This window comes from Galleria mellonella, unplaced genomic scaffold, assembly GCF_026898425.1.
Source record: "Galleria mellonella isolate WM207_F2 unplaced genomic scaffold, CSIRO_AGI_GalMel_v1 utg133, whole genome shotgun sequence".
Lineage (NCBI taxonomy): Eukaryota > Metazoa > Arthropoda > Insecta > Lepidoptera > Pyralidae > Galleria > Galleria mellonella.
The window spans coordinates 31454-153349 of NW_026441990.1; the positions used below are offsets into that span (position 1 = coordinate 31454).

At 33.7% G+C, this 121896-nt stretch overlaps 6 protein-coding genes across 7 annotated transcripts; 2 read left to right on the plus strand and 4 right to left on the minus strand.

Moving 5' to 3' along the window:
* The first annotated feature begins 28912 nt into the window (after positions 1 to 28912).
* On the plus strand, positions 28913 to 36948 carry LOC113511152 (origin recognition complex subunit 6). Its single transcript, XM_026894755.2, has 6 exons — positions 28913 to 29102; positions 30724 to 30850; positions 31885 to 32073; positions 33158 to 33213; positions 34373 to 34533; positions 36656 to 36948. Exons 1-6 carry the CDS (start codon positions 29029 to 29031, stop codon positions 36907 to 36909), a joined length of 861 nt encoding a protein of 286 aa, XP_026750556.2. The 5' UTR covers positions 28913 to 29028; the 3' UTR covers positions 36910 to 36948.
* Positions 36949 to 37087: 139 nt separating this feature from the next.
* On the plus strand, positions 37088 to 64071 carry LOC113511224 (sodium/hydrogen exchanger 10-like). The gene is made up of 23 exons (XM_026894840.3): positions 37088 to 39699; positions 40126 to 40288; positions 41343 to 41568; positions 42702 to 42858; positions 43439 to 43613; positions 44272 to 44507; positions 45518 to 45639; positions 46918 to 47044; positions 48107 to 48185; positions 48258 to 48358; positions 49251 to 49384; positions 50914 to 51017; positions 51654 to 51765; positions 52482 to 52657; positions 54759 to 54877; positions 55157 to 55301; positions 55897 to 56000; positions 58126 to 58273; positions 59157 to 59310; positions 60828 to 60907; positions 62190 to 62220; positions 63218 to 63282; positions 63873 to 64071. The coding sequence occupies exons 1-23, from the start codon at positions 38447 to 38449 to the stop codon at positions 63924 to 63926; spliced, it is 4065 nt and encodes a 1354-aa protein (XP_026750641.2). The 5' UTR covers positions 37088 to 38446; the 3' UTR covers positions 63927 to 64071.
* Positions 64072 to 65881: 1810 nt separating this feature from the next.
* On the minus strand, positions 65882 to 67565 carry LOC113511121 (death-associated protein 1). Its single transcript, XM_026894718.3, has 2 exons — positions 67377 to 67565; positions 65882 to 66602 (listed from the first exon to the last, which is right to left on the minus strand). The coding sequence occupies exons 1-2, from the start codon at positions 67426 to 67428 to the stop codon at positions 66346 to 66348; spliced, it is 309 nt and encodes a 102-aa protein (XP_026750519.1). The 5' UTR covers positions 67429 to 67565; the 3' UTR covers positions 65882 to 66345.
* A 6647-nt stretch (positions 67566 to 74212) lies between these two features.
* On the minus strand, positions 74213 to 103960 carry LOC113511225 (protein tyrosine phosphatase domain-containing protein 1-like). Of its 2 annotated transcripts, XM_026894842.3 has the most exons (14): positions 103884 to 103960; positions 98279 to 98439; positions 87939 to 87989; positions 86616 to 86747; positions 81158 to 81238; positions 80465 to 80580; positions 79614 to 79736; positions 78549 to 78732; positions 77591 to 77711; positions 76739 to 76904; positions 76402 to 76532; positions 75731 to 75841; positions 75291 to 75428; positions 74213 to 74521 (listed from the first exon to the last, which is right to left on the minus strand). In XM_026894842.3, exons 2-14 carry the CDS (start codon positions 98425 to 98427, stop codon positions 74213 to 74215), a joined length of 1812 nt encoding a protein of 603 aa, XP_026750643.2. In that variant the 5' UTR covers positions 98428 to 98439; positions 103884 to 103960. The 2 variants fall into 2 exon arrangements, with proteins under 2 accessions (XP_026750643.2, XP_031767971.2); XM_031912111.2 differs by lacking the exons at positions 98279 to 98439; positions 103884 to 103960 and adding an exon at positions 91125 to 91400.
* A 2862-nt stretch (positions 103961 to 106822) lies between these two features.
* Positions 106823 to 110862, minus strand: LOC113511175 (antileukoproteinase-like). Its single transcript, XM_026894785.3, has 4 exons — positions 110714 to 110862; positions 108957 to 109022; positions 107795 to 107953; positions 106823 to 107077 (listed from the first exon to the last, which is right to left on the minus strand). The coding sequence occupies exons 1-4, from the start codon at positions 110715 to 110717 to the stop codon at positions 106977 to 106979; spliced, it is 330 nt and encodes a 109-aa protein (XP_026750586.2). The 5' UTR covers positions 110718 to 110862; the 3' UTR covers positions 106823 to 106976.
* A 2027-nt stretch (positions 110863 to 112889) lies between these two features.
* Positions 112890 to 120722, minus strand: LOC113511048 (WAP, Kazal, immunoglobulin, Kunitz and NTR domain-containing protein-like). The gene is made up of 4 exons (XM_026894619.3): positions 120570 to 120722; positions 117398 to 117457; positions 115033 to 115197; positions 112890 to 113339 (listed from the first exon to the last, which is right to left on the minus strand). Exons 1-4 carry the CDS (start codon positions 120571 to 120573, stop codon positions 113239 to 113241), a joined length of 330 nt encoding a protein of 109 aa, XP_026750420.1. The 5' UTR covers positions 120574 to 120722; the 3' UTR covers positions 112890 to 113238.
* Positions 120723 to 121896: the final 1174 nt, after the last annotated feature.

The following is a 121896-nucleotide window of genomic DNA, read 5'->3' on the forward strand; positions in this document are numbered from 1 at the left end:
ATAAAATAACAAATTGTTATGAACTGTAGCAAACAGTGTCTAAATTCTCCATAATATATTATTACAAGGTAATAAATAAATTAATGTAATACTATTAAAAGTGCCTTAGATGGTTACTTTGTTGAAATACTTTAAATTTGAATGGAAACATCCCATAATAAAGATGAGTAAAGGTGTCCTGATTATCTCTTCTCGGTAGGTTTTTAACCACCTAGCAACACCAGTGGGTAACACAGACTGGAGTTTATTTAGTTAGTTGACCCGATAGAGAATCGAGCACAAGATAATTTACGCGAACCGATTGACTTTACCATTGCCATACAAAAGTTAAACAAATTAATCTGCACCTAATTAATAAGAGACGCATATTCTGAAATAAGTTAACGATATTGAGTTAGCTTCAATTGAACACTAATTCTGTTATCTGAATTGATAGTATAGAGATTTTTTGTTAGTAACGGACATACACAAAAAATGCTTAACCGATTTTAAAAATTCTCTTATCTATAGAAAGCTACATTATCAGCCCATAACATGAGCTGTATATTATTTTTAAAAATCTGTGCGAAGCCGGAACTGGTTAATAGTATCAAATACAGATTACAAGAAATATATTGCTGTGCTCTTACAGGGTACATGTTGATACTGTACTTCTAATATTTAAGATCTATATTGTTACAACATGAATATGCAATAAATAACTGAATTGAATTATAATGACTAAGCGATAATCATCATATACCAAGCGAGATCAAAAAGGCAACAAAATCGAACTGTTAAGTAAAAAAACAAATTAAGAACGATTTCAAATATTAAATTTTCAGTCACTAAGTTAGGTTTAAGATATATTTTTGGCACGGCCTGGTCCTTTAAAATTTTCAGAGATGTGCTTTCGCATTGTTATATGATCTGCTCATATCTTGAATTGGCCACCACTCAATTCTGGGACGGACATTGCTCACCGGCCTCACATCTAATTACCATGCACGGAGTACTGTTTCGACATTTTCTTTGCACAGATGTCAATACATCAAAGCAGCATATGTCTTGTTCATTTAGTTACCTCTTACGACATCCTACGAATGAAAGGCGAGGATTGTGGTGAAACTTTGTATTCTTACCACAATTTGATGCAATCATCAGCAGACTTCAAATCAAAATAGAATCGAATCGAAATCACATAAAATAGACTTGAAATAATATTTAAGGAATGATAATGAAATGGTAATTCCATCTGCACTGTCAGTATACAGTAACAGTGAAAGAAAGAGAGAGAGAGAGATATGACAAGCAAGTATGAAGTGAGGTCAGTCAGCCTAGCATAACGAATTCACCAAAAATTAACTACGATGGCTTCCAAAACAGACTGCGTGGAGTTCAATGATATATTGCTAGCAACGACTACACACAAAAGCAAGTCCCTCCACTCCCTTCGTCAAATAGTATAATGGTAACGTCCATTTGAAATCTATTCGATAGTATATTGATTTGATAACAAGTTGATTACATCAAAAATCAGTCTAATGGGTTAAAAAATCTGAACAATCATCGACAATCGGAGAGACAACACTAGAGCTACTCGACGCTCGTCCGAAGCGAGCTGTAGGGCCATTTTGTTAGCAATTGTTCTCGCTTGGTAATGCAACAAATATGCTAATGGAGTCATTATACCGTCGACTTTTGTCGTCTCGAACGTATGCAAAGTGATTTTGGTAGCTGACTTCAGCTACGTTTCTCAGATGCTGACTGTAGATGTCGCTTATGTCAACTGGTCGCGCTTAAAATAAATTATTTCATCTTCGTTGACTTTACAAATATTACTATGTCGTATGTAGTTGTCGAAGGTGAGATGAGCAAAGGAATACTATGAAAAAGTTTTCCTAAACTTAATAAGTTTAATTTTCCGTGATTAAAAGTATCTAAAATGTCGTCCGGGGATGTAAGCAAAATTTTACTTAAATCGGTCCAACAGTTTCGTAGATTAGCCCATAGAAACAGACAAAGAAATAAAAAATTTGAAAAACAATCTGGATCTGGTCTATATTACTTCCCCCTGACTCGGTTTTTAGCAGTTTTTTTTTCTATACACAGACATTCGACCTCTACATTTTTATTATATGTATATAATAGATTGTAATTTATAACCAAATTATCAATAATCTTTTAAAAAAATGTTTGATTTGTTATTGATACTAACAGGATCGGTTTGTTGCTTTTTGGTCCACCGGAAAAGACAACAAAAGTCTTGTCACAAAATTCCCACACGAACTAATCAGTTATACGCGGAGACTGGTATTTTTCTGATCGATCACTATTCATAAGCTAATCTACTAAACCAGACGGCGTAGCCGCTGAAATAAGTAAGAACAAAACAATCTTTCAAGACACTGACACGCGCCATTTCGGTCTTTATTATAAAGTTGACAAGACATAAATTAAGCGAACACTTCACAACCGACAGGGTCATGTCTGTCCTTTTTGTGATTTCGCTGCTTAAAATGTATGAGGGTATAAATTAAAAATACCCTAAGGATTTCCCTATTTTTCGGCCTAACGCGGTTATAGGACTGGACTATTATACATTATATATATTTATATTTTACTGTGTGGTCCCACCGCCCCTTTCTCATGGGTATCTAAGAGGCAACTAAGGGAGGGAGAGGGATAGGAAGCAGCATCCCTCTTAAAACTTCTCCAAAGCTTAACTGGGTTTGCCAAACCGCCTGCTACGCGTGACAACTGCTGGCAAAACACCCCGGGGGGGGAGGGGGGCTTATGTTTAGAAATGGACAGTCAAAAGTTGACATGATGATAATGATGATTTTACATTATAATGTTAGAATTCGAAATAGTGAAGAAAATAAAGCGTTCTATTGATTTGGTTCCAAAACACACGACCACCATAAAAGTAAAGTACATTAAAAGTAAAAAGGGGAAAAGTACATTATTGAGATATTATCCTAACAAACATCATTGCTAACAGCCTGCACATAATGTTTCAATATAATCTGCTTTGTATACATTACGTCACGGTTACAGATAAACATATATCCAGGGGGAGGAAATCATTAGTAATCGGAATAGTCCTCAAATTACCTCATACCTTTTGACTTCCACGCAGTTTCCCTTGGAAACCAAACCATCGTGGCGAATTCACGAGCTTTTTACACTGCGTCTTTACTTATGTTATAACTTATCATCATTCGACCAGTTCCACTTGCCCCTACCAACTTTCCCCCGTGGGTAGTTAAAGTGGATATTTTTTCCACCTATCTCATTGATACCATTCTATTTTCATCCCATAAAAACACATATATCTCTTAAATGAACAATTCGACATAGCTCCATGCGCTATATCATGATAACGCGGAATAAACATATACATTTTCCCTAATTGTAACAATAACCATGACCCATACCATGCAGTGGACGGATAATGGCTGAAATGATGATGATGATGATGAAAATAGAACTAGGAGTGAGGTATGGATTGATGTTACGTAATAGATGACAATGACGGAGCTTCCAGTTTAAACTCCTATAAAAGATAAACATTAGTTAATTTTAAACTTTCGCGTTGTTTACATATATTTTAAATTATAATACCTTTTTTTTTCTGTTTCCACGTCGAAACGTCGGCAATAAAGAAGCAAGTATGTAGCTACTATTCAACTGTAAAGGATTTTACATCGCATTAAGTCTCGATTGTGTATTTAAAATAAAATAATCATTTTTATTTCGACTTAAAAGAATTATACAATTTCTCGAAAAAGATCCAAAGATCGAACTTTTACTGGCACCTTTTTATTAAGACAGTGTAAAACACTGCCAAAAAAAAAAAAAAAAAACTTTCTCATTAACCTTTAAAAATAGTATGAGTTTAAAAATATACCTTTCATTAAATAACCCTTAAAAACGTCTGTAACGACAGACACGACGGATAGATAAACCAAAGTATACAAGATCTATTTTAATCCGACTTCAAAAAGAAGGAAACTCTCGATTTGACAGTATTTTTTTCTTACATGATAAATTTCCTTATTCCTTTTGAAATGCCCGTTGTTCGTCTCATAATAGTTTTGTCACGATTGAAGTTATTTTTTAACATTCTTAAATTATTACTATTCGAGTCGGTGAAATATTAAAAAAAACATAAACTTAAAACTAAAAAGGACGTGTCCAATTCATATGCAAGCAGGTAACTTGTACTTACATAAGTAACACCATATAAGCATACAACAACACATGTTTCACGGCGTTAACTGATTTAAATTCCGGTTATGCCCCGGCGCATAGTGGACAATGGATCGGTTAAGGTTATGTTCCTTTTGCATCTATGACATTCGACCCACATTACAAAGTTAGTACGATAAAATTTAGAAAGTTCCATTTCCTCAGATAAAGAATAAAAATCGCACAAATTTTTAAAATACGAATATATCTCTCTTTACGACTGTTATTTAAATCATCAAAATTATTTAATTTTAATTTAACGGCAGTACTCTATTGGTTTTGGTCTAATGATAGGTATAGCAATTATAATTCGAAGAGGCAAATCTGTTAACAGAACACTTTAACAACTCAGGAATCGATGCAAGAAGTCTTCTTGGGTGAAAACTAAAAATCTATTCCAGAGAACGGGATTCTTTAAAAAGGATATGAAAATGATTCTTTACAGAATAGGAGAGTGTGCGTTCCAAACAATTACTATACAGACACTAAAGATAATTATTTTCTTGACATAAAAACGTATTAGAATTTTGCTAATTAAATATAGAAAACGTACAAAGTCGTGATAATTATATGAGGAAAACGGTGTCATTACACGAAAATCAACGAAGATGCACCACCGCTACGGGAGACAGATGTGTCTTTCAAGTTGCGCCATTCAAAACTTTCGCCACGATGCAATCTTCGCTGCAATATATTAAGTTCTTACGTAAAAGAATATCGGTAATGACAATATTAAAATCTTCAAGTTCTGCGAATTGAAATACTGAGTATCGAACAAGGGATGGTATAAATTGTATGTACGTATATTTATGGTTCTTTAATTTGTATACTTCACTATTGGTAGGCAACTTATTGCAATTATACATATTTTTATAAATAATAATTATTAACATTCTAGATTTGCAATATCAACAAAATATGGTATTCCATATTTTGTTGTTAATAAGAATCGTTTAAAAAATATAAAATAACAATATGAATAACAAATCTTTGTTTTTGTAGCAATAGAAACAGGGTTTCTCGAACTTATAGCTCCACGTTCCCTTATTAGGCTTACTATACCAACGTGAATCTCTTAAAAAAAATATAAATAGAACAAATAAAGTATCTATTAATTAAAAAGTAAAAAATAAACATAAAATTAATGTTACTTCTATTATTTTTATCACTTTAGTATGATAGGTGTGCTTTTTTTTAAAGCAAACAGTATCAATTCGGGGAGAAATACTGTAATTTTAATTCAGATACAGCGTTCAGTAAATTCCTGTATTACGTCTTTAACCTAACTAGGTGGGAAAACCCACTCTTACATAAGTTGTTACATAAGGCAAAAGAAATTTCACCGCTTTACAAGAAATCATCTTGTCTTGCTAACCAAAAATCAATTAAAGACATTTTTTTATAATCAGCTTGAAGACTTTGATAATAAGCTATTTGACTGACTTCTAGAAACCATCTCAGACTATTTACTGGTCATAGAGCCCCTTAAAAGTGATTATATTTAATTCACATAGTATTTCCTCAAAAAAAAAGGCAAATAAAAAAGTACAATTTAAATAGGCCGCCGAAACTCAACTTTGAGCAATATGGCGTCAATGACGTCACATTGAAGTAAACAATCATCGAGTGTCACACATGAGTTTGGCCAGTATTTATTTTTGTTAATTTTTACTGTTTTCTAAAAAAGTAAATGCACAAATGGTGTATTGTACCAGTGACCGATACAGAGTGTATTGTACAAGAAACCGAAAAAGCTATTCGTTAGTGTGCCGAAAAAACCCGTGATCTCAATTACCAATCTGAGGTTAAAGTTCAATATTGTCATTTAGACGCCTCACGGTTTTAGGTTTTGATTTAGAAGGGAAATAATAAAATTAGTAATGACTAATTATTCAAATAACGAAATAATTCGGATTTGCGTTCCGATAACAAAAATGCAAAGGAACATCAACGACAAACATGTTGTTTACTTCCATTTACGTGATCATACATTCCAGACCGCTTTCCATCGCGTGGTATCAGATAAAAATATAATACATTTTTAGGGAGCATCATGCATAATTAATAACATATTTTTTGTTAGACTAATCCACACCATTTATTAAACTCATAATCTATGCGGATATCAATAAATAAAGTATTATTTTTTACATAGTTAAATAACATCTGTCCGTTCGTTCATCATGTTTGTTATACGTGCTGTTAGGCAGCCGACCCCGTAATGTTTTTTAAAAAAAAGAAACAACACTTCACGTCACTAAAATGTCATCAAAGGTCTTTATTAAACCCAAAAATTACCAAATTATAGATAGTAACCTTGCCCCGTTAACGACTGTGTCGCTGTGCGGTTGTATTTGGACTGACTAGAAATTTCCGTAAAACAGTTTTATATTAATGTAGATATTCCATAAAAGTGATCGGATATGCAATTTCTCGGTATTGTCTCCCGGCATAACAGTGCGTATTAGCTAAGCCGTGACCATTACTTAAATTTTACCGCATACAACAATTCACTAGTATACCCCAAGTGGTACGCGTACTGCACTTTGAGAGCAGAACATCGACGTCTGACAAAATAGATGAAAAACAACGTATTCTTTCAGTATATATTTTATATATTTAAATTTAGAACAGAATTGTATGCCTACAGGTAGATTTAATATTTTTTGTTCTGCAAAGAAAAATGATAACTTAAATCATTACAAAATTAATAAAAAACCGACACGAAAGTAAAAAAATGTTAATTGCAAAAAGAATTATCCAAATCAGTTCAAAATTGTCGCCATAACCGCTGAAGCCTTCTTTTGGAGATCGCTTAAAAAACAAAGATTCTTTTTTCACAATACTTTTCTATAATATTTCTAATAACAGTAAGGATTAGATATCTAGTCGCAAGTGGAACAATACAACGCAACGCCATGTTCTATAAGAAAGCGTACTGGCAAAGATATGAGTGGCATTTCTTATGACCGCATTTGGGAAAGTCACATGTCACTCTCACTGACTTCTTAGACGGAATGCACTACTTCGAAATTTGGAAACAATTGAAAACAAAAACATGGGAACTGTTTCACAGAATGCTGATACAATTAAAATGTATTTTTGCAAACTTTTAATTGGATAACATATAGCACTATCTATATATTTTAGTTACAATTACTATATACTGTTGCAATAACGAATACGTTAAAAGTTTGTTATACAAAAACAGACTTTTAACATATTCGAAAATCGATATCGGTCTGATATGGGCGATATCGAAATGGGTGATGACCTTTTTACCACCATCAATATGCAGAGGAACCCAATATTTAAATATCGGATCGGAATCCATATTACCATGCCTAATTGCAATCGTTAGTTTTATTTAGGTAACAGACTAGCCTGAGGGCTTACCATGAAATGTTTTTCGAAATTTCGGAGCCAAACGAAACACACATTTGATGTTAAAATTACATAATACATGCCGTTTGAAAATATTAAAAATGTTAAAATATTGGTGCTTTGGACTTTTATGATAGGATGTATGACGAACGAAATGTTAAACTCCATTTATTGATCCGATTTTGGTATAAACAAAAACACGAAATTGAGTCCGAAATTTCGGAATTTCATTTCATGGTAGACCCGCTGATGTGATTGGGGAACAATAAAACAGTATGCCACTTGTGACTGTATATTTGAATTAAAAAGATGTAAAAACACATATACCATAAATATATATGAAAAGGAACGAATCCTTACTAATATTATAAATGTAAAAGTGAATTTGTTTGTTTGTATGTTACCTTTTAGCACCTTAACGACTTAACAATATTACTGTGAAATTTGGTATACTCGTATTATATGTCATGGAGAAAGTTATAAACTACTTTTTATCCCGGCCAGTGAACATGTCTCGGTCACGCGAAGTCGCGGGAAAAGGCTAGTAATGTATAAAAATGTTCGGCTAGCCAAACTGTTAACAACAACTGTTTAGAGATACGAATGTTGAGATGGACGTGTGGTGTGGCAAGGATGGATAAAATTAAGAATGGGAATATCCAAGTAAGTGTGAAAGAATAGAAGTACTACTGTTGCAGACTCGCGCTCTTGCTACATCCGCTAATGATTAAGGGTCCTGGATGGTCCCGAAACTAGTCGAGCATTCTCGACCTTATTACACATAAGTTAAACCGATAGCTATAACAATCAAATAGAAAAGTCAGTGAAAGAAGAATTACAAGAGAGGTGAAGTAATAGTCGCTTGTCTTGGTATGGTCATGTGACGCGCTAGGATAAGAACGTTTTAAAGGAAATATTCAATACTAGCGATCCTTTCCGGCTTCGTACGGGTAGAGAGAAAAAAAATATTATTTTATATTAGATTTAAAAATCAATTATTGATACCTTGGAGTACATTACTGTTATTTTCGTACGGAACTTTATTTCTTTCTTATAATAAGATATAGCCAGTTACTCCCTGATAATGTAGCCTTCTATAAAGTGAAAGAATTAAAAAAAAAAAACAGTTAAGTAGTTTTCAAGTTTATACATTACAAAAACACAAACGTACAAAAAATCAAATCTTTCCTTTTTATTGGTATGGATGGAGGTAAACTAAAAAAAAAGTCGATTTTTTTTTATAAGTGAAAATGGTATGGTAACCCCGCTTGCGCTAACGGAATACTCTGGCGGAGCACCAGTGAAGGGTGATAGATAAGAATGAAAACAGGCCAGTTAGCCCATCATGATGAATTCATCAGGAATTAACTATGGTAGTTTCCAGGCAAAACCGCTAGGAGATCGACCTGGTTGGGTATATTGCTAGCAATGGGATTCTCAGTCTCCATTACTAACAATCCTTTTCTCCCTAAAAAAAAAAAGTCGATTGTATAAAAGATTAGTCTTTTGCCCGCTACATCGTACGCGTGGACTTTGTAAGCAGAAAAATCAATGAAATATACCCGTTCTAGATGGCGTATTAAGATAAAAGATATACCAGGATCTTAACACTTTGCTGGCCGGTGATGAGTAAACTCGTCATTGCACTAGCGTGTAGGTACGCCCTCGTACCACAACGGGCAAGATCGTTCGGATTACAAAGCGATCATGACCAAAAAAAAAATATTTTTGTATTTAAGTTTTTATTACAATTCAAGTTTAATTCTAAAGATTTCAACCAAAACGTAATTCGCGGTCAGGAGGTCGGAGGTCAAGTGTTAAGCTATACCTTTAGAAACACACTATGAAAATCGCATACAATTTGGAGCACTAGTTTTTACGAAACAAACATGCAGATAGACAAAATATCTAAAAATATTAAATTTTGCCTTCTATTGCTCTTATTAAGACCTCTCATATATTTTTTTTTAAATTATATGCATAATTACATTTCTGTTTTGCCAAAGAATTTTGGAAAGAATGTTATATAGCATTAAGTATGCCTTTTGTACCAAAAATTTTTTGTAATATGCTTAATAAAAAAAAAAAAAAATGTGTACATGTACTATGTGCTATGTACAGACAACTAGTTACAATATTATTATATTATTAAGATAACAAATAAGATGATATAGCCAGAAACTTAATGTAAATAAGAGATGAATGGAAGATAAATCTTATTATGCCGATCTCAAATGATATGGGAAAAGAATAGATTATTGTACTACTGAATTTTACTGTGATGATATTGCCTCGTGTCAGAGATTACACTATCTTTCCCTTTCCACCGAAACAATAAGCTTCGCATATAATTCGAGCACGTGTATTTTTTACCTGGTTACTTTAATAAAAAAAATAAAAAAACATATAGCTATTACAATAATTAGAAAAAACCCTAACTTCCATATTGACCATAATATTCTTTATTAAAACTATATACTACTTTGCCGTTGTGGTTCCGGCATAGAATAGGTCACGCCTTCCATTCCTATGAGGTCGATTAAAGGAGGGCGAGGGATGGGCCGCAGCGTTCGTCTTGAAACATCTCCAAAGCCTACTGCGGTTGTCAATCCGTCTGCGAAACGTGGCAACTACTGAAAAATCCTCCTAAGGAGAGGCTAATGTCCAGCAGTGGACAGTTAGACGCTGATATGAAGATAATGATATACGTTTGATGGATATTTAAAATTAGAACGGAGAATCGTGTCTACTTTTCCTTTTATTTCCTTTGTCAATTATTATTGAGTCCTCAGGAATGGCAACGCATGGGAGGTATTATGGGCGAAACAGTATACTCTGCTATGTCCATGGTATTGCTCATGTCTATAAGCGACGGTTACCACTTTCCATCAGGTGGGCTGTCAGATTGTTTGCCATTCTAAGTTGTATAAAAATAAATGAAAGCGTACCTACGTGAATTACTGTATTGTAGATATTTTAGGAAACCGCCATTTTTGTTAAAACATTTTGAACCTGAGCGTTTATAAATACTAGACGAAAATAGACATTCCATAATAGAAATTCTAAATCGGTAATTCTGTCATGCATTTACATTGATATTGTGTTAAGTAATTTAAACATAACGTACTTGTGTTTAATTTTAGAAACTGTCATAAAACGAATCAATAGCAGACTACAATCTCCACTATGCTATATGATATCATTTGTTTATGTTTTATTCTAAATAGATTTTCCTATAAATTTTTATTACAAGATGATTATCTATAGCCTGAATAAAGTAACAATTTAATATTTTTATTTAAAGCAAACAATAAAGCAAGATTTAAAAAAAATCAATGAAAACAAAATTTGTATGGAAGAAATATGGCTATGCTGCGCATGTTATTTTCGCTAATTTTAAATCATCATCATCATCATTCCAGCCATTATCTGTCCACTGCTGAACATAGGCTTCCCCCATAGACTGCCACAAGGAACGATCCAGAGCTACTTGTGTCCATTGACTTCCTACAATGCATTTGACGCCGTCACTGTATCTAGTGGGGGATCGTCCACACTGTTTGTCCGTAAAGGGTCGCTCACTCAAGAACCTTTCTTTCCCATCGGTAGTCGGTTTCCATTACCACTTCAGCTTGCTTATCCTTAATTTTAAATCAGCTTTGATTAATTACTAAACTACTTCTCTAGTAGTTTAGTAATCAATTAAAGCCGACTGTAAAAAAGTCGTCTGCCAAAATACTAATGCCCCCACACGTGTATCTGCCGTGAATCAGTTGTGTTTGAAATTTAAATTATTGGGTACGGAGGCATAATAGCTTTTGCACGGCAACGCACGAAGGCATAAGGGCCTATGAGCATTACAATAAATTTCGCGATGTCCAATTGTCCATAGCGGTGTTCATGTCGGTAGGCGACAGTTACCACTTTACATTAAGTGGACCGTCAGCTTGTTTGCCGTTCGAAGTGTCATAAAAAATATTACCGATAGGATTTACTCTCTTTTTGTACCCATATTTATTTGATAACCATTGGAGCCGCTACGAAAAGAACTCATATCCACAGTCAAGAACCTAAGTAGTCGTTTTTTTTTTTATTGGATGAAAATGGATTGGTAACCCCGCCTGCGCTAACGGAATACGCTGGCGAGGCACCAGTGAAAGGTGATCGATGAGGATGAAAACAGGCCAGTTAGCCCATCATGATGAATTCATCTGGAATGATTCATGATAGTTTCCAGGGGGAACCGCGAGGAGGTCGACCTGGTTGAGTATATTGCTAACAATAGGATTCTCAGTCTCCATTACTAACCATCCCTTTCCCCCTAAGTAGCAGGGTACAGAGCAATTTTCTCCAGCGAATTCTCAAGTTGTGGAATAAACGATATCTGCTAACGTTTTCGCTAGGAATTATAGTATGGGGCTGTTTAAAAAAAGTGTAATAGATTTTCAAAGGGTTGGCAACGTCCACCTGATATCCATGGTGTTGCAGACGTCAATCTGCTAACAGTGACCGCTTACCATCAGACAGGCTGTATGTTTGTTTTAACCTTTATGGTATAAAAAAAAAAATCAGAAATAATACTTTACACGATGGTTATGATTTATCGCCTAGCTTTAGACAGATAATGTATTTTTGGCACGTTTCTTTCGTCCGACAGTGCAAAGACCTGAATGACCGTACTCCATTCATTCTTGTAACGTCTGAACATAATTTTGTCTCCGCGTAAGGCATCCTACTAATTCTACACGAGTTTGTCTGTTTGTTTAAACATTACAATGAGATTACAATGAAATGCATTTACCGATATTATTAGCACACAGGTAAACTTATTCCTTAGAGGATTTTCCTACAGTCAATCAAGAGTATCAGAATGGAGAAATAGGTGGCGTGATTTAAAAGTTTTAAAGATGTTTGTTACCAAAAAGACATCTCATCCAGCTGTCAATTTAGTATGGGAGCTATAAAACTTTTTATCGACCCGTTGTTTATTTAGGAAAAATGTTCAGTTTCACTAGAAAACAATACACTTAAAATGATGCTGATAAATACGATTTAAGCTGTATATTCAATCTATCATAATAATATGACGACCTCCGTGGTGTAGGAGTGAGCACATTGCTTTTCGCTCATAGACTCAGTTCCTGGTCGGAGCAATTTACTATTTTTTTCCGAATTGGTTCGGGTCTGGATGTTCTGAATTGTGCCTCCATATGTTCCTTCCTAAAGATGGATAATATAAAGCAATATCTATACATTATAATTACAATATCTATACATATATTGGCCCAATAACAGATACATTAACTAACGGTTATCCAATATATAATATCGAAAAGAAGAACTCGTTCCTAATGAATATAGATATCCGACTGGTATGGGCGATATCGCAATGGGTGATCAACAATGTCCAGAAGAATCGGATATTAACCAACTCTACTGGTTGTTCACAACACAGGATATCGTAGTTTGAAGACTAGGCGATTTATCGTATATCATTCCTATTGAAACTCTTCATGAATCCGGTCTTATATTGTATTATATACCTAAATGATAATTACGTTCCTAATAGCTTCATAAAGTTTCAGCCAATTCAACTGATCGGTAATTTTATAGCATTTTATATGTGATTCTTCAGATTGATATAACTGTTTTATTTATGAACCGATTGAAATAAAACAAACGCTTAATGTTAAGTAAACCCCAATGTACTCGTATTAGTGAAAACAGCGTTCAAATCTGTCAAGCCGTTTCTGAGTTTAGCGTGACCAAAGTACAAACAAACATGCCAAAATTTTAAAAAACATTTTTTTGGGTTCTACTACGTTCATAAAGCTCTCCGTATATTTCTTATATATCTTCCATCTGTACACAGAGAGCGACCAGTTACAATTTTATTATATGTATTGATTAGCTCCGATATGTAAATCTGGTATGTCCTGTGGTAATTATTTATGTATCCGAGATGGTCTCGAATCGTTATGAAGCCTTGATAATTCTAAGTAGGAGCGTTTATTTTGAAACGGCCCCTTTAATCCAATAGTATATTCTCACGGTTATTGTTCATGTTTTTGCGGTTGGCTTGTATAATCAGTTTAACAGGATAACGCGGTTGAGTTGATTGGTGGTCTTGTGAAACCTAACTGCGGGCGGTAATAAACGATTTGTTGGAGTAATATACACTGTTACATCTTGATTTATAATATACTTTATTGCACTAAAAAAATATAGTAATAACAATAATAATTAAATATAATGTAAGCAAAATGTGAACTTCTCTCCTAAATGAGATCTCGTTCAATCAATCAATAAATAATAATGAAATAAATCCCCAAAACAGTACAAAACTGAACCAATTCTACTTTTCTAAAGAGAATGATCCTTTCCTAAATTAACCCAACCACGAATTGATCCTAGGATTTTGTTTAACGAAAGCAAGGTGCATGACACTGCGCGATGGAAATCGTCAATATATTCAGTACTAGCGATTTGTAATAATATATTAATATATATATTTAGTTACAATATCTATATACTGGCCTAACAACAAATATATTAAATATCATTTATATAATATATAATATCGAAAAATCCGACTGGTACGGCTAATATCGAAATGGGTAATGACCCTTTCTCCGGCATCAATGTACAGAAGACTCCAATATATAGATATTGGAATGCTACCTATATTACTTTATTAGTGCCTAATTAATACCCTTATGTTTTCAGTACTTTACAAGACATCGATATGCTTACCTCTCACCATAGATATAGAATAAATAGATGTGGCATGGCATATATGATATTTTTATAATATATTTTTGCCCAAAATTTCTATTTGTATTATATATTATTAGCATAAAGTTCGACTTTTACATCACATTCATATTTAGTTAATAAAGTTATTGACATTCTATTAATATTATAAATGCGCAAGTTCGAAACGACGGATGGATGTTTGTTACTCTTTCACGCAAAAACTACTGAACGGATTTGAATGAAATTTAATACACGAGTAGGTTATATCCTAATTTAGTAAATAGAATACTTTGTATGTAGATTTGCGCGAATAACGGCACAGGATACAGTTAGTGAATAAATAAAATTACATTCAGTGTCCTTATATGAAAATGTTGGGAAAAATTGACAAATACAATACAATATATTTTGGTACAGAAGGTTAGCTGTCTATAAATAGCTTTTGTAATAAGTTACGAATAAGTAGTTGTCACTGAGTTTTCATGTGTTGAGATACTTGTGCCCTCAAACTTTATTTATTCTGTGACTCCCCTCTGCTCCGTTGGTGTCTAATGTGTTCGACGAAATGTGAAAAAAATATGTATGGAGAAATATTGAAAGTCATATTATCATCACGGACACTATCAATGCGTGTTCAACACTATTGATTGGTTTACAACTGACTTCAAAAAGAAGAACGTTCTCAATTCGGTTGTATTTTTTTTTTTGTGTTACTTCGTAACTTCATCAGTTATAAACGGATTTGCATTCTCTTTTTATCTGAAAGGATATACTTACAGATTGATCCCATAGGTAGAAGTTTTGTCAGTCGGTTAAGTATTTTTTTTTTTATTTAATTCTCGATTTTTTTTTGTTATTGCAATTGTAAAAATATGAGTTACCCATTAATATTATATTACTGAGTCCTTAGGAATGGCAACGCAGGGGGGGTATCATGGACGAAACAGTATACTCTGTTATGTCCATGGTGCTGCTCATGTCTATAGGCGACGGTTACCACTTTCCATCAGGTGGGCCGTCAGCTTGTTTGCCATTCTAAGTTGTATAAAAAAAAAGTATTAAGGATTTTAAAAGATTAAAAGTAGAAATTCACACAAAATCCATCTATTTATTAAATGGAAGATTTATTGCTCTAAAACCGTTTTTTAGCTTAGACTTTTGGCTTAGAAAAGTACATTCACTACAAGTGGGAACATTTTATTGTCAAAAATTTCGTAAGCATACATTATATTTTAATGTAAACTACCGGTTCAACTTACGTGTAATTAGGAAGAGAAAGCTCCACTCGCGCTTGCGTAACAGCCGCTCACGATTAAAGGTCTGGAATTGATCCCGAAACTAGTCGAGCTTTCTCGATCTGATTACACGTAAGTTAAACCGGCAATTATTGCATTAAAATATAAGCGCAAACATGTTTATTATATAATACACAAATTTTTAGTTATATTTCATATAAATATAAAAGAGTCCAAACGACATTTACGGATTAGGGATATCTTGTAATATTGTCTCAATTATTTTTTTAATATATTATTTAATATAGCAAATAACTTGACGATAAACTTAATGGAAAATTTCTTTTTTAATTCTCAAACTATCAAGCTAGAATACCTTGTATTGTAAGGAAATAAAGGAATATCTAGGAGCATAGTCCAAAACATCCAGATCCGAGACAATCCAAGAGAAATTCGTGTTTTAAATTGGCCGGACCAGGAATCGAAACCGAGACCTCATTCACACAACGCAACGTGACGCAAGGTAGCCAAAAAGGTTGTATTTATATAATTCTTTATAATGTTCATCCCCAACACAATGTACACGCCAAGATTAATGACAACTACGGCCTATGTGTCCCCGGGTATTTTCAAATTTCCCCATTAATATAACATACATTTACATCCCGTCAGTTCATGACGACTTGCAAATCCATCTTTACTTTAACATATCAGTCACATCTCCATGTAATATCATAAATACGAAAAGCTGTTTGTTTTTTTCTTTAACGTCTCAACACAGTAGTTTATGATCGATATCGATATCGATGAATTTTGGAATAGGGATAGTTGGAACCCAGTAAACGGTCAGTCTACATTCTCCCAAGCACAATTAACCCATACTGGATAGAGGATTACGTACACCCATATTAGATATAGGATAAGACCATTGTAGGAAAATCATTAAAATTCAAGTAATTAATAATCATTGGCGTTCTGTTCTGCTTAATGAGATGTAGGTCCTTTCGAGACATGTAAAATTTACAATGATATGTATCTTTGCACTTTGGATTTTGACATTAAACCATGAAAACGGTTGGAACACCAATATATCATAAAAATGCCCTTTAAAATGTGTTACGATGGAGTATATGAAGTAGCAACACGTAAATAAAGAGTACCATGATTGGTAAAAGAAATTGAGAATATAGATTTTAATCTTTATACAAATGAATTTTGCTCCACAAAAGAAAACCTTCAATCATGCAAAAACCAGTTATTTTTATTTTAAAACCAAATTAAGTACTGAATCGTTTTTCGATAAATTTCTATGGGACCAAACTGAAAGTATATCGTTTTATATGAAATAAAAAAGAATTTTCAAATCGATTTATAGATGACGGAGATCTGAGGTAACAAACATTAAAAATATACAATCGATTTGAGAACAGCCTCCTTTTCTGGAGTCGGTTATTATTTGTATTAAATTGGACTTGAATAATATGGGATGAATAAACCCTTAGGATTAGATATCGCGTGATATACAGACAAATAACGTATGCTTTTAATCCGCAAACAAAATGCATGATTTAATATCGTCAACATTAATATGAGACCAAATAAGAGATTTAATTAGAGTTAATGAAGATATCTCATACACACTAAAATACTATTAAAAAAAATACATTTAAATTGATAACCTATTCCTTTCAGAAGCCTGTTGATAACCCGAATAAGTCAAATTTCAAGCAAATGGGTCCAATAGTGAATACAGACAGCGTGACCTTCGCATTTGCAATGGCGGTATTCAAATTGATCATTATATATACACATTCCTTTTCAAATACGTGCTGAAATGTACACTAGTGTAATAATGCACCATTGACAGGTTTCAGTATTAAACACTACTGAAGTCGAGTGAAAAATGCACATGTTTATTGCAACGGCTCGTCTGAACATTGCCTGTGTGTTGACTCATCGCTTTCTTAAATCCAAAGTTAACTCGTGTAGTGTTACAGCAAGCAATAAATTCTTACTGTGAGCTTCTTTTTCAGCCGACTTCAAAAAAGGAGGACTTTGTAATTTTCTTTTTTGTTTTTTCCCCTCAGAACGCAGACGTTTATAAAAATTTAGAAATGTAGATGATAGAAATGTAATGTAAAGATGTGAAGATGTAAATCAGTACTTTTGCTCTTAGGTTTTATTTTCTATTTACTGTAATAAATTATGTATGTCATATATTGATGTAGAATATACCTATATATTGTTAATTATTTGTACGCCGATATAGAAGCATAATGTATACGGGAAATATAAATCTCTTCCATTTAAAACTACCTACATTCTAGCAAAATAAATTAATTTCATTTCAAAATTCTTTTTTATCTGAAACGACATACTTTCCGATCGATCTTATAGACTATTACTCCGATGTTGATTCCATAATAATTTTGTTATGACTAAAGTAACTGGATTTTCTTTTTTTTTTAGTAACAAAACCTTAAACTATAAAGACACATTTTACTAGATAAATTATTTAAGCAACAACAGTTACTCGTCTTAGAATATACCTATTTATTTCTCTTAATTTTCAAGCGACTTCAAAATGAAGGTAGTTCTCAATGTGAACAGATATTTGTTTGTATATGAAAGGATACACTTACAGTTTGATCCTACAAAAATTTTATCCAAATCGGTTCAGTAGGTCAGCTTTTAAATCTAAATAATTCGTTTTGTCAGAATTGAAGTCGATTCTTTTGTGGGACACAATCTTTGTAACACTGTCAATGTATAACAATTTATAAATTTTCGGGTAATATAACAAACATTATTAATTTATATTATAGACAGATTATCTTACAATTGATATAGGTATTTTCAAATTTCTTCTAACATTTTTTTGGAACAATATGTTTTATAATTGCATAATTTGAACAGGCGATAGAAAAAAAACAGATAAATATTGTCATATTAATCTAGTTATCTTGAGGATTGACTTAAAAGTTCCGACTTTTTGTGCATTACAATAAACGACGCCGATCGATGGATGCGACAATAAATAGGCATTGGTAATATGGATACCGATACGATATCTATATATTGGGTTCCTGTGGATATTGATGAAGGAAAAAAGGTCACCAACTATTTCGATATCACCCATATCGGTCGGATATTTATTTTCGAATATGTTAAAAATCTGGTATCCAAGAATTATGTTTTGGATAACAGACTTTTAACATATCCGTTACTGTACCAGTATATAGATATTGTAACTAAATAATATAGTTATTGCTATATATTACGCATCGCTAAAAATAAATAAATAAAAACATAGACAATTAGTTATTTTTGGCGAAATACGATTCCTTTACGTTTCACACACCGAGACACTTTTACCAAAGGTAGACTTTGTACGTAAGTCGTCTGCTTGGGTACCTCAGTCCCACTTGTGTATTATTAATAGTTACTTACATGCTTGTTTCAGTTCGCAGGGTGGGATATGAAAGTGAAATTATAACGTACGGAAGCATAACACCTTAGTCCTCAAGCATGGCGACACACGAAGTGTTCCATGAGTGTCACAGTGTACACTGTGCTGCCTATGATACTAAAGTCTATAGGTGACGGTTACCATTATCCAACAGGTGGACAATAAGCTTGTTTGCCATTTTAAGTACCATAAAAAAAGATATAAAACAATTCTAGATTTATATAAATATCATATATTATATATCTAAATAGATATCATAAAAAACATGAATAAATTTAATTATTAACTTTAAATTATATTGCCAGAAAACTCTCTGTCTAGACGTCATATTTTTGAAAAGTTTGTAAGAACTTTTCTATACGATTAGCTACAATTATAAACGTCACTGGAGGATTAGAAATTAGTGCATAATTTGATTAGCGGCACTGCATTCTCAGCGCTGGGTATTAGTTTTCGTATGCTGCACATCTTGGGATGTTTATATATCGATTTTTTTTTACAATAAAAAGTATAAATAAATACTCACGATAGATGGGATAGTCAGAGGCGTGAGTCAACTACTAGATAAATTTACTACATCTATGGAACTAAAAATGCAAGAGAAAAAAAAAAGAACTAAAAATAAAAAAAAAAAACCTATTCCAAGCCGTTTAGCGATATAGTAGCAGTAACCATCAATATGTTTCATGGATGGAAGGTTAATTCAACTGTATCTATTTTATACCTTGGCGAGGCGTTCGCTTGCCTGCCACATTATTACTATAAAAAGATCGCTTTTAGTTGAGAAAATAATAAAAAAACTATATTCACAGTCCGTGAAGGTAGTGGGTAACATAAAAAATATGGGGGTATAGACCTCTTTACCCTATATTTTTTATGTTACCCACTTACCTTCACGGATACTACTGCTTTTATTAGTAATGCTGACTTGACCCATTGCGGGGAGGAAAGGGATTGTTAATAATGCGGACTACCAGTCCCATTGCTATCAATATACCCTATCAGGTCGACCTCCACGTGGTCCCTGCTGGAAACCATCGTGGTGAATTCCAGGTGTATTTATCACGATGCGCAAACTGACCTGCCTTTTCATCCTCACCTATCACCCCTCACTGGTGCCCCGCCAGTGTATACCGATAGCGCAGGCGGGGTTACCATTCCATTATCATCCATTAATCTTAAATAGATTTGTCCCATTGCTAGTAATATACTGTCAGGTTGACCACCACATAGTCCCCTTGAAAACCATCGTGCTGAATTCCAAGTGTATTTCTCACGATGGCTTAACTGGCCTTATTAAGTCAACCTCCACGCGGTTTCCCCTGGAAGTCATCGGAGTCCATGATAAGTCAACTGACCTACTTCATCTTCACCTACCATCCTTTGCTAATACCTCGCCTATGTATGGTATACTGATAATTCAAGCGGAGGTAACCCCCCATTTTCACCCAATAAAAAAAAGCATAAAAATATAGTCGAACTGAGAGTCAACTGCTTTGTTGGCCATCGTGATGGAAAGTAGTAACTGTCGTCTATATATAAACACAAACATCACTATGGATATCACAGCTATCCTCGAGTACTAAGATCTTATGCCTCCGTACTTTGTAATAGATATTTGAAACACGAGTGAATCAGTACCCATGCATACGATTTTTATACAAAATTCCCTTTTAGTAATCTGTTTTAAAGTCTTATTGTTACAAGTTTCATAAGTAGACATAATATTTTAATGTAATAAGCATAATAATGTAAGCGCGCAGTTAGGCTCGCGCTCGCGTCACAGCCGCTCAAGAGTAAAGGTCCCGAAACTAGTGGAGCTTTCTCGACCAAATTAGTTAATGTAATTTAAACCAGTATTTATTAGAATAAAATATTTTAAAGTAGATTAAAATCAATAAAGAATTTGTTGAATTAGATCTCTTTAACGAATCCCTTTTAATTTTTAAAGATAAATTAAATTAAAAACTTGTATGTTTAAATTAAATCGGAGCTTCTTTTTTTTCATCTTTGATACTTCTATATATTAGTTCTTTGGATTTGTTACTAAATTTCTTGCGTGTTTCCATTGGACTTCATAAATAATAACTCTATATTTAAAATACTGTTATTGGCACTGTAAGATCTATTGTTGTAAGACTGTAATGTATTAATATTTTGTAAATGACTGTTTGTTGCCATAAATAAATGTTTACTTGAGTAAAGATCATATTTACTTACGATACATGATTATTACGCTAATAAATGATAACATAACAGGGTCGCAAATCTCCGGGATTCACCTGATTACATCTCGATAACAGCTATAGATTTATATTGATAAGAGATAGGACTATTATAGATATATTAAAATACATAAGGAAAACTCTGAGACTGACTTGCTTATACTGGGTGTAAATAGCTAGCTCCTAAATAATAATATTACATGATGTTTATGTTAAAAGGAAAATCTATTGCCGTGTGCCGTTGCCTTGTGGTCCCGGCAAAGAATAGGCCACCCCTTCCTTTCCCGTGGGTGTCGTAAGAGGCGACTAAGGGAGGCCGAGGGATAGGCAGCAGCATCTCTCTTCAAGCATCTCTAAAAGCCTAACTGCGGTTGCCAATCCGTCTGCCAAGCGTGACAATTACTGGTAAAAACCAGGGGGAGACTTATGTTTAGCAGTGGACAGTTAAAGGCTGATATGATGATGATAAAAGCAAAGGTTACTATTAATTTTCTCATAAATAGGATGGGTCATAAACTTTGCTATTCCTCCTATATACTCACCAGGAGTATATCAAACCTTTTTCATGGTTACCATTGAAGATAATAATTAAAGAAATACTAAGTTTGTATAGTGCCTTAACGACTTATCCAATCACTATGAAATTTTATATATACAAAAATTACCTATATCCTTTTCAATCCCACTGTAATGATATAGTTTACCATTTATCCCGGTCACGTGAATAAAGCCACGGGTAAAAGTTAGTTGTTCAATAAAAACTTAATCAAGCATGACAAAACTGAAAAAAAAATTAAAAAAAAAAGTATCATCCATATAAGTTCAGAATTACATAAGTTTAAATATTATATTAAAATATTGTTATTAAACTTATGTTCACATTTAACATAATTATACATAATTGATTAAAAGGCATTTAATTAACTCTATAAACTAATATTAAGTTAGTTAATTAAATCCCCATTAAGTCATCAAATATGTATGGAAAATTCTACACTGTTATGTAATAATATACACAAAAAATACTATTGAACTTTTCCACCTCATTGCAGTAATCTATTCATAATGGAATAAACAAAAACCGTTCAGTTTAGATGTAATCACCCATTTGGCTGTAAAAATTTTTAGTTTCTATCCTATTCTACCAATATTTTTTTATATGTTAAAATTTGTAGAGATGTTTGCATTTTTACATACATACATATAATAATAATAAAATAATAAAAAAAAAATTAAGTTGTAAGGGACATATGACAGTGAATTTATAGGGTACAGAAGTATAAACCTCTTAGTTCTCAGGAATGGCAACACATGGAGAGTAACATAGGTGAAACAATATAATCTGTTATATCCATTGTATTGTTCATGTCTACAGGAGATGGTTTCCACTTCCCATCAGGTGGGCCGTCAGCTTGATTATGGCTTGCAAATATTGAATAATATTCATATTTGAATATTCTTTTTATTCAGAATATTTGATATATTTGAATTTTATTAAAATATTTAAAAAGAAAAATAAAACTAACAAATAAGTATATTCCTTTATAAATAGATTTTAAAATTTATTTTATATAGAATTTATAATTTTCTTATATAGAGGAGCTCAATGGGCATGTCAGAAAATAGGCTAGAGAATTTGAGGGTGTTCTGGTAGGTGTGATCTTGTTAATTCAGCAGTAAAATAAATGGAAAAATATGGTGGAAGCAATGAAAAGGAGCCTTTATCAGAAAGATAGAGGTGGAGTGATCACACTAGGTATAACAAAATGGCCATGTGTTAAGAAACTACAGTATGAAAGAGTACCTATGCTGCCCCAAGGATATTTTAAGTTTTCTCTGAAGAAGAGTTGTTATTTATTGAAGAGACTTAAGTAATGTTCCTGCTGAAATGCCTTTCTAGAGTTAACTGATATCTCTACATCAAATAAATCACCAGAAACTAACAGACTCAATATTTGCTCAAATAAACTTTGAAACACAAATATAGTAAAGGCCACCTTTGTAGGTACATGTTCTTTGACATTAATTGAAAGAAAGTTTATTAATAATAATAATATCTTTATTACAGACTACAATTCATAAGTAACATAATCTAAACCTAATTAATACACCTTACCATAAAATTATTGTAAGGTATACTAACATTAGGCAATTATTGAAGGTAGGCATTATAATTTAAAAATGTGCACATCCAGCATATCAGAAATATAATGTGTATTATACCTTGTTTCCTGATTATTTATTTAGATTTTAGATTAGAAATATTAAAGCCACCGTGGTGACACCAATTGAAGTTTGGCTTCCTCCTCTTTTGTCCCTTATTCTTTAATATAGTGTTTGATGCAGTCTTAACAAATTATGGGACAAGTCTCAATGACTATTAATGTTTTTACTAATGATATAACAGTTGCAATTTAGATAAGGGGCATTTAGAGCATGAAGATAATATCTGGAAGGATATACTTGAGAATAATGGTCTGAGACTGTGAATTTGTAGTCTACAACAAATTTGCCCTACAATTCCTGTCGATAGTTAGATTATTCTTCTTACTGAATTGTATTGATGAAATTGTATAAATGGATAAATTCTAATATCTGGTTACGAAAAACATAGAAGACCAAGCAAAATTGGAAAGATTTTCCATCCAAAGACTGTCTCTGGTAAGTAGAATAATATAAAATACTGAAACCATACCTCCGATCATTTTTCTGAAGACTGAAAACCAACAATACAGTGAAAGACAAAGAACTGGCTATTTTGCTTTGTTACCTTTATAACTTGGTAAAGAAGAAATAGCTTGACTCAAATTAATTTTACTAAATGTATTTTTAATAATCAATCTTTACTAATAAAAAAATTTGGGTATAAAATTATTTGAATAGTACTGATTTACTATTTGAATAATAATTTTGAAATAATATTAAAATTATATTAATATTTGAATGCAAGCCCTAATACTGTTGCACACGAGCAAAACAGCTGGTGATAAATAAAGGTAAAACTCAGACACTGGATTAGTAACACCCACAGTATTTGTTTTTCTAAATTTTCAATAATGTTAAACAACCAAATAACAGATAAAACAGCCCACTCTAGATGAAATCACCCACACATGACTGTAAAGTAAATGTTTCATGTGAATCGATGTAAATAAAGGCAAATGTCAGTTTGTAACACCCACAATTTTTATTTCACAAAGATTTTATGTTAAAACAATATATATTACTAACTTTTATCTGCAATTTTGACTGTGTAACCGTGATATATTCATTGACTAGAACAAAAAGTAATCAACATCCTTCTCCAAATTTCATAGTGATTAGCTAAGCCATTAAGGCCCCAAAAAAATAATAAATAAATAAACTCACATTCACAATTATATGTATTATATATCTGTAAATATTTTATATCAGTGTATAATCAAATCTATGGTAAACCTTTTGACAAGCTAACATACAAATATGTTTAATAAACCCAGTATATTCACTCAGAGGAACTGAAGCTTCAATAAAATAAATGTATTATAATAATTCACTGTATTATGACTTCTTGATAGAACTTCATTGTATATAATATATATATATATATATATATATATATATATATATATATATATATATATATATATATATATATATATATATATATATATATATATAAAATATATATATATATATTATGTCATTCTTTCCACATACTGTGGAAGAGTCAACAGGCTTTAAAATCATAGTGCAAATTAAAACAATTATTTATTAAAGTGGATGAGGCAAGAGATGTATGTAAAGATAGAGGTGCATTGCAGTCAGTTCTCTTTATTCTATTTCAAATATTATTACTTCTTCTATTTTTTGTTATAAATTATTTTTCTTATCTATACATGTGATTTGCTAATTTATATCATCTGTTGATATTTTATAACCTATAATAAAGATGTAATCAATTCATATATATAAAATAATATTGAAAATTAAAATGGATACATCTCTTATTATATATACTCTGTTTATATGTGGTCTGTTTTTTATACTGTACATATTCAGTAAACAATTTTGGCCTATCTTTTTATGAAATTATTTTTCATAAATAAAGACAGAGAAAATACTTCAATAATGTTAAGTATGTAATGAATTATTAAAAAGCTTTTTTATTGCAATTAGATATATGTTCATTTTATACACACAATTTGACAAAAAGCCACACCGAGATTGTTTACCAAATATGCCAGTATAAAAAAACATATTATATAATTTAATATGTTGTGTTATTAGTGAAATTCTATATATTCTTGAATACTATACTTAAGTATAAATGCTCCTAAGATGAATATTTATTTATAAGGACTCAATGTAACTTAAATAAGGTCACAAGAATGTGTACCTATTGATATAACCAACAATATCATCTAAGAAGTGATCTCAAAGTAATAATTGTTGTACAATTTCTATACTACTATTGTCTCTCAATCTTATTGTTGTTAAAGTTTCAGTTGATAGTGATAATAATAATGGTAAGTGGCACACTATCCTACCATTTGCCTAGTCCTCATAATACCCAAAGATCCTTGAACTTAGGTGGATAGGTCAATATAATAATTAGAAACCAATAACAAATGTCTATAAGTGCAAATCAGAAAGCATAAAGTTAGGCTAATTGAGATGTTTGTTTTATATCAATTTAATTGATATTAAAGTTAGGAACTAATTTATACAAAGTTATTTTACTTTATATAACATATATTGCCAATAGATAAGAACAGCACAATGAATATTACAATATATATTGTAACTTATCCTGTGTTGATTTTCCTAAAAAATATTTTGTTATACCCTCCAATTTAATAATATTACTACCATATCCTGATCTTTAAACTTAACACAGCAATGCAAGCATATATGCTTGATAATATGAGTGGGATATAGTATACAATATTTAGAACTGTCATTACTAACAGAGAGATGATTATTTATGAGATTTTTGATTCAAATGTGATCAGTAAGTCTCGGACCTATACAAATTGTTCTCCTGAACAAACATGTTAATAATCTTTGTACTTTTTAATGTTACTTCTAAAGTACTGTTTTGGAGTCCAGGGTTGCAGATAGAGTACTCACCAACAGGTAGGAGTGGCGTTGTCCACCGTGTCTTGGTTGGCCTGCGTAGGAGACTCCGCTCCCCGCGCGCCCCCTGCCACTGACGAAGCCGTGGTGTCGCCTGCTCCTCACAGCGCCATCATTGTCCGCACTACTCACGCCACTCGCACTTCTATTACCTCGTACACACTGACACTAGTTGCATCTCTACCTGAAACCATGACACCGTAAGTTGCACCGACCGAACACTCGTCACAACACTACACGGCTCACACCGGCCCCCCTTACTACTCCCCACTATCACAGCCTCCAACGACTTCTATCACAACCCTAAAACTCCGCGCACAAATAATATTCCCACTAAAAATGGCAACCTTCTGAATAACGACCCGACTCAACACACGAGTCCACCATAGAATACTGTAATATTTATAAACTTTCACGAGTTAATTATAGACCAGACGTTACTATTAACGTTTGAACATAAGTAAAAGATGAGAAAATAATATTTATAAATAGCTTCGGATTATTTTGATACAAATCTATAACAGTCTATCACTGCATACACACCCCTGTTTCGGGTGGAGCGGATCCTCTTCTTCCTATTTAGAATACGTTTAACATAAGAAAATTAGCACGGATTGGTTTTTAGAACTACAATTATATGACCTACACCCTGATAACTACAAAGACATTTTGTAGAAATGACAGCGATCCCGTATCGGCTTTACAGAACCTAGAAAAAATCAACATGTCGCCTTCTGTGATACGAAAAGGTGTTTTATCATTGGCAGTTCGGTTAAATCGAGATAAGGGGCGTGGTCAAATGTGAATCGAGATAAATGTCACCGATAAACGCTACAAAATGGCATTATCTTTGTAAAATAACTAAGTACACTTGCATTAAGACAAATTATTTAAACTGAAAAAGTTATTTATTGAAAGATGTACGTTTTATTTAAACATAATAAAAAAAAAGATAACGGAATTTAGCAATTTTAGTGGATTAAATTTTTTCATTTAATTTAATACAACGGAAACATTTATAATAAGTTCATATTACGACGCAAGTACTATGCTTAATCTACATATGTACTAAGGAGGTAACTCCCGATGGCGGTGTTATAACAACGGCTTTTTAAAATTACTTTCAGATATCTATTTGTAAAATAATATTTAATCATTACAATGAATAATTTTGATAATATTTTTTTTTATCCTATCTTAAAATCTGCAATGTACTTAGTTAACAAAATAGGTAAAGCATCTGTTCCTATTTGTAGGACAGAGATGGAATTCCCATCTTATTTTTCTTCTAAGTGGTTACCAAAAATAAGATGGAATAACACTATATACTTAACAATACAATAGAATAACACTTTTATTATAATTTTAATCGTCTAAGAAGGTTTTAAGCATATCACGCGCATGATCGCCAGATACAAAAATATGTAGGGTTCTCAATTTAGATGATTTCCCACTATTAGGGTAACAGGAAATTGTTGCGGAATAAATTGATACAATGACTTTGGACGTGATGTATATTTCAATAAATAAATAAATATATATTATATATATACAATTTGTATAATAACATATATATATATATATATATATATATATATATATATATATATATATATATATATATATATATATATATATATATATATATATATATATATATATCTGTCACGCCTGTCTCCCATTAGGGTAGGCAGAAACAATGGAACGCCAAATGCTTCGATTCAAACAAACCTCTTTCGCTTCCTCCATATTCATCAATCTTGTCTTATAACGTAATATAATTGAATTAAAATTAAAACTATTGTAGACCCTGTCAGGCACAGCAATTAGAAGCAAAGAGGGCGACGTTTATTTAATTTTCATAATAATTTCAACAATTAAATAATTTATTTTTTTTATTTAATCAATTTAATTAAATTCTATTTAAATTACAAATTAATTTATTATTTTTACGAATTTTTCGTATAAGTTTTATTTTAATGAATACAATCTAATGTACTTGTTTATATTTATTAAATTATTCAAATATATTTAGTGGTTTAATTTATGGTTATAGATAAAATAAAATTGAAAAACTGTCACAATTCAGTTTTTAATACTAAAAACTGCTAAAACGTCAGTTGTAATCTATATCACACTAGTAGATATATTTTCTTATTTTTCTATGTCCGGCACAATAAGTAAAAAATTGGTACGTCTCTTAATGATTTAAAAATGCTAGTATAAACTAATAATTAAAGTAAAAAGCGTCATGTTTTTGTTTTTAAATTTATGAAAGGACATACATAAAATGACATTAAAAGCATGCTAACATAAACTGCAATATTTCCAGGTGTATTTATTAACTATATATCAATGTGTATATGTAACGTACATTACGTTACAATAATAAGTATTTTTATTGATTAATATTATTTTGTAAGGGTATTACAAATGTGTTTAGGGGTAAACATGTTTAGGATTGGCAATATTAAAAAAGGCGCGTGTTTAGTTGTCACTGTCAATGTCACAACAGTATTCAATTTTAATATATTCAATTCAAAAAGTTCTTAAGTAAAATTTTATAATTAACTAAATATTAATTCATTTACGTGAGTAAAATATAACCATGGCGGCATACAATAGAACTCTTAATTTTATAGCTTCAAAGTTGGGTCTGAGTGAGGAAGAAAAAGTTTTAAAGTACGTAAATGTAGTAATATAAACATTTTTGCTTGAATGGTTTGTTTTTATGTTTTATTTTATAATTTCTTGAACCTTGTTATTTAGAGTATTTGTTTTGTGTAATCCGATCACTACAATTATTGTTTACATTCTATTTATCTGTTTATTGTTCTATTATGTCATTGTTATTCCAATGAGAAACTTAAATTATAGTAGGTTATATAGGCACTTATAGTAGATTCGAATTGTAAAATATATTTAATAAATTTAAGGTATTAAATACATTTTTCAATTCAAAAAACGTATTAAACGTTTTTTTTCTAAATATATTATTTTATGTATTTTTAAATTAAATGCTCTTAGAATTTATTCATGTTTTTAGTTTGCATCACCTGTCTACCTGTGTGTATTAACATAGACAGTAATAACTGATGAAAGTATTTAAAATACTTCAATCCATATGAAAATTAAATAGGCTTAATATACAGCAAGTACATTAAGCAATAGATTTAATATAATAATGTTACTAAAGTATTTTTAGAAAGAGTGAATTAAATACAGTTAATAATTTTTTTTTGTTAATGTATATACATTTTCACTTAAATTTTATCTTGGAACTTGGACTTACAATTTAGTCAGACTTTGTAAATTCTTGGTTCTATTTCAAGCTGAAAAAAAAGCATGCGAAGTGTATGCCATTGATACATCAATTTGGTGTTCTTCAATTTAGTATGGTGTGTAGGGAACACACCATTGGTTGATGCTAGACACCATATATTTTTAAATTATTTACACATAGCGTACAAATTAGCCAACCTTAGGTGCATTTATAGACATCGAAGGGGCATTTGACAAAACAAACTGCCAGTATAAGTCGGGCACTAGCTACACATGGAGTAGAAATAACACTTAGAGAATGGATACATAACATGCTTAAACAACAAGCTATACAATTTACTGTAAATACTACCACACGAGGTACTCTGTGTGATCTCATGAGAGTAGTTTTTGAAATAATTGAGAGATGGTGGAGATCAAGGAAGGAGTTGGTGTCGTGTCGTATCCAGAGGTGAAGAGACTCGCTGAAAATCATAGTGAGTGGCAAGAGCTCCACCGACAAGAGTGCAGCTCTTAAATGGATATATATATTATACAACTTAGAATGTCAAACAAGCTGATGGCACACCTGATGGAAAGTGGTAACCGTCACCTATAGACATGAGCAGTATAAGCAAATAGTGCATAGAAAGGAGTGATTGTTGAATTATAGACATGAACAACTTTATGGAAGTACATCTCAAAATCTAGTGTGTTAATTAAACATAACCCATTCCTTAAAACTAATTTTAGTATGCACTAACAGGGTTGCGAAAAAAAAAAAATTATACCTAGAAAATATTTCTATATTACCAAACACTAAAACAATAACTTAAAATTCTCATAAAAAGTACAGCCTGTATCTGTATCAACAGCACTACATAATAATAGGCATGTACATGCCTTCCATTTATACTAATTATTAACATTAGTTTTAAGTAATAGGTTATATTAATGAACATACTGTACAGTCTAGACTTTAGAGTCATCTCCTGTGTTTATGAAATAAAAATCTTATTGCATTTATAAATACAAATTTCAGTAAAGCAGCAGAATTTGAGCGACTTCTTCAAGCAAAGACAATAGCTGGCAGTAATATCACTGACGTTAGCAAAGTTGCTGTATGCCTCGATCTAGCTGCTAGAATGATTGGTGTTGATTATGACGTGGTAAATATCATATTTGTCTGTTAATCATTAGCCTTCTTTTTTTAACATAAACAAGGATTGGTAAACAAGTTCAGGGCTCAACCTCAAATCAATAAATAAATAAATATATATATATATATATTTATAAATATGAACAGCACCATGGATGTCACATAATATACTGTACTTCTCATGGTACCCTCCATGCAGGGAGTCTAACAGCTCCATTGCTATCAATATACCCTGTCAGATCAAACTCACACAGTTGTGGCAACCATTGTAATTAATTCTCTTAAAATTCATAATGTTGCACTAACTGATCTGCAGTCACACACATTTTGTGCTGATGCCTCTCCACTATATACTGATAGCACAGACAGGGTTACCATTCCATTTTCATCCACAAACAAAACCCTCCATGCTTTGCTATTCCTTTGTAGCATTTAAGTTCGTTGCCATATTCTTCAAACTGAAATGGCATGTCTGCCTCAAGGCAAGTGAGATGTTTTATACAAAATTTCATTCTGGTAAGGCCTTTATGTCTATTATCTGTCTACCCCATTAAGATTCTATCTTGAGACGTTTTCTTAATCTGTTTTAACTATTTATATATTTGATATAATTTGAACAATAGAGATTTAATGAATTTACTGTTAGGAGTTTCCAACAATAAGATTAAACACTACCATGTAAGCACCATACTCACTATAAAAAGGTATTCTGTATGAAATCAAAACAGTACATACACATACATATCTGTCACGCCTGTCTCCCATTAGGGTAAGCAGAAACAATGGAATGCCAAATGCTTCTATTCAACAAACCTCTTTCGCTTCTTCCACATTCATCAATCTTTTTATACACGCTCACCGGTTACGGGTACTTTTGATTTGGCCCTTCTTCAGCACGTCGCCTATTTGGGCAACATACATCCGTCTAGGGCGGCCCCTACCGACATCTATCTCGACCGCAAGACAATGAGCCCATCAAAACAGTTGATTCATTAAATTCTCTATGTCTAGTTATTTATACAATGCTATTGTTTATAATTTCAGAAAGCTGTCATCAAATATTCAGGCCTCAAACCAGCTATGTACGCCAACAGTCGAAAAGTCCTAGAGAACTTACTTGAAATTAATAGTGACAAATTGAGTACTTCACTGCTATGTATCACTTTACAATGCAACGGAGTTCAGACATTAGCTGATAAGATACTGCAAGATTATCAGAAGCAGGCTAAAATGGTAAAAGAGAAATATTTGTCTATAAAATAATCCATCTTTTTTATTATTATAAATCTGAAAGTGTGTTTGTCTTCTCTTGGCGCTTTAACGCTTGAATAAATCACTATAAAATTTGATATTCACACACTATATGAGATAGAGAAAAACAGGCTGCTTTTTATCCGTCACGCAAAGCCGAGGCAAAGCTATTAATATGATAAATAAATAACCCTTGGAGATTACATAGTCCATGCATGTTATATTACTTGGATCTTACATGTTGCGCCATCTACCAGAGGGAGACTTTGTACAAAAGTCGATTGCTTGGGTACCTCTGTCCCATTCGTGTTTCAACCGTGAAGCAGTTGTGTTTGCATGGCTGTGTTTCGGTTTGAAGGGTGGGATATGGCGTGAATTTACTGGGTACAGAGGAATAACACCTGAGTCCTCAGGAATGGCAACGCATGGGGGGTATCATGGGAGAAACAGTATACTCTGTTATGTCCATGGTACTGCTCATGTCTATAGGCGACGGTTACCACTTTCCATCAGGTGGGCCGTCAGCTTGTTTGCCATTCTAAGTTCTATAAAAAAAAAAAAAAAAAAATCTAGTATTAAACTAAGCGGAGCTTCTATTGTGTACTAGAAAATTCATAGAATTTTTTCTATATACATCATCATATCAGCCTTTAACTGTCCACTGCTGAACATAAGCCTCTCCCTTGATTGGTTTTGTCAATAGTTGCCACACTTGGCACGCGGATTGGCAATCGCAGGCTTTAGAGATGTTTTAAGAGGGACGCTGCTGTCCATCCCTCGCCCTCCCTTAGTCGGTACTTATTTACATACTGTTTACGATGTCCACGAGATAGAAGGGGTGGCCTATTCTATGCTGTGTCCACACAGCCACTGTGACCACACAGCTAACAGCTACATACATATTATACTCATAAATACAAATTTTGTATTGTGCGGGAATCAAACTTAAGACATTGAATAATAGACACTGTGTTAGACTGCCACATAGCTAGGATCATAAAATTGTTTATTCTATATAATAATATATAGGAAATGTAGTTAAAATGTAATTTATCGATGTTTTCAGGAAATTGACTTGAATCTCCCGCAATATGTATGCATGGCGGTGTATCAAGCATGCAGGTATGTAGTCCACTTCGACGATATTAGAATATGGCCGATCTAGTTATTGAATTACATATAAGATAGGATTTATTAATATTAGATTGTAACTAATTCAATTTTTATTATCTATATATGGTAGTTTTCTCAAAGAGGGTTGACGTCAGGCAGGCGGCCGGTCGTAAAAATAAGCCAAATCTTTTTGTAATATGGATAAAAAACATATTACGCCGACCCCATATAATAATTGGGATAAGAGTAGGAAGAAGAAGAAGGTAGCTTTTAATTAGTCTATTGTTGTTATATATATTTAATTATTAAGTTACAGCTGTAAACTTCCCTCAGAAATAAATAAATAATTAAATTATAATTGCAAAAGCTTGTAAGGATAGATGGATGTTTGTTAATCTTTTACGCAAAAACTACTGAATAGATTTGAGTGAAATTCCGTTCATGGATAGGTTATATCTTATCTTAGTACATAGGATATTTTATGTACTGATACACGCGGGTAAAGCCGCGGAATACAGGTAGTAAACGAATGACGAATACTTGAATGACAAGCAGAATTTATCTTGTAATTTATAGATAAATAACTAATTATGAATTGATAATGATTTAAGACATAGCTAAAACTGATATTGCTGAAATTTTATTATTAAACTATTTATTGATTAATTTTACAATATGAATATAAATAATTATAAACTACAGAATATATTAAATAACTATATAATACTAATAACAATTACGATATGAATAGATACACACCAATACTTAAATAATAAATAATAATAATAATAAGAAAATACGTACTTATCGTGATATACTATTTCGAAAGTGAAAAAAGTGTTGTCCTCCTCTCTCCTACTTGCTGTGCCCAACAGGGTCCATAATTGAAACCTTATGTAATAATTATGTATTATGTATTAATTAATTATTATGGAATGCAATAAATAAATAAATAAATAAATAAAAATAATGTGTAGAGAACTTTATACGAATTTACATTGAGAAAGCCTAATATAGTTAGTATTAAGTTATATTAACACTAATTATATTACTTATGTAATTAGAGATTGATTTAATATCTCAAACAACCTGTAATGACCTCTCCAGGACTATATATCAAGTATTTGTTATATATATCATATAATATATCAAGGTTTTGTTGTTTCAGAATTAATAAAGTGAAAGTGCCAAAGAGTAAAATATTAGAGAAGAGTCGTTTAAAACCAGCGCAATGGGCGAAGTTAGATGCCGACTGGACTAAATTCGTTGATGAACACTTTGCTGGTGTCAAGAAGAGGGTGCGTCAACCAAAGGACCTGAAAGAAAACGGTAATATGTATATCAATATATTTTATTACAAAAACCAATTAATAACAGGTTTTTATTATTTATTTATTTCAAGCAAACATACAGCTTTAACAATGTATATTTTGTATTAATTTAAGAATCTTCAACAGTTTCTTAAAAACAGCGATCTCAATAATTTTAACACACAATTAGAAAAAGTTACTAGGTTTTTTATGGGAATGGACATTCAATGTTATATTAAGATACCGAAGGATATTTTGGCTCTACTTTTTAATTAGTTTAAAACGTATTAAAAACACTTAATGAAAAAACCACTAACAATTACACACTAAAAGTACTTGAATGACAAATGTGCATGGTGCTAGTCGATCATGTATGGGTAATTAACGACCATGTAATTTTAGACATAGTACATTTAAATAAATACACATAACATTAACAGAGATTTAAAAATGTGACTGTTGAGTTACTTGCGGGCTCTTCCCAACAGATAATAACATTTAAAACATACATTTATAAAAAAAATTCGATTTAAAAAAGCTCGTAAACAAGTCTTTTTTTTACAACTTAGAATGGAAAACAAGCTGACGGCCAACCTGATGGAAAGTGATAACCGTCGCCTATAGACATGAGCAGTATCATCGACATAACAGAGTATACTGTTTCGCCCATGATATCCCCCCATGCGTTGCCATTCCTGAGGACTCAGAAGTTATTCCTCTGTACCCTGTAAATTCACGCCATATCCCACCTTTCAACCTGAAACACAACCATGCAAACACAACTGCTTGACGGTTGAAACACGAATGGGACAGAGGTACCCAAGCAATCGACTTTTGTACAAAGTCTCCCTCTGTCTGTTTGCATGAAGATAATTCGAATTCAATATGAGAGTTATACAATTAAATAATTTATCAGCCAATGTAGTTTGCACAGTTTTAATACAACTGAGGGTATTATGAAATTCTTACTAATTTAAAATCAGTCAAAAAATCTTTATTCACATACATCAGTTACAGACTCTTATGTTACGTCATTTTACAATTTTAATAATTACTATATAAAATAATATTGATTTAAAAAATTACAATATTTAAAATTATAATGCACTTCACATTAATACTGTATTCAAGTCTATGGATTTATGTCATTTAAATTCTTACTAATATTATAAATGTGAAAGTAGGTTTTGTTTTATTTGTTTGTTTGTTACATCTCAGCGCCTTAACGGCTCAACCGATCGTTATGAAATTAGGTATACATGTACTGTATGAGACGGAGAAGGCCATAGGCTATTTTTTATCCCGGTTAATAAATAGAATATATCTAGAGCAGTGATTCTCAACCTTTTTTTTTGTTGCGGCACATATTTAACGATTTCAAAATTTGGCGGCACACAAAGAAAAAGATAAAAATTATTTACTTACTACAACACACTGCATAAATAGTTTATGACAAAAATTTTAAATATTTGCAAAATTTGGCGGCACACTTTTAAAATTTGGCGGCACACAAAAGTGCCGCGGACAGTGGTTGAGAATCACTGATCTTTTAGTTATCCATTTGTTATGCCAAGACTGACCAAAACCAATCAATATCTACTAAGTTTCATGACCATTGGTTTAGTTGTTGATTTATCAAGAAATAATCAAAAAAAGGAAGAAGAATTACGAAAGAGATTTATCGAGCAAGAATGAATGGAGATGTCGGTAGGGACCGCCCTAGACGGACGTATGTTGACCAAATAGGCGACGTGCTGAAGAAGGGCCAAATTAAAAGTACCCGTAACCGGCGAGCGTGTATGAAAAGATCGATGAATGTGGAAGAAGCGAAAGAGGTTTGTTTGAATCGAAGCATTTGGCGTTTCATTGTTTCTGCCTACCCTAATGGGAGACAGGCGTGACAGATATGTATGTATCATCAGAAAAATCTATTATAATATCTCTTATTTATAATGTTATTAAATAGAACCGTTTTTGATATAATTCTTTCTTTGAATTAATTAAGTTTACATGTTTGTTGGTTATGCTTTTGCCCCCTTTAATACTTTTTAATTTCTTTTTTATGCTGAAGCACAGAAAAACAATTGTCCACTTTTCAATTAGTGTTTGATATTTCTGCAATACATCTTGTATTGTTGCAGATGATAATCAAGAAAAAATGGAAGTCGACAGTCCCAAAAAAGAAGAAACAGCTGATCTACAAATAGAGCCTTACAAGGACTGGAAACAGCGGATGTTGGAAGCGGCGTATAAAGAATTGTCAGAGTTGGAAAACAAGGAAACACAGAGCATGACTCCTAGGAGATCACCACGGAAAACGCCACAGAAGTTTTCGCCATATAAAAATTCTAGCAAAGAAAAAGGCGTACGGTTATTATTTCCACTTAATTCATGATATATAACGTCATTTTATATTAAAAGTGTTCATATCGAAGCGTAGTCTTTCTCTCTCTCCTTTGATTTAAGTGTTTTTTTTTTATTGTTGGAACAACTAATTCATGCATTCTTCCAGCCAACTCTATTCTATGACATATCTTTGACCTCCCTATATGACATGACACTTAGTGTTTCCTTTATCTGTCCTATATTGTTTATTTATTTATTTAAGGCAAACAGACAGTTATAACAATACGCAATTGTACACTTAAATAGTAATTTAACAGCCACTAAAATTTGCACAAATGTATAATACAATTGAAGGAAATACAAAATTGAACAATACTATTGAAAACTACAGCAGCATTGTCAATAATAAAGCTCATCATAATAAAGCTATCAGATGTTAACAAAGCCATACATTTTTTGAGAACAACATTATTTGAGAATAATACCTGTAGAACTATTAGAAAAAATTAAAAAAGTAAAATTGAAAGTAAATTAAATAAAAAAAATAGTTTCTCGGTTTTCCCTGTTCTCTTACTCCCTTACCTCTTACCGAAGCCTTGTATCTAAGATCAAATAATTCACAATATTTCTAAATGAATGTTTTATAAAGTGCTCTTATAGCGAATCCCTTCAATCTACATCGATCAAAGATCTCTACCATCTTAGAAGTGGCAAAAAATCTGTCGATAAATACGTTATCGTTACCGCGTGTATGAGATAGAACGAGATATTTGGTGACTTGTTATTTCTCATACATACACTAATGTAAATGTATCTACCAATAGATTCATTTACTACTTATCTAGGAACTTTAAATAGATGTAATTGAAAGAAAATTTAGGTATTTTTTTAATATAAGTTTTTTAATTATTGATTCAAATTTTGACATGTTTTTTATGTTTGTCCCTGAATGTAAAGAATAATGATTTTTAATAAAATGTATTTTTCTATATCAGTTATTTTTACTATATTGAACAAATCTAAAATCATTATCCTAATGGCAGACAATCGTGACAGATATGTATGTATGTAATTTTACACTGCTTGATATAATAATGTGTTTATATTCAAATACGTATTTAAAGTTATATCAAATAAGTACAAAAAGTTATTACTTGCATGTAGTTAGCTTCCGTTAAATTCTAAAAACATTTATATTGTAAATATTTATAAAATTCACACAGCCGCTCATGATTAAGGATCACGAATTAATCCCGAAACTAGTCAAGCTTTCTCGATCTAATTACATGTAATTTAAACCGGTAGTTATTACATTAAATTAATACGAATTTTTAACATTAAAATATTAATAATGTGACGGCGAATTTAAAAGATTTAACGACTCAACCAATTATTTTATAGAAAATTATTTACATGAATCATTTAAGATACAATACAAAATGTATTGTAATCTGTAAATAACCCTTAAACGTCAACTTTATACAATTAGATAGATAGATAGATACTCTTGTTTCCTCCAAAAGATTACAATAGTAAACTTATTATAAATATAAATAATTACAAGAAATAATCACAATGAGAAAACAATGGGCGGCCTTATCGCTGAGAGCGATCTCTTCCAGGCAACGTTTGGATGGAGAGGAGTAATTATAAACAATTTGGTTTGGTATAGACAATTAACTATTACACAGTTAATTCCCCATGGCCGTGCTTGTCACACAAAAATGTCTCCAACATTAAAATTACAACTAATATTAATATTTTTTACGACCGTTAACTGCCAGACTAAAAATGGCAGTAATCAGAACAAGAGTTACCAACGTATAACGTTCGACGACCCGGGTCGTCCAACTTTGTCCTACCCAACTTCACTAGGATTCCTGTTCATTTTCATGACGCTGTTGATCGGAGCAGTGGTCAGGGCTGTGATGCTGTGGACTAGCATGTGCCTTCCATACAGAGCGGTGATGTTCGCTCTAGGTGGTCTAGCTGGTTTCTGGGCAAACGGATCTCCCGCCTTTAAACCGTTCGTGAACGTTTGCTACCTGGACATTGATGTATTATTGATCGCCTTTCTGCCTATAGTAGTATTCAGCACCTCATACAGCGTGGATTCCCACTCATTTTGGAGAAGTTTTCCTCAAATTCTTCTAGTTGCGGTTCCTGGGACGTTATTGACAGCTATAATGGTTGGTTTCATGGCCTTTTACCTGATGGAGTCATCGTGGAATTTCGCCACTGCCATTTTATTTGGAGTCGTGTGTTCCCCTATATTCCCAGTGGAAGTTGTAAAGCAATTGAAGGAAATGTCGAAGGGGAAGTACATAAGTGTGTTGCTATTGGGTGAAGGTTTAATAGGAGACACTACAGTGATGATAGAGTTCACAGCAATATTTGGTTATTTGGCCATGGCTATCACTGATGCTTCGCAGATTGCGTTGCTACTGCTTCGGTTTGCAGGCGGAGGGATATTGCTAGGTATCATAATGGGCAAGATAGCTGGTATGCTACTTTCTGCGACTTACAACGACATGTTATGTGTAATAACAGTTACATTAGCTGCTGCGTACCTCACTTATTATGTGGGGGAGAAGTTCTTATATGTTTCTGGGTTGTTGGGAACAATAATATGTGGTGTTCTAGTGAGCAACAAGAAGTCTACAGTAGCGGGGGATGTTGAACAGATAGTGTCCAGTTTCTGGACTATTGTAGTGCATGAAGCCAATACCTTAGTATTCACTATGGTCGGTGTGGTGATATTCGAAAAAGTCAGCTATGTGATCACTGTGCGCCAAGTTTCCTTGGTGTTTGTCACGTACATGACTATATATTGTGCCAGGTAATTATTTTAAATAATATTTCTAACATTTACCCTACTTTATTAGTCAGTCCTGAGGATTAGGATTTCATTTTCTTGTGTCAGAGCAGAGATAACTTTATTTACATTCATCACATTGAAATAGAGGGGAGGGGATTGTTAATAGTTAAGTCTAGGTATCAGTATGCACTGAGAGATTGATTTTCTCGCGGACTCCTCTAGAATCCAGCCTATCATCACGATAGGCTAACTGACTTGACTTCACGAGGATAGTGATAATGGGCGAGGACCAATCTTCATTCACTGGTACCACACCAGTGTATACAGATAGCGTAAGCGGAGAAACAATTCTATTTTCACTCGCTTGAAAAGAATTAGAGCAACGATTCACTCATTTTTAGTATATTATTTGTTTACTTTTTGACTGATTATATAAAATTGTGCAAGGTTACTGGTATACGCGGCCATGATGCCACTACTCCGCCGTGTGGGTTATGGTATGACATGGCAGCACTGCATGGCTTGCGTGTGGGGCGGACTCAGGGGTCCCTTGTCTTTGTGTCTGGCTCTGGTCGTGCTGCAGACACCGTCTGTAGCTAATATTGGAGAAGTGAGTAGAGTTTACTTTTCATGTATTAGTTGCATAAACGTAAGTACCTACTCAACATTTGTATATTTATTTATTCTTTTATTGAAGAAAAACCAATAGCTAGAAAATTTTATATTAAACAAAAAGAAACATTAAAGCCAATTACAAGTTTTCACAAATAAAAACAAGATTTAACTAATACACATGACATCGCTAATACAATTAACTAAATTAAACTTAGACTAACAATATTATAGTAGTATACACATCATGGTAGGCAGTTATGCAAATAAAAAATTGGAATCACACGCTCAAAGATGAACCATAAAAAACCACTGACTTAGCGCACGTCTTACGATATCTATCTTAGAATTAAATAAATCTAAACTAACTTTAACCGAAGATTGTAGATATTGCCCTTACATTATAAACAACTTGTTGTATTGAGTCGCATTGTGTTGTATAATTTTTATAAAATAAAGGTAGTTTCACATTATGTTTTATTTTTAGTTGATGTTTGATAAATTACGCTCGCTAACAGTAGATAATAAGTGCATGCTCATAGTTTTAAATTTCTCATTTAAGTGATTTATGTAAATCTTTAGAGAAATAAATGTCTTAAACCGTAAATCGAGAGCTTTAGATATTTTATAGAAACTATCGCTTGTACCTATAAGCACCTAATATTTTCGTAGACGCAAGTCTGTATGTATAAATAAGTATACAAATGCTATATAATACTGGCATTGCAGGGAGTAATTGGAAGCAAGTAGTTTAGGATCGTTCCTTATGGCAGTCTATGGGGGAGGCGTATGTTCAGCTGTGGACGGATAATGGCTGATATAACGATGATGATAACCTATAGCAATAAAACTGCTCACCAGGTGCCAATATGGTGGGCTTCTGCTGTTAGCTGGTGGTTTAGTTACAATGCAACACAGACATATTAACGAGTAGTTATGTGTGTTTGTTTTAAAACGGGTTTTCCTATATACTTACAATAATAAACTCTGAAACTTGAAGGTGCTGTGTGATAAATCTAGTGATAGATTTATTTATATTTTTTCGGATTTAGATTTTCATAATCCAAACTGCCGGCATAGTACTCTTGTCTCTTCTTATAAATGCCACTACGATGCACAAAGTCCTCAAGATGTTGGGATTGGCGGAGATTTCTCTAGCCAAGAAAGCCAATATGACTAATTGTGTAAAGCGCATCATGATGACCAGAGACAGGTGTATATCCATGTTGAAGATGGACAAGTTTTTAGCTGATGCTAACTGGGATCTTGTCCAGGAAGGTAAGCTATATTTTTGTTACATATTAAACACTTTATGTCATTCGTCAAGAATTTAGAAATCGCACGGAAAGGTTTATCTATTTCTATATCTTGGATTGTCTCCGTGGCACAGTGGTTGGCACATTGAGCCAATTGACCGAGAATCGAACTGGAACCTCATTTATGCAAAGGCAATTAATGGCCTCATGGTCCTGGCATAAAATACGCCATCCTTTCTTTTCCCGTGGGTGTCGTAAGAGACGACTAAGAGAACTAGTGGTAGAGGAATGTGCAGCAGTGTCCCTCTTAAAACATCTCTAAAAGCCTAACTGCGGTGGTCAATCTGCTTATCAAACTTAGAAACTACTGGCAAAACTTTGGTTTTCTTTCTTTTCTCAATGTCCTCTACCCAAAGGTTGTCTGGAAGAGATTGCTTAGCGATAAGGCCGCCTTTTGTATCATTTCTCATTACAGTTAAATAAATAAATAAAACTTCCCTTATGGGGAAGGCTTATGTTCAGCAGTGGATAGTTAACGGCTGACAAAAAAAGTTAATGGTATGACCAATTTATGAAATGAACTTTTCTGAATTTAATGTCTAATATATAATATCATCGAAGCCTAACTACAGATACTAACCTGTCTGCCAAGCGTGGTAACTTCTGGCAAAACCATTCTAAGGGGGGAGGCTACGATGATGATGTCAGAGTGAGACAGTACCTTTTAGTTACTGGTTGATCTTATATTGTAAAAGCTGCAAATGATGCATTCGTATTAAAATGCTATTTTGTATAACTTGGAACAACGAAATAAAAATAAACTGACGGGCCACCTGATGGACACTGGTAACAGTTGACTATACACATAAAAAGCAACATGAATATCATAGAATACACCGTAATGCATTGCACCGTAATTCCCAAAGAGGGTTGACGTCAGGCAGGTGCCCGGTCGTAAAACTAAAAACCAAATCTTTTTGTAATATGGATAAAATCATAATACGCCGACCCCAAATGATTAGAATAAGAGTAGGAAGATGATGACACCGTAATGCATTGATATCCATTCTTGTTTTAACATTTCATTCATCCGGTGTTAGTGATTCTAATGTACCTAACTCTAAATTCAATAGTATTTACTGAACATTTTAAAAGGTACAACTGTTAAGCATCCGTACCAGCTTCAGATATCTGGCCGCGACGAGGATAGCGAGGACGACACCTACATGGGTTATAGATATACCACTTGCCCTGACTGCGAGAGGGAGATACCCAATGAACCCACGAAGAAGGAATTCGCCGAAATGATGAGGTTAGCACAGATTTTGTCAGTAAGTTAATTTATTGATCACACGTGGTTTCGCATTCTAAGGCAAGAAGTAGTAGTAAATAAACTAAGATAAGTCGTTTTTGTAGTTGGTATTATTTTGTTATCATGAGTATTTTAGGAGACCCAATATAAGCCGAAGAAGAATAACATGGGGTGAGCGGTTATTTGGCTTTAATTACTGCTAGTTTGCAACAAGCCTAAATATAAAAAAAAAAATATAGAAGTGTACAGAGCAGTGCTCATTATATTACACTATGTGAAATATTATTTAATCCAATACCGGGCGGCGGTAGTTACTTACCATCAGGTGAGCCGCATGCTCGTTTGCACCATGTGTTGTAAAAAAAAGGTAGCTAAATTGATATGGGTATGAAAGAGCCTTGTTAAGAAGTGTTTTTTTTTTATCGAAATGCAGGGATAAGAATGTCTATTTACGGTTGGACCACGTAGGAACAAGATTGCAAGATTTTTGATAGTAGTTTTCCCAGTAGTAAATCATTTGAAATCAATCAATATTTAAATATAAATTAATTATAGCAGATCTATATACATTTTAATTCAGGGAAGCGAACCAACGTGTACTAAAAGCTATGAAGATATCTTACTGGAGACAGTATGAACACGGGAAGATCAGCAAAGACGGAGTCAGAACATTGGTACAAGCGGTGGAAGTAGCCGCGGACTCAAATGACGGGCGGATCAATTTAGATCAGCTTGGCACTCTATGGAAACCAAAAGTACGTATGTAACACATAGTTTTGTATATTATACTTTTAAAATCAGTTTGAATTGTTTCTCTAACCTTCCAACCATTCAACTTTAATTCCATTCATGTTTCTACCATTAACCATAACTTCTGTTCCACTTATGTTTTTGTTGCAAACCAGCTATGTTTATATGGCTGAGTTTCGGCTTGAAGAATGGAATATATAACTAAAAATTTCAGATATAGAATTATAACATTTTAATCCTCAGAATAGACAGTGCATGATGATCAGTCAGAATGCACGTCACATTCTATTCTATAATCTATACTGCTGTTAATGTTTATGAACTGTTGCTTTTCCGTTAACAGTTATGAGCCGTTTATTTGCCATTTCAAACTCTTTAAAAAGTTTTTAATTTCCTTTTATTCACCTACACTAATATGATTTAGAAACATAAAACTTTCTACATACCAATTCACTATTTTTGCTACTTAAAAACTAAAGGTGTATTTGAGTAGAACGTAGTTAGGCTTTCATGATGTTTTAAGTAGGACGCTGCGGCCATCTCTCCACCAATAAATTTCCTTTACGATACCCACGAGAAAAGAAGGTGTGGCCCATTCTATACCGGGAACATACAGCTATATTCACACGAGGATATTATTGCTTATTTCCATAAAACGTCAAGGCTCACGCAGTCTGGCTTCGACACAAGTTGGTGAACATGATGACACCTGAAGCCGCTAATGCCCAAGTGCCACAGAACGCTTGGCGGCAGCAGTGCTACCGTCTGGTCACCAACGTGTGGTTCGACGGGTTCATATACCTGATGATACTTTGTAATACGCCTGTCATATTGTGCGAAGTGGCGCTGAGACCACCCGTCTCTCTCACTGTTACTTATACCATCAAGTCGCTCAATTTGTAAGTGCTTTTTATAATTCTACCGTCATATCGTGATATTGAATAGCCTATAATCTTCTTTAAAAATTAGCTATTGCATTAAGAATTTTTCAAATCCGACTAATAGTTTCAGAATCTCTGGAGTGCGTTCAAACAAACAAATTTCTCTACTTTATAATTATTAGACTATTTTTATTTAGGAGTTTCCTTTGTTAGTGCAACTAATAGATACATTTTTTTCAACCAGCTCTATTCCAGGCTATATCTTTAACCTCCCTATACGACATGGCACCTAGTGATTTCTTTATCTGTCCCGTGTAGCTATTTCTCGGTCTTCCCCTTTTCCTTTTGCCCTCCATTTTTCCTTCTAGTATGTTCTTTAAAAAATTGTCATGTTGTATAAGGTGGCTTAGTATTTTGCCTCTTCTATTCTTTATTGTTTTTAATAATTTTTTTTCTCAATAAATCTATTATTAGTATACAGGGCCGTAGCTAGACCCAAGTTTAAGGTAGGGTAAAACACTTTTTGTTTGGGCAAAAGCCATAATGATGTGACTTCGAAAAAGCGATTCTTTCTAATTTTCTTGGAGCTTTTCATTTTAAGGTAGGACATTGGACCTTTCAAAGTAGGGCATTGCCCTTCAATGCCCCCCTCCCCTAGCTACGACCATGTTAGTATTGATAAAAAAATAAACTAGAATTCACACTAACTGTGCACTGCTGCGGTTTTCACTGCAGAAACAGAGCGCAAGGAATCGTAGTGGAGCGCAGTCAATGTGTACAGCGCCTTATTTATATGTCTTTTTTTTATGTAATGAAAATAGAATTGTGTCTTTGTCCGCGTTATCAATATAACGTATATTAACCACTAGTGAGAGATGATAGGTAAGGACTTTATGAGCATTCCTTTCATGATGTAACTGGGAACACAGTTCGAATACCAAACACACATGTTTCCGAATCACATCGGATTTGGTTGTCGGAATTTATTCTTACAACTAATTAATAACTTTAATATATTTGTACTACAGATTCTTTTACATAATCTACGTGATAGAGATGATATTAAAGATGTTGGCGTACAGTATCCGTGGATATTTCAAGTCACATTGGAATAAGCTGGACTTTTTCATTATCGTTATGGCTACTGGCGGTAAATTATTTTTTCTAAATAAAACTTCAGCCTATTCTATGGAAAATGATAGCCAAGGACACAGAATATAATATGCTATGCTATGTTTTTACATTATGCCACTTTATTCTTACTTTTCTATTTCGTTTCTATGTTTTATATAGCCTAGTATGTGCTTTAAAGTAACGATACACCATTAAATATACCAGAGGGAGACTGTATAAAAGTTTGCTTGGGTACCTCTATTCCATTTATGTTTCTAACGTAAAGCAGTTGTTTGCATGGCTGTGCTTCGGTTTGAAGACTGGGATATGGCAGTGAATTTACAGGGTACAAAGGCATAACATCAGTCCTCAGGAATGGCAACGCATGGGAGGTATCATGGGCGAAACAGTATACTCTGCTATATCCATGGTACTGTTAATGTCTATAGGTGACGGTTACCAATTTTCATCCGGTGGGCCATCAGCTTGATTGCCATTTTAAGTTGTATAAAAAAATTACAAAATAATATTATGTAGAAGACGGTTACTACTTTCCATCAGGTAGGCCGTTAGCTTCTTTGCAATTTTATGTATTACTAGCTGACTCGGTAAACGTTGTTTTACCATATACTTTATTTCTAGAACTATACATGAAAATTTATCGTACTACAATTATTAGTACTATTACAGAATATAAAAATCGCTATTAAAAACAGGGGTTGATCGTAAAAGGATGAAAATTTGAAGTTGTATGTATTTTTCTATGCTGAATCATAATAATATAAAAAATTTTGTTAAAAAAATATTTAGGGGTGAGTTATCCTTATCATTGAGGGGTATAAAAATGTTGATGTTGGCCCATTCTCGTACCTATTCGATATGCACACAAAATTTCATAAAAATTAGTAAAGCCGTTTCGGAGGAGTTTGGTAACAAACACCGCGACACGAGAATTTTATATATTAGAGATAAAAATATTGAATATTATGTATTATAAATTTATTTGGCTGCGTAGTCCCGACATAGAATAGACCTTCACTTCCTTTCCCGTGGGTGTTGTAAAAGACAACTAAGGGACGGTGAATGATGGGCTGCAGCGTCCCTCTTAAAACATCTCTAAAGCCTAACTGTAGTTGGCAATCCGCTTGCCAAGCGTGCCAACTACTGGCAAAACCCCCCAAGGTAGCGGTTTATATTCTGCAGTGGACGGTTAAGGGATCAGCCCTGAATTAAATATTATAATATTATACTTCATTATACTTATTATTATATTCTTTTACTTTTTATATTTATATATATTTCATACCACTGCTAGATCTGGTGCTGGACGTGATAGATGCACTGACCCCGTGGGACAAGTGGACGAACCTCAACTCCAGCGTGCTCACCGCCACCAAGCTGCTGAGGATGTTGCGCTTCCTCAGGCTGTGCAAGTTAGCAAGGTATCTGTTTTATTTCCAAACTAGTTTTCTGTCCAGTACTTCACATCCAATTTGGTGGAGTCGTGCTTGTATGATGTCGAACAAACAACAAACATATGGCACAGAGACTAGCAAAAATTCAATCTAGAATAGAGACAGGCAAAATCTCAATAAATTATTGTTTTGGTTTCTATTACTTGCACTTAAGACAAGACAAGACAACTTATATCAATTTTTAATATACATATGTCTCTCATATATCAGACATTATCTAGTTAGATTTTTTTTCCAACGATATGGACTTCCACAAACTAACAGTCTAGATCAGTAAAATAATTTAATAAACAATTTAATCATTTTAATAAGATTCAGGTTACAATAGGGTTGATATATCTGAAGAAGTTAAAAGCCTTTATAATTACAAAAAAAAATAAAGATATAAAGATTGTACTTTGTCACTGTCTGTATTAAAATATTTTTATTATTTATACACGTGACCTATTTCGAAATGTCATTTTATTAATATAATTAAATTGTAATTAGGCGATGACATGAAAAATATAAAAAATATAAGGTTAAAAAATATAAATAAATAAAAAATATATTTATAGCTGTATATCTAAATATTTAACTTAAAAACTAATATACGTTTTATTTTGATATGCCATCTAGAAATAGTTTATTTTATTCTTTTTCCTACTTCAGACATACATTATTCATAAAAAAAAAAAAAAATTTTAAATGATAATACATAGTCGATTTATGTATTAAATTTTTTTTATGGGTGAAAATGGAATGATAACCCCGGTATCGGTTTACGCTGGCGGGGCACGAGTGAGGGATAATGGGTGAGGATGAAATTAGGTGATTTATTAGCCCGTTGACCATTAGCCCGTCGTGATGAATTCTACGGGATTCCCCCTGGGGATATAATAGGATATATTTTCAACAATACAACTGCTACATTCCATTATTAACATACCCCCCCCCCCCCTCCCCCATTAAGAAGTCACAAAGCGGTGAATTATATTTTTGATAATCATAGTCCATCAGTAAACAGAGACGGCCTGTTTATGTTTTCAGGGTGTCTGTGCCTAAAATTATGGCATACATTGATCGAATGATTGACATACAATTGGCCTACGGTTACGACGTTGGAAAGGTCAGTATTAAATTATAATCGTTCTTATTACGTACACCGCTGAAGTTATTTTTCACTGTATTTATTATTTAGGGTTTCGTGACCGGTGAACAAGAAGTATGTAATTTGCTGCCTCAATTGGTGGATAACATACAAATACAGGAAACCTTGAATGCTAAATTGGAAGCAGACAGGTAAGTTTATTTGAAAAACAAATGCTCATAACATCTCACGTCAAAAAGGCGTGTGTGTGGGTGTGTGCGTGTGCGTGTGCCTGTTAGTGTGCGTGTGTATTACGCAATATTGCTAATTCTGAAATCCGAAATGAAAGGATTTATTCTTTACTAGCGGCCCGTCCCGGCTTCGTACGGGTGGACATTTTTACATTTTAAAAAGTGGCTATTAAGGCTGCACACGCGACCTTAATAGCCACTTTAAAAAAAAATCCCAACATATCCCTTTACTGCTTTGCTCCTATTGATCGTAGCGCGATGAAAAGTACACTATAACCTGCCCAGGAGTATGAACAATAATCGTACCAAGTTTCGTTAAAATCCGTCAAGTAGTTTTTGTTTCTATAACGAACATACAAACAGACAGACAAAAATTTTACTGCATTTTTGGCATCAGTATCGATCACTAATCACCCGCTGATAGTTATTTTGGAAATAGATTTCATGTACAGAATTGACCTCTCTACAGATTTATTATAAGTATAGATTACTTTGTTGATCCTATATTAAATAATCTTACCTCATTATTCATAAAAACTAAAATCTTCTATAAATCTACTTTTACTATTTTGTCATTTTCTTTTATATTGGGAATGTAATGTAATTTTTTTTTCTGTTTGTCTGTATATAATATTTGTTCCGGCATCACGTAAATTGGATGCGGTTTTCACAGTGATTCTAAAGGACTAATTTAAAATCTGATATACATATATAGCTGAAATTCTTCTAATGTTATAAGTATGAAATTTTGATATTTATTTCATGATTATTTTTAAGAGGGTATTTTATATGACAGTCTAGGCGGACAAACCCACGGGATTCAGCTAGTAGACCAATATATTGTTTACCATAGATTGGCAGTCACAAGACAGCTGGGTCTCTTGCAGCGGGATCGGCCATGGACAGCTATTACGGTGAAGACCAGGCAAGCCACCACTTCGACTTTGAATATCATGATATTGGACACAATGCAACTTAAGGAAGAAGGTTACTATGTCACTTTACTGAATCATCATCATCATCATTATTAGCCCTTAATCGTCCACTGCTGAACATAAGCCTCCCCCTCTGGGGGTTTTGCCAGTAGTTGCCACGCTTGGCAGGCGGATTGGCAACCGCAGTCGGGCTATAGAGATATTTTAAAAGGGACGCTGCTACCCATCCCTCGGTTCCTCTTGGCGGTGCAACTAATTAATGCATTCTCTTCCAGTCAGCCACTCATCCGTGAGAGATGATAGATCACGTGATCGTGAGGACGACAGCAGATCAGGTCAGCTGGCTCATCGTAATGAATTCGATTAGAATTGACCACGATGATCTCCAGGAGGACCTAATAGGATACATTAGGGGGGAAAGGGATTGTTAGTAATGGAGACTAAAAATCCTATTGCTAGCAATATACCGAACCAGGTCGACCTCCACGCGGTGCCCCCTGGAAACTATCATGGTTAATTCCTGATGAATTCATCATGATGGGCTAACTGGCCCGTTTTCATTCTCATCGATCACCCTTCACTGAAGCACTGCCAGCGTATTCCGTTAGCGCAGGCGGGGTTACCAATCCATTTTCAATCTACAAAAAAAATAGGATACATTACTAACAATAGGGCTCTTAGACCCTGTTACTGACAAATTTTGGAGGTTTTGCCAGTATGTACTAAGCTTCGCAGGCAGTTTGGCAACCGCAGTTAGGCTTTGGAGATGTTTTAGGGCGCTACTAACTTAGCCGCCTCTTACGACACCCACGGGAAAGGAAGGGGTGGCCTATTCTACGCCGGGACCACACGGAACTGACGATGAATACTGGGTGTCATTGAAATCGTCGCGCTGTGCTGATGAAGTGTGCCAGTGATTGATGATAGATGAGGATAAAGTGTGGTCAGTTGTCCTATCATGATGAATTCACTTGAAATATGTCATGATGGTTTTAACGAGAGACCGTATGGAGTTGAACCTGATATGGTATATTGCTGTGGAATGCAATGGGATCATTTCCTGTAAATTTTTTTAATGGAGGATAATGGAGAATGATTCTATATGCGTTATCGGTTTTTTTTTACTGCTTTTGTTGTTATTATATACTGTTATTCCTCCGTACCCAGTAAATTCACACCATATCCCACTCTTCAAACCGAAACATAGCCATACAAACACAACTGCTTTACGGTTGAAACACAATGGAACAGAGGTACCCAAGCAATCGAATTTTGTACAAAGTCTCCCTCTGGTGAAATTGACGGTTGACGGTTTACACTGGCGGGGCACCAGTATGGGATTATAGGTGACGTTGAAAGTAGTTCAGTTGGCCCAGCGTGACATATTCTATAAAAATTTACCATGATGGTTTCTAGGGGAAACCTCGGTTGAGGTCGATCGAATGGGGTATATTGCCAGCAATGGAGTTGTTAGACTCCATTACTGGTAATATACTCTCGGTCATTTCCTAATTACAACAATTAGGTATCCCTTCTATCTCATGTAATGTGTACTTCGCTTACGTGACATGGACATTGCAGGCTTTTTGGATGAAATGGAATATCGGCTTTTGGTGAACGCGATTCAGGAGAAGGTGCAAATGTGTCGCCACAAGGGAAGCCTGGTGGCGCCCTCATCACCAGAGGTGACATTTTTGCATTTATTATACACCAGATTATATTAATCATCACCATCATATCAGCCGTTAATTGTTCACTTTTGAACATAGACCTCTGTCATAAAGAAGAGTTTTGCCAGTAGTTGCCACGTTTGGCAGGCGCGTTGGTAAACGTAATTTCCCTTCTGATGATATTTTAAGAGGGACGCTGCTGTTCATCCCTTTGTTATAAGCTTCTTTAGTCGGCTCTTACGACATCCACATGAAAGGAAGGGGTGGCCTATTCTGTGCTGGGATCTACACGGCTCATTTCACACGTGAATTTCCCAAGTAAATAAAGTTTAATATTACAAATTATATACAAAGTTAGACATATAAATTTTTATCATGGATTTAGAAAAATAGTTTTTCTGTACTTAGCATTATGTCTGCATTACCCCTTCAAATTAAATAGCTATATGACTATTATACGTTGCGAATAAGGAGGTATATTTCGTATTTGTTCGTTTGCTCAATAACATCATTCTATTGTTATTTCGTAATACATAGGCATACAGCAGTTCTCTAGTATTCTCTTTCTATGGGAGAGATCATAGGAAATATGTTATCTGTGGTATTATCAGAAAGACAATTTTTTTTTATTTGACATTAAGTTCATTACAGACCCAGCTTCGTGCTGTATCGTGGCTGCAAGGGAACGAGAGGGTAGCTGATTACTTCCTGGAGAACTCCAATATCATTAATTATAATTATAACGATATTCTCATTTCTAGAGGTACTTAAACTATAAGTGATATGTCGTTTAGTGCTAGTAGCTTAGAAGATTATCATATTAGAGTGATGGTACCAAAAGTTGAACACCCCCCGATAGTTGAACAAATTATTAGAAATTCAAAATAATAAAAATTATATGCTACTTTAGCAACTGCACTATGTTTTTCCATGAACGGCATCAATTTCTTTGTCTGCTTGACATAAAAAAAATACATTTAGTTCCCAAACATGTTCACAACAAGTGATTGTTCCTCTTAATGAATCCATCAACAATTAGCCACGATGGTTTCCAGGGGGAAGCGAGTGGAGATGTTTCTTGGATTTAATGGATGATAAAGGAATAGTAACCTCACCTGCGCTAATATTATACGTTGGCGGGGCACCAGTTGAAGAAAGATAGGTGGAAATAAAAAATGGTGATGAATACATCTCCAGATGTATTCATTCAGCACGATGGTTTTCAGGGGAGGGTGGTACGTTGAATTTGACTTGACAGGGTATATTGCTTGCAATGGGACTGATAGTCTGCATTACTTTATTATTTATTGCAAACCCTTCTTCTCAGCATGCAGATGTTGACCTGATAGGGAAGGTATATTGTTAACGATGGGGCCATTAGATCACATTACTGGACTAGCCAACAATCCCTTTTCCCTCTATCAAGTGAGCTGTCAGCTTGTATGCCATTCTAAATTGCACGAAAAATTTATTTACCAGGCGATGAACCAAAGGGCTTATACATCCTAGTGTCAGGTCTTCTCGAGGCCACATACACGCCTCCAGACGGAGATGTGGAAGAAGCTATACCCAACTATGAATTTCTAACGGACTTGAAGTTCGGCGAACCGAGCCAGGATTACATCGTATCGGGAAACGCAGTCGGCGTTCTTGGGGTATGACTATATTTATCATCCACTGCTGAGCATAGATCTCTAGGGGAGTTTCGCCAATGCCAAATTTTCCATGGAAGTCCCCATAGTTTCCACGCTTGGTAGGCGGATTCGCAACCGCAGTTAGGCTTTGATGATGTTTAAAGAGAGATGCTGCTGCTCATCCCTCGATGAGTAAGTTCTCTTAATCGCCTCTTACGACATCCACGGGAAAGGAAAGCAATGATATATTAAAGGTGGTCCGTGAACAATTTTTAAGCTAGTATATTTTTTTACCAAATTTCAGTCAAATTCGTTCGCCCTTGAGACGTGATTGCTTAACAAACATTCAAACATTTTTACAAATGTTAACATTTAGAATTCTATTCGTAGAGTTTTTCAATTTTTTATTGTATTTTTTATACTCGTATTGATGCATCTCGTGCTATTTATTATTTATTAAGTTGTATTGTTGATAAATTTTTCAAAAAAATAATGATATATCATCATAGCTGTAGAATACTGACGGATCTTTATATGTAATCTTTGTCAGATCCGTCAGTATTCTACGACTATGACGATATATGCATTTATGAGACGAGCCATGAGAGTACAAGAAGCTAGAAATGTATATAAGGATAAAGGTCTTTGGCGCTGGCTATTCACTGCCAATTTATGAGAGAGATTTAGCGTGAAAATAGATATAATAAAGAAATACAAGAAGAAAAATATTGACGAAATGATGTAATACCTATAGAAAACAATTTTAATAGGTCGTCAAAAGGATGTAGTCATAACTCCGTCAGTTCTAAACCGATTTTTTTTTGATAAACATGAGCAGTACCCAGTGAAGGGTGATAGATGGACATAACATGAAGAATTAACTGTTTCGGCCATGGATTCTCAGTCTCCATTACTAACAATCCCTTTCCCCCAAATGTTCTTAGTTGTAATTACAATTTTGTATTTTCTTGACAATATCTGTTACTTTCTTGCTTGGTTGCCATTCCGTGAGGACTCAGGTGTTATTCCTTTAGTACCCAGTACATCATTCACCCTTTAATTTCCTGCCATATCCGACCCTTCAAACTGAACACAGTCGCCTCTTACGACACCTACGGAGAGGAACGGATGGCTCAATGCAAATACAACTAAAAATGAGCCTGTAAAGTTATTCGTTGAAATTTTTGTACGAATTTGGTTACAAATGTTGAAGCAACAATTTTCTTAATTCATGTTCTAGACTCAATGACGAGAAGTTGAACTAAGAAAAAATATTTGTTAAGTAAAAAATAAATTCTGAAAAATAAAATACAATGAAATAATAAAATAAAAAAAGAAACTTGATACAATTTATCTATATATATAAATATTAATCAATTTTCGTTGTAATTTTATAACCTCACCTATCCAAACCAAATGTTTACTTTGTTTGGACTATTTAGTAGATAGAGATCACAAAACGGTCAGCGGTTCTTCATTGATATTTTATTATGAATTCAATAAATGGCGGATCATTTTGTTAATGGGGATTTTTGTGTCAAATTGAAACGTGAATCAATGTGAAACTTATTTCAGTGTTGAGGAGAATCAATGTACGCGAAGCAAATTGTCAGCGATAATTATTGCTTTGTGTTTATGATTTTTTTTTTGATGGGTTGGGTATCCATTACGCTGGCGGAGCAATGGGATGAGAATGAAAACTCAGCCCATCATGATGAATTCATCAGGAATTAACCATGATACAGGGGGAACAATCCCTGGTTGGGTATACTGCTAGCAATGGGTTTCTCAGTCACCATTACTAACAATCCCTTTCCTCCCGTTCTAAACCGATTTGGAAAATTCTTTTTTTTTTATATCTGATAGAATATACTTATAGATTGATGCCATAGAAATTTTATCAAAATCGGATTATTAATTTAGTTTTTAAATCAAAATAATTGGTTTTGTCACAATTGAAATAGTATTTTTTTTTTGTGGAACACAATTTTTATTTATTGTGTCTATATATCCTTTTTATATTAGTCTCGTATCAATTTTTTTTTCAATGTAATGAAATTACATTTGAAAGTAATATAGAGTAGTATTTTTGTCATATGAATATTGGATATATACCCAACAGGTGTTAACAAATCGCCCCTACAGCTACACGGTACGCTGCGACTCAGCGGTGCAAGCGTATCATATCACCATGCCGGTGATTAAAGAGGCTTTCAATCTCGCCCCCCATCCCATCATGGGGTAAGTCCGCATTTTTCTTTTTTACTAGTATCTGTTGAGATCTCATATCCCTATCACAAAATTCCTTCCTTTCCAAGATAAGTGTTAGGTATGATTTGTTATAACTTTTATTGCTTCCTTGTAATTATGAAGGGCATACACACTGTAAATGAGTTGTTCTGGTTAATTTTAAAGAAGTCGCTACCTCCATATCATGCGTGTGGTAGCGAAAACATATCTATCGATAGATTCGTTTCCTATTCCTAGTTTTAATAGTGAATTTATACAATTCCTATTTAGCCTAGAAGCTGCAATGTGGCGGGAGATAGGCATAAAGCTATCCATGATGGTGCTACCTACTGTGCCAGCTTACCATGGATGGTCGGCTGAGAAACTAAGCATGAGGCTGGAGCATTCCTTCGTGCCGTGTCTTAAGGCGTTCAAGGTAGGATTGTTCTAGAAATCCTTTCATACTCAATCTATGAATAATATCGGCAAACAGGCAACACCAAAAGTGTCACTAGATTTAGAAGAAACTTTTGTGCGTACTTTTTGAAGAACCTCGGTAATCGTAGTAGTAGTCTCTGGGTAAAATTTAAAATATACCAAAAGTTACATAGGGAGAGGAATAAACATTACTTTGTTCGTCTGTCTGTTATCTCACGCCCGGTTTAGATAAAGTGACTGCTAATGACCCTTTCGCTGCGTTAACCTAAACGAAGGCAATAATAACATTATTTTTTTTATACAACTTATAATGGCAAACAAGCTGATGGCCCACCTGATGGAAAGTGGTAATTGTCGCCTATAGACATGAGCAGTACCATTGACATAACAGAGTATACTGTTTCGCCCATGATACCTTCCATGCGTTGCCATTCCTGAGGACTCAGGTGTTATTCCTCTGTACCCAGTAAATTCACGCCATATCCTACCCTTCAAACCGAAACACAGCCATGCGAATACAACCGCTTTACATATTTTAAAAGCTGTATTTTATAATTGTGTAATACTAAAAAACTTATCTGAACCACATTCAGGTGTTCGTTGTTAATGAACTGATGGAAGATATAGTATTGTTAGATGGCATATGTCAGGATATGGCCACCAGAGAGGTGTTTCAGCCACCCTGTTATATACCCAGGTAACCAAACATCATTTGTACATGAACACAACCATCAATGGGTGGGGGGAAAAGGATTGTTAGTATTGGAGACAAAAAATCCCATTGCTAGCAATGTATCTATCCAGGTCGACCTCCACGCGGTTCCCCCTGGATACTAATATGATTAATTCTTCATAATGAATTCATCATGATAGGCTAACTGGCCTGTTTTCATTCTCATCTATCACCCTTCACTGGTGCTCCGCCAGCGTATCCCGTTAGCGCGGGCGGGGTTACCAATCCATTTTCATCTAACAAAAAAAAAAACCATCAATAGATAGTATCTACCTGTAGCAATGTCATATATTTCCTGTAAACCTAATAACACAAGATAAATATAATATATATGATACTAGCGGTCCAGTACGTGCTTAGCTACGTATAAAGTGAAATAATAAAAAAAAAATTAACATCAAATTTATTTATTCAAACAAAAATCGCTAAAAAACTGAGATAAGTACACACACACATATATGTTTGTATGAATGCACTTAACAATATGTTTAAAAATATAAACACAAAGCAATAATTATCGCTAACAATTTGCTTCAATCGAAGCACGTCCAAAATGAAATGACCGCATGAATGACATAACAACATGCTTGTACTGTCAACACTGAAATAAGTTTCAATTTGACAGCACAATCCCTATCTTAAAAAAAGTTTCAATTTGACACAAAAATCCCCATTAACAAAATGATCCGCCATTTATTGAATTCATTTGTTACAAAAAATGTGATAAATGAAGAACCGCTCGACCGATTTTGTGCAAACTTCACATGAACTATCTACTAAATAGTCCAAACAAAGCCTAAACATTTGGTTTGGATAGGTGAGCCCGTTCTTAAGTTATAAAATTACAACGAAAATTGGCATTAATATTTATATATATAGATAAATTGTCTCATCAAGTTTCTTTTTTATTTTATTATTTCATTGTATTTTATTTTTCAGAATTTATTTTTTACTTAATAAATATTTTTTCTTAGTTCAACTTCTCGTCATTGAGTCTAGAACATGAATTAAGAAAATTGTTGCTTCAACATTTGGGTAACCTAAATTCTAATACAAAAATCCTGCACTCGAATAACTTTACAGGCTCATTTTTAGGTAGGTAGCTGCCGAGTGATCTGCCATAGATTGAGCCATCCGTTCCTCTCCGTAGGTGTCGTAAGAGGCGACTGTGTTCAGTTTGAAGGGTCGGATATGGCAGTGAAATTAAAGGGTACGATGATGTAACTTCGTAGTCCTCAGGAATGGTAAAGAATGAAGGGTACTATTACGAAGTGGTGTACTGTGGTGAGATGGTAAATAATGTAGACACGGATTTTAGCAGAGAAAAATGTATTGATAGCAACCAAGCAAGAAAGTAACAGATATTGTCAAGAAAATACAAAATTGTAATTACAACTAAGAACATTTGGGGGGAAAGAGATTGTTAGTAATGGAGACTGAGAATCCTATTGCTAGCAATATACCCAACCAGGTCGACCTCCTCGCGGTTCCCCTTAGAAACTATCATGGTTAATTCCTGATGAATTCATCATGATGGGCTGACTGGCCTGTTTTCATTCTCATCTATCACCCTTCACTGGTGCTCCGCCAGCGTATCCCGTTAGCGCAGGCGGGGTTACCGTACCATTTTCACCCATCAAAAAAAAAAAAACTAAGAACATTCTAAAATTCAATATATAAAAAAAGTAAATAATAAAATCTAAAGAGTTTGCATCGACCGGTCGCCAATAAGTACCATGGGCTTTATTCCATAGCACTGTTCATGTCTATAGGCGACGGTTACCAATTTCCATCAAATGGGTCACCTTGTTTACCATTTCAAGTATCAAAACAAAAACTTATAATACATGAAACACACTTTAAATTAATACCTACCGCCACCAAAGGCTACCCTTTCCTTTGGCATGGGTGTCGTGAGAGGCGACTATGGGAACTTAATAATCAAGGGATCTGAAAGTGTAACTGCGGTTGTTAACCAGCCTGCCAAGTATGGCAACTACTGGTAAAACCCGCCAATAGGGAGGCCTATGTGCAGCAGATATCAGCTGGCTGATATAATAATAATAATAAAATATAATACCTACGCTAGAACAGCTCATCGGTTGATCTTCCCAAAGCCCTCCCAACTGATAGTGTCGAGCAGTTGCCCGGAGACCAAGCTGTTGATCATACCAGCAAAGGATACGGATGAACTGGACATAATGGAAGATGAACTGGACGACATGCAGTGCGAACTGGTACGTAATTAGGTATATGTTAATGTACTTATATTTATGGTATATAAGCTGTGAGTTCCTATATTAAGTTAACAGAAGGCCCACTAAATACTTTGCAACCGACTCCAAAAAGAAGGTTCTCGATTCTGTTGCATTTTTTTTTATATTATTTTCCTCATAACTCCGTCAATTCTGAATCGATTTCGAATATATTGAATTATTTTGTGGAACAAAATCGAATACTGTTATTTTAGAATTTATTATAAAAATATATCTTGCTAATGTGTTAGGAAAATAGTAAAAGATAGAAACAAAAATTAATGTGTGTGTATTGAGATATTTTTTCTTAGGATGATGTTTACTTATCATTTAAGAGTTTCTACTTGTCAGTGCAACTAATTCATTCATTTTCTTCTAGCCACCTCTATTCCAGGTCATATTTATTTATTTACTTGCTGATTTACTTGCTTATTTACTTATTTGGCGTAAATTTACTTCATCATCGTCTTCCTACCCTTATCCCAATTAATTTGGGGTCGGCATATTATGTTTTCTATCCATACTACAAAAAGATTTGACTTATAATTCTACAACCGGTCAACTGCCTGACGTCAACCCTCTTTGGGAATGCCTCGAATGCCCCAATCTATATCACTCCTGTATTAGATTGGTAATCAATAAGTGCAACCTTTAAGATGGACATCTTCGGTGAACTCTTTCAATTTTGAGTCTTAAGAAAAGTTAATGTTTCAGAAATACATATGATACGGAAACATTTTATTAAATAGAGGACATAAAATTTTTTGAAGACTTAAAATCACAAAAATCACGGAAATTAGACAGAAATCGGACTTGCTGAAAAATACATTTACTTCAATGTTCCTTGACAGTTCTTTTTACTTAGGTATCCAATGTGTCCTCCCGTTGCCTGTACCATAAAGTTGTGCGGAAGTTATCAAGCGAGTCCCGTGGTCCGAGTCGGCGCACGCGCAGCAAACGGCGCCGAGGCGGGATAAGGCGTGTCAACTATAGGGAGTCCGTATGGGGCAAACAGATATGTTAGTATCATTATCGTTATATCAACCGTTATCTGTACTTTTCAAAACATAGACCGACCCCATAGACTACCATAAGGAACAGTTTTGAGTCGCCTACACCCATTCTCTCCCTACAATGTTTTTGAGGTCGTCACTCCATCTAGTGAATCATCATTATTATTAATAGGTTGAAAAATTATTTTTGACAATTCGATCTCTAGCTCACATTTCTTTACTATATGGGCTGAGAGTGTTTATTTTCCACTACTATGGAATACCATCAGTCGGTAAATTTTAAACTACTGTTTTCCGACGCCATTTTTTCAGTCCTGTGATGTTTTCAATCTATTAATAATATAGGATTTCTAATCGCAGGGTAACGTATTATATGTCTATATGTATTTAAAAAAAGAACAGAGTTTCGTGGCTCCGGTTAAACTGTTTATAGTTACTCTTCTCTATCCAAAAGTTGCCTGGAAGAGACCACTCTTAGCGATAAGACCGCCCATTGTTTTCTCCGCGTTATGTTTTCTTGTAATTGTTTGTATTTATAATAAGTTTACTATTGTAATTTTTTGGAGGAAACAATAAATAGTATCTATCTATTTTCAAATATATTTGTATCATGTCATTTACTGTCCTATCACTGGGCATACATCTTACCGCATAAAAAAAATTATGTGGGTGATAAAGAAATGGTGCTGTTATTATACGTGGTATCAGTTAAGGATGACAAGTGTGGATAAAATTAAAGGGCCTACCATGAAATGTTTTTCGAAATTTTACGGCCGAACGAATTATGGTACATGATAATACTGTTTAAAAATATTAATATTTTAATATTATATAAATCATAAATCTTAGGATTTATGGCGAATGAAATGTTAACCTCCGTTTACTGGGCCGTTTTCGATATGAAGAAAAACACGAAATTAAGTTTGAAAATTCGTAATTTCATTTCATGGTAGACCCCTAGGTCAGTTGGCCCATCGTGGAAAATTTACTAGGAATTAACCACGACAGTTTCCATCTTGTAAACTTATGTTGTTTAATAACGTGACCGGTATCTACTGGTACAATAAATTATCCCGAGATAGTCTGTGACTCAAGGTTGGACTTGATTTAACGTCATTAGAAATGCCACGCATAGTCGCGGTTATCAACTAGTGCATAATTATGTAAACATTTTAATTAAGGTATAAAATACGTTTACAAGTGTCTGTTTTATTTTCTACTGCCTTTTTTTTTGTACCACTAAGGTGGCAAACACGCATACAGCCCGTCTGATGGTAGACAGTTACTGTAGGCTATGGACGCCTGCAACACTAGAGGTGTCACGTGCCCGTTACTGATCCTAAAGAAACCTTGCCTTTCAAGTTTATGTAGTTTTAAATCCAACAGTATACTATTCAATTGTAGGGAACTGCGATTTTTCCCTTTGTCATAGGTAAAAAAAAACCTTAATATATATTTTTTAATATATGACATAGCTGATAATTTGTCATAAATATTATTGTTAATATTATTTTTTTACACAGCAACACCAAACATAGCAACGGCGCAAAGCGAAAAAGAGCTGAATTCAAAATTTTACATACCGAGTTTGTTGAACGAAATGGTAAGTAGAAACATTCACGCAACTTGAAATGACTAACAGATTAATGAACCACCTGATGGAAAGTAATAGCCGTACGTCACTTATACCATACCATATCAGCCATTAACTGTCCATTGCTGAACATAGGCCCCCTTCGTAAGGGGGGGGGTTGCCAGTAGTTGCCACGCTTGGCAGGCGGATTGGTAACCGCAGTTAGGCTCTTTCTGATGTTTTAAGAGGGACGCCGCTGCCTATTCCTCTACAATCAAGTTTACTTAGTCGCCTCTACAACACTCACGGGAAAGGAAGAAGCGGCCTATTCTATGTCGAAACCTGTTTTTAATTTTTTTTTATACCACTGAGGTGGCAAACAAGCATATGGCCCACCTGATGGTAAGCGGTTACCATAGCCTATGAACGCTTGCAATACCAGAGGTATTACGCGTTTGCCGACCCTGAAGAAACCTCTTTACCCCGTCTTTGAAGAACCCCATGCTGTAGTGTCTTAGGAAAACCTCGGCAGGGACCTCATTCCACAACCTGAGTGTTCGTGGGAGAAAACATGGAATGGTGGACTTGCCATTCCTTTATAGTATTTTTATATTATTATAATTATAATATTTATTTTTACAATATTTTTATAGTGGCTGAGAATGGAATGATAATCACTACTGTGCTATCGACGTGCCCCCAAACGTACTGCTCATGCAGTATCTACCGAAACCGAGGTCTAAAAGGGGCGCCGTGAAGTAACAAAAAAACATTATAGGATTAATAAAGGATCGCATCCAATTCGAGTTTTATGTGAACCTGAATGACTTTTTTGTCGTCAGCCAAGGGATCTGTCGGGTTTTTCACGTTATGAGCGAAGTATGCTATGGCTGGCCTTGTGTTTATGAACATTATAGAATAGCAAGCAAGAACAGTTGTTTCACGGCAGAAATATGAGTGACACAATCTGATACACTCGTATTTTTTTTGATGGGTGAAAATGGTACGGTTACCCCGCCTGCGCTAACGGGATACGCTGGCGGAGCACCAGTGAAGGGTGATAGATGAGAATAAAAACAGGTCAGTGAGCCCGTCATGATGAATACATCAGGAATTAACCATGATAGTTTCCAGGGAGAACCGCAAGGAGGTCGACCTGGTTAGGTATATTGCTAGTAATGGGATTCTTAGTCTCCTTTATTAACAAACCCTTTCCCCCCGATACACTCGTATTGTATGCATGCAGACAACTATTGTACAATATTTCTCTCTGATCAAATAATGTATGTAACAATTAAATTATTATTTGCAGTCTGGAAAACTAGAACCGTCAAAGAGTAAAGGTATGAGATCTCTCTTAGTTTCTTTCAAATCAAAGTTTCTTATTTATAATAATTATGCCTCTTTATATATAAAAATTCTTGACCAATCCGCGCACTAGTTTGAATTCCATTACCTATAAATGCTAACGTTTGACCATTGCAAGTTTGTCACATATATAGCTTGCTAATATTTGATCTTTACAAGTTTGTCACAAAGATGGCTTGGTAATGTTTGACTTTTACAAGTTTATGACATAGACAGCTCACGTCTCCCTTTGCACGCTCTAAAGATGTGTATATATATAAGATGTGTGTCTATATCAATTTACACGTATACCTTTTGGAGTTACAAATGGCGTATCAACATTTCAAAGAACGATGCAATATATTATTGATAATGAAATTTTTTACAAATACTGGTTTGTTTTTCTATTATTGACTTTAGTTTGTGATGTTCCCTTTCTAACTACTATTGTCTGTAATAATACCAATGTATCGTTATTTTTAGTCGAATTAAACCAATATTTCCCTATGGTCTATATCGTTTTGTATCAACATTCCTTGCTTAAGATATTATATTAGTTCGATATTTTTTCTTTACAACAGTTTAGAATACCGCGTATATAATAAGAGATTTTGCAAAAGCATCTCTAGGTATGTACTACCTAGAACATTAGAGCCTATTTAGAAAAGTCCAATTCATAATATGGTTTGACCTAGAATCAATCCGGGACTTCATTTAACAAAAAGCTACATTTTTTTAACATAAGTAAACGAGCATGCGACTACCGCTGCCTATGATCACTCACAACACCAACGGCATTGCAAGTGTGCTGCTGGCCTTTTAAAAAGGAATATGCTCTTATTTTGAAATTTATCTATGATGTCGTATCGGTTCGGAAATACTGCTGGTGAAAGTTGATTCCAAAGAGTGGTTGTAAAAAAAAGTTCGAAAATATTCGAAAGTTTTAGTATAATTATATTGATATTTAATGTACATTTTAAAATAATGTTTCAGGAGAAGTAAAAATGGGTGAATTGTCACCAGAACCATCTGTGCGGAACCAACGCTCCGAACAAGAGGTAGGATCGCATATTTATTTATTTATTTCTGTGGTACATCAACAGATTACAAACAAAACTTTTACCAATAGAATACAACAATATTACACTAGCGAATAATAATTAAACTAGCTACTGAATATACGGAGACTGTACTAGGCAAAGTGATCTTAGATCGATTAATCGAAGATTCGATTTTTGCATTTAAAGAAATCTAGTTTTTTATTCGATACATACCATTGAATTGATATTTCACACTAAAAATATCGAGATTCTATTTTTTTCTAAATGGATAAGAACCTTAACATTATTTACAATTACTTTAATGCATTTAAATACATGTAAACTTACCACAACCAATAATTTTGTTAAAATAATGAAAAAAAAAATTATAAAGTTTAATATAAATAATAAAATGTCGATTATTATGGTGCCCATTTTATTTGGCATAATTAGGTTTCATATTAAAAATACAAACTCGAAAAATAATGGGCTTTGGAGATATCGATCTTTAGTAAAATTGCACAGGAATAGCAATGCATGAAGACTGTGGAAGTTAGTGTTTTCAATGTTGTTCAGTTACACACGATTTGTTGTATTGCATGTTCTAGATTTACAATACAATGCTCACGAAGAACAAGAAGTCATCTTTGGAGAAGGGATAAAATATGACTAAAAAATAATTATTGAACATAGTTTGATAATAGTGAGGAATATTTCAAAAAATTCTAAATCATTTTTATATTTATTTCTAATCGAGATTTGTACTTATTTAAATTATTCAATATATTTTTATTATTGTTTGATAAATGCATTTTGTGTTCAGCCTTTCTCCACGTACCTATACATATCCTTACTCCTTCTCCTAATAAATGTGAAAGTGAATTTGTTTGCTAACGTATAGCGCGTTATCGATTTAACCAAACCCTATGAAATTTGGTAAACACGTGCTATATGCGATGGACGAGGATATAGACTACTGTTTATCCCGGTCACGCGAACAAAGTCGCGGTTAAAAGCTAGTAGTTTACCAAATCACTGGGTCAGCCTTTAACTGTCCACTACTGAACCTAACATAATTGTGAAAACCTCATTCAGTTTGGTGCAGAGACAAAGTTTCTAAAAAATATTGTTTTATCACCTTATTAAGACCTCTAATATACATTTTTCTTATATATCTCCCTTGTAGGAACATCCTCTAGTTATAAATTTATTGTATTAGTAAGATTATACAATATCATCGGTAAGTTACACAGACAATTATATCTATGGGACAGAACAGTCTATGGGTCATGCAAAAATGTACAGTTTGACGTTGTTATTAGGTTCTATATCTATTCTAGGATCTCTGAAGACATCTAAGGAACATATATTAAGGGGATATAAATAAAAATACTTTTTACATTTAATATTTATTTACGAACTAAAAAAAGAAAGGTCATAATATGGTCCCAATAATGTCACGACCATGTCAATTAAAGAAAATATACAAAACTTTATTTATTTATCTTTACAGAAGTAAAAATAGTACAAAATGCATCAATTAATATGGGAATGTGAAAGAAATGCAATCATATTCTGAAAACAATTAGTATTTAGCACCAAATAAATTTAAAGTAAACAAATATTAAAAAATGCACTTTTAAATACGAAAATTGATAAAATATATAAAAAAAAGAAACATTATTGCTATTAATTTTTCCAATAATAATAATAATAAAGTAATAATATGTCACTTATCTAAAATTTTTCATTTACATACACAACAATACTTTTGTTAAAAATAAATTTAATTTAATCAACAATTTTGAATTTTAAATATCAGTGTTTATACATTTTTTTTCATAATCATAATCCAAGATATTATTACTTTGAAAAAAAAAAATTATTAGAGACAGTACAGCTAAAGGTTATGTATTTTTTTTTAATGGATAATAAAAGAGATTAATCAAAATTAAGACAATGTAACATATACACGGCAGTATTGAATAGTAAAAACAATTTAGGTACAATTAAAAATTTTTTCAATCTTGTATAGAAATGGAAACAGCTTATTTGATTTTATTGTTAAGCTTATATGATAATTATAATTACCTTAATTACCTGAGCTTTGAGTATATATACGTGTACACGTAGTGTTGTTGTCAAAATACCTTTATTACACAGAAAAAAAACTTCATAAAATGTTTTTAAAGTGACAACCATCTATGTATTTCCCAGCAATCAATAAAATTTTATTTAAGGATATTTTTTTTATCAATCTTGTCTGATGTGAATATTCTTTATGATGCTCCAATATTGGGGCAAATGTCACAATAAGAAAAAAAGAAATACTTTACCATAAACAAGCTATCAGATTATATTTAAGCCTTATACTGATTAGATTGATAGACAGATGGTAATCATGCATTGCATGAAAATTTAATAAATAAATTCTGGACTTATTTATGATACATCATACATATATCAATCTAATCACTAGGCTAATCAGGCAAAAACAATTCATACAGAGTGCTCTATGAGAGAATGCGTCCATTATTTGTCTGAAAAGGACGGTATTGGTTCAAATACTTTTTAATTCAAGAATGAAACAAAATACAAAATAATTTTATTCTTAAAAAATAATAATTAAGAGTAAGTAGGATAGTATGATGTAGTCAATTGACTATGCTTCTCTATTGCTAGCTTACCTTTACTATTCTATATCACTTTCTTTATAAATTATTCTTCAGAATGGATCATACAGTAATATTCAGAAACAATAATTATAACAAAACTTATTTTCAATCTGTAAATGTTTTTCAGTATTTAATATTTGTACAGTTGTACGTAGAGAATTGACTGTTACATTTTACACGGGTGTCATAAATACAGGTCAATGGCTTTTATTTTTCTTCATATTGTTGGAAAAGTTTTCAAAAATCCAAAGACAAGTAAAAACATTATATAAAAAATTATGTATGAAAAAATACTAGACATGCTGTATACTGGTACAGTAAAAATCATGAGAATAAAAGAAGGTTCGCACTCAATACAAACTGTTTGATGATGGTGATATGCCTTTCTTATAGCTTCCTCGGGTATCTACTTCCTGGGCTGATGGATGTTTGGGCTTGGCTTAATATTAATGTGTGCTGGAGGCTTAGGACTATGGGCCACTTGGGCCGCTTCTGGAGTGAAGTCAGCATTACCTCTATTTGGAGCTCCAGAAATGGAAACTGGATTGGAAGGAACCGGTGAAGGACCAGAGAGACCGGTAAGGTCTTCATTAGCCGGTTCCTTTCCAGTTTCTTTAGTGTGGGGCGTTTTGTGTTGTGTGATTCTCATGCCACCAGCCTTCACTAAACAAAAATTTATTCATATATTTATAGATTGTCTATGACTTAGAATTATTTTTACTATTGTATGAGTTATTTTAATTTGTGCTTATAATAATATTATTGAAATACATATAAAATTAATATAACATAAAAATATGTTTACAATTTAGGCAAAAAACAGAGAAACAATTAAGTAAACATGGAGGTTTGTTTGTGTAAAAAAATATAATCTATGTACACTACATTGATTAGATTATTGTTGATACCTTCAATGAACTTTTACATGTTGTAAACATATTTTCAATAATATATGTACAACATTAATATATTTACTTTTTTTTTATTCAAATTCAAAATATTTTTTTATTCATGTAAGTATATTCCATTTATTCATGATAGAAAGCTATAAATATTAGCATATGTTAATATATGCATATTTATTGATATATCAGTGTCACCTTGAATTTCTTTTTCTTTGTTTAGAACAACATTGAGTAATTGTGAACGGAAAATTGATACGATGTGTTAGTTTATCGCTTAATGACGGCATCGGTTCATTTTCAAGGACATACCTACCCTATTTACCACTGAATAATATTTATTTACGTATTCAGGTAAAACTAGGACTTTGTTTCTATTTGTAAGTATTATAACTTTTGCATCGAAGATAACAATAAGACATATACATTTAGTGTATAAGAATTTGAATGAACCTTATGTTTGCGATTTTCAAAAGTTCTTTATTTTGTTATAAAATAATGTAAACAAATAATACATAGGTGAAACAATGCATACCTGCAGGCGGATGACCCGCTTTCAGTTGGGTATTTTCTTCAGTCGACGACATTGCTACTTAATTAAAATAATATTTAGACTTATCAAAACTTTAAATGCTATGAATAATGCGCAAAAACATGTAAGTAAATGGTCAACGTGTAATGTAAATCGTCGATTCGTAGCAATGGTAATGACACGAACTCTACCAAATGTCACTTTGACGTTTACTGTCGAATATCTTTTTTTTTTTTTTTTTTTTTTTTTTTTTTGTGGCGTTCACCCCGATATTAGGGTATTTTGCCAAGAACAAAACGGGGAAACGATAATAGTAATAAAAATACCTAACACAAACGAATTTAGAAAGGATAAGGATTAGGTCTAGGATATTTATAGGATATGAAGGATATACTTGTACATATGAGAATATACTTATAAATATATAGGAAAAGCAATTGATGCAACTATAAATGTATTCATGTAATATAACTAAATCTTAATATTGTTATCATATATATATGAAGATAGTATTTTATAGATAATAGGATCATTGGAAGAAAGTAGAGTAAGAATAGAAGTTGGGAATGGAACACGGATGGATCGGAGATGATTAAAAAGGAGGTGTGGTCAAATTTAGAACATGAGAAGAATATATGATTCAAGTCCGCCACTTCAGCACCGCAATTACACGACGAACTTTGTACAATACCAAGCTTGTATAAATGAGAAGGTGTGCATACGTGACCTAGACGCATACGAGTTATAATAGTTGTTGCGGTCTTTCCAAGCTTTAATTTACAAAACCATGGTTTGAAAGGAATATCGGGTTGTATAAGGCGATAAAATCTTCCTTTTATTGTACTTGTTTTTTCCCAATATTCCTTCCAGGCATACCTTAAATATATTTTTGGGAGACAAGCTAGGTCACTACAGTAATTATGATACGGATACATATCACCACAAGTTACAGCCTCTCTTGCAATAAGGTCAGCTTTGTCATTGCCGCTAATACCACTGTGTCCTGGTAACCAGGCAAAAGAAACGGAATAACCTCTCAACATGCAAAGATAAAGACTTTGTCTTATGTCACAAATAATGGGATAAACTGGTTTTGATTTAAACGGATATTTGGCTAGAGCTTGCAAAGAGCTCATAGAGTCAGTGAAAACTATTGCCTTATGTAATTTCATTAAAAGTATATATTCTACAGCTTTTAAAATACCATAACATTCCCCGGTAAAAACTGAAGACTCCGGTGGAAGTTTAATTTTTTGAACGATATTAAATTGTGAATGAAACACACCCACACCTACACAACCGCTATTGTCTGGTTTTGATGCATCAGTAAAGATGTAGTGCCATTCATTCCATTCAATGTCAGTTATAAACATAAATTTGGCATTCAATTCTGAATCATTTTTTAATAACCCAAAATCATATTTAATATTAGGAGATAAAACTAAAGATTGATATGAGCATTTATAAATGGGAAAACAGGACGATGTAAAAGTGGGAGATTCTATGGATTTATATTTTTCATAACTTTGTATTAAACATGGAGGTTTTTTATGTTTCCAATAAGATGAAGACGAAATAAAGATATGTAGTTGAGATAACTTTTGAATAAGCGGATGATCAGATAATTGTAAACAACGAAAAAAGAAGCGATCAGATAGATATTGTCTTCTTAAAACCAAAGGTGGATCACCGACTTCGAGCTGTAAAGCATTGATTGGACTTGATTTCATTGCTCCAGAGATAATCCTCAAGGCCTTTGATTGAATTAAATCCAATTTCTTAAAAGCAAATGAACTTCCTGGAGCTAACAAAAAAGTTCCATAATCAATGACACTCCTTATAAGACCATTATAAGCAAGTTTTAGTGAAACGGGATGTGCTCCCCACCAAACTCCAGCAAGGCACCTAAGAATGTTGAGGTTACGCTCACATTTCGTAGAAATATAATTACAGTGGGACAGACCTGTTAATTTATTATCTAGCACGATACCTAAAAATTTAATTTCAGTCTTTATAGGAATGTATGAGTTATCATAAAGCACCTTAATTTGTTGCGGTGATCTCATTCTTGAAAACAAAACTACACTACTCTTGGTTACAGAAAGATTAAGACCATTTGCATCTAACCACGTTTTTAACAAATCTAATGAATCAGATAATTTGGCAGAAGCAGATTCTATGGACTTCGCAATAAAATATAATAAAAGATCATCAGCATATTGTAAAATTTTGACGGATTTATCAAGGAATAATTCTAGATCGTATGTGTATATGTTAAATAAGATTGGACTGAGAACAGATCCTTGTGGAAGGCCTTTCCATACTGTTCTAGATAATTTGGTATCTTCATCTAAATTCATATATATTGTTCTTTCTGATAAAATATTAATAATGAAATTAGAAAGCATTACCGGTACATTTAGAGCTTGTAATTTAGTTTTTAAAATAGAAATTATTACATTATCATAGGCAGAATTTATATCTAAAAAGGCTGAGAGGATTGACAAATTTTGTGAGAAAGCTATATGAATATCTGAAATAAGAATGCTCACATTATCTAAGGTGCTCTTACCTTTCCTAAAACCAAACTGGTTCGGGGATAGTAAGTTATTACTTTCTAAAAACCATTCTAGACGGTTTTTCACTAAATGTTCAGCTAGCTTTAGTAAGACAGAGGAAAGTGCAACAGGGCGGTATGAAGATGGTTCAGAAGGTGGTTTATGAGGCTTTAGAAATGGTATAATAATCTGAGACTTCCATGAAGTAGGTATATTTCCCGAAATAATTATGGAATTAATTATATTTAAAAAGTAAATTAATGTCGCATCGCTAGCATTTTTAAAAAAGGAATACGGTATACCGTCTTCTCCCGGTGCAGAGTCTTTAATAGAAGCTAGAACACCTTTAAGTTCTACTAGAGTAAAAGGAGAGTCAAGTTCGAATAATTCGTCAGAGACGGATAGAGAAATATTGTAAAGGCATTCCGGCACATAACTAGGAGCAAGACGATCTAAAAATTTATTCGCTAAAGTTAAATCGAGTGCAGAACGTGATGTATGATCACTAAAGGCAGATCTGAATCTTTTAATATTATTCCAAACGACTGATGAATTAACTTCTGGACAGATAGAAGAACAAAATCTTCTCCAGCCTTCTAATTTCTTTTTTTTCAGTAGTTTTCGAGTAGAACGTGAAACTGCGGTGTAAATTTCAAAATTTTCTGGTGTCATGTAATTATTATAATTTTTTTCAGCCTCTTTACGATTTTTAATTGCTTCCGTACAATCTTTGTCCCACCAAGGTGGCGAGGGAATTTTCCCTGAAGCACTATTTTTAACAGGAAATAATAAATCAGCAACCTCCTTCATATTTATCATCAAGTCATTACAACATTGATGTTCATTTCCATGGTAAACAATAGGTAACTCCGATATTTTATTATCTAAATATTGTTTGTAAATATTCCAGTCTACATTTGATAAATTATATTTAAGCCGAGGACCACTCTTTCGACTTGAGGGAATGGAAATTGGAAAAGAAAGAATGAGGGGAAAGTGATCGCTTCCGAAAGTAGAGGAATGAGGATACCACGACAGTGAAGAAGCTAAATCAGAAGAACATATTGAAATGTCAGGAGCACTAAACCCTTCATTCGGTGCAGTTCTACGTGTTGGTACATCTGAGTTAATAATACATAAGTTGTAAGTGTCAATTATCGTCAGGAGTTTTCCACCATAAAAATTAGAAGTAGAACTGCCCCACGATTGGTGTTGAGCATTAAAATCGCCCATTACGAGAAAAGGTTTAGGTAAAATTGAAAATAATTGTTCTAGTTGTGAATATATTTGGCATGTAGGATCAGGAATATATAAAGTAACAAAACAGATACCATTTATAATTATAGCAGCTGCATTAATGCCGCTATATACAGGAAGCGAAAAAGAAGAAAAAGGAAGGGAGTTTTTGACCAATATGGCAACACCGCCATATCCGTCAGCTCTATCATCACGGAGACTTGTAAAGCCTGAAATCCTAAAAGGATATCCTGGCTTTAACCAAGTCTCTTGTAGATCTATTATAAAAGGATTATATTTATTAATCAAATAAAATAAGTCTGATTTCTTGTTTGTTATGCTACGACAGTTCCACTGAATTATTAGGACTTTGTAATCCATTGTGAGAAGTTAATAATTGAGAAAATACATTGTAAATGGCATCGTTGGACGGTGGTAAAGTTGTTTGTATCATTTTCGATTGCGATAACACTTTAATAAGCATGAGAATAATATCAAAGATGGATTGATTATTGTCAATATTATTTGATGATAATGCACAACCATTAGAGGGAGCAGGAATATTATATTCCTTAACTATGGCTTCATGGGCAGAACGATCATATCCTTGTTGTGCTTTTTGAGGAGAGCGTGGTTTAAGCGTAACTGTTTTTTTATGTGATGATTGAATATGTGGTAATGATGATTTCTCTTTGAGGAAAGAAGATTGAAAATGAGATTTATTGGACGGAGATGATGATGTTAATACATCTGAATATAGTTTAGAAGTGGGAGGATGAAATTTTGATGCTTCAGCATAAGAAACACAACTGTGGGCCATTGTTTCTTTAATGGCTTTCTGACGTGCATATTCAGGACATTTCTTACTAATTGCTGAATGAGAACCATTACACAAGATACAAGAAACATTTTCCTCATCTACTTCACATTTATCACCTGTATGATTTTGCCTGCATTTATAACACCGAGGATTTGAACGACACTGCATCTTGACATGTCCGAACCTACAGCAGTTATAGCATTGGATAGTGGGGTAAATGTACAAATCTACAGTTAATGATGTGTAAAACATAAATACTCTTTTTGGTAATATTTGTCCATCAAAAGTAATAACAATGGTTTCAGTATTAATAAAACTTGGTTGTCCTTCATTAATGGTCTTTTTCTTAATTCTTCTGGTTTTTAGAATTCTCCCACAACCTATAGGTACTGATATATTTTGGATTACTTCCTCTTCTGTCCAATCTTTAGGAATACCCCTCACAATTCCCATACGGGTTACATGGAAAGAAGGTATAAATGCCTTAAAATTATGTGTTTCTAAGTGACTATTATTTAAAAATGCATTTGCATTTTCAAAATTTGAGAAAGAAAGCGATAAACGGTTTCTTCCTATTCTTTTGAGGCTACCATTCACTATATTATTTATCTTATTAGTGTGTAAAAAGCGACCAAATGCAATAGGATGTAATGTAGTGTTATCATTAGGATGTGTTTCATTTTTTTGTACATGAACGACATAAGGAGCTACATCCTCGGCATTGTACAAAGTTCTGCTTAAAGTACTGGGTGGAGAAGCAGGTTTAACAGACTCGGTATTATTTACAACTGGTATTGATACTAGAGTTTGATTCTCATCCTCAATACATTGACAATCACTATCTTTAATTTTAGATTCGAGACCTTTGGTGTGCCTCCTTCGTTTTTTATTGCAATGTTTGCAAATGCGACGTTCGCCACGTACTCGCTTACGTTTAGAACTTGCAACGCTAGAACCATCTGTGTCCATACTAGATTCACCCAATATATCAAAACTATTATTAAATGGGATAGTTATATTTGCAGACACCTGAGGGGTTGTCCCCCCAGGGTCTATAGGTGGATCCATAATGTCTAATTAATATAGGTAATTTACTTACCAATATTTACAGCAACAAACACTATTACTACAAAATATACAATTATATATACAATCTAATACACAATATATAAATAAGACTAATCCTTATATAATTAAAAATAAAATTAATTTAAAGAAGATCAAAAAACACTCCCGCTTTTTTAAACGTTTCCCGCGCTTTTTCGTCGAATATCTTAGCGACAAGGTGTTTTAATTGTAAGATGTATTACAGATTGATATTGTGTGATATTACAATAAAATTACACACATTTTTAACTCTTATAATATTTTCTAAAAAAAGTTTAATATTACTGCAAATTATATAATTAAGTATACATAATTTAGTATAAAAATTAAATTATTCCAATATAATTTTTTTTTTTACGTAAAGAGCCATCTCGTGGATAATAGGAAAATTATATGAGATGAAAAATTCCTACTTAAAAGTTATCCTAAAGAGTGGAGAATCTAAAAGTTGTCTTCGTTAATACTACTATATAGTATTTTTTTAATGGATGATAATGGAATGGTAACACCACCCGCACTATCGGTATACACCGGCGGGGCACCAGTGAAGGATGATAGGTGAGTATGAAACAGGTCAGTTAGCCCATCGTGACGAATTCAACAAGAATTGTTCACGATGGTTTCCAGGGGGAACCACGTGTAGGTCGACCTAATAAGGCATATTGTTAGCAATGAGGCTGTCAAACTCCATTGCTAACAATCCCTTTCCCCCCACTAATATAGTATTATTATTAACTGTGTTTAATATTATAAAGACGACATTCACAAGGTGTGTTTTAAGAATTGAATCCCGCCACATGCACATTGGTGAGATTTAACTGAGACATTTTAATATCTTTGTTATTTGGTTCTTTATGTTTTGTATAGTTAGTTCGTAGATAGTTTACTTTATTCCGCTAAATTACTAACATAATTTTTCGAATTCTTTATCCTTTTGTTACATTTTTTTTCCGTAAAGTAAGAGTAAAACTTAACGGAAATAAAAATATGATGTAAAATTTTGAATAGTCTTACAAATATTTTTGAGATGAGATTTAGTCAGATTTCTCCCTTCTCTTATTTTTAATGTTGAACTAAAACGATGTAACTAATAGGTAATAAGAAAATAACACAACACTTTATTTCCAAGCCTTTAATCTGAACCTTCTCATTGGAATAACTACGTCAGCATCATCCCTTCCTGGTTTCATCATATCCCTTTGGAGTTCCACGATAGTTCTCAAAAAAAAGTTGATAACTTGGTTGCAAGTTCCGTCTCTCAGTCGAGGGTAGTCCTTGCGGGTTGGAAGACATCGGCCACTGATCATGATGGTTTGATGCGCGAGGGAAGTAAGGAGACGTTTTAGAATGTCTATCTTTTTGGTAGCCGCCAGAGGCCGCAAGCGAGTCACGAAGCGCAGTAGGTATTCTAGGAGCATGGCGTCCTCCTGGGGGTTTAATTAATTAGATGTATAAAAAAACTATAAATAATCAATAGTTTCTTGGCCCAGTGGCGTAGGAACTATTATATACAGATCGTAAGTTTGAAACTGGCTTTTACAAAAAAAACTCTATGTGTTGGAGGATTATGCGACTAGGCTAGACGCTAGATGCTCTTCTAGTCCTTACTTTAAACTTTCATTTTGTCGTATTTAAGATTACGTTTCAGGGTGGGCTTGGCCTCTTAAAAAAAGCGTATATATACTGTCAGACATTTACTTGGTACTCGGTTGAAAGCACTGCTCGCATCCTGAGATGGGCATCAGATAATTCTGGGATGGATACAGAACACCCAACCCTTAAATCTTAAATTCGCCTATGCGATACAGGCTTCACCATTTACCTAAGTGGCAAACCAATCTACCATTACGTTATCCCTCGTTGTCGAATGTATGAGATAGAACGAGACAACAATCTTCGGCATCATACATTAATTTAAATGTTTACTACTACTTAGGCTCGAAACATATTATAGTATCGGTCTCGGCTCGCTCTCAGTTCACTCTCGGTACACTACAATTCAGGCCCGTTCCGTTCTAGTCACGATCAACCTCGAACCGAACTGTTTCTACTGATCATAGCGAGAGCGGGGCAAGAGCGGATCGAGACCGGCATTATACTATGAATCCGACTTTACAATTTGTTTATACAGCAACATAATAAGTAGATAACAATAGACAACTATAGATAGTTTTTTTTTTTTTGGAGTTTCCTTACCATGGGCAACGTTAGCAAGCAGGATTCTACGTTCTGCGCGCGGCCCACTATTGCGGCGAGGTCATCCCGGTCCAGTACTGGTTGCTTCAGACCTTCCAGCCACTCGCACAGCAACCACGTCAGTACTGTCGGGTCCTCCTGAATCATCGTAACAACATTTAAATAAACCAACCCGAACAAAAAAGCTCTTGTAATATATACATATATAAGAGAATGTTTTATTTTTAATATTGGCCGCAATATGCCGGCTCACTAAGTTCTATTTGACGCTACGTTGGATGAGTCCGAGGAATATAAAATTGTACACCGTACCATAAAATTGTGCATTGACTTTCCTTTGATATATTTCCTTCATCTTATAATTTATAATTCCACTAATATAAAATTATGTAAACGATGTTTGATGAATGATAATAAAATAACAAACACACGAGTTGTACCTCCTCGTCGATCCTATTGATTGCATCTCGCCTCTGGTTGATGTCCGTTCGCATTTGCTTAAGATACTTGAGCTTGTCATCTGGAAGACTGTGGTGATCCACGACGAATGCCTACCGAACAATCAGAGGGCTCAAATAATTGATTATTAATATGCTTAATAAGGAAACTGCCCGCAGACTCCCAAAGACATGGCAAATGAAGCTATTTACCTATAGTAGGGATTTGTATTCGTATTGGATGATAATAGAATGGGAACCCCGCTTGCGTGATTGGTATAGGTTAGCAGAATGCCAGTGAAGGATGATAGGTTAAAATGGAAACAGATCAGTTAGCCCCTCACGACGAATACAAAAGCGACGGTTTCCAGGCGGAACCGCATGTAGTTTGACCTGATAGGCTATATTGCTAACAATAGGATTACGAATACCCATATCCCTTTTTTACTCTGGTTATAGTTTTACGTACTTATTTATACAGGGCGAAATCGAAATAATTTTAACGTAGTATACACAGTGACATTGAATATTTATTCACAAAGAAACATGATTTATAAACTATAAGAAAAATTTCGCCTCCCATAAGCACCATGTTAGTAATCTAAATCATTGGCATTAGATACCTTAATAAAAAGATGGCTATGAAATTGTATAAATTCTTTCCAACGTTATACCTCGTGGACCTGCAGTGCGGGTAATATACCATTGGAGGCACCCGTGATTCTGCTGACGGACTCCAGGTTGCGTTCAATATCCTCCTCCACCGGGTCCCGCCACTTCACCATTGGCAAAGCTGCTACTTGATCTGCGTCACAATTAGTTTGAAAAATGATTTTTTTTTTATATCGGACTAACGACCCGGTTTCGCACAGTTTTTTTTTTCAAACTAAGCCCGTGATCGGATTAGTCTTAAGAGTAAAACTCTTCCAGTTCTTTCTACCGATGAGGTTGCACCATAAGATTTATACGTATCATTTCGATTTAATACTCTAAAAAGAATTTTCTATTCACCTGTCGGAACTTCTTCCGGTGTTGTGGGGTCCGGTACTCGGGTCTGCTTCAGCCGGTACGCGAGAAACGCTTTGTAGAACGGACGGTTCCTCACGCGAAAGTCGATCCCAAGACTTCTTTGGCATCCGCATAGTTTTAGAAGACGTTCACATATGCAATACACAATCTGAAAATACCACATACCATGCCTATTGTATGAGTAATTCTTTATTGTATTAATCTAATTTCCAAGAAAGGTTGAATTAGGCGGGCAGCCGATTGTAAAACTAAAAGCCAATCTTGAGTAATATGGATAAAAAAATATTACGCTGAATTCAAAATTTATATAATTGGGATAAGGATAGGGAGATGATGATGATGATGTAGTTACTCTAAAAAGAAAGTAATTCTTCATTGCACAGTTTTAAAATCATCAATCTACAGCATATTTCTTTTAGTACCGATCATTTAGTCATTCATTGTTTTAGTGCCGAAGAGAATCATGAACTAAAGATAGAATTACAAAATCTATCTTCGTTTGTAATGGTACTTCTTCCACTAGAGTTTCAGACGTAAAGCATCTCTACGTGTTTCGGCTTGAAGAGTGGGATACGATAGTGAAGTTATAGGGTACAGAGTCATAATCTTCAAGAATGGTGGCGTATGGACACCATGGCAGATTGGCAGCGAGGGGTACTATGGGCATTGCAGAGACTTACAGTCACGTTCATGGAATATTGATGTCCCTAGGTTACGGATATTACTTTCCATCAGGTAGGTTATCCAGGTTATTTGTTATATTTAGTACGAGTATATAAAAAAATGGAGCATAAAAGGTAAAGATATCGTTTATATGTATATAATATTCATTACCTTAGGTAATTCTTTAAAAGCCCTTTCTTCTAAGCCGTGCAGTGTCGCCCGTTGTCTATATAAATATTGGCGTAAAGTGAACTCAGCTGTCTTGTGGTCTTTAGTTAACATTATTGGTTCTCTGAAAGAAGTTTAAATATCTCTCTTTACACCAGCCACCAAATGGCAAATGCCAAATGAACCTATCGATAGATACGTTTTTGCTGTCGTATGAATGAAACATAATGAAATAGCAATATGCGCACTAACAAAAACTTTTATTATTGTCTCTTGTCTAATTTCGAAAATGGTTGCCGAAATTACTCGTAATAAGTCAATCCAGTTATTTTACGATTAAAAAGAAGATTATTACCTTCTTATGAAAATGGAATGATAACCTTGTCTGCGCTATTGGTATACACTAGGTGAATAACAGTAAGGCATAATAGATAGTAATATCATAATAATAGATAGCCGCCGTGTGTGCTCCGGCATAGAACGGGCCGCCCCTTCCTTTCCCGTGGGTATCGTCAGTGAGTATCGGGATGGGCAGCAGCGTCCCTCTTAAAACATTTCTAAAAGCCTAACTGCGGTTGCCAACCCGTGACAACTACTGACAAAATCCCCCAAGGAGCTATATGTCTAGCAGTGGACAGTTAACAGCTGAAATAAAATAATGAAAATAATAGTTGGTCAATCACGACTTGTCGACGAATTCATCAAAAATTAACCACAATGTTTTCCAGATGGGATTACCTGGGAACTACAACTTGACATATTGTTAGCAATGGTCTTGATTGACTCAAAATAACAATATTTTCCACCTCGCTTCTCTGAGATTACGGTTTTTTTAAGAAATAAAAATGCAAAGCCAATTCCGTGTACGTTAACAGTGAATGATGATAGATGAGGAAGAAGTCAGGCTAATTAACCAATCGTGACAAATTCACCAGAAAAAAAGTTTATAGCTTATACTTACTTGGAACTGAACACAACAGTCTGCGGCAGTAAATAGTGCTCGAATTGCTGCACGCAAAGTATCTGTCCGGAGGTCTGGACAGACTTGGGCCTCTTCTTGCGGACTAATCTGATTGCGTCGTTGGCTCGTACCCGCAGGGAGTATACCAGGTAGCACGCTATGAGGACGCCGGTGCGCCCTAAGCCTGGAGACAAAATAACAGAATAAATCCTATAATTATTATAATCTTTTTTATGTAACTTTTTTCTATTATAGCATGACATGTGATTACATCATCCTGAGTGAACACAGGGATAAAAAGGTCCATAAACTAAATCAACTGAAAAGAGAATATTCTCTCGGTTGTTCAAACTATGCCGGCTTACTAAGTGCTTTTTCGCGTTACGTTCGAAGAATATGAGATTATAGGATGTCACGCTACGATTGAAGAATCCGCGGTAGGTTGAAGGGTCATGGGAAAGACCATTTCACAATGTTACGGTATGGTTCGATCATGTTCAGCAGTTAACTAAACTTAAAATAGCAAACAATTTGACGATTTATCAGATCTAATGTGGTGACATGAGTAGCATTAACAGCAAGTACGCTAAAACTCCTCATGCGTTACTTTTCCAGATTACGGTGTAATCTCTTTGTATAATTCCTGTAATTTTACTGTTATATCCTAATGTGAAAACCAAAACACGACAACGACTTAGCGGCAGATATAAGAGAGGAGTACCCATATAGACGATTTGCATGTTTTTAGACTTTAGGTGTTTAGAAGTTTATTAGATATATCAAGCTTAAATAGATTTCATGGATAATTTTCCTAGATAAACCATATCCTTCAATACGTAGTATAACTTTTATATTATATAATTTATACATAAAAATCCCCGGCTTATAGGACTATCTAGGCCTTAGAAATACAATCAATTTGAAAATTAGAAGGTTTAAGCTGGAATATGATCTTGAAAATTCTAAATAATAAGTAAGTCAAATGATCGAGTTTTTTTTTATTAAGTTGGTATTATTTTCGTAAAATGATAAAAGATAGCGAAATATTATAATAAAAAATATTACCTGCATGGCAGTGTATGGCAACTCTTCCTTCTTGAAGCGCAAAGGACAATACTTTGGCCATATCAAGCAGTCCGCTTAAACTCGCCTCCCCATAATCTGGCCACGCGAAGTTGTAATAATATACTGAAAATATGAAGTAGCAATTAATTATTGTATTGTATTATTTTGTAAAATCTTTATTATACATAATTTATATTGGACACATTAAAAGATTTAGTATACAATAGCAGATTTTTCCCATAAAAGGATCTCTTACAGTCAATTTCTTTAAATGTTATTGGTTTCGGGCACTTTAACATGCCAAATTTTCAATGTTTTATAATGTAAATAAATGTAAAGTATACTTCTCCATAGTTTTTTGAATGACGTAGAGTTTTCTCATAGCACAAGCAGTGTTATACCACGTTCCGATTCCATAAGATGGGACAATGAGGAAGAAAATTTCGTTACAAAGGAAAACCTTCACAAAAACAGAGCATTGAATTAAAATGTGTTGTAGGAAGTCAATGGAATGGTAGTCAGAAACCTTTGTGACAGTTGATCTTTATGAGTCGGTAAGGTCTGTCTGTATTTAATGATGAACAATGAAATCATCACAGTTGCTAAAAGGATGATTTTGTTTACATATGTGGACACAAAATATGCTGTACATTTTCACATTAAATACAGTTATGTCATCTCGGGAGAAATTGAGCATAAGGATATTGTTCCCTGATCTCTTTCTATTACAAAAGCGAAGCAATGTTTTAGATTTTTGTGTGTAGTCTCTATTATGTTATGTCCTACATATCTGTACCTGAGCCCAGGAGATACGAGACGCTATTGTTCCTTGTAAAAAGCACGGTACTTACTATCATTGGCCATAAATATCACAGGGTCATACGTGAATCCCGACTTGGTGAGCGGTGGACCGCAGCTGGCGTGTTCGCCAGGCATTTGAAGGTTGATCACCGTGCGGATACCCCAACTAAAACGAATTGCAACTTCATACAAAAACGACTTTAGTCTGGACCGATTTTTTTATAAGACTTAAAATGGTAAACAAGCTGACGGAAAGTGTTAACCATCGCCTATAGATATGAACAGTACCATGGACACAACAGAGTATACAGTACCGACCGTGATATCCTTTATGCATTGCCATTCTTGAGGCTTAAAGTGTTATGCATCCTGTAGCCAGTAATTTTATTGCCATAATTAAGTAGAGGCTGACTTTTAATAAATGTGCTTACTAATATGACGCTAAAGAGAGAGAAAACGGAAAGGACAAATAAATAATACAGTCCATCAGCTTTATACTTTGTCTCGTGCATTGATACTAGGCATATACTGGATATACTTAATACTCCATACGACTATGAACATTCGGAACAGTTGTTTTTCTATTAACGGTAGTTTAAAAAGCCTGGTTTAAATACTTCTTTTAAATACTAAACAACAGAAGCTAATTATTTCGATTAAAATCAATGAATCGATTGGTAAAGACTCGATTCGACAGTTTTATCATGTTATTGGTCCAGTCTATTCGTATAATAAATGTTTACCTATGGAACTGTTGTATAATATTCCTGGCTGCTATACTGGCGGTGCTGGGGCGTGCCATCGCCAGTATATCATCTGTAATCCTGAAACACGCAACATACGGGTTGATTTGAACTTAAGCACATTAAGACATTGTTTGAAGGTTTATAGATAACTTTGGTTCATCACAATAATGTGTTATATTTATTTATTCTTTATTCACCACATTACAACAAAATGTTTGCTACAAAAAGGTGGATTAATGCTATATTACTAGCATTCTCTTCCAGTCAGCATTTTGATAAACAGAAATGTAATTATGTGGTGAAAGATATTGAAAATTGATGTGGTTAAATAGTTACAAACATGTTTTTTTTGCAACTTAAAATGACAAACAAGCAGACAGCCTACAATGATGGAAAGTGGCAACGGTCGCCTATAGACATGAGCAGTACCATGGACATAACAGAGTATAGTGTTTTGCTCATGATACTCTCCATACGTTGCCATTCCTGAGGACTCAGGTGTTATTCCTCTGTACCCTGTAAATTCACGCCATATCCCACCCTTCAAACCGAAACACAGCCATGCAAACACAACTGCTTTTGTTGTGATTTGATTCACAAATTATATAATGTAATATATGATGATTAACAGAATTTCACGAAACATGATATTTTTTTAATGGGTGAGAATGGATTGGTAACCCACATGGCAAGGCACCAGTGAGAGATGATAGGTGAGAATGAAAGCAGGTTAGTTATCAAGACAAATTTCAACAATAATTAACCAAGATGGTTGGGGGGAAAGGGATTGTTAGTAATGGAGACTGAGAATCCCATTGCTAGCAATATAAACTATCATGGTTAATTCCTGATGAATTCATCATGATGGGCTAACTGACCTGTTTTCATTCTCATCTATCACCCTTCACTTGTGCTCCGCCAGCGTATCCTGTTAGCGCAGCCGGAGTTACCAAACAATTTTCACCTATCAAAAAAAAACCAAGATGGTTTCCAAGAAGAACTGCGTGGACATTGACCTAATACTAATAATCCCTTTTCGCCGCACATGTTATTAAGAACACGACAATTTTTGCGTGGCTAATTATTTGATTTAAATTCATGCTAGATATATTATGATATAGGCAGAGTGTCAAAGGTCTTTACACTTATAGACTGATTCAAAATTCATAAACTACAGATATTCATGACTACCATTTTCAATTTATATTAGTAATCCAGTAATTTCATAAGGATTAAGATGGTATTAAAGGCAGGTGACGCTATATTTAATGTTCAAAATTGTCTATCCTTTTTTATTTTTGACATAAATTATCAATAGCAATATATCTACATAGATATAGTTGTGTTTTTTTATTACTATTTAATTTTATAGTAAAAAATATGAAACATATACATACTTATACAACAAAAAAATATTAAGGCAAATTAGACACTCGCTCGAAGTTTGGCTGGAAGAGATCGCTCTTAGCGATAAAGTCACCCATTGTTTTCTCATTGTGATTATTTCTTGTAATTATTTATATTTATAATAAGTTTACTATTGTAATCTTTTGGAGGAAACAAGAGTATCTATCTATCTATCTATTACAATAGCCGTGTGGTCCTGGCATAGAATGGGCCACCACTTACTTTCCCGTAGGTGTTGTAAGAGGCGACTAAGTGAAGTCGAAGTATGGCAGCAGCGTCCCTCTTAAAATATCACAAAAATTCAACTGCGGTTCAAGTCTATGTTAGTATGTTCACCTGTCAAGATTGGCAACTACTTGTAAAACCCTCTTTATCGGGGAGGCCTATGTTCAGCAATGGACAGTAAATGGGTAATATAATAATAAAACCTTAGAATCTACAAAGTATTCGAAATTTCTAAAATAAATAATGATTTGCATGATTAATGGAATAAATTTCTTTATGAAGGCAAACTTTTGTCGCAGTGAAGGCAAATGTGCCCCTTACATTCGTCACATCCTTGAATTTAAAATAAGTGAAAGAAATAAAATATTATATTATGTCCACACGTCGCGTGACTTCCCCGAGTAATTATAATTAGGTCTGTTACATTACTACTCGTAACGCCGGCGTCATACTGCAGTCCTATTTAATTTTATAGCAATGTATGTTTCTCTGCATTTTCCATGTTTGCATAATGCTAGAAAAGTTAAGTATTTTAAATGATAATACGCGCAACGGAAACATCGAAGGACGTTTTAAAGTCGCTTTAGGACCTGATAAATATTAAGAACTGCCAAATCCTTAATGAATCAATAATTTATTTTGTGAATAATAGATGCATACATATGATGTAAAATAGAATGTGGCACTCTATTATCAACCTTATAGGCATACAAAATATTATTCTTTTTTTCAAAACATGAAGGGGTACCAGCAAATCGGAAGCCTATCCCGTATTATTACCATTTAAAAGGTCTGCTGCAGAATAATATATTTTTAAAAGCAAAAATTCTTTAAGCCTTTCTTTAAATAAGTGGATTTTACATCACGCAACAAAATCGGCAATTTATTATATATTTTTGGCGCCATATAAAAATACTTTTATTCAAAAACGTATTTTTATACCATTTATAAAGATCTAGCTTATAACCGCGACTTGCACTGCATGACCGAAATATGATCACTGACCGACTTTTCCATCCTATATAGTATCTATGTACTAAATTTCATAGAAATTGGTTAAGCCGCTAAAAGGTAAGGTAAGGTAAGTAAGGGAAATAAACATGTAAAGAAAATAAACAAGATATCAGAACAGAAAATATCTGATTTTAACGCCAAGCAACTGTGCTTACAGGATTATGTTTCGGTTTGAAAGATGAAGTAAAGATTCCTGAGTTTGGAAGTGTATCACTTTAAACCTCTAGAATAGAGACATGAGGTTTCCATGGACATCATAATAGAATCTGTAATACGCATTATTCTATGATTTGCCTAACATTTTTGCTTACCCCATGAAAGACAAGGAAGACATATGCATGTTGTAGGTGCGTATTATAGTTTAAAATACAAAAGATAAATTAATCTTATCGTGTAATAATATATATTTACGATCAAGATATTAGCTGCTATGTAATAAAGCAGTATTTTGGATAATTAATGATCCTGAAACAGGTGGGCCTCATTAGAAATAACACCCACACCAAGTAAAGGTCGCACTGACCTACTTAGTTAATGAGTGAACAAAGGTAGACCGCACATGATGCTAACTAGTGGAAAAATTGCCATATTTGGTAGATGCAGAGAATGCTAACTAAGAGACAGTTATTAAAGATAAGATTTTATTAGGTGATAATTAAGTATATACAGAGTAGAAGGGACAGGTGGCCAAAACGAAAACAGCTGATTCAGATGAATGATCTGAATCAGATTGCCGATAATTTTCCCATCAAAAATTCACCACAGCTATATAATTAACGATTCATAGTTTTGACGCTGCGCAATGTATTTGAAATTTTACGATGTACCTACTGTGCTGCACGCGACGCGACGCGGGATATTTATTCCGAACCGTCAACGGCTCTTCTTCGTAGGGTAGTTTTCGTATACTTGTCGCGTTTATCTTACGCAGCTGACATCGTTTGTCGCGATTGGATTTTTTTTTTTTTTTTTTTTTTTTTACAACACAGGGGGCAAACGAGCATGCGGCTCACCTGATGGTAAGTGACTACCGCCGCCCATGATCACCCACAACACCAGCGGCATTGCAGGTGTGCTGCCGGCCTTTTAAAAAGGAATATACTCTTTTCTTGAAGGTTATGTTGTCGTATCGGTTCGGAAATACTGCTGCTGGAAGTTGATTCCAAAGAATGGTTGTGCGTGGAAGAAAGTGCCTTGAAAAACGCACGGTGGAAGACCGCCACTCGTCCAGATGATTGGGATGAAACTTTAGTTTGTGGCGGGTTGTACGGTGGTGAAAATCAGCAGCAGGTATCAATCCGAACAATTCCTCAGAACACTCCCCATGATAAATTCGGTAGAAGATGCACAGAGATGCAACATCTCTGCGCAGTTTCAATGGGTCAAGTCGGACAGTAAGGCGTTGACTATCGATAATTCGAGCCGCCCGACTTTGAATGCGGTCTAACGGAAGGAGTTGGTACTGTGGCGCTCCTGCCCACAGGTGAGAACAGTATTCCATATGCGGCCTGACTTGGGCTTTATATAATTTCAGGCGGTGTTCTGGCATGAAATATCGTCTCACCCTATTGAGCACTCCTAACTTTTTGGAAGCTATCTTAGCCTTCTCCTCCAGATGACCGCAAAACTGGACGTCGCAAGATATATCAACGCCCAGAATTCCTAGACTTGACTTTTTATCAAGGGAAGTGCCCTGAAAGTGAGGAGATACGACAAACGGCGTCTTTTTTGCGGTAAACGCGCAGACTTGTGTCTTTTTGGGGTTAAATTGAACAAGATTTTGTTCACCCCAGATCGAAACTTGATGGAGTGAAGTTTCGATTTCAGACACAAGTCTATTCCGGCACTCATCGGTATGTGCCCGCGAGATCTTTGCATGACCGGTATATAATGTATCTCCTGTACTGTCGTCCGCATAGCAATGAATATTACTTATCTGTAACATATCATTGATATGCAGAAGAAACAGAGTCGGAGATAGTACACAGCCTTGCGGGACACCAGCATTCAAAGGTTTTAAATCAGAGCATGCACCGTCGACTACGACCTTAATGCTACGTTCCTTGAGAAAACTGGCGACCCAAATGCACAGTCTCGCAGGCAACCCAAATGGATGTTAATATGAATCATCATCATCTCATCATCTTCCTACTCTTATCCCAATTATTATTTGGGGTCGGCGTAATATGGTTTTATTCATATTACAAAAGGATTTAGCTTATAGTTTTACGACCGGCCGCCTGCCTGACGTCAACCCTCTTTGGGAATTTGTTAATATGAATTTTGCTGTTTTTTGATATTACATAGTATTTATCTATAAAATATTATTATTTCTTTATATTATGACATGATATCACAGATTTTAAATAAAAAAAGCGGGTAAGTTTAAATTTTTCAGGAGAGAATTTCCACTGATTTTCAATTCAGAATAATGGTCTGAATTCACTGTTTCAGTTTTTACGAATATGTATATTTACTTACTTCGAGGTTTTATGCAAAATTTTTCGTATGGGAATCATAGGATACTTCTTTCTCATTTATTTCTGCAGCTAAGCTGCTACGTTCACTTGGCTGTACTTCATTCTGATCGGTAGAATGTGGTACGAAATTAAAAACACGATTGGTATAGGTCCCCTGCAGACGATTTTTGTATGCAAGTAATACTAGTATTGGCAGTGCTAGTATCAAGTGTTTAGGCCACCTTCGTTGTACACAAAGACATAACATGTAAGGGAATAAAGCTATCGGAATCAGAGATGGATAAGACCTTTAGTATCTCGTATAAGGGAGTTTCATGTGAGGAACTTACCAATCAGAGTATAGTCCCTGTATAGCAGCCGCTCGCTGCAGAGGCAGTTCATACTGGCATCGCGATCCACCGCAGAAGAGCGCGCATTGTAGCGCTGAAGGAGCACTGGTGCGTACTCGTTCTCCAAGGGTACTGGAAGGTATCACCAACTATTATTCACATCTAGTGTCTGCAGTGATTTTAATGCTCGAGTTCTGAATAGAACTTAATAAGTCTTAATTATTATGTACACGCATTGGTCGCAGCTTATTAAAGCGTATTTCATAATCATAATTTTTAAGATACAATAAATTTTAATTTCTCATTATTATAATTAGTGATGTGATAGTCAGATGCATTAGTTGTCTCTTTCTGTTTTGTAACGCACTCGACATACTCACAAAATTATAATTGTGCTATTTTATTTAGGATACATTGTTGTTTAATGTACACCTGAGATAGTAATTTACAATTGCTTTTCTTGAATAAGCAAAAATACTTATAAACACAAGTCATGTAAAAACATGCATCATTATTTCAACGATTCAAAACGTAGTAAAACTGATAATTTATAGGGAGAAAGGTTTCGATTGAAATCTTCACTTGATGGAGAAACGTGTCCATCAAGTAAAAGATTACTTCCAAATGATTACAGCCCGAGGAAAGTTGAACGATGCAGATAGCTCTAAGCCAACCACGCTGGGGGAAAGGGATTGTTAGTAATGAAGACTGAGAATCCCATTACTAGCAATATACCCAACCAGGTTGACCTCCTCGCGGTTCACCTTGGAAACTATCATGGTTAATTCCTGATGAATTCATTATGATGGGCTATCTGGCCTGTTTTCATTCTCATCTATCACCCTTCACTGGTGCTCCGCCAGCGTATCCCGTTAGCGCAGGCGGGGTTACCATACCATTTTCACCCATAAAAAAAAGCCAATCACGCTTTCTTTTCTGCTAATCATAGTGTTTAATTTTATATATATATATATATATATATATATATATATATATATATATATATATATATATATATTATTTAAAAATAAGTTGTTAGTACAATAATTACAGTAGGTGTGCCACCCACTACGACAACAACATATTATTAAATTATAGGTATTTACTTTAAATTAAGAAATTTTATGATGTATTATTCCTTTCACATTTATAATTTTAGCAAGCATTATTTTCTATTTATACTCATTTGTTTTAACATTACATTAAATTACATTAAGCATCAATCCACCATGTTTTGTAAAACAACGTTGGTAGATCTATTGTTAATATTACCACCTCTGTTTCAACTTACGTATTACTGATTTATGGTATAAGAGTACTCACCTGTACAGCGCAGCCGGTGGATGATTGATGCGTCGCCGGGATTCACGACTCCTGGATGCACAGAGTAATTAATATCAATCAAATCCGAGAAAGTATTTTAGTTTATCAGAATGACAACTTAAAAGAAATGTCATATATATATATAGGCACTGCATAGAATAAAGTTGCCTCACAGTCATCTCAGATAAAAACAAACCACTTAGAACATATTATAATTTTTTTTTCATGCAACTTAGAATGGCAAACAAGCTGACAGCCCACCTGATGGAAAGTGGTGACTGTATCCTACAGACATGAGCAGTACCATGGACATAACAGAGTATACTGTTTCGCCCATGATACCCCCCATGCGTTCCATTCCTGAGGACTGAGGTATTATACCTCTGTATCTTGTAAATCAAAACAATACTTCAAACCGAAACACAGCCATGCAAACACAACTGCTTCACGGTAAAAACACGAATGAGATAGAGGTGTCCAAGCAAACGACTTTCGTTCAAAGTCTTTCCCCTTTGGTAAAAAAAAATAAAAAAAAGTAGTTTTTAAAAAATACTAAAAATCAATGCACTACCATTTACTATCTCTGTTTAGCGTAACGGTTAACTGGTAGAGAATGCCATCAGGCATTAAATCCGACCTGCAGATATATTTCAATGTGTACAAAAGAATAAATAAATAAAATTTGATTTTAAAAATTTCTTCAATTTAGATTGATTATTATTTTTCAGAGTTTATATGTATGATTTTTTTTTTGTAATGGTTGGTAATATAACTGTGTGTAATGTTTTATGTCACAGAACTCACAAAAACTTATTACAAGTTTTAAACATGCTTCATTAAAACAATTCATAGTGAAATCTTTATATTAAGTTCATGAAATCTATTTTCAATCGATATTAAAAAAAGGAAGAGGTCAGCAATTTAGTTGTATTTTTTTTATAAACTGATTTGGATTTTTTATTTAAAGGATATCCTTTCAAATTGGTCTCATAGAAATTTTCCCAAAATCGGTACAATAGTTCGGATTTAAATCAAAATAACCGGTTTTGCCACAACTGAAGCCGGTTTTTTTTTGTGAAACAAAATCTATTTTTTAAATTTAGAAAATAAAGATAGTTCCAGAAAATGTGAGTAGGTAGTATATTATAAATAATATGTAAATATTAAAGGCTTAAAACTGATATGTACTCGTATATGGCCTTGTCATGTGACGCTACTTCCAAGGAAAATCTATTTATGCTCGAAGCATTTACATAGTATGTGCAAATATAAAGGAATATGTTACACGTAGTTCTCCCGTGTCAATTTTTTTTATACAACTTAAAATGGCAAACAAGCTGACGACCCACCTGATGGAAAGTGGTAATCGTCGCCTATAGACATGAGCAGTACCATGGACATAACAGAGTATACTATTTCACCCATGATACCCCTCATACGTTGCCATTCCTGAGGACTCAGGTGTTATTTCTCTGTACCCAGTAAATTCACGCCATATCCCACCCTTCGAACCGAAACACAGCCATGCAAACACAACTGCTTCACGGTTGAAACACGAGTGGAACAGTTTGTACAAAGTCTCCCTCTGATTTATTTGTTTACTAGCTGTATCCCATGACTTTATCCGCGGGATTCAGAAAATATATGAAGTATCCTATATGCTAAGTAAGTTAGGATATAATTTATCCATGTACCAAATTTCAAATGCGTTCAGTAGTTACTACTTTAATCCCATGTAAGAAAGAGTCTTTCCCTGTCGAGTTTTTTTCCAAGAGATTACAGCAAAGGGCTGGGGGGGGGGGGGTTCTTCAGTGTCGGCAACTCCCGCGTAATGCAAATTGAAGGCGTTCATAGGCTACGGTAACTGCTTATCAGGTGGGCTGTATGCTCGTTTACCACCTAAGTAGTATAAAAAAGCCTCCATTCGTCCATCTTTGCAAACTTCCGCATTTATTATATTAATAGGAATATTACATCAACAGGTATCAACATGTTATATATATTTCAATGTAGCACTTAATACAAATATGTATGGCAGTATAAACACAATGGAGGGAAAGGAATTGTTAGTAATGGGGTTTAAAAACTAAACTACTAGACCGATTTTGATAAAATTTCTATGGGACCAATTTGAAATTGAAAAAAGAATTTTTTTAAATTGATTTATAAATGAGCTATGAGATAACGCACATAGAAAATATAATAGAATTGAAAAATTTTTTCGAAGTCGCTTGAAAAAGAAGACGACTTCAGAGAGATAGAGATTATATGACAGCTTTTAATAAGATTTTTTAATCAAACGATAGGGTTTACGCTTTTTTAAGTTTATATATATTAAAACAGATGCTAATTGATCCATATATCAATGCGTGAAAATAACTTAAAAACCTTAATTGTTATATGAATGCGTACAAACACAAAGACACACAGAGATACGCATGCAGCTACAGACACACACATACATACACGCACACATACTCGCACACACACACACACACGCGCGCGCACACACATTACTTTCAGATTAAATTATAATTAATAATCTCTTCCTATAAATTATATTTATTACATTGAATTCACTTATTATGTTACAAGTACTTAGTAAGTAACCCTGTGGAGTGAGGCCCTGGTGAGCTGTAATACAGGTATTCTTATACCTATCTCAGGCACCAGTCTCTCACAATTATATTTATAATTTGATTAATATAAGCATGTCTCATTGTATTTCGCTGTAATGAATTGTAAAGAGAAAATAAATCTATTTATTATTATTATTAATGCACAATTGAAACCACTGAATCTGGAACCTTGATAGACTATTTATGTAGCGTAAGTGAACAATAAGAAGGGGGGAAAATATATATATCTTAAAAATTAAACCCATAAGGGGGTAAAGCGAGAATTGAAAGTTTGTATAGAATTTCATTAGTACAGAAGTTAAAGAAAGTTAATACAATTTTTTTTATTTTTTATTGTTTATTGTACACAAAACATACTGTTAATCACAATTCATTATAAACATAATATACAAAGGCGAGCTTATCTCTAATAAGAGATTTGTTCCAGCCAAACCTTATTTCATTTTAAGTTTAAAAGACACGTGCAATGTTATTAGAACAAGAAATAGAGTACCACATGCAAGCGAAGGCGAAAGACAGTATGTTATATAAACAAAAGCTCACATACCTATCCATAAAATGAAATCGATTATAATTTAAAAAATTGATGCTTGATTTGCGACGGTCCTTGCTAAACATATTTTCGACGTGTGGAAACATCATTTTTAGAACAAATTACAGAAGCAAAATTTAAGCTCAAAGTAGAAATTTTTTCGTACACGTATTAATTAAAGTAACATAAGTACAATATGTTTTTTTCTTTTCATTTATCAAATCGAATATTATAATTTTCTTTTTGTAGTTAAAATTAAAATTTTATAATAGTTTAAGATTTTTTTTTTTACGAAAAAGTCGTGTTACTAGTATAAAATATTTTCATTACTACGAGTAAGTTCCAATGTTTTTCTAATTGTCTATGTACATGAATAAAGGGCATTAGAGTCAACACAACCAAATAAATATTGGTAGGGTTAGTATAGGAAGAAAGTACTATTTTTTAGAAATGAACAATTGCATTCTTTTCATTTAAAAGTTTCCTCTTGTTGGTGCAACTAATTCATGCATCTTCCTCCAGCCAGCTCTATCCCAGGCCATATCCTTTATCTCCCTATACGACATGACGCCCAGTGTTTCCTTTATTTGTCCCATGTAGTTATTCCTCGGTTTTCCTCTTCCTCTTTTGCCCTATATCTTTCCTTCTACTATGCTCTTAAAAAATCGTCATGTCGTATAAGGTGGCCCAGCATTTTGCCTCTTCTATTCTTTATTATTTCAACCAATGTTCTCTTCTCGTTCACTCTTTTTAGGACTTCCTCGTTCGTTAATTTTTCTGTCCACCTTATCCTTTCCATTCTCCTCCATGTCCACATTTCGAACAATTGCATATGTAAGACAAAATCATAAATTCTAGACACTATTACTATGACGGTGAAAGATTTTATTAAGCTTTTTTTACATTTATATGTTTATCTATGCTTAAATATCGTTTAAACAAATAAATTTTAACAAAGTTGAAACAAAGATAATTTTGTGCCAATTTGAGTCGTGTTTTTGTGTCATGAATACTTTCTGTCTTTATTTTATCCTCACCTATCATCATTTCCTAGTGTTCCGCTATAGCTTAATACGCTTATACTGAATGCGAACTTGCGACTTCATTCACGTGACCAGTATATGTTTATTGACGTAGACAAAAAATAGACTATATACTTTTTCATCATGTGTGTACCTATGTTATTTACCAAATTTCATAGTGATTTGTAAAGTCACTATAAGATAATAAAAAAAATTAACTCATTTTCACATTACTAATAATATTAGTAATGTGAAAATGAGTTAATTTTTTTAAGGAATTTAATTAATTTAATTTAATTGAATTTAATTTTTGTAAGGATTTAACCGTTTCCCGTAGCTTTGTGGGATGTTTGATAAAATGTACCGTATATGTTAATTCAGTATGTGGTTTATCTTTGTGGTACCAAATTTCATATTTAGTTATTTCGCCGTTTAACAATGATTGAGTAACAACTATACAAACATTTTTAGACACATTTACCTTTATTTATATAATAATTAGTAGTATTAAATAATGAATACAATAGTGATCTAAGGACATAGAATAAGTAGGTCAAATCACCACAGTCCTTCCATAACCGTATAATAATCCAAATCGACTGAGGAGAGATATTAATATGAATTACTATCAGCAATTAGACGTCGTGTTTGCCTCCAATTTGTTGGAGTTTCGGATGACCACAGAGTGATGACCAGAGAGAGAGATTTAAATCTCTGAACACAAATATATATAAATGTTATTACTATTATTATTTTGATTTTGTTTTTCTGTCTCTTCTTCACATGGACGAAGGTTTACTCACCGACACGGGCCTTAGCCAAGTGTAGGACAGGTTTCAGAATAGGAAGATGTAATAGTAGACGAGGTGAGGAATTTTCTGGTAATATGGCAGGTATTTAAGATAGTGGCCTTTTGTAGTAGGTATGTTTGATTTATTCTATTATTATGATTACTAATCTTTTCAATATTATTCCTTCTAATTATACATGTGTTATTGTGTTGATGTTTTTCTGGGCAAGCGTATTGAGAGACTGTAAAACTCGCCTAGTTGACAAAATATTTTTTTTTTCAAAGTTTATAAAAATGGTATTTTTATTTCCAGCCATACTTTTTTCACTGGCGCTACACACTGTAATGCCGACAATAAATATTAATGTTGGGACGAGTGCCTGTAATAACATAGATGACACGCGATCATTGTCAACGGGCATATTGTTTGTACTACATAATGACTATGAATTATACTTTTTAATATTTTTTTTTTATTATGACTTATAATGAGTAGGTTCTACATGGGGTTAAGGAAAAGAGTCAAATTATAAAAACTATTGAGCTCAGAAGGGGAAAAATGTTGGGGCACATAATACGATGCGACGAACTTATGAACATTTTTTTTGATGGGTGAAAATGGTATGGTAACTCCGCGTGCGTTAATGGGATACGCTAGCGGAGCACCAGTGAAGGGTGATAGATGAGAATGAAAACAGGTCAGTTAGCCCATCATTATGAATTCATCAGGAATTAACCATGATAGTTTCCAGGGGGAACCGCGAGGAGGTCGACCTGGTTGGGTATATTGCTAGCAATGGGATTCTCAGTGTCCATTACTAACAATCCCTTTCTCCCCTACTTATGAACATTAAAATAGAGGGAAGGAGGGGAAGGGAAGACCAAGGCATAGTTACATCAGGTAGATCGAGGAAAAAGTTGGTGTCGTGTCGTATCAAGAGGTGAAGAGACTCGTTGAATATCGTAGTGAGTGGCAAGAGCTCTACTCAGAAGAGCGGAGCTCTCAAATAGGGGAAAAAAATGTGACTACGAATATGAATAAGTAACGTACATATCCTACTATTATTTAGAAATATGAATGTTCATAACGGAGTTCCAGTGGCGTAACTATACCATTTGGGGCCTGTGGCAAATTCTTTTGATGGGGCCCTATAATTTATTTTCAAGTAAAATAAAATACTCAGATTCAAGGTAAAAAAATCTGAGCTCGCGGCCTCTTGAGCCGGGGCCGTTTAGGGTCGGGGGCCCGTGGTATTTTGCCAGCTCTGGCACCCTATTGTTACGCCACTGAGGAGTTCGTATCTTTGTTATTCAATCACGTTTTAATATCGCAAGAGGAAGAAAGGTTCTTGAGTGGCGACACCGTACGGGAAAACGCAGTGTAAAACGAGCCCCCATTAGAGAGAGTAACGACTGTAAATGCATTGCAGGGAGTCAGTGAATGCAGGTGGCTCAGAATTGTTCCTTATGGCAGTCTATGAGGGAGGACTATGTTCAGCAGTGGACGGATAATGGCTGAAATGAAGATGAGTTATATCTTAATATTTTAGCAATTTAACACGAATAAGATACTTTATATACTGATATGTGTGGACAAAGACATGGGAAACAACTAGCTATATATAAATTATTAATTAATAATCAACAGTTAATTTTATTTCACGATAATAATCACAGCGTATAAATAGAGTGTATTACCAACGAATGTTTATTAAACTGCCAATAATATTAGTTTTTTATTTATTTATTTATTTTAATTTTTTTTTATATTGTGATAATTATTCTTAGATGTAATAATATCAAGTTACAAGTTTTTTTTTTATACAACTTAAAATGGCAAACAAGCTGACGGACCACCTGATTGAAAGTGGTAACCGTCGCCTATAGACATGAGCAGTACTATGGATATAACAGAGGATACTGTTTCGCCCATGATACCCCTCATGCGTTGCCATTCCTGATGACTCAGGTGTTATTCCTCTGTACCCTGTACATTCACTGCCATATCCCACCCTTCAAACCGAAACACAGCCATGCAAACACAACTGCTTCACGGTAGAAACACAAATGGGACAGAGGTACCCAAGCAATCGACTTTTGTACAGTCTCCCTCTGGTAACAAGTACATTTCTACTAGAAGGAGACTTTGTACAAAAGTCATTTGCTTAGGCACCTCTGTCTCATTCGTGTTTTTTTTTACCGTGAAGCAGTTGTGTTTGCATGGCTGTGTTTCGGTTTGAAGGGTAGGATATAGCAGCGAATGTACAGGGTACAGAGGAATAAAACCTAAGTCCTCAGGAATGGCAACGCTCCATGCGTTTGGGTGTCATGGGCGAAACAGTATAGTCTGTCATGTCCTCGCACTGCTCATGTTTATAGGCGACGGCTATCTCTTAATATCAGGTGGGCCGTCAGCTTGTTTGCCACATTCTAAGTTGCATAAAAAAAATATATATATAAACTTTACCTATTTATAAAAAAATATAAAAATAAACAAAAAAAAAAAAAGAACTAGAAAAAAATTGTTATTTTTCAAATTATAAATTTGATATTATAAAATGATTATACCAATTATATGTTATTACTTTATAATTTGGTGAATGTGAGAACAGAAATATTGTTACCTACCAATTATTGTACACGTCTATTTACATTCAACAAAATAAAATTATTGGAAAAACTATAAAAAAAAAGCTACTCACGTTTATTAATAGAAAATTATACATAAAAATAAGCAGTGGACATATTAAAGTAAAGATAATTACGTCCGATAAATATGTCAACCATTCTATTTCGAGACCGTTATTGTTAATAGTGATTTCCTGAAAGTAAACTTGACCTATATTTTATTAAGGGTGGAAAACTAACTGTGCGTGCGTCAGTTAATTGTTACAGTTACAATTACGTATAACTACACAAGTCAACAGTAACGTAATTGGGCTTAAACTTTATTGTAACCTTTATTATTTTATAACATACTAAATACCACTATTAGTCCACGATTGTAACAAAATTGTCACTAGACGATGGCTGTAAATGAGAGATTAATTTAAGAAAAGACTCCTCACCAGAGGGAGACTTTGTACAAAAGTCGATTGCTTGGGTACCTCTGTCCCATTCGTGTTTCAAACGTGAAGCAGTTGTGTTTGCATGGCTGTGTTTCGGTTTGAAAGGTGGGATATGGCGTGAATTTACTGGGTACAGAGGAATAACACCTGAGTCCTCAGGAATGGCAGCGCATGGGGGGTATCATGGGCGAAACAATATATTCTGTTATGTCCATGGTACTGCTCATGTCTATAGGCGACGGTTACTACTTTCCATCAGGTGGGCCTGAAAAAAAAAGACTTAAAAACTGGTATATATTCTTGATATGCCATCTAGAAGTGGTTTATGTTATTGAGGTTTACCCATACGAAGTAGCGACGTAGTGTTTAATAGAAATTGTAGATATTTAAAATCATTTAAATCATATCTATCTAATACGTTTACGTAAACAACATCTCGACCTTGTAATTCTTTTTATTTAAATGGGAAAACATATCATTAGAACTGAATTTAGTGTTGTTATATCAGAGAGGGGCGTGCCCCCTTTTTGCCTCAATTACGACTCTGCATTTATTTATGTAGAACAAAACGTAGTATAGGCAACGTGGGCAATGTCACGCAAACAATATTACGTCAAGTATATTTGCGTGGCTTGCGCCCGCCAGGGGGCGTTCAGTGGCGGGAAAGTAGGAAATATTTTTCCTTGTTTTATGGTGGCAACAGCACACCTATTACACGTAATGATCAATAAAATTAAATTTACTGCATATAATTTAAATATAATCTGAGAATTTAAGATATTATCAATAAAAATATATAAGGTACACTATAATTTTATTTTTATGATTTCTTTTTTGTTGCTGTTTCCCCTTTCAATAGGGAAGGCAAAAGGACTAAGCCTGTACAGCTCTTGTCTTTAGTTAATTTTTGGTATTAATTTTTTTTTCGTTTTAGTACATCGAGAGTTCTTCAAATGTTGAAATTATATATTCATATATAAAAACAAAGAAACATATATTGCTTTCTTTTTAATTTTTTAACAACCTCTCGCTGGAGCGCTGAATATCCATACTTTTGTAAAAGTTCATTAATTTGTCAATAAGTATCAAGTGCTGTAGGCAAATGCAAAATGTTGACAGGCAAAAACAAATATTCCAATGGCTGTACTTCATTAGTCGAACAGAAATCACATGTAGAAGAAATTATTTTCATTCTATGCAAGTACTTTTTAAATCTGCCATTAGAAAACAAGCTGTTATGTCCATGGTACTGTTCATGTCTATAGGCAACGGTTACCACTTTCCATCAGGTGGGCCGTCAGCCTGTTTGCCATTCTACGTTGCATAAAAAAAAGCTGACAGTAACGGCCCGTCTGATGAAAAGACATATACGTACATAGAGATTACAGAATACATTATTTTGCTTATCGTGCTTTATGCGTTACCATTCTTGAGAACTGCTATATTTTGCCTCTGCACCCTGTAATTTCACTGCCATATCCCACCATTTAAACCGAAACACAGTCGTAAAAGCACATTTGTATAGCAATGTAAAGCACCAGAAAGAGACTTTGTACAAAAGTGATTGCTTTGGTACCTCTGTCCCATTCGTGTTTCTACCATGAAGCAGTTGTGTTTGCATATATATCAAGTCGACCTCCAAGTGGTTTCCCCTGGAAACCATCGTGAACAATTCCTGTTGAATTCGTCACGATGGGCTAAATGACCTGCTTCATCCTCATTTATCATCCCTCACTGGTGCCCCGCCTGTGTATACCGATAGCGCGTGTGGGGTTACCATTCCATTAACACCCATTAAAAAAAAGTTTTAATTTTTTTATTAAATTATATATATATATTATATACAAATATGGAAAAATATAATCAATCTATTACATAATACATCTTACATCTACGTGCTTTAAATATCAATCAATTAAATATTAAATTATTATATAATATGAAATCTAATCAATATTGTAAAAGAGTGTTGAAGCCTAGTGCTTACATTACTTCGAGTTTTAGACCACAATGGTCGTGAGTTCGAATCAGACCTAAAACTTTGTAATAAATTTAAATTTCCAATCAATTACGGTGAAGCTTTGTCTCTAGCCATGTTGGATTTTAAAATACTCAGTGAAATATGGAATCCATCGTAGCTGTAAGAATTATAAAGGGATTCTATATATGCCACAGTTCATTCTGTGATATCCATGGTGCTTCGATTAGAAAACGATTACCACCATCTATTTCCGTCAGTTGGACCATGAGATTGCTGCTTTCAAGTGGCATAAAAAGGTGATATCTTACCTGCCAGATGTTTTGCCATTACTCGTGGCGTGCTCCGGCGCTACTCGCCTTCGGACTCTCCTCCTGCAGAATCTTGCGCAGACGCCGCGCGCGCACCCCAGCCGCTCCCATAGTGGACACCTTCTTGGCTCGTTTGTTTCACCGTTCATTTTATGTTTTCACTGTTTATGAATATGTTTACTAATTAATATATATCTTGATACATAAATTATTTTTAGAAATGCAAAGTAAATTTAAGGCATTTTTTATCTCTAAAAATAGATCTCTTCAGGCAAATGTTTATATGTAATCTATACGTTGAAATAAATTTGTTACTATATGAGTTAAATATATGCTTTAACTATTATTGTTTTACATAATAATAGTATCTATACGGTCTCCTTCTGTGCACATTTGCTCCGCAAATGAAGGAGCAACTTCGAGCAACTTTCGAACACCTATGTATATATTTGAATTTAGAATGCGGAATTATGTATTTACAAGTAGTTTTCGCTTCGCAATGAGCAGGTTTTGATCTGCACGGGAAAATGTCGGAAATTTATAAAGGTTATACATTACTAAGTGCGGTTGCCAACTCGCCTGCCAAGCGTAGCAACTACTGGCAAAACTACCCTTGCTACATCATAATTATGGGGAAGGCTTATGTGCAGCAGTGGATAGATAACAGTTGAAATAATAATATATTGGTCTTATATTTCTTGGTAAACGGGGTTACGGGTTTTTACCTTTCCGATACCTACATGTAGATAGCAACAAGACTAATCAAAATCAGTTCACATTATCATATCAGCCGTCATCTGTTCACTATTGAATATAGGCCACCTCTTTGGTTGATTTTGCCAGTACTTGTCACACTTGGCAGGCGGGTTGGCAACAGTAGTTAGGCTATGGTAATGTTTTTAGAGGAACGCTGTTACCCATCCTTCGACCATTTAGTCTCCTCTTACAACAGGCACGGGAAAAAGAAGCGGTAGTCTATTCTATATTGGGACCATACGGTAAAAATGGTCTTATATGGTGTTACAGTTCATTTATTAAACCAAATCATTATACCATAGACTATAAGAAAACGTAATTATATGAAATGACCTACATTTAGATATATCCTTTTTACACATTCCCTTTGTATAATATGTGTCTATAAATAGTTATACTATTATTAATTCATGTAAAGCCATATCAATTATTTTAATCAGTAGGTAGGCCATGTACAATTTAGTAAAATAACTATTTTAACTGAAGAATTTTTCTAACTTTTTACATTCTAAGTTAAGTTTATTTCGTTGATTTCGACATATAGAAATTTATGATTTATCAAAAAAGAAAAATACATAATTAAAAATTTAGATCTAAATTCAATAAACGATTATATCTTAATGTAAATGTCTTATGTAAATTATAGAATAAAAATATAAAATTTATTGTTAAAATCTAAATTATAATTCTATATTTTATAAATTATATTTAAATATTTAATAATAAAATAAAAGGAGTCTTAAGGCAGTGTGCTGAAGAATATTGATTGTGCCTTGCCATAATCATATCGTATTTAAAAAAAATAAGCCGCTCTTTTAAAATAGGAACAAGCCAGCCTCATTGGGGAGGAAAGGAATTGTTAGTAATTGGGTTTGACAGACCCATTATCCGCTATCAATTCGACCTCCACGTGGTTCCTCCTGGAAACCATCGTGGCTTGTTGAATTCGTCATGATGGGCTAACTGACCTACTTCATCGTCATCTATTATCACTCACTGGAGCCCCGCCAGTGTATACCGATAGCGCAGGTAAAGTTATCGTTCCATTATCACCTATTAAAAAAAAGTCAGCCTCATTTATAATTCATAATTTGTAGTTACAAGTTATAATTATAATTTGACAATTACATTGCAAGTTGCAGGCCTGTTGTCAGTCAGTTTGCTTCGCAGTATTGAATAAATGATTGGATATTGATCAGGACCGTTCGTGACTATAGAAATGACTTTTGATATTAGTTGCGTGTGTCAACAAGAGTTTGGTGTAAAATGAATGATGGCCGTTATGTAAGGGATTTTTTTATTTAGACTACTGTGACGACATCGTTTAAGTGCTATTAATAGAATTTTAATGAATTTTTGAAAATTTCAAATGCGAAAGTTTGTAACGATAGATACATGGATGGATGGGCAAACATCCATTTTGTAAAATACATAACTATATTATTTACATTAGTCAGTAACAAATTTTACATTACTAGTTGAAATATTATCCTAAATATTTATTTACAAATGACAAGAAAAAATAATTAAAAATTTTAAAAATTATTTAAAGATAAAAAATTTCTGTGAGATCACTGCCAGCTGGTAGGGTGCTTAGGATACTTGCTGCATTTCCACGCTGAATAGCAATGGAAATGCGTTGACCAAAGTATAGGCCAGCCTTCTGGTCACCAGAGGTTTCCACCAGCCGGCGTGAAATCTCTTTGAAAAGCTTCATTGCCTCGGGGCCCCACGGACCCAGAGTTTCAACTCCAAACGCCGCAAATATTTCCAAGGGATGAATATTTATTTGTTACTTTGTTACTCTTCCACCCAAAAATTACTGAATGGATTTGAATGGTATACGAGCTTGAGCACCTTAACTTAGCATAAAAGATATTTTATGTACTTACTGATTCACATAGGCGAAGCCGCGAGAGATAGCTAGTTAGACATAAGTCTACAATGCGAATTTAAATTAAATTTTGTATTGCAAGCTTTTACTCGCGATTTCGTAAGTATTAATATTGGAAATTGGAAAACAAATAATATAGACATTTTTTGGATGATGTATAGAGATGCCTGAGATTATAAATGAACCTTCTCGTTCATAAAGGCTAAAACATTCTACAAACCTATTTAGAGTGTTTTGTCACTACCTTTTAAATTGATAATTTAGCGTAAAATAATAGGACAAAACACTTTAATAGTAGAAATAGATTAGTGAGAAGTTTGACGTTTTTATGAATAAGTGAGGTAAGCCTACAACGAATTTAAAGTTTTTTTTTTATATGTAAAATGGAATAGTAACCCCACCTGCGGTAATGGGATACGCTGGCGAAACACCAGTGAAGGGTGCTCGATGTGAATGAAAACAGGCTAGTTAGCCCATCATGATGGATTCATCAGGAATTAACCATGATAGTTTCCAGGGGTGACCACGAGGAGGTCGACCTGGTTGGGTATATTGATAGCAATGGGATTCTCAGTCTCCATTACTAACAATCCCTTTCCCCCCCACAAATTTTAAGTTTGCCTTCAAAAAATCTGTAAAAATTGCATCCAATTTGGTGGAATAGTTTTTGGGTGATGCCGGAGCAAACATACAGACCATTTTTTTTTGGCTTCTATTGCTATTATCAAAACATCTAACATAAATTTTTCAATTTATGATTCCACACTCTACATTACCTATGACGGTGATGTCGACTGTGGAGTATCAGATAGCCGCAAAAGGCTCCACGTCAGTGGAAAGTGCCTACCGTCGTACTCTGCTCAGTTTCCCTAGACAAGTCGCAAATTAATCTATCGATAGACACATTATCGCTGTCGCATGCACGATAGTACGAGGCAGCAAGCGTGTTCTTTTTTTTTATGTGAGTGCTAACGAAAACGTATCTATCGAAATTCTTGTGGCAATTATCAAGGGTCTATTCTGATAGAACACCCGTCTAGGATTTCACGTGTCCATTTTATATCCGTGAAAACTACCTAAAATTACCTTGTACCTACTTAATAACTTTCTACTTATAAACGGTAAGTGACTATATATTGTATTTATTGGCGAAGGCTATGAGAAATGATGGTTAAAAATAGTTTGAAATACTAAACAATTCTGTCTACTGAATAGGTAAGTAGGCACCTATGTCGTTTTGAATTACTATTTTTAATATTTAACTTGGTAAAAGTTTGAATAATTTATATTCGGTATTATTAATTTTATGTTAAAGCCATTAAATTGAGATAAAATTATATGTAAGCACTGATTAAATTATAAGTAACTATAGGTACTACTTAATTAAATAATTTAATTAAAAATAGTTGTTTTATAGTATTCAAATTATTAAGCACATATATACTTATTTTCAAAAGATTTAAAAAAAGAAAAAGGTTCTCAATTCGATGGTTTTTTTTTTATATTTGTTACGTCATATCTCCGTCAGTTATAAACCGATTTAGACAATTCTTTTTTTTATATCTGGAAGGGTATCCTTTCAGATTGGTCTTATATAAATTTTATCATATAAATTCAGTAGTATCGTTTAGTTTGATATATAATCAATCTAATATATATAAAATTCTCGTGTCGCGGTGTTTGTTACCAAACTCCTCCGAAACGGCTTTAGCGATTTTTATGAAATTTTAAGTGCATATTGGGTAGGTCTGAGAATCGGCCAACATCTATTTTTCACACCCCTCAATGATAAGGGTGACCCGACCCTACATTTTTTTTTATTTCTTCGACAAATTTTTTTATTTTTATTTAAATATGATTTGGCATTGAAAAATACATGCAAATTCAAATTTTCACGCTTTTACGATCAACCCGTTTTTTAATCGCGATTTTTATATGCCGCAATAGAGTTGCAAGGTGGCAATCGAATATAAGCATAGTTCTCGAAATAATGTACATATATGGTAAAACAACGTTTGCCGAGTCAGCTAGTGATTATATAAAGTATAGTTTGATTTAAAATTCAAAATTAAATACTATCACAATTGAAGTAGGTTTTTTTTTTTTAATTTTTATAGAACACAATCTAAAATTATTACTTAATTTTTAAAAAACAATTCAAGATAATGAATTTTATTTATTTTATATTCAATACAGTGTATTAAAATACGTATCCGAGTAGACAGTGGTGTTATTTAAAATATTACCTGCACAGTTGGAAATTGTACAAAAACTCAATTTAAAAAAAATTAAATCACGAAATCTTTTATTGGAAAAATTGCCATTACTCTGTTAATTACTTTTGTACTGGTGAAATAACGTAAAGACCAGAATTAAAAAATAAATTTGACGTATATATTATGGATCAAATTGACATTGTTGATTGTAAAATATTTTTATTGTTGTTTTTCGATAATTGTAGTATTCAATTCAATTTGATAATTTTTTGTATGATTATACCTTATTTCAGACACAATGTATATTGTTTTTTGAATAAATGACTAATGTCCAATAACTTTATATTCCAATATCTGCGTATGTTGTATTATTTGTTGAGTAAATAAATATATAAATAAACCAACAGTTTCCACTTTATTAGAAATTTAATTTAAATTGAATTGCGATTTATTTAATTTTCAATTTCTCCCAACCATAGAATCTCTTGAACATTTGACAAATCGAACAGGTAAGTACCTAGTACATGGTACATAATCAGATATTTGACTCTAGTAGATATTTTTTTTAAATAATGAAATTTTAAAATTAAATTAATGGCATATAGTTGCAACACGAACTTTTTATAATTTATTAACAAAAACTCATAAATCACTTTCCAAAAACAACAGACTAAAAATAAAATAAACTTTTTAAAAATCGAACATGTAGATTAATAAAATGCCGTAACGTTCTGTTTACCTATATCATTGTAATATCGCGTGATTTGTTTTATTGGGAGGGCGCAGCGCAGCGGCTGCTACGCGCCGAGGGTGAAAGCCTTACTAGTTATTTACTAACCAGTTTGAGAAGTTATCGACTATACTAACTATTGGATACAGTACAGTCAGCATAACTGAGCCTGGAGTAAAAAAAAATAAAGTTACACTGAGTGTTTTAGATAGAGTGTCTCCAAAGCGTAGATGATTTTTTAAATATTAAATTTGCGGTTAAAGTGATTTGACCACAATCTATCTCGATGCTAAGTGATGATGAAGTCTACATCGTAAACTCAAGTAATAAGTGGTAATAATGATAAAGTACTACGTACTAGTAATACACTTACATGAGTTTGAATATAAATAGAGATATGAGGAGGATGTTGGTTGGTTTTAGGATTATTTTTATTAGTTTTTCCTTTATAAATAAGGTAAGAACTATTATGGCTTAATTTCTAGGTCATTGTTACATTATCTTTTTCAGGAATCTGACATCTGTATTTTCCTTATCCAATATCTATAGTGTTATAATTGTGTATATTTTTTATAAAACAAGAGGCAAACGAATATGCAGCTTACATGAGCACCTGCAATATCGGAAGAATTGCAGAATATTTCCGGCGTTTTAAAAAGGGATATGTCTTATGAATTTATAAATACTGGAACTTGATTCTAAAGAGTGGTTGTGTGTAGAAGAAAGAGCTTTGAAAGACGATGGAAGACCGCCAATCATCCAGATGGTGAGTTAGAACTTTAGTTTGTAGCGGATTGTATGATTAAGAAATTTAGCAGTAGTTTTCAAATCGAACAATTCTTCAGAATACTCCCTACAATATATTCGATAAAAGATGCAGCGTCTCTACGCTGATCATCAATAATCCGAGACACCGACGTCGAATGACGTATAATGGAATAAGCTAGTAGTATGGTGCCTCCCGCCCAGAGATAAGAATAGTATTTCATGTTTTGAATTACTAATTTAACATGCCAGAAATAAAAACAGATAATTTATCAGACAATAGGGAAGCAATTGAGCATAAGCTTAATAGGAAAAATGGATTTATTACTCGTAAATAATGAATAACATTGGTTGCATCAACTCAAGGAAAATACAATTTCAAGAGCAGTCTCATATTTTTTTTGTAATTAAATTAATAAGCGATAGCTTACACAATAATGGCGATGACTGTTTAATACAATAATCAATGACACAATAATAATAATTGTACCTAATTTGTTGACTCTACTTGTACATATACAGGAAAAAGATTTATAGGTCGCGTTGCTCTATTGAAGGTATTGAATTTGGGTAAATTATAATTTATACTTATATATATTGCGTTATATATAATATACCTATATATATATATATATATATATATATATATATATATATATATATATATATATATATATTTTTACAACACAGGGGGCAAACGAGCATGCGGCTCACCTGATGGTAAGTGACTACCGCCGCCCATGGTCACCCACAACACCTACGGCATTGCAGGTGTGCTGCCGGCCTTTTAAAAAGGAATATGCTCTTTTCTTGAAGGTTACGTTGTCGTATCGGTTCGGAAATACTGCTGCTGGAAGTTGATTCCAAAGAGTGGTTGTGCGAGGAAGAAAGTGCCTTGAAAAACGCACGGTGGAGGACCGCCACTCGTCCAGATGGTTGGGATGAAATTTTAGTTTATGGCGGGTTGTACGATGGTGAAAATCTGCAGCAGGTATCAATCCGAACAATTCTTCAGAGCACTCCCCATGATAAATTCGGTAGAAGATGCACAGAGATGCAACATCTCTACGCAGTTTCAGTGGGTCGAGCCGGACAGTAAGACGCCGATCGTCAACAATTCGAGCTGCCCGACTTTGAATGCGGTCTAACGGAAGGAGTTGGTACTGTGGCGCTCCTGCCCACAGGTGAGAACAGTATTCCATGTGTGGCCTCACTTGAGCTTTATACAGTTTCAGGCGGTTTTCTGGCGTGAAATACCGTCTCACTCTATTGAGCACCCCCAACTTTTTGGAAGCTATCTTAGCTTTTTCCTCCAGATGACCGCAAAACTGGACGTCGCTAGATATATCGACGCCAAGAATCCCCAGACTCGACTTATTATCAAGGGAAGTGCCCTGAAAGTGAGGTGATACGACAAACGGTGTCTTTTTTGCGGTGAACGCGCAGACTTGTGTCTTCTTAGGGTTAAAGTGAACAAGATTGCGTTCACCCCAGATCGAAACTTTATCGAGTGAAGTTTCGATTTCAGACACAAGTCTGTTCCGGAGCTCATCGGTATGTGCCCGCGAGATCTTTGCATGACCGGTGTATAATGCATCTCCTGTACTATATATATATATATATATATATATATATATATATATATATATATATATATATATATATAATTATTAATTATTATCATCGCATTACAATATTAGATTTACTTTTACATCTTTACTTCCTTAATAAATGTGAAAATGAAATTATGAAAATATGTTTATTTCTTTAAAAAGTACTTCAACGTTATAATCTTAGATTATAGGTACAATATAAATTTGGGGTTAACTAGTAAATATAGAAATGTGTCATGTTCCCCTTGTACCATATCCAAGACGGACAGAAAATTATAGAATAGTTCCCTATGTTATTTATACAAAAATAAATACAAATAAAAAATACAAAAATTATTATATTTATGCTATAATCTATTTATTGTATTTTCTTCTTGTATATTTTCATTAACTTGTTTATTGTTTTCTAAAAAATTTTAATTAAATTTGAAAAATGGTATGGTTTATTAACCTTTTGACGTTTTGACGTTTCAAACATTTGCCATGAAATTTATATTTCAATGAGGGTAGAGAAGCACATATGCTACTTTTATCTCAGTCAATTGTTATAAAATGAAAAACTATATTATATCAGTTTTCTGAAATTGTTTTATTTAACAAATAATGGTGACTTTAGTACGTGGTGACATCGTCGATTTTAATAGATTCTCTTTTCAAATATTATTATATTAAAAACGTACTGGCATGCAAAGTAAATTTTTTTATTACAAAGTTTTCACGAGTTTCAAGGATGTTGACATCTCAATCTCTTCGTAATGCGATTTGGTTTGCACACTTCATTAGGTTTGCATTTGACGCCGTCACAGTAGACTCCGGGTCCACCATCTTAAAACATATTAAAAATATTGATTATATTAAAAAATATAAATAAATAAGGTGGTAATCACTATCTTATATGGTAGTCAGAGGTTCTAGTTCAGTGTAGCCATTGTTTTTTATTATATAAAACATGAAATGACAAACAAGTTAATAGCACATCTGATGGTAAATAGCAACCATCGCCGATAGATAGGAAAAGTTGTATGGATATTATAAAATTTACTCTAATGCAAAATGGTAGTACCCTTCATATAAGGCCATTTTTGAAAACTAAAGTACTATGCTTTCTCTTGTAGCCTATAATTTTGCTGGCATACACTAGGCTAATCTACTTTTCAAACCAAAACGTACCTGAAAACAAAGCGCTATCCCAGATGTTTCTATATATCTGGGATAGAGGTATCCTTGAGTTTTGTATTAAGTTTTCCTTTGGTAAGTCTGTTACCTTTTTCCTTTTCAGCTTGAGTGAATTTTAAACAAAGATCTTCACTCCTATCGTTAACAATATTTCCTTTGCCTCAGTGAATAAGAGAAAAATAAAAATTTATTTTTTAAAGAAAAAAAATTTTTTTTAACCATTGGAAGGATGGTTCCAACTATACATTAATTAATGATTTAGTTAATATAACAGCCGATGCCTCTACTTTAACTATTAGATCAGTATTAAAGGAAGCAACGAATATATTTTTAAAGGAAAAAAAACCTTTTCATAACGTTACTTACATTTGCTCCCAGTACTGCTAGAGTAGGGCGCTGGTTCCGAGCAGGACTTGGTGTTGCATGAGTTGGGGCAACAGATCTTGCCGTACTTGCACTCGTAGTCCTCATGGCACCTAGGTGTACAGCCGTACACCTTGGACGGTGGGGGACATCTACCGTTCGCTGCATAAACAAAACATGCATCTAGTTATCTAAATCATATTTTTTCAACCTTCTAGATCATACTTTTTTTTGTTACTTACCATCTACCTTTTCAGACTATATTTTTTAAACTAACCCCACTCTCTTTACGTTATCTCAATGATAAATTATTTCTAACACTTTATTTTTTAAGGATAAACTACTATTCCCGTGAAGGTCCTGAACCCACAAGGGGGCATTTGCGTCCATATAGAAACATTTACTCAGATTCCAGATAATTTTAAGGTAAATTGGTCGTTTTACAAATCAGTCATTTTAGCAACTGAACATTTTATAAAATGTGCATTTTTTATCTAGATATTTTGGGATGGCATATTTTACTGTCTGCCTTTTTAGACCTGGACTCTATAAAATTTTGATTAGTAATGGTAAATAAGATTGGTTATTTATTACCTGTTAGAGCTGTAATGCCTAGACTGATAATCATGAAATTAAAGGAAGTTCTTATATGAAATAGGCTATTATATAGCTTATCTATCCAATTAAAGATCCGATCACGTGGATAAAGTTGCGAACATAGTACGTATTAGTATTTACTAGAGGCCTTGCTGTAAAGGTAGTCTCCAATGTAGCTCCAAATTATTATTTCTCGATCCATGTTTCTTTGGTCAAAAAGTTAGATTTCATAAGTATGTAGTAATCACCAGAGGGAGACTTCGTACAAAAGTCGATTGCTTGGGTACCTCTGTCCCATTCGTGTTTCAACCGTGAAGCAGTTGTTTGCATGGCTGTGTTTCAGTTTGAAGGGTGGGATATAGCGTGAATTTACTGGGTACAGAGGAATAACATCTGAGTCCTCAGGAATGACAACGCATGGGCGAAACAGTATACACTGTTATGTCCATGGTACTGCTCATGTGTAAGGCGACGGTTACCACTTTCCATCAGGTGGGCCGTCAGCTTGTTTGCCATTCTAAGTTGTATAAAAAAAAATATTTTAAATTTCACCCAATTTATTTCTTACCAGCATCCGTAACAGTCATCGTCACAGTTAAAGTTACTACGATGCAGAAGAAAATTGTAATGTAACCTAAAAAAAACAAATTTCGATTAATTAATACAGATTTTTATTTACATGAACACTACACTGTACTTGTATTAGTATAAAAATAAGAAAGACCATGCTACTTCAGTCTAGGAACGTGGAAAGCTATTGCATTCATAGAAACGCAGTTGTTACGAAAAAAGATATTTTTGCAAAATAGAATTATAAAAGAGCATACTCGACTTATAGATCGTAGGACTACATTAAAAGAAATCAACACAGATACGAGAAGAAACCATCTATATATCACCGCATAGTTGCAACCACTGAATCTAGAATCTTAAAATTTTGCCGATAGGTTCTTTATATAACGTAGATAAATAATAAGAATAAAAAAATTTTATATTCAACCCTTAGGGGAGGTAAAATGAAGTTGAAAGTTTGTATAGGATTTCGTCAGTTTAGAAGAAAGAAAGACACGTGAAATTACATAGAACAAAAAATTGAATATCGAGGGGCATTGTTGCCCGTCCTTCGCCCTCCCTAACCTTTAGTAATCTTTTACAACACCCACGGAAAGGGTAGCCTATTTTATGCCGGGACCACATTGCTATGTACGCTATAAATAAGGTAAAACCTGTTAAAATTAAATAAAATTAAAAGTAAATTAAATATAAGAGGGGTTGGGTAAGTTGCGCTCATCTCAAAATTGTTTGGCACTCACCGTAGACCTGTTTTTCGGCTGTACCATATACCTAAATATACAGTTACAATATCTGATATTTAAGTAAAATCATAAGTACCGATTCAATATTGTAATAAAGCGATATTACCCAAGCCTACTAAATACGGTACTTCAGTATATTAAGCAATTATCGTTACAATCAACATGAACAATTGGAGTAGTGTGGAAGGACTGTAAAATTAGTGCTAACTATCCATGAGTCATTAGGAATAATTTTAAAGCGAGGATGTATTATTACAATAGATATGTATAATTACGCGTCAATATATTTATGTACCTAAGTATTAAATGTATTTGTTTTTAACCGACTTAAAAAAGAAGAATTTTTACAATTCGATTATTTTTTTATGTACGTTACCTCATAACTCCGTCAGTTCTAAACCGATTTGGAATTTTTTTATCTGAAAGGATTTACTTATAGATTGGTTACATTAGAAATTTTATAAAAGTCGATTCAGTAGTTTAGTTATTAAAAATTAAATAAAATTTTCAAAAATTATCACAATTGAAGTCAGCTTTTTTTTGGGGCGCAATCCTTAATTATTTAACTTGCATAAAGACTCCATTCTACTGCATTTACATATAAATACAGTAACAGTATATTCTATTATGCTCATGGACCAGTTCATGTCTATAGGCAACGGTTACCATTTACCATCAGGTGAGCAGTCAGCTTGTTTGCCATTTTAAGTTGCATAAAAAAATTAATACCTAGCAACATTTTCTATTAATAGCTAGCGATAAAATTCAAAGCAATCTAAATTTTAAATAATCTAATACATATTTTATTTCTTTTTAATTCGTTTAAAACTAGTTATGATTCCGCCACAGTCTAGATCATAATACATATTAACGGGCTGTATTACCTAATTCCTACGATAAAATCTACGTTTAAGTAATCTTACATTAGAACATTCAGTTTCATAATCATTAACAATGGCGGCGCGTGTCTGAAAAAGGAAACAAGTAATAAACTCCAATCTTGACTCACCCATATTCGATTTCCTCGGTGTTTTCACAAAGACACGACCGGTCTTCACTGATGTTCAGACCATATTGCCATCTCGTTTCACTTGTATAACTCTTTCTATTGTTGCTACATTAGGGATTTTTTTACATTATATTTTCATAATTTCCGTAATTAACTCCTGTGACTAATAATATAATAATTCTATTACTCTTCATACCTACTTATGAATACAGTAATATAATTTCTCGACTTACGTTTTCCCAACTTACGCGATCTTCAAATCTCGTCGATTTTATTATTTGAACGTTACACAAATTTTTTACAATACTCACACTTTATCTTTTTTTTTACAACACAGGGGGCAAACGAGCATGCGGCTCACCTGATGGCAAGTGACTGCCGTGCCCATGATCACCCACAACACTAAAAGCATTGCAGGTGTGCTGCCGGCCTTTTAAAAAGGAATATGCTCTTTTCTTAAAGGTCATGTTGTCGTATCGGTTCGAAAATACTGCTGCTGGAAGTTGATTCCAAAGAGTGGTTGTGCGTGGAAGAATGTGCCTTGAAAAACGCACGGTGGAGGACCGCCACTTGTCCAGATGATTGGGATGAAATTATTATCTACATTATTGTTAGGCTAATGTGCATATCCCAACGTATCCCGAAAAATGGACGCATAAAAGGAGCCTTGAATTCACAGATAGGCTTTAAAAAATATACTTCGACTTACGCGAATTCGACTTACACGGTTCTCGTTCAGTCCTACCTATCGCGGAAGTACGAGGTATTGCTGTATTATTTCATAACATAATATTACCTTTTAATCCGGTTAAATAAAATACGCTAAACTAGATTAGACCTTTACGAACACAACTGAGAAAACCTCATCCAATTTGATACAGTAGTTTTTGCATGCCAGAACAAACACAGACAGACAAAATTTAAGGAAATTCTTCGTTTTGACATCACTATTGTATAACGATAACTCAAGTGGAGGTTTTTTATTGATTGGTATATTGTTAAAACAGAAAAGTCGGTGTAAATTTTTTCCTAGATAGGTAACCCTATGAGTAAAAATTTGATTGTGTAATGAGGTTCGAAATAATGCCCACATTCAACTTTTATCATCGCATCGTTCGCCATCGACAGGCATTCAATTCATTCTCACACGTTAGAAACTAGATAGTCGCGTAAAGTGCGTAAAGGGCTGTATACTTGTTTGCCGTCTTCTTCGTATAAAACAATAAAAAAGATTTCATTTTTACATATCATGTTCTTTTTATTTTATATAATATTTTTCTTCTGTTACTTACATATTCATGTTTTTTATGAACTTATGTTTAGTATAGTTTTTTTTTCCTTGTCTGCTCTATGGGTATACGCACATGTGCATGGGTGGAACACCAGTAAGAGGTGACAGGTGAGGATGAAACAGGTCAGTTGGCCCTTCATGACAAATTCATAAAGAATTAACCAAGACGGTTTTCAGGGGAAACCGCGTGGAGGTCGACCTGGTAGGGTGCATTATTAGCAATGGGGCTGTTAGATCTTCATTACCAATAATCCTATTTCCCCCTCCTTAGTATAGTTGGACAACTTTTGTTTTATAAGCTTTATATGTGCAATGAATGGCGTGAAAAGATGGCGCCTAGAAAAATTCGAGTTTTAACAATAGTCGTGTAATTTTGCTATGAACAAAATCAGAAAAATAAATGGGAGTAGTTTTTTTTAATAAGTGACTTGGAATGCGTCGGCAGTAAATCAATCAATAAAAAAAAATCAATAAAAAAAAATCATTCCCCCCGATTTAAATAGTAGACGAACAATGTAGTCAAGTTTTTTCAATACCATCGTTCTAGTTGTTAATTATCTTCTGCAAACTCTAAATAATTGCTCAAAATGATGCCCACAGTCCTCATTAATCATCGTACTGCTCGTCATCGACAGGGAATTCATAGTCACGCTCAGTGCGGTATCAGAGAAGCTTCTCCCGCGAACGCTCAAGTTGTAGAATGACCATCCTGTCGAGACTTTTCCTATAGACATGGGGTTCTTCAAAAAGGGTAAGGTTTTTTAAGAGTTGGTAATAATTCTGGTATTACAGACGTGCATAGTAGCCTATAGTATGGTAACTATATACCATGAGACGGGCCGTATGCTTTTATTTTAAAAAGACGATTTTAATTTAAAAACAAAATTATGTAAAAGCATATATTTTATTTTATAAAGTTACATAAACTTAGTTATGCCTAAGTGTCATAGAAATATACAGGTGAAATTAAAAAATATTAGTTTTTTTTTAAGTTATATACATAGTGAAATTTAGTATTTTCATAAAGTAGCATAGATCGAAAAATGGTAAAAAAGTTAGAGTTTACCATACTAACTTGACAGTTGGACTTTTTTATTAAAAAAATATTTGTCTTTTTGCAATATATATTTCTTCGGGAATAACATTCAGTTCCCCTATTAGACCTTAAAAGAGTACTAATAATTTAATTTTCAAACAGTACTGTGTAAATACTAGTTATAATAATTGTCGTTGTTTAAGCACGACTACACTTGTTCCTCTTGGTGACAGGGTCCCGTTTGCAGACCTCGTGCGAGTTGCATTTTACATTGTCGCAGTAAACGCCAGTACCTCCAGCTGTAAATTATAAAAAAAATAAAAAAAATAGAAATAAAATGTTAATTCGTATTGAAACGTTCAGCGAAAAAAAAAAAACAAAATTAAAATGGATATTCTCTTTTTAAAAAATATTTTATTTTTAAACCAGTTATTAATTTAAAAATAGAATTTATACTCGTTAATAAAGGAAGACAGATGTTCGGAGAGTAATGGGTTTTAATTTAACAGTTCCTATTTCATTTTCTATTTGTTTTAGATTTTGCTCAACGTAGAAATTACTCCTAATCTATGTTATCCAGAGATAACTTTGTCGATATGGTTGTTAGTTCCTTTTTTTTATTTTTTTTATGCAACTTAGAATGGCAAACAAGAGACGGCCCACCTGATGGAAAGTGGTAACCGTCTCCTATAGACATGAGCAGTACCATGGACAGAACAGAGTATACTGTTTCGCCCATGATAACCCCATGGGTTGCCATTCCTGAGGATTCAGGTGTTATTCCTCTGTACCCTGTAAATTCACACAATATCCCACCCTTCAAACCGAAACACAGCTATGCAAACACAACTGCTTCACGGTAGAAACACGAATGGGACAGAGGTACCCAAGCAATCGACTTTTGTACAAACTCTCCCTCTGGTATTATATATTTTATAAGTTTATATACTAAATAATGAAGCACGTTCTATAACCTATGCAAGGTATACTGTACCTACGTACCAATGAGTAATTACGACAATGACAAACTGCGGTTTATTTGTAATTAATATCGACCGGCTCACAATAAGAACATCTATATCATAATGACAGTTACAATAACAAGTAAAAACCTATAATGTTACATTATTTTACGATTCTTACATTAACTACTCCATATAAAATTTGATATACAGGAAATGTTTCGTATGGAGAAGCATGAAGGGGATTTAATCTTAATCTATGTCAATAAGGGCGAAGTTGCGGGTAAGTACTAGATTATTCATATTTAGATATGTATGTCGTGCCTCAAAATATATCAAAATCATGTTTTAATCATTTACACAAAGTGTAAAGTAAATATTAATAAGTCACATTAGAGGCAGAGAGATCATCACATAGAGAGAGCGGCTTAGATATTGCTGACGTCAGAGGGAACCACCGTCACACGAAAGTAGCTGATAATATAGTGATATCCAGATTTGTTTGTTTGTATATGTAAGTTTTATTGACATATAGGTCATATAGGACATAAGGTAATAAAGAAAGTACTATGTACAATAGTAAAAGTAGACTAAGTACACAGGCGAACTTATCCCTTGAAGAGATACCTTCTAGTTAATATTGGAGGGCTTTATAGATAGATAGATATATAATTTATTTTAATTACTTAAAGTACCCAAATACCAACAGATATACCTAAATACATACGCAAAAAATGAAATATAAGAATATATATACAATAAAAAAAGGAAATACACAAAAGAAGTAAGCGATAAATAAGGTCGCCCATTGTTTTCTCATTGTGATTATTTCTTGCAATTGTTTATATTTATAATAAATTTACTATTGTAATCTTTTGGAGGAAACAATAAAGAGTATCTATCTATCTATAATTTTGAACGTGAGTGTGCCATAGTAACACAAAATGATCACAACACAGTTTATTGCTTTGTCCTCAAAAGAGCAAAACACTGATATTCCGCTGTGGCCAAAAGGCAGTTTTATACTTACAATATTTGCTACTGGAGCCAGTACCGCTACCGTTGGCGGCGGGCTCGGAACAGGACTTGGCGTTGCACGAGTTGGGACAGCAAACCTTGCCGTTGGTACACTCATAGTCCTGAACGCACTTCGGGCTGCAGCTGTATACCTTGGATGGCAGAGGGCAGTTGCCAGCTGAAAATAGTGAATGAATAAAAACTCTTTATTTATTGCTCTCGAAGAAAGATCAATTTATAAAAAAAAAAAATACTAACAACAGCCCGGTTTTGCACTGTTTTTTTTTTTTTTATATACAGAGTATAGTACTCGCTAATATAGGTGTTTTTTTTTTAAATTCTTTACGTATTTTTTGAGATTATACATTACAATTAAAAATAAAATTAGGAAAGATAATACTTCAAATAGTTTAGATAGTTGAAATGAAAATTGAAATAGTTTGAAAAATGTATTCAGGCGCCAAAAATAGGGGAAAAGAAAATCACAAGTGGAATACTTACATCAGTTTATACTTATAGTTTGTTTAAATGGAACGTCTAAGGAAATAATTAACCTGACCATAACATAGTTAACTGATGTCCAAAATTAACTAAATAATAAACATCGATAAATTGATCGTATGTTTCGATTCGTTGCTAATTTCATTTAAAAATAATCCAACATAACTTGGTTACCTTTTCATTAAATTCTATCAAGGACAGACTATAGTTTTATTATTTACCAGCTTCTTTTTAAGGGTGGGTAATAAGTGGCAATATCTATATATCGTAGTTACAATACCTATAGATATATAATAGCCCAATAACAGATATATTAGATATTGGTTATCCAATACGTAATATTCAAAAGAAGAACTCGTTCATAATGACTCTATAGTCATACGAGTATCTGACTGATATGAGCCCAAGAAGAACTCAATATATAGATATTGGATATTACCCATCGATACCTATTGCATGGGTGAAAATTATACTTACAAACTTCTATATAAAATGTTCAATTTTAGAAGAAAAAAGCGAACAAACAGGCAAAGGAGGAGAGGGGCATTGTTTAATATTATTTAGAGATATGGCGTGAACAGACGTTATAACTAGTAAGCGTTTGTAATATATCGATACCGATAAAATATCTATACATATATTGGGTTCCTCGTGGACAGTGATGACGAAAAAAAGCTCAGCGCCCATTTCGATATCGTCCATATCGGTCGGATATCTATTTTTGAATATGTTAAAAGTCTGTTATCCAATATTATTTTTTTGGATACCAGACATTTAACACATGTATGTGTATGTATATATATGTATATATTTGGATGTATATGTTTATTTATGTATGTGTATATGACTATGCTGTCACCGATATTATTTTTTACAGATCTATTTTTTTTTACACGCCACCTACCTATTTATACTTTAATTCCTTCTACCCAAAGGTTGTCTGGAAGAGGTTGCTTAGCAATGAGACCGCCTTTTGTACTACACTATACGTATTGAAAATTGTTCAACAAATCCTGTTATGTTGGTGCAATAAAGTGTTAAATAAATAAAAAAAAAAAAAGTATATAGATATTGTAACAAAAATAACAAACTATATATTACCCACCCAACTCTAGTAATTAGTTTACTTTGTTGTTTGTTTATTAACGCATGTCCGACTCGGTGTTGGTCGGTCTCCATTGCTTTTTAAGTTAATGTGTTTTTAATGTGTATCCATTAATGTACATGTGTGTGAAGTATTTAAAGTGACGTTGAAATAAATAGTTATAAACAGAGTAAACTTTATTTATTTACTTTATTGTCCTATAAAGACTATTTAGTTTTCCGTAAATATGAAACCACATGTGTAGATGTTATTTAAGTATATATTATTATTTATTAATTTAAATAACTTTATTGATCAACAGAAAATCTGGTAAAAAAGGCGGAACTAATGCTGGTAGCATTCTCTACCAGTCAACCTTTAGGATGAACAGTGATTCACGAACGCGGTACTTCATTATTTGAAGTAGGTAAAGATAATAACAACTATATTATAACAATATTTCGGCATATTCAACTACATATGTTACTAGGCGGTTAAAAACGCGTATAAACTGTTTTTTGTAACTCTAAAACTCTAATTGGGTTATCCCATTTTTTTTTATATGAATACTTATAATATATACCCAACCAGGTCGACCTCCTCGCGGTTCTCTCTGGAAACTATCATGGTTAATTCCTGATGAATTCATCATGATGGCCTGTTTTCATTCTCATCTATCACCTTTCACAGGTACTCCGCCTGCGTATCCCGTTAGCGCAGGCGGGGTTACCATACCATTTTCATCCATCAAAAAATACTTATAATAAATTTAATATTGTTCAAATCATCTTACCAGCTTCAATACTTGAAATTACTAATACAGCGATGACTGACACCAAAATTGTGAATGAACCTGTAAAAAAAAAAATATTAATTAATCTTTACTAATAATATAAATGTAAAAGTGAGTTTTTTTTTAATTGATGATAATGGAATGGTAACCCCACCCGCGCTATCGGTATACACCGGCGGGGCACCAGTGAAGGATGATAGGTGAGGATGAAGTAGGTCAGTTAGCCCATCGTGACGAATTCAACAAGAATTGTTCACGATAGCTTCCAGAGGGAACCACGTGGAGGTCGACCTAATAAGGCATATTGCTAGCATTGGGGCTGTCAAACTCCATTGCTAACAATCCCTTTCCAGCCTGTAAAATTGAGTTTGTTATATACGCTATGAAATGTGGTATATCCTATACCTACTATATAGGATGGAAAAGGACATAGACCATTCTGTGTCTCGATCGGTCAATATATTGTGGTCGCGTAAACGAAGTCACGAGTAAAAGTTAGTATGTTAAGTTATTAGTTAGCGTTTTAAGTTATTATAGCGTAAAATACCTATGGTATTTATGTTTTTTTTATGCAACTTAGTATGGCAAACAAGCTGATGGCCCACCTGATGAAAAGTGGTAACCGTCGCCTATAGACATGAGCATAACAGAATATACTATTTCGCCTATGATACTCCCCATCGTTACCATTCCTGAAGACTCAGGTGTTATTGCTCTGTAAATTTAGAACTTAGAACAAAAATTAAATGCTTGTCGTTAATAAATGCTTCAGTCGAGAATGAATAAATCATTCGATCCGACAAGTTTTTAAACTTTCGTCGTAGTCCGAACAAGGTTTTTAAGGAAGGAAAAAAATCAATTTAGACATGACAAAATCTCTTAAAGTTACTTGTTTCTAATATATTTAATAGGGGGGAGGGATTGTTACTTCTTAATACGGACTACCAGATCCATTGCTAGCGATATAGGGTATATCGCTAGTCAGGTCAGTCAGGTCGACCTCCACGTGGTCCCCATTGAAACCATCCTGCTTAATCTCTAGTTTACTCATCATGATGAGCCAACTGACCTTCCTTTTGTTGTCACCTATCATCCCTCACTGGTACCACGCCAACGTATACCGTTAGCGCAGGAGATACCATTCCATTATTATCCATTAAAAATATACTAGTGACAACGTATTTGATATAAATTACCGTTTATCTCTGTCCATACATATATATATATATATATATATATATATATATATATATATATATATATATATATATATATATATATATATATATATATATATATATATATATATATATATATATATATTACCTGTACTTTATAGAAGGAAATTAAACGAACCTATACCATAATAATATCTTATTATTATTTAAAGACATCCTATTACATTACATATTATTATAAACGCGATAGTTTGTAAAGATAGATATATGAACAGTTTGTTACTCTATCACGCAACAATTACTGAACAGATTCGAACGACATTTGATATATCGATAGATTATATTCCTAATTAGAACATAGGACACCTTTTATATCGATTCACGCAAGTGAAGCGTCGGCATATAGCTAGTAACGTATTAATGTCTAAAAAATGGCTGAAACGTCTCTTCAGAGGTCATAATAGACTTTAGGTATAAAGACAACAGCCAGCGTCCAAGAAACAGGTTCATTGCTAACCGATTAACTCGACCTTATTCGTGATCGGTTGCTCAATTACTATTTGCATATAAAACACAAGGTAAAAACATTGCCAGTTAATATATGTCTATAGTGTAACTATATAAATTCCTTAGTTACCTATATAGTATATACATATATTTGAACTAGAAATACGAGTATGTCGCAGCGATACTTTGGCTAAAAATATATAGCCTACCAGAGGGACTACATAAGTTTTACCAGAGGGAGACTTTGTATAAAAGTCGATTGCTTGGGTACCTCTGTCCCATTCGTGTTTCTACCGTGAAGCAGTTGTGTTTGCATGGCTGTGTTTCGGTTTGAAGGGTGGGATATGGCGTGAATTTACAGGGTACAGAGGAATAACACCTGAGTCCTCAGGAATGGCAACGCATGGGTGGTATCATGGGCGAAACAGAATACTCTGTTATGTCCATGGTATTGCTCATGTCTATAGGCGACGGTTACCACTTTCCATCAGGTGGGCCGTCAGCTTGTTTGCCATTATAAGTTGTATAAAAAAAAAGCCTGAATTCAAACTCTGAACTATCAGGAACATTTATTTATTTATTAGTATTATTATTAACTTTCACGGAAAACGTTCTTATTTTAATTTATTTCAAACTAGCTGTATCCTACGACTTCGCTCGTGGCAGTATCGTGATGCTGAATATGCTATAACTTCCCTCAAAAGAGATAAGCTATCAAAGGCAAAAAGAATTTTTCAAATCCCACTGTTGTTAACGAGTACAATTCAAACAAACTTCTTTGAATTATTTTTATAAGTATACTTAGTATTTATTATACATCAGTAATTATTACTATTATTACTGTTATAGTTATGTATCTAAAGCTATAGGTTTATATTATCTTTTATTATAGACAATATATATAACTATTATTTTATTCAGTATAAATACTTTTATGTAAATAGATAGATATTCTCTTTATTATTTCCTCCAAAAGATTACAATAGTAAACTTATTATAAATATAAACAATTGCAAGTAATAATCACAACGAGAAAACAATGGGCGACCTTATCGCTAAAAGCGACCTAAACCAAACAACCTAGACATAATAAAATAAGTACTTTATTAAATTATTATTATAGTATATTACTAAATAAATCAGTATTAATTTTACGTCTTTTTCGCTTTGGAGTACACAAATACTACATAGATAATTGCATTTGTTCTTCTTCTGATCCTATGCATGACTACTTCTTTTTCTTTCGAATAATATCTAATTGAAGTAATTTGAATTTAATTAGATCAGTAATTATTATTAAAATAATTGTATTCAATGTTTATGCATAATTAAATAAAATAATAAACAAGATATTTATGTAGCAAGATATTGTTTACATACTTGTATGATGCATGCATCCCTAACTTGACCTTGTAACTTATTAATTTGTTATTTAAAGCTATTAAGTGGATCGAATAGAATAAATAAATACTCAAAATATAACGTACCCATTTTATTTTTCTCTGTAATAAACACAACACAACTTTTATCAATGTTAAGATGCGGGAGACTGAGTCAACTCAACTGAGTGGATTACTCAGAACCAGTCGGTCACCGTCGTAGGTAAGTACCACCACTTAGAATCGGTCGTTTAACGGTACACTCGACGGTATAAAAATTAATCATTAAATTATATATTTTTTTTTTACAACACAGGGGGCAAACGAGCATGCGGTTCACCTGATGGTAAGTGACTACCGCCGCCCATGATCACCCATAACACCAGCGGCATTGCAGGTGTGCTGCCGGCCTTTTAAAAAGGAATATACTATCGATGAACAATTTTGTAATACAGAAATTTTTACAATATATTCAGTTACTTAACAAATCAATACTGATGCGAATCGCTCCTCAGAAGGTGTTCTGGCTTCATATTATTTTGAGATTTCACACTCTTGCACCGATGTGTATTTTTATAATATAGAAAGCTTGCGGCTCATAGCATCAGAGAAATTACAGATGTGTTGCAGGTCTTTTAAGAAGGAATATGCTCTTTTTTTGAAGGTTTTATTGTCACACCTATTAGGAAATACTGCTGCTGGAATGTAGGTAGACCATACTTTGTCAATGCGTGGAAAATGTCTACTGAAATGTATGAACTGCGAAACTGTGGAGGACTGCCACTCATCCAGATGTTAGGGATAAAACTGCTCGTGTCGAGTTGAACGATGATGGAATTTAACAGCTGGTATTAATCCGAATAATTTCTCTGAATATTTCCCACGATATATGCAATCAAAGATGCAAAGAGATGCAATTCATCTGTGTAATACCAGGGAATCGAGTTGATTGACAAGTCGTTTGTTATCAGTAACTCGTAATATTACGCATTGTTCTTGAAATTCTTTTTTATGACAATCGGGTGATGATCAGGAAATATTCAGGAGCTCCCAGAATCGTGGTATATGGGGCAGAGATAAGTAGTATGAGTAAGTGGATGACAATTTTTTATGTGGTATGTGTTGTTCGGTTTCTCTGACAATTTTGGAATTTAATTATTATTTCTCAATCAATTATATCCTTCCCTCTCTCTCTATATACGAGTTATTTTTTCTATAGAATCTTAAATTATAGAATTATAAATTTTTTTTTTACAACACAGGGGGCAATCGAGCATGCGGTTCACCTGATGATAAGTGACCGAAACAAATAAACAAATAAAAAGTAAAATTTGATTTGTGATGTTGATAATATTTATATAATAGTGCGCCACCTACCCTTTGTCTTTTTCTCAATGTCCTCTACCCAAAGGTTGTCTGGAAGAGATTGCTTAGC

Coding starts and splice junctions, on each gene's coding strand:
- LOC113511152 (XM_026894755.2), top strand. CDS start 29,029: ATGGCGGCATACAATAGAACTCTTAATTTTATAGCTTCAAAGTTGGGT. Junction 30,851..31,884: donor TTGGTGTTGATTATGACGTG/GTAAATATCATA, acceptor TTATAATTTCAG/AAAGCTGTCATCAAATATTC. Junction 33,214..34,372: donor GCGGTGTATCAAGCATGCAG/GTATGTAGTCCA, acceptor TTGTTGTTTCAG/AATTAATAAAGTGAAAGTGC.
- LOC113511224 (XM_026894840.3), top strand. CDS start 38,447: ATGGGCGGCCTTATCGCTGAGAGCGATCTCTTCCAGGCAACGTTTGGA. Junction 47,045..48,106: donor AGGCTGTGCAAGTTAGCAAG/GTATCTGTTTTA, acceptor TTATGTTTTCAG/GGTGTCTGTGCCTAAAATTA. Junction 59,311..60,827: donor CGTATGGGGCAAACAGATAT/GTTAGTATCATT, acceptor TTTTTTACACAG/CAACACCAAACATAGCAACG.
- LOC113511121 (XM_026894718.3), bottom strand. CDS start 67,428: ATGTCGTCGACTGAAGAAAATACCCAACTGAAAGCGGGTCATCCGCCT. Junction 66,603..67,376: donor AGCGGGTCATCCGCCTGCAG/GTATGCATTGTT, acceptor ATTTTTGTTTAG/TGAAGGCTGGTGGCATGAGA.
- LOC113511225 (XM_026894842.3), bottom strand. CDS start 98,427: ATGAACGGTGAAACAAACGAGCCAAGAAGGTGTCCACTATGGGAGCGG. Junction 81,239..86,615: donor CAGGGACTATACTCTGATTG/GTAAGTTCCTCA, acceptor TGCGTGTTTCAG/GATTACAGATGATATACTGG. Junction 76,905..77,590: donor CTTTTAAAGAATTACCTAAG/GTAATGAATATT, acceptor TGGTATTTTCAG/ATTGTGTATTGCATATGTGA.
- LOC113511175 (XM_026894785.3), bottom strand. Junction 107,954..108,956: donor GATGACTGTTACGGATGCTG/GTAAGAAATAAA, acceptor TTGTTTATGCAG/CGAACGGTAGATGTCCCCCA. Junction 107,078..107,794: donor TAGCAGTACTGGGAGCAAAT/GTAAGTAACGTT, acceptor ATATGTTTTAAG/ATGGTGGACCCGGAGTCTAC.
- LOC113511048 (XM_026894619.3), bottom strand. Junction 115,198..117,397: donor AATTTCAAGTATTGAAGCTG/GTAAGATGATTT, acceptor CACTATTTTCAG/CTGGCAACTGCCCTCTGCCA. Junction 113,340..115,032: donor TGGCTCCAGTAGCAAATATT/GTAAGTATAAAA, acceptor TATAATTTACAG/CTGGAGGTACTGGCGTTTAC.